This window comes from Jaculus jaculus, chromosome 3 (assembly GCF_020740685.1).
Source record: "Jaculus jaculus isolate mJacJac1 chromosome 3, mJacJac1.mat.Y.cur, whole genome shotgun sequence".
Lineage (NCBI taxonomy): Eukaryota > Metazoa > Chordata > Mammalia > Rodentia > Dipodidae > Jaculus > Jaculus jaculus.
In genome coordinates, this window is record NC_059104.1 from 114309568 (window position 1) to 114437022 (window position 127455).

Genomic DNA, 127455 nt, shown 5'->3' on the forward strand with positions numbered 1-127455 from the left:
ATTGGATTCTTTTAATAGTAAGCTATTAGATATAAACAAAATTTCTGACTCTACTTAAAGCCTATTTCATGCATTGTGGACTTGGAAACACAAGACATGTCTTTAAATACTAAAGACAGCCATTAAACTAATTTTTTTTTTTTTTTTGAGGTAGGGTTTCACTCTAGGCCAGGCTGACTTGGAATTCATTATGTATTCTCAGGGTAGCCTTGAATTCATGGTTATCCTACTACTTCTGCCTCCAGAGTGCTGGGACTAAAGGCTTGTACCATCTCCATGGCTCTAAGCTAATCTTTAGCATTCTAGTTTGTATGGTACTTTGGAGTTCAGGAGGAATAATAAATTGTGTCTCATCCCTATGTGAACTTACAAATCAGATGAGCCATTCCACTTCCCAAGAAGAAGGATGAAAGCCTGGGCAAGATACAGAGTGTGTTATAGCTGAATCACGTCCCCAACAATTAGGGGGAAGCAGGAAGAACAGGAAAGAAATGTTCTCTTCAGCATTCTGATGAAGTGATGCACTAACAATGTGTTAACCAAAAGAGAGTATACACATCTCATGAACAATGAATGTAACAGACACTTTGCCCCTTGTGTTTTTTCAATGGCTTGTGGTCAGGTATGGAAAGAGACAGATTTTAAAATGAGCATGAACAAAACTATGTGGACAATAATTATTGACCTGGAAATCCGAGCAGGTGAGACAGAAGAGAAATGGGTTCACAGAGATAACATATTTGAAGTTCTTGCCAGAGAGCAAAGAGAAAAACAAATCAGCTTTGTTTTATTTATTTATTTGAATTCAGACAGTATGCACAACTCATCAGAGAACAACTGTTAGGTATCAATCTTCACTTGCCACATGTTGAAGCAGTCTCCCCTCCCCCTCTCCTCCCTCTCTCCCTTTGTTTACTGCTGCCCTCACCATGAACTTCTAGGAAATTCTCCAGCTCGGGCTCCCATCTAGCTGTCAGCAGCCTGTAATTACAAACGCCTGCCACAGCTTCCAGCTTTTTACATGGGGTCTGTGGCTTGAGCTCAGGTACTAGGGCTTAAGTGTGAGTGCTTAATCCACCGAGTCATCACCCCAGCATGTAACCACCAGCTCTCTCTTATTTACATGAGTGGCCTCTCTAAAACACCCACCTGAAGCCAGGCCCAGAAGTGCACACTTGACATCCCAACCTTGAGAAACTGGAAAAGAAGAACAGGAATTTGAGAAAGAAAAAGACAGACAGAGAGGGGGAAAGAAAGAAAGAAAGAAAGAAAGAAAGAAAGAAAGAAAGAAAGAAAGAAAGAAAGAAAGAAAGAAAGAAAGAGAAGGAAAGAAGGGAGATAGAAAGAAAGAAGGAAAGAGATAGCTCAGTCAGGAATATATTTGCCTCACAAGCATGTGAGCCTGAGTTCCATTTCCAGAACCTACTTTATTTTCAGGCTGGCCTTGAACTCACAATGAGCCTCCTACCTCTGCCTCCCAAGTGCTGGGATTAAAGGTGTGAACCACCACACTCGGCTCCAGAACCTACTTCAAAAAGCCTAACATAGGGGCCCGGTGCTTATAATCCCAGCACTGGGGAGGTAGAGATAGGAGGATCCCTGGGGTTTGCTGGCCAGCCAGTGTAGCCTACTTATTGAGTTCTGGGCAAGTAAGAGACTGTCTAAACAAACAAAAAAAGAAAAGTTGATGGTGCCTGAGGAATGACACCCAAGGTTGGCCTTCACATGCACATGTACAGATGGGCAACATACACACAAAACACAAACACAACACACACACAGCACATAAAACACACCACTCACCTGAATGATTTGTTTCAGAGAAGAATTGCATAATGTTTTTGGCCATGAAGTTATTTTAAAAAACATGGTATATCTTCATGCTTCAAATCTATCCCTTTGTTCATCTTCAGGTAGAGAGAATATTTAGAAAAATGACAAACAGAGGGACTAGGAGGGAATAAACCCCAGTGGCAGAGATGGGTCACACCCGACAATGAGCTATTGGTCAGGGAGGTCCATGAGACACAAAACAATGACCAAAGCACTTGGTTACCCATCAGAACCAGATAGTAAGACACCACTGCTGAAGACACCATGGGCTGCAGTCACAGGACATTGAAAAATCAAGCTGGAACTAAGATAGAAGCCATCTCCCTGCTTGGTGTAGTGCTGGAAAATGCTATATAAGCTTCTCAAGGAGAAAAGTCAACAATACTGTGAACAAGCAGTGGATCCTGCAAGCTACAAAATCGACCAGTCAGGCAAGACCTACCCAACAATCCACATTGAATTAAGGGATAATCATGGTTTCTTTGGATATGAGGCCACACCAAGCAGGAGGAAATTCATGCTTGGTACTAAGAACAGAGTAAAAAAGCCCTGGGCTTAAAGGCTATAGACACCAGAGGGAAGTCACCATTGTCCTTTGGCTAAATGGAGACATTATACCAACCAAAAGACCTTGTAAATGTATGTTTATACCCTTTGATTAATGTTGTTCTCTCACATATTTAGTTAGAGAACGTTTTTACAGATGGTGGCAAACGCACACGGGAGACTCAAGACTCACCAAAATGACAAGAAGAGAAAGCCCAGCAGTTAGCACTGGATGAATCACCTCCATCATACCCACCAAGGCTCAAGGAACATTGCAGAGGGAGTAGCAGAAAGAATATGAGTGCTGCTTTCAGTGCCAGCCAGAGAAGCTTCTCTATGGAGATGGTGGAAGATACTCAGGAGACTCAAAATTCATCAAAGTGGAAAATAACAGTCTGTTGAGATAGTTACCATACCCTCCAAGGCTCAGGGAATGTTGTGGAAGAAGGGCAGAAAGAATGTAAGAGCTACAGACTGAGAAGGTGTATTTTGAGGGACTGTCCTCCCAACATAAACCGATCAATATATTCAAAGACCCCACAGTGGTTCCCAACGCTGCCATAAGACCTGCGCTGTTCTGAGCCCATCAATAATTTGACATGAAGGATGGAAGTGGACAAAAGAATGAGACAACAAAGCAGAGAAAGGACTACCTAGGAAGAGTGAAGTCCTCAGTGGACTGGGGATGGGTGAGAGGGAATAAAAGAGGATAATGGAATGGTAACTCAACCAAATTATAGTATACTCATATATCAAAATTCTCAATTGTAAAATTATTAGTGGATCTGGAGAGATGACAGTAGTTAAAGTGCTTGCCTGCAAGGCCAAAGGACCCAGGTTTGATTCCCCAGGACCCATGTAAGGCAGATGCACAAGGTGGCACATGTGTCTGGAGTTCATTTTCAGTGGCTGGAGGCCCTGGTGTGCCCATTCTCTCTTTCTCTCTCATAATAAATAAATAATAAATATAAATAAATAAAATAAATAGTAGCAAAAGTATCTTTAACAAGTTCAAAGTGTTTTAACAAGCTTAAATTGGTCATAAAATTCTAATTTTTATGTTTTTCACTTATTCAGCAATCTATCCAAAGTCAAAGACAAATGAAAATCAGTATGTGTTCATTCCTTAAATGCCCACGATGCACCCAACCCTATTTCAGGAGCTATGGAGGCAGCAGTGAAGAAAACAACTGTGTCCCTGCCCTCAGGGTCTTACATTCTAGGCAAAGTGGCAAGTTAGAAGGGGAGATACGCAGTTTATCTGCTGTCCCTTGCTGACATCTCTTTGCTTTTGCAGCTTCTGCCACAACACTGGCTTTGGCCAGTAGTGCAAGTGCCCCTGTCCCTCTTTCCTTGGGGATGGGGTCAATGCTTACTGTTGGTTTTAATGTGTGGCTGCTTCAGTGTGCCTTGTTTTTGTTTTTTGTTTTTTTTTTTTTTCAGCCTCTTCCATTGCAAATGTGTAATTTCATGCATTAAATTCCCACTGATTCAAAGGTAAGGAAGTATTTTTGTGCTTCTACGTGACACTCAATTGATAACTTTTGGTAAGAGAGTAGTGACTGGGACAAATGCGGAGTGCTGTGGGTAAAAGCTTGTTTAGAGCTGGCTCCTAAGTCTGAAAGAAGAGATGATATTGAGAGAGATGACTGTTCTCACCCAAAGTCATAGGCTAAATGTTGGAATCTAAACTTTGTCTCATATAGTCACTCTGACAATATTCTCACGGAATATGGACCCGTGCTTACCGCCACCACCCCAGACAAGAATAGAACCCGGCCGCAGTTATCTGTTCACCTGTGGGAGGCTGACTCTCCTGCTCGCTCTCAAGCCTGCAGCCACACCCACAGCCCTTGGCATGATTGCCTGGCTCTTCTGCGGGATGTTTCACCAACATTCTGATTTCATGATTGCTGTGGTTTATTTGCTCAATGTGTGTGAAGGAGAAAGGACACATAGTCCCACTGAGCGACCCACAGCACAGCCCGGGACGACTGAGAGAGTCAGCTACTGTACCCTACCGTAGTCAGAGCCTGTAGCCCAGCATCCACCCGTGAGTGCAATCTGCACGGAGGCTCTAGGGCACCCAGCAGTTGTAGAACTCTGTCCTGCAGGCATGACGCGGCCACTGGAATCTTGAAACCTTAGCAGCTACCACTATCCACATAAACTCCTCAAAGATATCAGGCCTGTAAGCATGTCATGAGACCTTTGCCTGAGATGCCAACCCCTCTTTCCCGCATGCACCCCTCGGTCTCACATGTTCTCATGGGTGCCAGAGGAACAGTGGAACATTTAAAGGGGAAACCAATTAAGTCCTTTGCAAGAGGTCATCAGCCATGCTGAGGTAGAACTTTTGGTGATGCAGCTGTTTGGGGGTCACACAAACGTACATATTGGATCTGCCATCTGTGCCCTCTCTAGGGTGAAAAGACATCTGTTATGTCTTCCAGGAAAAGTCACACAACACCAACTATAGTTCAACTGCCTAGACTATCAGTCTGATAATGCTCTGTTTCACCATAATAAAAATGACTAAAGGGCTGGAGAGATGGCTTAGCAGTTAGGGCACTTGCCTGCAAAGCCTAAGGACCCATGTTCAATTCCCCAGTACTCACATATGCCAGAGGTACATGGTGGCACATGCATCTGGAGTTCATTTGCAGTGAATATAGAGGCTGTAATATGCCCATTCTCTCTCTCTATCTGTCTCTCTTTGTCTCTCTCCCTCTCCCTCTCTTTCTCTCATAAATAAACAAGAAATTCTAATAAGTGACTAAAATATTGGCTTGTAAGTTGCTTGTATAGAAAGAAACCAGGCAGCTATTCAAGTGGTGACGTATACTTTGTACTTCACTAATTGTTTGCATGTCCATGATCTTATTTATTTCTTAAGATGACATTTTAAGGTAAGGAAAAACATATACCCAGGAGTATATATACCCAGTTACAGGGGAAAAAAATCAAAATGTACCTTAGCTGATAACAAAGGTTAGTTTCATATTTAGATACGTTGGCTGGTGGTCCACTATTCCTTTTCTATCATTCTTTTCTATATAATAATTTTTGCCTGTCATCGTGTGTGTGTGAAGGCCACAGGAAACCTCAGGCATCATTCCTCAGGCATTGTCTACCATATATATATATATATATATATATATATATATATATATATATATATATTTCACTTATTTATTTATTTATTTGAGAGCAACAGACACAGAGAGAAAGACAGATAGAGAGAGAGAGAGAGAATGGGTGCGCCAGGGTTTCCAGCCACTGCAAAAGAATTCCAGACGCGTGCACCCCCATGTGCATCTGGCTGATGTGGGTCCTGGGGAACCGAGCCTCAAACCGGGGTCCTTAGGCTTCACAGGCAAGCGCTTAACCGCTAAGCCATCTCTCCAGCCCTTGTCTACCTTTTTTGAGACAGTCTCTCACTGGCCTGTAACTTGCTAAACAGGCCAGACTGGTTGGCCAGTGAGCCTCCCCCCCAGCACTGCCTATCACCTCCTCAGTGCTGGGATTACAATCATGCACCACCATGCCCACCTTTTCTTATTCTTACATGGGTTCTTTCTGGGGATTGAATTCAGGTCTTCCTGATTGTAAGGCCAGCACTTTATTGTCTAGGCTCCCCAACTTGTATTCTTGTTGTGGTTGAAGATTACTTGTTTCAGCCTGCATGACACCCTTCCTGAATGGAAGGCATCTGTGTCATAGGATAGCATCTAATATTGAGCAGGCTTTAGGATTATGTGGAACTGAATTAACACTTGTTGGAATGAGATAAATAATCTTATGGTAATAGTTCAGGGTCTTGTTTGTGTCTTTCATGTTCCCTGAAATTTATCCCATCAGGCACAAGCCCTTAAAGGTGATAGGAAAGAAATGCTAAAATACAATTTACAGCCTTACATAATCCAAAGAAGAGGGGTATTCGGTATATTTAAATGTTAACGGCCAGTCAGTTCAAGGATGACATACTGAGAGCAGGCTTTCATGGGAACAGACAAAACAAACATGGAGGTGCTTCTCCCTTAGGCATTCACAACTACCAGTCTGTTCGCTGAGCCTGACCAGGCATGCCCCAGTGCTGCCATCTCGTGGTCTGGACCAGAACTCCACATTCCAAAGCTCTCCCAGAAGTATGGCCTTGAGACCCTGACCCTGGGCCTTTCTGCTGTTAGAGAAGCTGGTCCAGCTTCCCTGAAGATGAGCCTAACCGGTGTGCCAACACCTTTCACAGGGGACAGGCACACCTCTCCCTGGCTGAAGACTATTCACCCAGGGCCGGGTGCAAGTTAACTTTGGACTGCCGAGCCCTCTTGCGCTTACTCCATGTAAAGCAGGTGAACACTGTAGCACAGGCATCTGGAATTCCAGTGCACCTGTGACGAGAAGGGAGGCAGAGACAGGAGAACGGCTGGAAAGCTCACAGGAAAGCTAGGTGGCCAACCACACAGGTAAACAACTAGACAATGAGCATCTCTGCTTCAAGCCAGGCAGAAGGCAAGGAGAACACCTCAAGCTGTCCTCTGTCCTCCATACATGGGCCACAGCACCCGCCCACCTGCACGCACACACATGAACCTACACAAGAAAGCAAGCAAGGTGGGAGGGAGGGAAGAAGGAAAGGAAGGAAGGAGGAGGGAAGAGCAGAGGGAGGGAGGGAGGAAGAGAGAAGGGAGGAAGGAAGGGAGTGAGGGAAAGAAAGAAAGAAAGAAAGAGAGGGAGAAAGAGAGGGAGCGGGCTGGAGAGATAGCTTAGAGGCTAAGGGTCTTGCCTGCAGAGCCAAAGGACCCAGATTTAATTCCCCAGGACCCACTGCCCTTCCCTCCTCTTTCCTTCCCTTCCTTCTTCCCTCCCTCCCTTCTTTCTTTGTTTCTTTGTTTCTTTCCTTCTTCCCTCCCTCCTTTCTTGAGGTGTACTCCTTGCCTTCTGCCCTGCTTGAAGCAGAGATGCTCATTGTCTAGTTGTTTACCTGTGTGGTTGGCAAGCTAGCTGTCCTGTGAGCTTTCCAGCGGTTCTCCTGTCTCCGCCTCCCTTCTTATCACAGTGCACCGGAATTACAGATGCCTGTGCTACAGTGTTCACCTGCTTTACATGGAGTAAGCACAGGAGGGCTCGGCAGTCCAAAGTTCTGGTCCAGACCAGATGCACAAGGTGGCGCATGTGTTTGTTGTTTGTTTTCAGAGGCTGGAGGCCCTGGCATGCTTGCTCTCAATTTCTCTCTCTCTCTCTTTGACTCTTTTTCTCTCTTCCTATCTCAAATAAACAAAAATAAATTTTTAAAAATTCAAGTATATATTTAAATTATTTTTAATCTTTTAAGAAGAAGGAAAGAAGGAAGGAGGGAGAGAAGGATAAAGGAAGGAAAGAAACAATGGCCATTATAAAACAGATGACAGCTAACAAGTGTGGCGAGCTGTGGAGAAAAGGGATTTGTACATGTCTGGTCAGCTATGATGAAAGAGCACAGAGGCTCTTCCTCAGAAAGGAAGCAGGAGCCACTGCACCACCCAGCAGCCCTGCGGCTGGCGTGGTTCCGACATCCTTCACCACAGCTACCAGCGCAACCCAGCTAAGCAAACAACCTTCCCCCTGTCTTGTACTACCTGGTTTGGCTCTAAGCTTGATTTGCAATATGAAACTCAGTCTTCTGTCTGAAAACACTTGCAGTAGAAGTTATTTGAGCCTCTTCATCTGCTTAGTTTATATTTTTGTAAGGACATAAAGCAGGTAAATGTTCAGAGCCAAGGATTGAAGGTGGATCCCAGGGCTCAATCACCTTAATTTAGCAAGCTACAAAGTGTGTTTCTTCACTTGGCCACTAGATGGAAATCGTCCCCCAGAACATTTGAGCTTCAGGCCTAGGGCAAGCCGCAGGGATCCTGCAAGTTACTTGCTTACATTGGCCAAGTGAAAGTCAGACAGAATGTGCAAGAGTCTTAAAAGGTACAATTGTAGTTTTAAAATGTTGAGCTATTAGTTAACTTAAGGTTCTAGGCCCAGAGTGTAACAGTTACCTTTTCATTACTGGGACAAAACACTCCAACCAGGAGCAGCTTATGGAAGGGAGGGGTTTATTTTCTGGCTTAGTTTTGAGGGCAATTTCTTATGAGGCTAAATCACAAGCACATGAGGCTGTGAGGGACCTTTCACATTTAAACTGCCACACCGACCATCTCTGCATTCAAATCTCCTTACACCCTTATGCCTAAGTGACTTATTTGTCCTACTAGCCAAAAGATACTGGAATTAGCTTTCTCATAAGGTTTTCTTTTCTTTTGTTTCCTTGTATGTGCAGGCTGGGGGGCTGGGGTGCGCATGGAGAGGCATATGTACCTGTATGTGCCCATGTGGTACGCCGTGCACTCTTTAGCAGGTTGCACTAGCTTGCAGTAGCTAGAGGGTAAAGTCAGCGTGGCCTGCTCCATCCCTCTTCCACTGTTCTTGTTTGAGTCAAAGTTGAATGGAACCCAGAGCCCATGACAATTTTAAGGAGTAGCAATGGCTTACAAAAGTGCTGTACTGGAGGAACCAAAAAAGAATACCAAGTGTTCTGTGTGTCATAGACAAGGAGTCATGCATTAGCCAACAACTTGTCATTCTTTTTGTTTGTTTCTGTTTTTTTTGTTTTTGTTTTTTGGGGGGAGGTAGTTGTCTCACTCTAGTCCAGGCTGATTTAGCACTCGCTCTGTAGTCCCAGGTTGACCTTGAACTCACAGCAGCCGTCCTACATCTGCCTCCTAAGGGATGGGATTAAAGGCCCGAGTCCCCACACGGGGCATTGTCATTCTTCATCTAGTCCAACCCACTCAACTTTTCAGAGGAAGCAGCCCATTAGATTTTCTTCCTCCCCACCAATTCCCTCACTGCACAACCTTAGAATCATATTTTACCAGTTAACACTAATACGTATTAGGCAATGGAAACTATGGCAAACTCCTTGATACCAGAGACAGAGTGTCTTCAGAAGCCATCGATAAGGCAGTTAATGGTGCACAGAGCAAGTACGAGATCAGGATACAGGGGGCGGACATCAAGTTGCTGTAACAGCCAGACACAGTAAGCTCCTGACAGGTAAACATTGTTTAATGTGATGACTGTGTATTAAGCCTGAAGTCAGCATTTAGCCCCATGGGTTAGCAGGCAGGATGCCTCTAAGTGCTTACTAGGACCCTTGCATGTGTATATTTTCCTGATCCAACACATACTTAAGACAGACAGTGGGTTGTGGTGAGGGATCTCTCATGTCTATTTACTTGGGTCAAGTTCCAATGCCCATGTGGACAAACTTCTCATTTGACTGTATTGAAGGACTTTTTAAATTTGCTTTTGAAAAAAATGATTAAACCACTGATTCTTCCTCTGTAACTCTTTCTATCTTTTTGAATATCTTTTGGAAAATTTCATAGGTGTATACAATGCACTTTGACCATATTCACCTCCACTTACCGTCTCTTATCTTCTCCCCCTCCCATTCCTGCGGATCCCCTCCCTTCTCCTTCCCAACTAGTCCCCTTTCTACTTTCATGCCTTTTCTTTGTGACCCACTGAATTTAATCAGGATTGCTTACATGAGCATGTGCAGGGAGTTATTTATTGGAACACAAGCAACCTTACCAGTGTCAACACCCCTGAACAGCACCGCTTCTTCCTGTTCTTTCTGCAAGCAAGGGCGGGGGGTTGTAGTGGGGCTCAGATTTCTTCACAGACTGTGCAAGGAGCATCCAAGCCCTTCCTCTATAGGCCAGACTCCATCCATTTCAACAGGTGTCTAAAGGGCCGTATACAGGAGTTAGCACAGCAGGCCCGAGCTGCTAGAAAGGCCTGCTTATAAAATGGACCTTTGGGGCTGGAGAGATGGCTTAGCAGTTAAGTGCTTGCCTGTGAAGCCTAAGGACCCCGGTTCAAGGCTCAATTCCCCAGGACCCAGGTTAGCCAGATGCACAAGGGGTCACACGCGTTGAGTTCATTTGCAGTGGCTGGAAGCCCTGACGCTCCCATTCTCTCTCTCTCTCTCTCCCTCTCTCTCTGCCTCTTTCTCGCTGTCTGTTGTTATTCTCTCAAATAAATAAATAAAATAACCGGGCATGGTGGCACACGCCTTTAATCCCAGCACTTGGGAGGCAGAGGTAGGAGGATCGCCGAGAGTTCGAGGCCACCCTGAGACTACATAGTGAATTCCAGGTCAGCCTGAGCCAGAGTGAGACCCTATCTCGAAAAACCAAAATTTAAAAATAAAATGGACCTTTGATTGACTGGCCTCTGGGAATTTACATTTTTTGGATAGATCCCACTATCAACTGCTAAGAATGACTCACTGTGCCTCAACAATTTGTGCAAATAATATGATGAAACCTTAAGTCTTGCTTTCCTCCTGCTAGCCTGAGACCTGAGACCATGCAGAAGAAGGGCTGTGCCGCCAGATTCTAGAAAAAGAAAAATCCTAGGCATTGAATCCATAATGACCTTCCCGGATGGGAAATAATTCAACTGTGTCGTTACTACCCATGGATGGGAGACTGAAGCGCATCTTCTGTGACTACAGCAGAGAAAGGCTCCTGGACACTGGCTTCTTGCTGCCCCCACACTGGCGCCATGTGCTTTTCCCTGGCTGACTTCTCCTTATATCCTGCTAAATCTCACAGTCTTCTTAAGGAATTATGGAGCCTAGGGGTGGAGGTGGTAATCTACCAGGGCAAGCACTTTTGCTTTTTTGTGTTTCAAAGATATAGGGAGAAGACGGTCCTGGGTCCAAAACAAAAACACACAGAAAAAAATGACCTAAGGATATGAAAAGTAAATATAAGGTGTAAAATCATGATTATCAGGTAGATAGTCGATCTCAGCAGTGGACATGAGGAGAAACACAATGAACTTCTTGCAGCAATTGGAGAAGGATTAGTTTGCCCCTGAAGAGCACCATTTAGTTTGTCATGTATGGAAGGAAAGAAAACTGCTGTGCGAGCAGATCCTATGAATGAAAATGGTCTTTCCTGATGTAGTGTAAGTTTAATTTGGAGCTTAAGTACACATCTCCTCCTTGCTTCTCAATAAAGGCCCTGCCTGCTGCGCAGGCCTTTAGAGAACAGGGGACTTAGAGAGGATCTCAGGTCATCATTCCATCTCCTCTTGCTATGGAAATGCTCTTTAGAGCAATCCTCAGATGTGGCCTGAGACTTCCCTTATACTCATGCTTCTCAGAAATTTCCTCTACACTGCCTGAAGGAAATATTTATATTGGTAGATAAGTAATTACAGATCTAGTTCAAATCAGATTTGCAGATATTGATAAATCTGAACATGCCTGCTTTGGCTTCAAATTCTTTTAATCTTTGTCTTCTATTCTATTGTAGATCATTGCACAATATAAAAATATTACTTTTTAATATATTACTTGGCACATGTATATTTTCAGTGAGAAATACACTTGTTTTTTTAATAAGCCTGGTATCAGTGAGATCACTGAAATAGAGTCCATTTCTTACATGGCTTTCTTCCTAATCACAAAATACACACACACACAAAAAGATAGTGTTCACACAAAATTCTCACACTTCCATACTAATATAACTGCTTCCAGTATTCAGGTGACTGTCTTAGCAAAAGTTTTACTTTCAGTATATTTATATATTGTGATAGATTCTACTTGCAGAAAGAAAGAAGAAAGAAAGAAGAGAGAAAAGAGAAAAGAATTAGGATTTGTAATCTCAATAAAAATAAAAATAAATGCCTGAACTCTAACTGGAAGACCTGGAGGTGAGAGAGACAGAAAATGAGATATAATAACCATGTTTCCTTTTTAAAAGTATACTCTTTAGCGAGGATTCAAGTGTTTCAGATATAACATGTCAAAGATGCAGAGCAGAACATTGAAGAAAAGCTGTCTGCATGTTTATTCACCTGGATTCTTTGTTAATAGAAGGTTAGGAATCTAAACACCCTTTAGTTATCCTCAGTGGTTGTCAGCAAAATCATTGCTGGGAATTTATTTTCACTTTTATACATACAAAGTCTCTGTCAATAGGCAGGGAACAGGGTCTCAGAAAAAAACCTAATTGTTCCCTTGGCTATCAAACACAAGATAATGAGCAGTGTGACACACAGGTTGAATTGAAATTGCTTTTGGGGGGCTTGTGTGTGGTGGGTGAGGAATGTGGTGTGTGTGCGGAGCGTATGGGGGGTGTGATGTGTGTGGAGTCTACCCTTAAGTCCCCATGCTGTGCCCCCCACACACCTGTGGTGGCTGGGCACAGTGCTGGTGCCCTGCTCCATTGCTCATCCCTCAGCCCCTGTTCTTTGTGAGCAGAGTCTTATGGACCCAGAACTTGCTGGGTTTTCACAAGCTCCAGGGATTCTCCCATCTCTGCTCCCCTTTGTAACTGGGGTTACAATCACATCTGGCCAAGCCCAGCTTGAAATTACTTTTGAATAATCTTCAAATTGTTGAGCTCTGTAACTAGGGAGGCTACAAACAAATAAGTAATTTAGTGCCTGTCTTTTAGCTGAGGCCTCCATTTACCGAGGGCAAGGGAGACTTCTGTTAGTGGGCAGGGAAGTGTGATAAAGGGACCTACAGCTGGTGTGGACTTTTTAATAGGATATTTCTTATCTCAGTTTTTTTTCTCTCTCTCTTCTCTCTCTCTCTCTTTCTTTCCCTCTCTCCTCTCACCAAGTACATACAACTGTTTCATTTGTTAACACTGCGGATATTGTTAATCCATAATTATCCTTATAAGTTATATAAGGTTATAATTATAGTTATAATATAAATCGTGTTATAATTATCCTTAGGAATTCAATCCAACAATACTAGAAGACTTAAAATAGAGCTGTCTTCAGCTATGCCTAACTCTGACAGCTCAGAGGCAGTCACTTGCAACATCTTCTAATCATCACTTTCAGTTTCTTTTCTTTTTTGTGGGGGAGGGGGTTTGTTTGTTTTTGTTTTGTTTTGCAAGGTAGGGCCATCTTCAGTTTCAGGACTGAGCCTGGCTCTGCCTCATGAAGTAGAGAATTCCCCCCACATAAAACAAGGGTTCAGAAGTGAGGCAGCCACAAAGGACAAGAGCGTCCAGTGAAATCACCTCTGGGCTACACTAATACTCACCCTTCTTCTACACTTACCCTTCTAAGAAATGTTCCTACATAACAAGGTGCAACCAATAATCCCGTGGGCAACTGTAACATACTGTTCTTTGTTCTAATATTTTTTAAAGAAGCCAAACCAAAATTTCATTCTTATTTATTGTGTCCACTCCAAGACCATCAGGATCTCAGAGAACCTGCCGTGCTTCTGCTGGTGTCCCAATTCCACAGTCAACTCCTGTTCTGTAATCTGTGGAATAATTTGTAAAGGACACTGAAACAAGCAAACAAAGTAGCAGGAGGTGAGGAGAAAGAAATGAAGACAATTAATTGAACTATCCCTTGAGGGTAAGCAATGCAAGAAAAGATTGCTAGAAACTTCTCTTTTCATTTCTCCAAATGAGCACAAAGCTTATGGTAGACAAAAGAAGGGCTCTGTAAAGATGTATCTTCATACTAAGCCCTAGAGCCTATGTATGTCACACAATTTGGAAGAAGAGGGCACTTGGAGTAAAAACTGGATATTGGAGCATCCCATTTTACAGATTTATAAACTCTGTAGGGAAACAGATTTCTCAGATGCTTCTAAGAACTATTCAATAGACCCCCCCCCAAAAGACCCTCAAAGGCATAGCATCAGAAGGTAGCCTCTGATTTTTCATAGTCACAAACTTTATAAGCTACAGTTTTTCTTTCTGTTTCCTTCCCTATCCCTTCTCTTTTCTCTTCTCTTCTCTTCTCTTCTCTTCTCTTCTCTTCTCTTCTCTTCTCTTCTCTTCTCTTTCTTCTCTCCTCTCCTCTCCTCTCCTCTCCTCTTCTCTCTCTCTCTCTCACAATAATGTTTCACATTATTTGTATAAAATAATGATTTTATAAATAACCCCACATGTTAATGAGGCAGGGCTGGGCCTGGGATTGGCGTAGTGACATGATATGCTGAGGTGAGAAAGCGTAAAGTCCAGGCTCTATCTTGATCCTCAAAGTGCAGCAGATTCAAAGTCAAGCATGAGTTCAAATCCTAGAGCCACCGCTTACTTACATGACAAGTTATTTGAACTTTCACAATCTCATCAGTTTGGTTATGTGTAAAATAGAGGCAATAATTCCTGTATTTTAGAGTTGCTGTGAGGGTTGGCTTAAATAATACCATATATTTTATTTATTTATTTATTTTATTTATTTATTTGAGAGCGACAGACACAGAGAGAAAGACAGATAGAGGGAGAGAGAGAGAATGGGCACGCCAGGGCTTCCAGCCTCTGCAAATGAACTCCAGATGCATGCGCCCCCTTGTGCATCTGGCTAACGTGGGACCTGGGGAACCGAGCCTCAAACAGGGGTCCTTAGGCTTCACAGGCAAGCGCTTAACCGCTAAGCCATCTCTCCAGCCCATACCATATATTTTTAAGCTGAATATCCACAAGCCTTACCAATCTGATGCTTTGATACTGAGAAATGTCCCAGATTTTTCCAACAGGAGTTTCTCAAGCTAGCTTCCTCATCCTTTTGACTTGTCCTTATAAAATTTTTTTCAATACTTATGTGTTTGAGTTTATGTGTATAATAAAGCTCCATGGGAGTTGGGCATAGTGGCGCACGCCTTTAATCCTTGTACTTGGGAGGCAGAGGTAAGAGGATTGCCATGAGTTCAAGGCTATCTTGAGACTACATAGCGAACTCCAGGTCAGGTTGGGCTACAGCCAGACTCTGCCTTGAAAAACCAAAACAAAACAAAACAAAAATGCCATGCACTGAAGAGATTGCTTAGTGGTTAAAGCACTTGCCTGTGAAGCCTAAGAACTCAGGTTCAATTCCCCCGTATCCACATAAGCCAGATGCACATGGTGGCACAGACATCTGGAATTCATTTGCAGAGGCTAGAGGCCCTGGGGTGCTCATTCAATTCTCTCTCTCATAAATAAATAAATTAATTAAATAAAATGAAAAAATTTTAAAAATCCCTTCAGTGTCCCTTGCTGTTTAAACTGCATGCAGATGTCCTCTTCCTATCTCTCAGGCTCAAACACACTCACCAAGTTGCTGCCACCCACGTTCACACGTAGATGCCCTTGTCGTCCCCATGTGCTCTGAAACCATGCTTCCCACCACCACCACTGCCTTGCCTTGGTTTCACCTAATGGTTTTCTCATGGAATTATTTGAAAAACTAAAAGAAAAGGAGAAGAGGAGAAAGAAAAGTAAAGCGTTTAATCCTTAAGAAATTGATTAACAAGGATTGTGAACAAATCAATATTTTTAAGATTTCAAATGTTTCACTAAAGTGCAAGCAATATGCATAGATATTGAATCCCTGACTACCAGTAAGATGGCCTTCACATATGGACTCGAATAGGAACAAATTCTGTGACTGTTTGAGCCCTCACTGCCAATCATCCCTCAGGTCTTCCCACCAAGCTTTCCTAATCACCCTCACTCCCATGCCTTTGGCTAATCCTCAGGCAAACAGGAAGCCAAGGGCATCAATATATGTGAACTATATTATGTATTTGCTATTTACCCTGACACATTATTGAAAAACTTCATTTTAACATGGACTTAGTGGCTGGAGAGATGGCTCAGCACTTAAGGCATTTGCCTGCAATGCCTAACAGCCTAGATTCAATTCCTTAGTTCCCCAGTACCCACATAAACCCAGATACACAGTGGTACATGCAAATGGAGTTTGCAGTGGCAGGAGACCCTCACACACCCATCCTTTCTCTCTCTCTCTCTCTCTCTCTCTCTCTCTCTCTCTCTCTCTCTCTCTCTTTCTCTCTCTCTCCAAATAAATAAAATATTTTTAAATAGACTTATAAAGATCTAGAGTACTAAAAGCAAATATGGTCAACTTAGAGACAATAATACTGTTAGAATTTACATCATTAAATACAGATATTGGAGCTGGGAGATGGCTCAGTGAATAAAGCACAATGGTGTAGACTGGCCAGGCATAGCAGCACATGCCTTTAATCCCAGCAGTCAGGAGACTGAGGTAGAAGGACCATTGTGAGTTCGAGGCCAGCCTGAGACTACATACGAAATTCCAGTTCAGTCTGGATTCCCAGCACCCAAGTAAATGCCAGGTGTACATGGCAGCCTGCCTGTAATTCCAACACTCAGAAGGCAGAGACAGGAGGATCCCTGGAGCAAGCTAGCTAGACTAGTTGAATGAGAGAATTCAGGGTTCAACTGAAAGACCATGTCTCAGTAAGTGGAGAGCAATTGAAGAAGGCATCCAAAGTCAACCTCTGGCCTGCACATGTGCTCACATACATACATGTACCACCCACATACATACATGTACACACACATATTCAAAAAGAAACATTATATAATAATTGGACTGAAAGATGGTTAAGTGGTTAAGGTGCTTACCTGCAAAAGCTAATGACCTGGTGTTGTAGTCAGGTTCACATTGCTGGCAGAAAACACCCAATCAAGAGCACCTAGTGGGGAACAAGGGTTTATTTTGTCTTATAGACTTGAGAGAAGCTCCAGGATGGCAGAGGGAAATGATGGCATGAGCAGAGGGTGGACATCACCTCTTGGCAAACATCAGGTAGACAACAGCAGGAGGAGAATGTGCCAAACACTGGCAAGAGGAAGCTGACTATAACACACATAAGCCCAGCCCCACCAATGAACTACCCCAGGAAGCATTAATTCTCAAATTGTCATCAGCTGTGGGCCTGGCATTCAGAACGCCTAAGTTTATGGGAGACACCTGAGTCAAACCACCACATTTTGTCCCTGTCCCCCATAAACTGATAACCATACATAATGTAAAATACAATGCATTCAATCCAACTTTAAAAGTTCCCATAGTTTTTTATCAAACCCAATGATGTTCAAACATTCCCATAGTCCAAGGTCTTTTAAGTAAGCCATAATACAAAAAAAAAAAAAAAAACATAATAGTACAGAATAAAAAGTCACACTGCAAAAGATGGTATTGGGCATAACAAAGAAAGATTCAGCCAATGCAAGATTTAAAACAACCAGGGCTGGGTGGGGTGACGCACTCTTTTAATCCCAGCACTCAGGAAGCTGAGGTAGGAGGACTACGGTGAATTCAAGGCCAGCCTGGGACTACATAGTAAATTCCAGGTCAGCCTGAGCTAGAATGAGACCCCACCTTGAAAAAAAAAAAGAGACAGAGAGAGAGAGAGAGAGAGGATACAAGCCAGGCAAGGTGGTACATGCCTTTGATCCCAGCAGTTGGGAGGCAGAGGTAGGAGAATCACTGTGAATTCAAGGCCACCCTGCAACTACTGAGTGAATTCCAGGTTAGCCTGGGCTAGAGTAAGACCCTACCTTGAAAAACAAAACAAACAACTAAACAACAACAACAACAAAAACCAACCAGGACAAACACCAAACTCTAGCTCCAGGTGCAACTCTAGCCAGTGACAAGTCTCAAAGTCCAATAATTCTAACAAACAACATGTCTCTGGAGTTCCAATTCTCTACCTCCAGCTAAGCTACTCACAGTCTTAGAAAGCCATCTAGAGCTGGCAGCTCTACTTAGCAGCCATCTCATGGTCCTGACATTTCCACTGGGTCTCCTCTGCAACCCACACTTGATCTTCACAGCTCCAACAGGCCTTCACGTAGGTAATCCAACAAGCCTGCTTCACATCGTCCATGGCCACTTCCAAAATATAAGGTCATGTTGCAAATTCAATAGCCCTCTCTTGCCTGCATTTGTTATATCCCATAATACCGGGTGAGATGCCAATTTGTTAATCCAGTGTGGGGGGGCAGAAATAAAGCAGACTTTGAAGAACAGGACACGCCAGAATTCAGACCCCTTCAAAAGACTCTGTATTCTTCCTGTTGTCCCAATGCAGGCCAGCTGGCCCAATCTCAATGGTTGTAAGCTCTCAAAGTATTGCAGCTGAACGGGAAGAATTTTCTCCCCAGAGATTTTATTTCTGTGCTATATCTTGTGCTCACACCAGTACATTTCTACAAAATGTAATCCTGTACAGGTTCCCAAGACATAGACATGACAGGAAGCCTCTCATACAAACTTTCTAGCACAGTCCAGGCAAAGCTCTTTCTCAACGTCATAAACCAAACCTCACAGTCCATCGTTCTTACTACATTCAGATCTTTCAACTCTGACCAGAATAGTCCATTAAGCTGTACTTACAGAACTGCAAGGTGTCTCTTAGGTCAGGGTTCCAAATATTACCACATTCCTCTTGAAAATCAGCTACATAAGGCTAAAACCACACAGTGAGGTGACTAGCAACAGTGATCCCACTTCTCAATACCAACTTAACTGTTGCAGTCAGGTTCACATTGCTGGCAGAAAACACCCTACCAAGAGCAGCTTGTGGGGGAAAAAAAAGGTTTATTTTGGCTTATAGACTCGAGGGGAAGCTCCATGATGGCAGGAGAAAATTATAGAATGAGCAGAGGATGGACATCACCTTCTGGCCAACATCACGTAGACAATAGCAGCAGGAAAATGTGCCAAACATTGGCAAGAGGAAGCTGACTATAATACCTATAAGTCCACTCCCAAAAATACACTGCCACCAGGAGGCTTTAATTGCCAAATTGCCATCAACTGAAGACCTTGCATTCAGAACACCTAAGTTTATGGGGGGACACCTGAATTAAACCACCAAACCCAGGTTCAATTCCCCACTACTAATCACATAAAACCAGATGCACAAAGTGGTACATGCATATGGAGTTCCCTTGCAGTGGCTAGAGGCCCTGTTGTACCCATTCTCTCTCTCTCTCTCCATGCAAATAAATATATAAAATATTGAATATTCAGAAAAACACTCTGATCTTTTTTTAAAATTTTTTATTCATTTATTTGAGAGCGACAGACACAGAGAGATAGACAGATAGAGGGAGAGAGAGAGAATGGGCGCGCCAGGGCTTCCAGCCTCTGCAAATGAACTCCAGATGCGTGCGCCCCCTTGTGCATCCGGCTAACGTGGGACCTGGGGAACCGAGCCTCGAACCAGGGTCCTTAGGCTTCACAGGCAAGCGCTTAACTGCCAAGCCATCTCTCCAGCTTACTCTGATCATTTTTGTACATAATGCCTGCTGTGTACATAATGCCTGCTGTGATGTACTAAGTATCCCAGTCTTGGCAAGGTTTATCATTAGAAGGCTAAATGAGGAGAAAATAGAAGTACATGCTTTTAAAACTGAAATTACTCCGAGATGGACAGTAATTTTGAGGTTCCTTTTTATAAATTTTGTGCGTTTATATATGATCACATGTGAGGACACATGTGGAGGCCTGAGGCTAACATCAAGTATTGTCCTCAATTAGTTTCCACCTAATTTACTGAGACAATTTTTCTCACTTGAAGCTAGATTTTGCCATTATGGCTTGTCTAAGCAACTCCTATCTGCAGCTCCCAAGCACCAGGATTACAAGTGTGCTACATACCCATCTGGCATTCACATGGGTGCTGGGGATCTGAACTCAGGTTCTCAATCTTGTGTGTCAAGCTCTTGGCCCACTGAGCTATCTCTCCAGTCCCAATTTTGAGGTTCTGTTTTTTGTCTGCTTAATATCTACCTTATCTCAGGCATACTGCCTTCAGTGTTAGCTATTCTATTCTCCTGGAATCCTGTCCTTCAGTTGTCCTGGCCATTTCCTGTTCTGGCTTTAGGGTACTATATAGAGGTCCCCCTTCAATGCCTCCTGTCATGTAAAGATCTCCCATGCTGCTCTATACATGATTCTATCATCTAAGTTATCAAAAATCTTTCTGAATGATAGTTTAGCGGTAAGGTGCTTGCCTGCACAGCCCAAGGACCCAGGTTCAATTCGCCAGTACCCACATAAGCCAGATGCACAAGATAGCACATGAGTTTGGAGTTTGTTTGCAGTGGCTATAGGCCCTGGCATGCCCATTCTCTGTCTACTTGCCTCTCTCTCTTTCTCTCTTTCTCTCTCTTTCTCTCAAATAAATGAATAAAATAAAATAAAATTTTTCTCAAGATATCAGGCCAGAAAGCCTACATCTAATGAACAAACTTGGGAAAGAGAATCAGTGATGCATCAATACACACTGGCTTCACCCATGGACTCCTTCAGACTTAAAGAAGAGAAAACAATGACTAGCCACAAGTATAACAAAGTGAGTGGGATAGAGAAATTAGAAATTTGATGGAAAGAAAGTGAGGATTTTAAAACAATTATGACAATGATCACAATAAAGACTAAACCTCACTCATATAACAAATGGTGGCATTTGGCAAACTCCATGAACTGAGTCACCAGCACTTCCAACAAGCCAGAGATACTACAATCTGGAGTGGTCTGGACCTTTTTAGACCCTGCAATCAGCTCTGGCTCTAACCTTACATGGTAAGTACTGACCTGAACAGAAGGCCAAAGAGAAGGAAAGAAAACAAGGTTCATACTATGTTCCTGGAGTAAGCACTGTGGTGAGAGAATGGAGGAATAGAGCCATTTATTTACAAGAGTAGATGAAAATGTAACAAAAAGAAAAGTCTTCCTCACCAAAACCCCTCTTGGCAAAAGGTGTTGCATGTGTCCAGGAAGAGATGCCTCCACTAACCATCCTGGTCTGAGAGAAGCCCACATCCTGAAAGTTTCTGCTCAAGGAAAGAGAATGAGTTGCTGAATTGCCCTGCCTGACAGAAAAGTGAGAAGTTTAAGTTCTTTTTAAGAAAAATTAACTCAGAGAAAAAACTTTTTTTTAAGTGGCAAGAAGAGATATACCAAACAGTTAAGTCATAACCCAAACCAGGCTTACCTAAAATATCACTTTGTTAAAAAATTGTTTGGACCTCTATGTGTCCTTCCGTTCTTGGATATTTTAAAAGAAAACTACAGGGTAAACACATGTTTGCAAAAGTTTAAACTCCTGCCTCCTTACAGACAGACTTAAAGACCTTTTGAGCCCTTCTCAGTCCTGATTCTATGACATTTCATAGGATCAAGAGCATGATTTAACCTGAAGAGCTGTAATAACAACATCCTGATCTGTAATTAGCATATCCAAAAGTGCCTGCTTGGTCTCTTTTGCTGCATCTGCTTGGATTTTTTCACCTAAACAGCTTTAAGCTGCAAATCAGCATTTTCAAAAAGAACCTGGATTCTCAGGCAGAAAACTGTTAAGGCTTTCTGATTGCAATACATGATTCTGCTTCCAGATCAATATTTGCACTACCTCTGTAAATTTCTTTGCTAGAACAAATATTTGCTGAACTTCTATCTTGTGGGTCTAGGGAATGGAATCAAAGATGAGTGAAGTGTAGTTTCCGCTTCTAGAGACCTCATAATCTAGTTAGGAGAGGCTGAAGTACAGCAAATCGTATGCAAAGAGAAGACAAGTGCTGAAAAGGAATTGTGTGAAAATGCTTCCTAAGTAGCAACTCTTATTGAAGACATGGAAAACACATGCACTGCAAATCCAGAGTGCTATCTTTGTTCAGATCATATCTGGTTATTTTTTGTACCACAACATGACACTATATCAACTACTGTTGTAACAACAAACATCACTACAGCTACAGATGACACCACCAAGTATAAGAAAGAGTCAGGCTGTAAGACCAGAGCTACATGACAGCTCCCCAACAGCCATCAGTGGGTGGGTTGTGAGCTTACCCGGAAAAGTACACTGAAGTGTGTCCCCACCATCCAAGAGGTCAAAGGAATAGACTACTCATGGAAAAGTTGGCCATTAGGAAATAGCTCACCACACCCACCATTACCATTTCTTTCCAAAGAAGCCATGTTATGATGACATTAGGGAGAGAGAAATCATGAAAAATCTATTTGCTGCTTTCACAGGTTGGCATGCAGAAATGAAGAACAGCTTAGATTCCACCATGACAGCCTTAAGGGAGCAACAATGACAAAAGTTAATGATTCTTTTAGGCCCACCTGCTAAGTGGGTGCCTACCAAGCAAGCCCCCAAGTCAGCTTGCTCTGAGACTTAATGCCCAGCAGGAGAACATTTCTTCTTCTTCTCCTCCTCCTCCTCCTTCTTCTTCCTTTTTTTTTTTCTTCTTCTTCCTCTTCCTCTTCTTTTTCTTTTTCTACTTGCAGAATAAACATGAACCTCTGCTATTCCTACCAAAAGACCAGACATTTGGCTGCTAACAAATACAACATCCCTCTGTTTAAAATCAGGGGTAAACATCCAACAGGTTCTTACTGGGGGAGTGATGTTACCTAGTCGTCATAAATCATAGCTGTTTGCTTTCCAAACTAGAGCTGTGCATTGCAATTCGGGTGGGAGTCCATATTAATAGAAATCTCGTGGTGTCCTGCCCTTCTTTCTCATTTTACTTTAATAAAGTTGCGAGTTGGGGGAGTGGGTACTAAATTTTAAATAATATTTGCTAAAATAAATAAATGTTCCAAAGAAAGAGAAAAATCAATTTTAAGAAAGAAAAGAAGCTATAAACTATGAAAAGCAATTACAAAGGCCATGATGTACAAATATGTGATAATCAACAACCAGTACTAAGGGGAGAAGCCATTGCAATAGCAAAGTGAAAAAATGAAAGTATAAACTACAATTCAATCTCTTTGGTTCCATCTCCAGGAAGGAAGGAAAGTGAAAGAGAGAGAGAAAAGAAAAGAAAGAGAGGGGAATAGGAAGAGTAGGAAAAGGAGGAGAAGGAAGGGAAGGAAAGGGTAAAAAGAGAAGAAAAGGGGGGAGAGATGGAAGGAAAGGAAGACAGGGAGGGAGGGAAGGAAGAAAGGAAAGAGAAAGGGAAGGAAGAAAAAGAGAAAACAAAAAGTGAAGGGGGAGAAAAGAACACCTCCTAAGGATACAGGGAAAGATCCCTGTGTCCTGAAAGAAAATGTCTTTTGATTTATGGAGTGGTTGATGCTATAGTCCATATAGTGTGCTAAGCATTGTACACATAGTCTCATGCAGTTCTCATAACTCAGTGAGCGGGTTTGATCATCACCACTTCATACATAAAAAAACTAAAATTTAGAAATGTTGATAACCTACTCAGAATTATATAACTATATTGCCTATTTCTCTTATGTAAATAAATAATCAAAGAGCTAAGTAATACAAATAACTTAAATTTCCCATAATAACATGACCTAGCCAAACAGTGGGTGTTCTAGAAAAAAACTTTCCAAGACTTTTGTTACCAAATCATCATCTACATTTCATATGCATCAAAAATTCTTAGCCGTGTGTGATGGTGCATGCCTTTAATCCCAGCACTTGGGAGGTAGAGGTAGGAGGGTAGCTGTGAGTTCAAGGCCACCCTGAGACTACATAGTGAATTCCAGATCAGCCTAAACTAGAGTGAGACCCTACATTGAAAAAAAAAAACTTACCAAAAATGGAATATTGCACTTGTGTAAATTCTAGTTAATTGAAAAAATCATACCTAGTGAATTGCTTCCTTTAAATTTGTCCTAAACTATTAGCAAAAACAGATTTATAACAAAAACTTCCTTTTTCATTAACCATTATGTGAACCTTAACATAAGACATGCCACCTCTACCACATCTTCAGGCACCCAAGAGAAATTGCAGAGAAAGCTGCAACAGGCTTATTGCTCCCCTGCTAGCCTGACAACCAGCTCCAGGGAAGAGGCAACAGGCATGGTGGTCAATCAAAATACATCAAGCCAGAAACTTAGAGTCTACAGAGAACTCATCACTAAGTCAGGCTTGACAATAGACCAACTAAGACTCAGGAACCATCCTAGAAGAGGGAATGGGAAGATTGTAAGAGCCACAGAGTAGGAAGGGGGGCCAGGGTAGAAATATCCTGAGGTAGAGACATCCCATAGAAACTGACTGAGGCTTCAATTACCCAAAAGTGAACACCAGCAACCCCACTGAGGAGAGCCTGTAGGGAGAGCAGAGCTGGGAGAGAGGGGATATAAGACTATAGCCTTTGCAAAAAAAAAAAAAAAAAGTTAATGATATAAGAATTATATTCAGCTAAAATTATTTGAAGTAATTTAATAACGAATAAATAAATCTCTGCCACCCACATGGTGTTTTATTTATCATCAAAATTCACTTAGCTAAAATTGCAAATCTTTATGTTTACTAACGTCTTTCTTGGTTTTTTTGTTTTTTTTTTTTTTTTTTTTTTTTTTTCTTGACATATGGTCTCACATACTGCAGGCTGGCCTTTAGCATTCTATGTTGCAGAGGATGGCCCTGAACCCTGGATCCTCTTTCCAGTGCCTGTCAAGTGCCGGACATTCCACCATGCTTGGATGACTTCTTGATTATTTTGAAATCCAGTGTCTGGGGGATGTTGAATCGTTCAGTTAGTAAAGCACTTGCTTGTGCAAACATGAGGACAGGAGTTTTGACCCTAGAACCCATATAAATAACAAGTGAGTGGGCCTGACAGCCTGCCTGTAATCCCAGTGCTCAAGACATAGAGACTAGGGAGCCATGGGGCAAGCTGGGTGGGCAGACTTGCTGAATCAGAAAGACCCTGCCTCAGCAACACAGAGAGCACTGGAGGATGGCACTGATGCCAACCTCTGGCCTCCACTCACACATACACATGCATTCACATCCTCACCCACATGTTCACACACATACTCACATGTGCCCACACCTATACACAGGCAAAAAAAAAAAAAAAAAAAAAATCCAGCATCTGAACTTTAAACTTCTTGATTGATTGCTTCCCAGCATTGACTAGTGAAAATCTTTCTTATTCTTTATGTAAAAACATTAAATGTAATCATGTCACTGACAAGCAATGAGACTAAAAGGCTATAGTCAAATAATCTCAAGCACTGCTCTTCAATTCATTTTGAATACTGGCACAGTGTGTTTCATGGAGTTCTGTCCTCCTTCACAGAAACTGTGTAAAGAGCTTTACTGTCATTTGACTCTGCTGTCCCCTTGCACTACACTTTGCCTGAGGAAAGTGATTTTTGTTAACAGTAGCTCCCAGAGCTTTGCCTTCCTAGAATCTCAAAGATTCTCCTCACCTGACTCCCAGAGTGAAGGGTTTTGTTATTGTTGCCATGTCCCCTATAGCTCAGAGAAAAGACCCAGTGAGTGACCCTGTAGGCCTCCAGTGAATTTCCTTTTCTCCAAAGGAGCCTGGAGGATTCTTGAGAAATACACCCTCATCCTCACTTAGAACTACAGGAGTCCAAGCCACCTGGATCACAGTATTTGTAAATGTAGAAGACACTATGGGACAATGTCTGGGTGCTTCCTGGATTATTCCATCACCACCACTCCAAGATGCAGCAGACAGACAGACAAAGGAAACATTCCAGTGTTAGGATAAATAAAGAACGCAAAGACTCAATGTACTGTGTAGTCATGGATTTTATTCCAGATAAGAAAATGGATATTGGAGGGACAATTGGTAAAAATCTGAGTAAGTTTCTTAGGTGAGGTCAGTTGTGTTCAGTAATTTGGACCTATACTACTATTATCTTCCATAAAAATATTGAGAAGATGTAGCTCAGTCAGTGGAGTGCTTGCCTAGAATGCATGCAGGCCCAGCACCTCAAAAGTTGTAAATTTTTTCTTGGAACTTAAGAGAATATACACATCTTCTTTCACAAACAGAGATAGAAAATACCAAGCTAATATTTAGCCTGAATTTTTTCACCCTTTCCAATATATGATTTGGATATTTTTTCAATGCCTATTTAAATATCAGTAAAGATGAATTTTCTTCTATCAATAAAGATTATATCAGTTATTTATAAAATAAGATTATTACAGGTACTTAATGAATCAAAAAAAAACTATTTCTTAAATTTTTATTGGCAATTTTTCATGCATGTACATAAAGTATTTTGATCACAATTCCTTCCCATTACATTCATTTGACCACCCCTTATCATCTCCCTTCCAATGAACCCCTCTTCTTTCAAAACCTCTAGCATCTTTGACAGAACGTTGGTGAGCCCAAAGTATGCAGGTCGTGTGCAGGTAATACCAGCCACTGTAAGGTAGTGAATGTGACGGCCACCTCATGTCTGGAAAACAGTATTCTAAAGCACTCCTCCCTTTCCTCGGCTTCTTACATTCTTTCCGCCCCTCTTCCACAGTGTTCCCCAAGCCTTCCTTGGTGGTGTGGGAGGGAGAAACCACGTTTAATGATGAGCACTTAACAATCACGTATTCTCAGTGCTTTGACTAGATTTGAGTCTTCCCAATAGTCACCACCAACAACAAAATGAAGTTTCTCTGACCAACGGTGGGAGCAGTACTAATTTATGGGCATAAATACAAATATTCACAGGAGAATTTGATGGATACAGCAAATCTATTTAGCCAAAAAACAGTAGTAGCTCCCCAACAGGGCCTGTGACCTTTCTTGCTCTAAGCTCCTGACCAGGTTTTCACTATAAGCATGAATTCCCCTCATAGCTCAGACCTCAAATCCAATCAGAGAGAAGTTGGTTAGCCTCATAGCTGGTATGCCACGGTCGCACCAGTAAGTACATTTTACCTGGCTGGTCAGGTGTGTGGTTCCCAGGGTCTACAGTTGATTAATGTTGATGACTTTTCGCCCCCAGCAGCCTGCATAGCTCTTTCCAGCACTGGGACAACTAGCCTGCAGGGAAGATGCTTCCAGTTCAGTTCCAGCTTGATCTGTGTCTGCAACTGAAGCATGGGGCATCTTCAACAATTGAATCTTATAATCTAGCCCTGGTGGGCAACCAAGAGCATTGGCAACAGCCTGTATTGTTCGGGAACCTCCTTGACTAACAACTTACTAGAAGTAAGCTCATCCTTGGCACTGTTCCACAGCATTATCCACCCCACAGGGCATTTCTACCTAAACTCTTCTCATACTTATATTTATTGTAATTTTTATTATGTTTTAGAGATAGTGTGACAGAGTTGGATCACCAGGACCTCAACTACTGCAATCAAACTCCAGACACTTGCGCCACCTAGTGGGCATATGCAACTTTGTGCTTGCCTCACCTTCCTGGAGATTTGAACATGGATCCTTGGGCTTTGCAGGCAAACACTTTAATTGGTAAGACATCTCTCCAGCCCCTTAGTTATATTTTAATTAATTATCAAATAAGACTTTTTCATGCATTAGTCTTAGTTAACCCTCTCCCCACCCTCTCCTCTCCTCCATCTCCCTCCCCTAATTCAAAATAAATCTTTTCAGCCCAATATTCCACTCTTCTACTATCTACTTATTTCCTTCCCCCTACCATGGCTGCTGTCTAGCTTCTTGACATCTAATGACTATTACTCCAACATATGTACCAATCTAAAAATTCAAAGCTATAACTGCATGTGAGAAAGAGCATGGACTGCTTACCTGTTGAGCCTGGGTGACCTCACTTAGTATATTTTTTAGATACATCCATTTTCTTATTAACCTCATTTTTTCTTTGCAGCTGAATAAAACTCTATTGTGTGTATGTAATGTATCTTCATTGTCCATTTGTTTGTTGATGGGCATCTAGACTAATAAATTAAAATTTTTAAGTTACTTGGACTTATCTTTCTGTGATTTTTTTTTCTTGACATGATTAAATATTAAAGTTAATTTGTATGGGTATGGTTTCATTTTTTTTCTTAAAATGTTTTCTTGCTTGAATTTTCAGAATTTCATTCTTTTCTAGAGAATTTATTCTTCCTGATGATTGATGTCACAATTTAAATTTATAAATAGCATGTAGGATTTTTTTTTTTTCACTAGCCTCTTTGTGAAGTAGTTGGCCCATGTCCTATTTTTCTAACATCGCAAACTTGGTCTGATTTAGTCAATCATCTTTAAATGTTTACTTTTTAGAAATGTCTCTATGTATTTAATTTTGAAGCAGCTTTAAATTGTAGGAAAGGTGCAAGAACAGTATAAGGACCCTCACCAGAAAGAAACCCTGTGAGCTGAGGGTAGTGGCACACACCTTTAATCCCAGCACTCGGGAGGCAGAGGTAGGAGGATTGCTGTGAGTTTGAGACCACCCTGAGACTACATAGTGAATTCCAGGTCAGCCTGGACTAGAGTGAAACCCTACCTCAGAAAACCAAAAGAAAAAAAGAAAGGAAGGGAGGGAGGAAGAAAGGAAGAAACCCTGGGTGATCAGTGTGGGTTGTACCAGTGGGTCCTTTACAGTGACAGGCCCCAGGTAGCACCAACGTTAGGACTCTCCAGTTTCCATAGCATGGCACTGCCCCTCAGACTTTCCTGAACTCTCATGACTTGCTATTTTTTTAAACCATAGGCCAGCTGTTTGTAGAATGTCTCTCAATTTGAATTTTTGTGACATAGTCCAAGGATTAAGTTCAGGTATTCTATTTTGGGGGGACCAGACTATGTGTAGCAGTTACCTTCTCATTGCTGGGACAAAACACCTGATGAAAAGCAGCTGCTAAGGAAAGGGATTATTGTGGCTCGGAATCTTGAGGGCAGCTCCATGATGGCAGGGGACAGCACAGTAGAGCAGAGACTGAGAATCACTGCTGCTATAGCATGTGGAAAATAGCAGCAGGAGAATCAGCTGAGCTCTGACAAGGAGGACCTGGCTAGAACACCCCCACCCTCCCACAGTAATTCTTCCTCCAGCAAGGCACCCTCTCCAAAAGCATTCAAAACACATGAGTTTATGGGAGCATCAGATTCAAACCACCTCAGTCTGGCAAAATCTTTGTTCTATTCAACAAATTGAATGTCATACAATGTCTATTTATCCCATTACAGGTGACAGTAGCTTTTCTCCTTAGTAATTAATACGTATTTTAGAAATGAAATTTCATAACTACTTAAAAATTCCCTTTTACTCCTCTTTATTTTAGTTTGATCTTTTGAGGCAGTGTCTCATTTTTTCCCTGGCTGATGAAATTCAAGCTGTAGGCCAGTGTGGTAATTTGAATAGGTGGCCCCAATATATTCAGTGTTTTATTAGTTTGTAGTTTGCATCTGCAGCCACCTGGCTGGAGGAGGTGTCCTGGGTGGATCTTAAGGTATGGTGGTGGGTTTGAGATTTCAATCTAAAGATATGCAAAGTGTGCCTAGCAGTTCCTGAAGTGTGCTGTGCTCTGCTGCACAGCTTTTGGCTTTTTGGCTTGTGCTTCTCTCTGTGTGTGTTTGGTCATGTGAAAGCAGGCCAGCTTCTTCTGCCATTATGGAACTCCTGATGGATCTTATAAGCTTCAATGAATCCCTTCCACCATAACTGTGCCTGGCCTAGAGGTTCATCTCAGCAAACCTAGGGCTGTCTGCCACACCCAGGCTGGCCTTAACCTCACAGCAACCCTTGTACCACAGCCACCCTGGTGCTGGAGTTAAACATGTGAACCACCATAACCAGCTATTCCTCCACTTTTACCTACTAGTTTTAGCATCCCTTGATATTTGTCATCTGAACCCATGATTACTAAGATGATTTCCTAATGCTTATTTTCTAAAATCATCCTTCTTTTTCTACATCTATTTATCCATTGTCTTTCTACTAATGTAAGAGCTTTCTCTTCTCCCCCTTGCCTGTTTGCAAGAGCACAACTCATAAGTTGTTGTTTTAGTCAGTGATCCACAACTCAGTTCTATCACTGTGTATCTTGATACTCGAAGGTCCGAAGGTCCCAGATTGAGCCCAGATTGGTGGGGACACGAAGGAGCTCCAACGAGTTGCCATGTGTCCCTGGGACATGCTTCTAGCACTCTGTGATCACTTCCTTGCAACCTGACACCATGAGGTCATCCTGGCTAGTCTATCTATTCAGATGGCTTTAACAGCAAACTAGATAGCTTATCAGAAACTGTACCTTTCCAATGTGCCCTCACAAGGTAGAAGAGGAAAGGCTACGCCTCTTTTATAGGCACTCTAATCCCTCCCAAAGGCCCTAACTATCACTTTGGGGTTAAAATTTTAGGATATGAACTTTGGAGGGACACAAACATTTGCCGTCACCCTGAATGCATATTAGATGCCTTACAATGGATAAATCCATTTTGCATATAGACAAAACTCCTCAGGAAGAAATGGAGACTTTCAAAAGAAACTGAAGGGCAAACTATCATCATCTAAAAATTGCTGATCTTACCCCAAAATAACTCTATAATTTAGTGAATTGACTCACTAAAACAACTGGGCAACTGGAATGTGCTCTAATCAGACTTGACATCCTGCCCTCTGCAGACAGCTATCAACATACTACCCAAACCTCAAACGCTCATATTGGTGATCACTGTGTTACAGACCAGGGCTTTGACAAGAAGAGACAAAATGCTAACCATTTACACTGACATGCTTGTCTGTGCTCACCATTCATGATCTAAAATAAATACTATCTTTCGTCTCTGACCAGGCCTCCCAACAGCCCTCCCCTCCTTAGCATCCCCTTGCCTCCATCCTTCCCTCCTCTAGTCTAGGCTGCACGCTCCTTTCCAAGTAATCTTTCGGTAAGTATAGGCTCAGTCATGTCATTGCCAGAGAAGAAACCCTCCAGTGGTTTCCCATCACACACCATTAATGTCTGGTTGCCTGGGCCCCACACGTAAAGCTCCCATGACGTTGTTCAGTCCACCCCTCTCCAGTCCTTCAAATAAACCCAGACAGGCTCAGCACTCACTGCGCTGGGGCTGCTCTAGCCTTGCTCCCTGCAGCCAGCTGCCTTCTTGTATTGCCACCGGTATTCTAGATCTGTGCCATGGGTCCTCACAGGACCCACAGCATCAGCTGGAACTTGCTTTCCTGGCTTGCACGTTTGGCCAAGGCTCATCCAGCAGATAACTCCTGGCTTCTTCCACCTTGCTGCAGTCACCGGACTTGTGGGTGAGAAATGCCCCCCCCCCGCCCCCTGCAACACAGTCTTACTTTTCTACCTCAGCTCCTTCTGCTGCTTCCACATAGCCTTGACTGTAGAAATGACTTCACTTTCTAAAGAACAGATCTTCTTTGACGTTACCTATTCCATCATCCAGTCAGTGTGGGAGTTCCTCCCACCCTATTTCCTATGATATCCTTCCATTTTATTTCCTCATCCTGTGGATAGCCCACCCTGACCCCTCCTTTCTCCATCTACTCGCAAGCTTCACTGCCCAGACAAAGGTGGACTTGCCTCCTTGTCCTTGCTTAGACCTTCAAATAACCACTAATATTGCACTGATTACACTGCAGTATATCTCAAATTTATATCAGTTTCTCCCTAGATAATCTGGGACCCTGAGCCAGAGGTGTGTGTGTGTGTGTGTGTGTGTGTTTATATGTTCACATTCACATGTGCATGTGCACATATGTTCATGTGTCTGTGTGCACTTGTGTGTGCAGGTGCAAATATGTGTCAAGGAGACAAGAGGACAACCCTGGTGTCATTCTCAGGAATGCCATCCACTTTTATATATAAGGTGGAGAGAGAGAACATGGGCACACTAGGACCTCTTGTTACTGTAAATGAACTCCAGATGCATGTTCCACTTTGTGCAACATCTGGCTTTACAAGGATATTAGGGAATCAAACCCAGGCCACAGGCTTTTCAAGCAAGCACCTTTAACCACTGAGCAATCTCCTTGGCCCCATCTACCTTTTCAGTGTTTCTCATTGGCATGGAGCTTAGCAAGTAGGCTAGACTGGATGGTCAGCATGTTTATCTAAGTCAGTGACCACTTCCCCAGCAATGGGATTACACATGCATGCCGCCATGCCCAGCTTTGTGCTATGTGGGTTCTGAGGATGGAGCTCAGGTCCTGATGCTTGCATGGCTAGCACATTACTGACTGAACTATCTCTACAGCTCTTGTTTACCATTTGTGCCTCCAGCACTGAGCTCAGGGCAGCAGATGCAATACAGGCCAGAGTCCTGGAGATAGTCCATAGATAAAGCATATGTGAATGAATCAGTGACTCAATTATGCACTGAATCTCCTATCCTCTCAAATGCACATTTGAGGAATGCATTTATGCAATATTTCAAAATATCAGTCTTTAATTATATGTGCAAGTAGTGTTAAATATAGTACCTTACCAGCCTCACCCATTTTCATTTCCCCCATGTCTCCTTCCTGTTATTCTGCCTGGATACTTTTTTTAAGGCAATTTGCAATGAAGTTTTGTGTGGTTTTATATTCTCTTTTTTAGTTGAAATCATTCTTAATTTTATTTTTTAATATTTTACTTATTTATTTATTTAAGAGAGAAAGAGACAGATGGTGAGAGAGAAAGAATGGGCATTTCAGGGCCTTCAGCCACTGAAAACAAACTCTGACACATGTGCCACCTTGTGCATCTGGCTTATGTGGGTCCTGGGGAATCAAACCAGAGTCCTTTGGCTTTTCAGGCAAGTGCCTTAATCACTAAGCTATTTCTCCAGTCCTGGTTGAAATTATTCTTTTAATATTTTCCAGATTGCTAACTCATTTTTTCAAGTCATATATCACTGAGACAACTTCCATGTTGGTCAGTGCCAGGCTTTTGCTCTTATAACTTAGCATAATGTAAGTACTTTTGCTTTTGTTAATTATCATCTTAGCAAAAATTCTTAGGAGTGAAAGGTAGCAACCAAAATGTGACTTCTTAGTATGTGTTGTAAATTACTATTTTGGAAGGATGCCAAGGTACATTTTTTTTGTTGTTCATTGTTTATTTATTTATTTATTTGAGACAGACAGAGAGAGAGAGAGAGAGAGAGAGAAAGAGACAGAGAGAGAGAGAAATTGAGAACGGGCACCCCAGGGCTTCCAGCCACTGCAAACGAACTCCAGATGCATGTGCCCCCTTGTGCATCTGGCTAACATGGGTCCTGGGGAACTGAGCCTCGAACCGGGGTCCTTAGGCTTCACAGGCAAGCACTTAACTGCTAAGCCATCTCTCCAGCCCCAAGGTACATTTTTTTAATATTTTATTTTTATTTATTTATTTGAGAGAGGAAAAAAAGAAAGAGAGAGAGAGAGGGAATGGGCACACCAGGGCTTCCAGCCACCTTGTGCATCCGGCTTACATGGGTACTGGGGAACCGAACCAAGGTCCTTTGGCTTTGCAGGAAAGTGCCTTAACAGCTAAGCCTTCTCTCCAGCCTGCCAGGAGTGTGTGGTATATGCATTTGCCTGCAGTGGTGTATGCTGTCTTGTGGCAGAGTGTTCTCATCTGAGGTGACCATAGAGAACTGTCATATGTCCTATTCCATCACTCTCCCATCCATTCTTATTTGAACAGAAGTTGCTTACTGATCTTGAAGCTGGCTCCTTTATGATGAGCTCCAGCAATTCTTGTGTATCTACTCCCCTGTGGTCCTGTAATTACAGACACACGTGGCCACACACAGCTGTTTGTGTGAGTCATGGGGATGGAACTCAAGTAGTTTCTCAGGTCTGCAAAGGTTTTCATCCTTCCACAGGAAGTTCTCTTAACCACTGAGCCATATCTCCAGCCCTCAGTCATCCATTTTTTTCTTTTTCTTTTAATTGACAACTTCCATGATTGTAAATAACATCCCATGGTAATTCCCTCCCTCCCCCCACTTTCCCCTTTGAAACTCCACTCTCCAACATATCCTCTCCCTTTTTCAATCAGTCTCTCTTTTATTTTGATGTCATGATCTTTTCCTCCTATTATGATGGTCTTGTGTAGGTAGTGTCAGGCACTGTGAGGTCATGGATATCCAGGCCATTTTGTGTCCGGAGGAGCACATGTAAGGAGTCCTACCCTTCCTTTGGCTCTTACATTCTTTCTGCCACCTCTGCCACAATGGACTGTGAGCCTTGGAAGGTGTGCTAGAGATATTTCAGTGCTGAGCACTCCTCTGTCACTTCTTAGCACCATGTGCCTTCTGAGTCATCCCAAGGTCACTGCCATCTGAAAAGAGAAGGTTCTCTTACCAAAAGTGAGAGTAGCATTAATATGTGGATATGAACATTAAGAGAAGTGCTTATTGGGCGGTTTGGTGAGCATAGTATATACATTTAGCCAGACAGTAGCAGACATTACACCCCTAGGGCTCATGACTACCCTGCTGTAGGTTTTCAGTATCAGGGATGTATTCCCTCCCAAGGAGTGGGCCTCCCGTCAAACTATAAAGCAGTTGGTTTTCCCCATAACAGATGTGCCACTATTGTACCCATTGGCTCATTTGGCCTGGCTGGCCAAATATAAGGTTGCAATCCACTGTTGAGTATATTCACTGGTGATTTCTTTCTCTCCCATTGAACTGCATGCAGCATGGCTTTTTCCAGCTTTCTGTCAGCTGGTCTACATGGAAGTTTTCAGCTCAGCTCCAGTAGGATTTCTCAGTGACCTTGCAGCTAAGTATGTGGAGAGTTCAGCAAAAGAGTCTTCCCATCTATTCCTAGTAGGAAACCAAGGGTCTCAGCAATGACCTATAATGCTTTGGGGGTATCACAAGGGCCTCCCTGGCACAAATCACTAGAATGTATCCCATCCCTGGCACTGAAAACTTCCTAGTAACAATCTATGGCTCCTGAGTGTTCCACTGTCCAAAAAAGTAGGTTTCCATATGAAATTTATATATTTATATTTATAAATTTCCATATTTATATCCTCTTAGATTTTGATTAGCCATCCCTTCACCTTTTCTTTACTCAACGTCTTCCCCTGACCTCACTTAGGCCTTTTTACCCCCAGTAATCTGTTCTTCTCCTTACGTATATACAATACCATTTTTTTTAAATTTATTTATTTGAGAGCGACAGACACAGAGAGAAAGACAGATAGAGGGAGAGAGAGAGAATGGGCGCACCAGGGCTTCCAGCCTCTGCAAACGAACTCCAGACACGTGCGCCCCCTTGTGCATCTGGCTAACGTGGGACCTGGGGAACCGAGCCTCGAACTGGGGTCCTTAGGCTTCACAGGCAAGTGCTTAACCACTAAGCCATCTCTCCAGCCCACAATACCATTTTTATCTATGACCTTACGCCAAGTTTTTCATCTTATTTCTATAGAAATTTTAAGCTGTTAAAGAACAAAACAAGACTTATATCTCTGCACTCCCAGTGCCTAACTAAAAAGGACACTCAATAAATATTTTAAATACTTTTATTTATTTATTTTCCTGCCGAGAGAGAGAAAAAAAGAGAATAGGAATGCCAGAGACTCTTCCTGCTATAAATGAACTCCAGATGCAGGTGCCATTCTGTGCATTTGGCTTTACAGTGGCATTAGGGAATCAAACCCAGACCATCAGTGTTTGCAAGCAAGCACCTCTAGTTAACCATCTCCCCAGACCTTAATAAGTATTTTTGAATATGCAAATAAAAAGTGGTATTTTTATTATTTTGTAATTCCCAGAGAGGAAACCCTCCAGTGAACTCCCCTCACATAATTATATATAACATATGTGTATCATAAATATTAAAATAAATTGCATACATTTGTATAAGTTATATATGAATTAGATTCAGAAGGATAAAGTTCTACACACAAACCCCAAGCCTAAGCAAACAGATGGAGCTCCACTTCACCCAATCCTTGGATTTTTTACATACCCAAAGACTTCTATTTCCTGCTTTGTTTTGTTTTGTTTTGTTTTTGCACTACTAAGGATTGAACCCAGAGCCTCACACATTTACTGATGAGCTAAATCTTCAGCTGGAAACTCCTGGATGCAATTTCTCTAATAGCTTCTTTTGATGCTCATAATTGCTGAATCAGAAGACTGTTTGCTTCCCTCTCTCTACAAACACCTCTAGGGCAAAGTATGCATGTCCCTTTCTTTCCCCTTTCTGCCTTTCCTTCTTTATCCTTCTTTTATTCTTGGTGATGATGAAGAAACTGGCTTCTGGAGAGTAGCTTGCCAGGCACACTCTGAGCTTCTCATTTCCACAAGTGAGGTAAGATAATCTGGTCAATTTCTGTGTGAGCTTCTCCCGATAGCCCTTGTTCTCGGGCATATTTTCTTTCTTTCATTTTACTCCACCTAATTCTAGAATGTTTGTCCATATAGAAACTCAGGATACCAGGCAATATTACTCTATACTCTTCTTTTTGGTTTTGTTTTTGTTTTGTTTGTTTTGTTTTCTTGAGACAGGGTCTCATTTAGCCCAGGCAGGCCTTAAACTTACTATGAAGCCAAGGATGACCTTGGCTGATCACCTTGCCTCCATCTCTTGAGACCTGGAGTTTCAGGAGGGCAATACCACACCTGGTTTATGCAATGCTAGGATTACAGCCCAACGTTTTATGAATGCTAGGCAAGTACTTCACCAACTGAACTACGTCTCCAGTACTATGATTCTATACCCTTACAAGAAACAAAAAGAAGTTAAGCTTAAAAAGATTACCATTACACAGAAGAGCATGTGGTTTAAAGGTTAAACAAGTAAATACTTTAGTCAGTCATTTAAAGGAGTGTCCATTTACTAAGGCTATTAGAAAAAGGGCTTTGGAAGAAGGGCTGCCAAGGATGGTCACAGTCTGGAAAGGAGCCAATGGTTGATTCTTCATTGTTAGGTATTTCTGGGAGTATTTCTTACCTTGAACATTTCACCAGGTTCTTTGACTAAATTCACTGAAAATGTAGGAATTTAAACATGTATAAAATTAAATTCATTAGCAAGTGAAATATAGAAACCAGAATAACAATGGAACCATTTATAATGAGAAATACCACCATCATGGCCAAGGAGCCAGGCCAGTCTGATTGATCCTTCTCTGCTCAGGCAGTGCACATGGTGAGTTGGCCAACTAGAAGTCCAGAGTTCCCAAAGGCACTACTATGCATAGTTTCTAATAAACACTACCTGTAACTGCTTAGAACATAGACTCTGAGGTCTAACAGATCTGAGTAAATGTCTTGAAAATATGACTTACTATCTATATGAATTTCCACAATGAGTTATTATTCCAGAACCCAAATGCTTCCCTTAAGAAGAGGGTTATCATTTTGCATGCAGAATTTTTACATAAAGTACTTGACTTGATGTCTGATATATAATAAATAAATGTTCCTATTTCTTAGGGCCATGCTACAACCCTTCATTTTATCTATTACCAAAGTTTATTTAAAATGTCTTTCTTGGACTTCCAGTTAAGATTGAGGTGTAGGTACCACGCCAAAGCAGCCTAGGGGGGAAAAATGACTAAAAACACTCAGCAAAATACACACTTCTACTAAAAAGTGAGGTGTATAGGAAATTGAAGCAGCAGCGGAGAAGTAGAAGAGATCCAGAGCATCCAGAGACTGCACAGGCCAGCAAAAGCAGCCAAGGCGGCTCCGCCAACTGTGGCGGCGGCACACCAGAAAGCCACCAGACTCAGCTCCAGCTGCAGGAAAAGCCAGGTGCAGGGATTTTCCACTCACACCAGCGCTCTCCGCAACTCAGGAAACGTGAAAGGAGAGCGGCAGTGAGCAATGGAGGAGCAGACCACAAGGTAGAAGAACATGTGGGACAGCGAGAGAACCAGAGCAGCTGTGGCTCCCTCCCCTCCCCCACCAACTGTGTCCATCTCCAGCAAACAGCAGTGGTCCAGGGACCGGCCACACCAACTTGAGCCGACAGCGGGACCCAAGCAGGAGCATAGTCCGGCAGCAACATCAACAGATCCGGCACCAGTAACAGCAGCCCCAGCAGCACCAGATCCACTAGTAGCAGCAGCAGCAGACCCAGCAGCAGCAGCTTCAGAGGCAGCAGCAGCAGATCCCGCAGCAGCAGCCTCAGTGACAGCAGTGGCAGTGGACCCAGAAGCAGCAGCTTCAGCAGCAGTGGTGGCTCCAGCAGTGGCAGCTACAGCAGCAGCAGCAGAGGCAGCAGCAGCAGTGGGCCCAGCAGCAGCAGCTTCAGCAGCAGCAACAACAGACCCAGCAGAGGCAGCTTTAGCAGCAGTAGTTCCAGCAGTGGGTGTGCTGATCTGCAGGGCCACAGTTGCCAGGCTCGGTTTGCCCCGCAGGAAAAGCCAGTGCCCAGATCCAGAAATCAGAACAGCAGCCCAACGACCAGGCACCAACTTGACTGAGACCAAAATCATCCAAGGTAACTGGGATTGTACCAGGGAAGGGTCTCACTTGGTCACAAGCTGACTTGGATCCCTCAACAGTCCATAAATCTTAACCTCTATGTTGATAGAGGATCTGGTTGTTATAATAACTACTCTGGCATACATACTTGGGGCTGTTTTTGATTGAATGGGTACAGTGTTTAGTTAACTACCTGTATTTTACTCCACTCAGCCTACTTGAATACTCCCATAGCAGGGAAACTCAACCCCTAGGAGCACCTTTGTAGATACTCTGAGAGTCTTAAGAGCCACACCTAACACCTTAAGCTCCTACCCGGAAAATATATAACATCCAATCAATGGATACAGCTAAGAACACTCAACTAGCTAGAAAATCCAAGCATTAACTTAATCCAAGATGCAAAAATATATACATTATAAAACAAGAAACACTAAAAAGCAAGATGATAGAAATCCACCTAAAAGTATTAATGCATCAGAAATGACCTCCAGTGAGAACGAGTTAGAGGAAATGCCTGAGAAAGATTTCAAAAGAATGATTGTAAATATGTTCAAAGAAGTCAGAGAACAAATCAAAGGAGTCAAAGAGGAACTCAAAGAGGAAATCAAAGGAATCAAAGAAGACGCAGGACACCAATTTAATGAAATAAAGAAGGCAATACAAGACATAAATAAGGAAATAGAAATAATAAAGAAAAACCAGTCAGAATTACTAGCAATGAAAAACACAGTTAATGAAATAAAAAACTCTGCAGAAAATCTCACCAGTAGAATGGATGAAGGAGAGGACAGAATATCTAAGCTAGAAGACCAGGTGGCAGATTTAATACAGTCCAACAAAGAGAAAGACAAACTTATAGAAAAGTATGAGTGGGAATTTCAAGATAGTCGGGACACTTTGAAGAGATCAAATATAAGAATTCAGGGCATAGTAGAAGGAGAAGAATTCCACTCCAAAGGCATAGTAGACATCTTCAACAAAATCATAGAAGAAAATTTCCCCCAAATTGGGAAAGAGGTACCAATGCAGATACAGGAAGCCTTTAGAACTCCAGCCAGACAAAACCTGGAAAAAACCTCTCCTCGCCATATTATAATCAAACTTCCAAACGCAAAAACCAAAGAAAAAATATTGAAAGCAGTTAGAGAGAAAAATCAAGTTACTTACAAAAGCAGGCTCATCAGGATTACAGCAGATTATTCAACACAAACTTTAAAAGCCAGAAGGGCTTGGAGTGATGTATTCCAAATTCTGAAAGATAACAGCTGTCAACCAAAGTTACTTTATCCTGCAAAGCCATCCATTCAAATAGACGGAGAAATAAGGACATTCCATGACAAAAGCAGGTTAAAGGAGCATTTGAAGACAAAACCAGCTCTACAGAAAATACTTGATAGAATCCTTGTTGCAGTCTGGTTCGCATTGCTGGTAGAAATCACCCAACCAAGAGCAGCTTCTGGGAAAAAGAGGTTTATTTGGCTTACAGGCTCGAGGGGAAGCTCCACGATGGCAGGGAAAAATGATGGCATGAACAGAGGGTGGACATCACCCCCTGGCCAACTTAAGGTGGAACACAGCAACAGGAGGGTGTGCCAAACACTGGCATGGGGAAACTGGCTATAAAGCCCTTAAGCCCGCCCCAACAATACAGTCCCTCCAGGAGGCATTAATTCCCAAATCTCCATCAGCTGGGAACATAGCATTCAGAATACCTAAGTTTATGGGGGACACCTGAATCAAACCACCACAATCCTCCATGCTGAAGAAAAGGAAAAGCACACATATAAGGAACCTGGAAAAAACAAGCAATACTCAAATACTAGTTAACACAAGAGAGCACAGGTAGAACCAGAACCACACACACACACACACACACACACAAACACACACACACACACAAAATGACAGACATAAATAAACACCTTTCAATAATATCTTTTAATATCAATGGCCTCAATGCCCCAATGAAAAGACATAGGTTTGCAGACTGGGTTAAAAAGCAGGATCCTACAATTTGTTGTCTCTAAGAAACTCACTTTTCTACAAAGGATAGATATTATCTTAGGGTGAACGGTTGGAAGACGGTGTTTCAAGCAAATGGGCCTAGAAAACAAGCAGGGGTTGCTATCCTAATGTCTGACAAGGTAGACTATAATCCAACGTTAGTCAAGAAAGATAAGGAAGGTCACTTTATATTGATTAAGGGCACACTCAAACAGGAGTATATTACAATCCTAAACATATATGCACCTAACATGGGGGCTCCCAAATTCATCAAACAAACACTATTAGAACTAAGGTCACAGATAACACCAAACATAGTGATAGTGGGTGACTTTAACACCCCACTCTCATCAATTGACAGGTCATCCCGGGAAAAAATAAACAGAGAGGCATCTGGACTAAATGAGATCATAGAAGGAATGGACCTAACAGATATATACAGGCCATTTCATCCAAAGGCTGCAGAATACACATTCTTTTCAGCAGCACATGGAACATTCTCTAAAATAGACCATATATTAGGACATAAAGCAAATCTTAACAAATTCAGGAAAATTGAAATAATTCCTTTCATTCTATCTGACCACCATGGAATTAAACTACAAATCAGTAACAAGAAAGTCTATAGAGCATACACAAAATCATGGAAACTAAACAATACACTACTAAATGATGAATGGGTCAATGAAGAAATTAAGAAGGAAATCAAAAATTTATAGAATCAAATGATAATTAGAACACAACATATCAAAATCTCTGGGACACAATGAAGGCAGTTCTAAGAGGTAAATTTATAGCCTTAAGTGCCTATATTAAAATTAGAAGGGTCACAAGTAAATGACCTAATGCTTCACCTTAAAGCCTTGGAAAAAGAAGAACAAGGCAAACCAAAAATCAGTAGACAGGAAGAAATAATAAAGATTAGGGCAGAAATTAATGAAATAGAAACAAAAAAAAGAAAAAGAACAATCAAAAGAATTAATGTAACAAAGAGTTGGTTCTTTGAAAGGATAAACAAGATTGATAAACCCTTAGCAAATCTGACCAAAAGAAAGAGAGAAGAGACACAAATTAATAAAATCAGAGATGAACAAGTTAACATCACAACAGATGCCAAGAAATTCAAAAACTCATAGGGACATACTATAAAAGCATATACTCCACAAATTATAAAATTCTGAAAGAAATTGATGATTTCCTTGATTTATATGACCTACCTAAATTAAATCAAAATGAAATTAATCACTTAAATAGACCTATGACAAATATGGAGATCCGAACAGTTATCAATAATCTCCCAACTAAAAGAGCCCAGGTGCAGATGGATTCACTGCTGAATTTTACCAGATTTTAAGGAAGAGCTAACACCATTGCTTCTTAAGCTTTTCCAGGAAATGGAAAAAGAAGGAATTCTACCAAACTCCTTCTATGAGGCCAGCATCACCCTGATACCAAAACCAGGCAAAGATAGAACAAAAAAAGAAAATTACAGACCAATCTCCCTCATGAACATAGATGCAAAAATTCTCAAGAAAATATTGGCAAACAGAATACAAGAGTATATCAATAAGATCATTCACCCTGACCAAGTAGGCTTTATCCCAGAGATGCAGGGATGGTTCAATATACGCAAATCTATAAATGTAATATATTATACAAATTGGTTGAAGGACAAAAGTCACATGATCATCTCATTGGACGCAGAGAAAGCATTTGACAAAATCCAACATCCCTTCATGATAAAAGTCCTACAGAGACTGGGAATAGAAGGAACATATCTCAATATAATAAAAGCTGTTTATGACAAGCCTACAGCCAACATATTACTAAATGGGGAAAAACTGGAAGCTTTTCCACTAAAATCAGGAACAAGACAAGGGTGTCCATTGTCCACACTTGTATTTAATATAGTTCTGGAAGTCTTAGCCATAGCAATAAGGCAAGAGACACACATAAAAGGGATACAAATTGGAAAGGAAGAGATCAAGTTATCATTATTTGCAGATGACATGATTCTATACATAAAGGACCCTAAAAACTCTACTAGCAAACTGTTAGAGCTGATCAAAACCTACAGCCACGTAGCAGGATACAAAATAAATACACATAAATCAGTAGCCTTCATATATGCTAACAACAAACACACATAGGATGAAATCAGAGAATCACTCCCATTCACAATTGCATCAAAAATAAATAAATAAATAAAATACCTTGGAATAAACCTAACCAAGGAAGTAAAGAATCTCTACAATGAGAACTTTAAAACACTCAAGCGAGAAATTGCAGAAGACACTAGAAAGTGGAGAAACATCCCTTGTTCCTGGATTGGAAGAATCAATATTGTGAAAATGGCAATCTTACCAAAAGTAATCTACATATTTAATGCAATCCCCATCAAAATTCCAAAAGCATTCTTCATGGAGATAGAAAAAACAATCCAAAAATTCATTTGGAATCACAAAAAGCCTCGAATATCTAAAATAATACTGAGCAACAAAAATAAGGCTGGTGGTATCACCATACCTGATTTTAACCTATACTACAGAGCCATAGTAACAAAAACAGCATGGTACTGTCACAAAAACAGACATATAGATCAATGGAACAGAATAGAGGACCCAGATGTAAGCCCAAGTAGCTATAGCCACCTGATATGCGATAAAAATGCCCAAAATAGGGCTGGAGAGATGGCTTAGCGGTTAAGCGCTTGCCTGTGAAGCCTAAGGACCCCGGTTCGAGGCTCGGTTCCCCAGGTCCCACGTTAGCCAGATGCACAAGGGGGCGCACGCGTCTGGAGTTCATTTGCAGAGGCTGGAAGCCCTGGCGCACCCATTCTCTCTCTCTCCCTCTATTTGTCTTTCTCTCTGTGTCTGTCGCTCTCAAATAAATAAATAAATAATTTTTTTAAAATGCCCAAAATACTCATTGGAGAAAAGACAGCCTCTTCAGCAAATGTGTTGGGAAAACTGGATATATATCTGTAGAAGGATGAAAATAGATTCTTCTCTCTCTCCATGCACAAGAATTAAGTCCAAATGGATTAAAGACCTTAATATCAGACCTGAAACTCTGAAACTGATAGAGGAAAAAGTAGGGGAAACTCTTCAACGTATTGGTCTTGGCAAAGACTTTCTGAATACAACCCCAATTGCTCAGGCAATAAAACCACAGATTAATCACTGGGACCTCATGAAATTACAAAGTATTTGCACTGCAAAGGACACAGTGAAAAAAGCAAAGAGGCAACCTAGAGAATGGGAAAAAATCTTCACCAGCTATATATCTGATAGAGGATTAATATCTAGGATATACAAAGAACTCAAAAAGTTAAATAAGAAGGAATCAAACAAGCCAATCAAAAAATGGGCGATGGAGCTAAATAGAGAGTTCTCAAAGGAAGAAATACGAATGGCATATAAGCATCTAAAAAAATGTTCTACATCATTAGCTATTAGGGAAATGCAGATTAAAACTACATTGAGATTCCATTTCACTCCTGTCAGATTGGCCACCATCATGAAAACAAATGATCATAAATGTTGGTGGGGATGAGGAAAAAGAGGAACCCTTCTACACTGCTGGTGGGAATGCAATCTGGTCCAGCCATTGTGGAAATCAGTGTAGAGGTTCCTAAAACAGCTAAAGATTGCTCTACCATACGACCCAGCTATAGCACTCCTAGCCATATATCCTAAGGACTCATCTCATTTCCTTAGAAATACATGCTCAACCATGTTTATTGCTGCTCAATTTATAATAGCTGGGAAATGGAACCAGCCTAGATGTCCCTCAACTGATGAGTGGATAATGAAGATGTGGCACATTTATACAATGGAGTTCTACTCAGCAGTAAAGAAAAATGAAGTTATGAAACTTGCAGAAAAATGGATGGACCTGGAAAGTATTCTACTAAGTGAGGTAACCCAGGCCCAGAAAGCCAAGCGCCACATGTTCTCTCTCATATGTGGATCCTAGCTACAGATGATTGGGCTTCTGTGTGAGAATGAAAATACTTCATAGCAGAGGCCAGTAAGTTAAAAAGGAGACATAAAGGGAAGAGAAAGGAAGGGAGGAGGGTACTTAATTGGTTGATATTGTATATACATAAGTACAATGATTGTGATGGGGAGGTAATATGATGGAGAATGTAATTTCAAAGGGGAAAGTGTCGGGGGGGAGGGAGGAAATTACCATGGGATATTTTTTTATAATCATGGAAAATGCTTATAAAAATTTAAAAAAAATAAAATAAAATAAAATAAAATGTCTTTCTCTCTCTGGGATGGAGAGATGTCTTAGCAGTTAAGGTGCTTGCCTGCAAAGCCTAAGGACCCATGTTCAACTCTCCAGATCCCACATAAGCCAGATATACAAAGGTAAGGCAAGCATAAGGTCACACATGCCCACTAGGACTATAGTTCAAATGCTGTGGCCCTAGCTCGCCAATTCTCTCCCTCTCCCTGTCTTTCTCTCTAAAATAAAAAATGAAAGTCTGTCTCTGAGGAAAATCTTATTTTTCTTATTCCTATCTTAGATTATTCAAATAGCCACTCCTTCATTCTTTTGCATATTCAACAACTGTTTATTAAGTCTCTATTTTGTACCAGGGACTGACCTACCATGAAAGGGTACAGAATATATAGAGACCTAACTTTGTGGAACTTGCATCCCTATAGTGACAGATGTCAAACAAAAAATATACAGTATGTCAATGTATTCATTTAATAGTGTGATGTTTCCCCCACAACTGTTATTTATTCAATGATCAATTCAATAACCAGTAGTATTTTAGAATATATTCCATGTATTCATTTTCATTAATCAATCAAAATATTTCTGAGTAATATTTGAAAATCATGACAAAAAGCAATTCTGAAATTTCCTGTTTATGAACCAGGCTCAGCACTAAACATTTTGATTCCCTAAGAATCTTTCCTCCACTTTATAGAAGATAAAATTTTAAGAAAGTCACAAAATTCTTTCTTGACTTGGTTTTAATGGATTTGACTTGTTCTCCTCTGGGAGACAGATATTCTCCATTTTTTAACTTACTGGTGGCATCCATGGAAGGTGTTCTTCTCCTAACATACAGGCCAAGGTGACAGGCAATCCTGTTGCTTATGGCTGGACATCAGGGCAAAGGCATCTTACCCAAGCCCAGTCAGTAGACTCACATCTAGACCTTAAGTTGCTGCCCGAGCGAGACAATTGCAGACAACAGCATGGCGGGAAGAGGAGGCGGCAAAGGGCCCATCCATCCGCAGACTACTCTCTAGCTTGGTTATGGCTGCTTTTGTTCTATCTGCGTCTCTGAGCCTCAGGCCCCAGCCTTCCTGTCAGTCCTCTCAGTTACCTGACAGCCATCCAAAAACTATAGCTTCTCTTAAATCAGCCAAAGATGGCTTCTGTGGTACTGTTGGGTAAGCATATCTATAAAGAAACTTAATATACTAAACTGTGCCCTTAGCCTAAGGGAAGCAAATGGGCAGTAGGTTATTCCACAATTATTCATGAACATGTATATGACACGCACAATCTCTGTGGTAGTTTGAATAGATTTACCCCAATATATACAGTGTTTTATTACTTTGTAGTTTGCCTCTGCAGCCACCTGGCTGGAAGCTATGTCACTAGGCAGATCTTAAGGTGTGATGGCGGGTTTCAGATTTCAATCTAAAGATATACAAAGTATGCCTAGCAGGAGTTCCTGAAGTGTGCTGTGCTGTGTGGCTTTTGGCCTTTGGCTTGTGCTTCTCTCTCTGTGTGTTTGGTCCTGTGAAGGCAGACCAGATTCTTCTGCCTTTATGGAATTTCCCCTGGATCTATAAGCTTCAATAAATGTCCCTTCCTCCATAACCATGCCTGGTCTGGAAGATCATCCCAGCAAACCTGAAGCTGTCTGCTGCAGAAGTTGGTACCGAGGAGTGGGCTGAGATGTACCTGACCATGTGGATGTTGGCCTTTTAGAACTTTTGTTTTGGAGGAATGGGCATGGACTTGGTGCTTGCAACTAAAGATGCCTTCTAGAGTCATAAGCCAAGTTTTATGAATTATTCTGATGGGAGTTTGAGAATGCTAAGTGCAGATAGTATTGAACTTCAAGGCTTGACTTATGAGCTTTCTAAGGGGAAGGAAAGACTACAGAGGAATTTATTGGAACTGGGCTACTGGCATAAGGGCTGGGTGCATCCTGCTGCCCAGGCCCAGAGAGTTTGATCAAAGATTTTAATCTGGAAAACCTTAAGCAAGTTAAAATTACAGGCACTGAGACTGGTCTTAGGTTACTGAACTTGCTATTGTCAAACATGTTAGCAATCTTAAAGAAGATGGCCCACTGCTTGACATTAAAACAATGGAAAGATGCCTGAGGAAAGACTGTCATAGAAAGGCAAACTCATTTGGAAAGAGTTGACTGGAGAAGGAACCTGCTTTTCAAGGCTATGATTTATTTCATCCCTGAATTGAGAATATGGCTGTGTCCTGCACACCTGGTATTGGATTCAGAAGCATGAAAAATGCAAGGAGTGATCATGAATTGCACACGGTTCCAGGAGCTGCTGCTGAGATGCAGCATGAGGCAGGCACTGATGCCCTGATAGGCTGAAAGAGCCTTTGGAAGATGGACCACGGTTTGCATGAAGACCTGAAGATGCTTTGGATATACCAGGACTATGCAAAGGCTACCATAGAGTGCACTGTTTGCCTAGGATGGACGTGCTCCCTGGATACTCTGCCCAGCTGGAGGGGCAGAATTGGAAAATCTGGAAACTGTCAGTCTCTGGTTATATAGAACTTTAACTATAGAAGTTTGGTGTTTGTTTGATGGTGGTTGAGTTTATATTGTTTTAGTCTCTCTTTACTATGCATTATACATGTTGAAAATGTTTACTCTGTGTCTTTATGTTAGAAGCATCTAACTTGTTTGATTTTACAGGACTCTTTATCTTAAATTGGTCAAGACTGTGGGGACCTTTGAAACTGGACTGAGTACAATTTACAATGTGTGATGGATATGAATCTATTGAGGGCCAGGGCGAAAGGCGGTAGTTTGAATAGATGGTCCCCAATATATAGAGTGTTTTATTTGTTTGTAGTTTGCATCTGTAGCCATATGGCTGGAGGCAGTGTCACTGGGCAGATCTTAGGGTGTGATGGTGGGTTTGAGATTTCAATCTAAAGATATGTAAAGTGTACCTAGCTAGAGTTCCTGAAGTGTGCTGTGCTGTGTAGCTTTTGGCTTTTGGCTTATGCTTCTTTCTCTCGTTTGGTTATGTGAAGGCAGGCCAGCTTCTTCTGCCATTATAGAACTTCCCCTGATCTGTAAGCTTCAATAAATCCCTTCCTCCATAACTGTGCCTGGTCTGGAAATTCATCTCAGTGAACCTGAAGCTGTCCACTACAATCTCAGAAACACAAATGTTCAAGATTTGCTAAAAGACCAAGGGAAGTGGCTTCAGCTAGGATCTTGCAAGGAACACTTTTCTGTAGTAACCCTCACCCTACAGTTTAAGAACCTTATCTCCTTGTATTGGTGGTCCATGAAATGTTCAAATGTGCAGGAATCCCAAACATCCCCCTCTCTGGAGTTTCCAACCTCCCCTCACATGTATTGCTTTCGTCATCCAGTTATGCTATATATTCTGTGATTTCCACTTTTCTAACATGATCTTTCATTTTGTTTTCTAGTCACTGACCTGCTTTGATATTATCTTTCAAATTTCAATTTCAATTTGGATTTGATATAAAAAAAAAAGGTAGCAGATATTTGCTCCACTGTTAAAAGAGAAGCAGGAAAGACCCTATGGGAAATTGTCATACAGTAAGACTATCATTCTATGGAAGAATGAAAAATACCTCTGAAGTAAAATGTAGTCATATTCAATATAAATGGCAAAAAAACCTAAGTTGCTATTGTGTGTCAGGACTTTTGCACTTAACAATTGAAGTGTTGCACTTGGGAATAGTGGGGTTGATTACTTCCATGCATTAGAACAGTGGGCACTGTGACTTTCTAGAAGTGTCTGGATCAAAGTTACCTTCTTGAATCTGCCTTACAACTAGAGTACTATATTTATTTGTATTCGTATTTACGAGCTAGCAAGAATTAGTGGAACATTGGGCTGGAATGACAACAGTTAAAGCACTTGCCTGCAAAGCCAAAGGACCCAAGTTCAATTCTCTGGGACCCACATAAGCCAGATGCACAAGGTGGCATATGTGTCTAGAGTTAGTTTCCAGCCACTGAAGGCCCTGGTGTGCCCATTCTCTCTCTCTCTCTCTCCCCCTACCCCCTCTCTGTATCTATCTCTGTCTACCTTTTCTAATAAATAAAAAAAAATTTTAAGATTTAATGGAACATAACAGAGAGATCTCCATAGGATAATCCTAAATCATGCCAATATTGGAAGGTTTGATAAATGTCACACACACACACACACACACACACACACACACACACACGTATATTTGCAGCAGATTTCATGCATGACTTTCAAATAATGGGTGTCATGATAAAAATCATGGTCCCAAATGTCAAGGGAAGTGATTGTGACTGGGTTATTCCTAAAAGATTTTGGACTTTTTTATTGTGATTTTTTTTTTTTACCTCAGACTCCATAATTATAGTCACTTAACCACTTAGTGGTTCTCCAACTTTAATATGCAAAGAATTGTCTGGAGAGCATGTTGACTGAAACCACTGGGCATCATTCCCACATGTTCTCACTCAGTGATTCTGGAAAGTGCCTGAGAAATTGCATTTCTTACAAGTTCCCGGGAGACAGTGCTACTGCTGTTCCAGGAACCATCCGTAGAGAATCACTGATCTGTGCTTCATTCATTCATCCATCCATTCACAAGAGCATTTAGTAAAAGCCAACCAAGGTCCTGATTCGAAAATAAAAAGACAAACTGAACATAACTCCATAAGAGCTAATTTCTAAGCATTTTACTAAGAGCTTTGATATGATACAATTTTACTCCATCATGACAATCCTATAAAGTTGACATCCTTCCCCAATTTTAAAAAATGAAAATATCACAGCTAAAAGAGATGAATCAATGTGTTCAGCATATATGCAAATCACAATTAGGATCAGATCTATCAATGCTAAAAAGAAACACCACAGGTGGAAAAATACCTCCAAGTAAAAAGATTTTATTCAGGGATGGGAAAAGGTTTATAATTCAAAATACATGCTAGAGCAAGCCCCCGGCCTGCCCTGTGCCCAATGAAGCAGGGCTGCTTTTACTAGCCAAAAGAAGAAATTAATATAAATTGCTTGGATACGAAACCCACTGGTTTTGGAGACACAAGGCAGGTACTAGTATCAGCTTTCTGATAGAGGCCCCCAAGGGAGAGCATCTTGTCAGAAAATTGGTCAACTCCAGAATGGTTGCTGTCTTAAATTACATGAAAAGTAAGGAAATCTGTGCAGACGTGTGAGAATTGTGCTAAGTGTAGAGAATGTAAAGGGCATTCTGATGTGTTTTGTTTTGCTTTTAATCTCTGAGACTGTTCTCATCCTAGGCAAAATATGAGCTTCTCTGCTTCACACATTTTTTTTTTGCTTTGATTTTTATCTGCCTCAAACAAGAGTGGCTTCATCTTAGTATCAGCAATTTTTTCAGAACCCAGGAATGATGCATGCCAAGTGGCACTAGCAGAGGCTTTTCTCTGGGCTCTGTGACCCCTGTAACGTTGATGCTCCTGCAGAGGATTATTGTCAGTCTGTTTGAAGATTAAAAAAAAAAAAAAAGATGCTCACAGAGATTAAAAAATTGTCCAAGTAATGTTACAAATTATCTTGAAATTTAATATTCAGGTTTTAATTTTTATACTCAAAAGTTATTTCCCCACCATAAACACCAATATCTTCATCCTATCATCAGCTCAAAATCCATCTTAATAGAATCAGATAAACTATTATGACCCTGGGGCTGTGGCAATGGCTCAGTAGATAAAGTGTGTGCTGTGCAGTCATGAGAACCTGTGTTCAGACCTCCCAGCACCTAGGTAAGAAGCCAGGCAAGGCCACACACACCTATAACTCCAGCACTGGGAAGGTGGAAAGAGGAGGATTCCTGAGGCTTGCTGGCTAGCTAGTCTAGCAAAATTGGTGAACATCAGTTTCAGTGATACACCTTGTCTTAAAAAAAAAGGTGAAGCCAGGCGGGGTGGTGCATGCCTTTAATCTCAGCACTTGGGAGGCAGAGGTAGGAGGATCACCATGAGTTCAAGGCTACCCTGAGACTCCATAATGAATTCCAGGTCAGCCTGGGCTAGAGTGAGACCCCACCTCGAAAAACCAAAATAGTAATAACAATAATAAATAAGGTGGAGTCAGGCATGGTGGCACATGCCTTTAATGTGAGCACTGGGGAGGCTGAGGTAGGAGGATTGCTATGAGTTTGAGGCCAGCCTGACAGTACATAGTGAATTCCATGTCAGCCTGGACTACAGGGAGACCCTACCTCGAAAAACCCAAATAAATAAATAAATAAAATAAGGTGATTGATTGAGGAAGAAACCTGACACTGACCTCTGGCTCCACCTGTACAAACACATCAATATGAATACACATACACATGTATGCACACAATACCACATGTATGTACAAGTGCAAAAAAACAAAAAGAAAGAATATGATCCCATTAACTAGAGTATTCAGAGAATGACATGCTGGTCTAATATTCTGGTTAACTATAGCTCTTATAACTCTTTCTGAAGCCTGACAGTTACCAGTGTTCTTTCCTCCCTAATCAGCACAGCATCCTGTTCTGCTTCCTCGGTGACTCAGGATCTCACATGCTCAGAACCTTCACCACCACCAGCAGCAGCAGCAGCAGGTACAGCATTCTTCCTGAGAGGCGTCCAGATGGACACAGAAGATACGGGCTGCAGAAACCCGGCTGAGTGTGTAGGGAGCCCAAAAGACTCAACTTTATTCTACCTCTTCTTCTTCAATTATATGCTCATCAAATACATTGTCTGCGATCAGACCAGACTGAGGGTAAACAAATGATTCAAGCTGGTTGGGGTTCAGATCAGTCAAATTTGCTCCAATTTTTTTTAAGTACCTGCATGCTTCATTAAAAGTGACCATATCTCTCCTTTTTTGACTTGAGAAATCTCACAGAATGAAACTTTCTCTGGTTCCTGTGCTCCCTCTGTGTATTACCCCCTCATCAGTGAGAGAAGTGAGCTGTATAATTACCACTGGAGACATGATTCATCCCTACTCTCAGAGCCTGGGGCCTGGGCCTGTGGGTCTCTATAAAAGGAGCGCAGGGTCTAAGTGCAAGTGTGTGCTGTCTGCTGCCCCTGGGGTTGATATAATTACCAAGCATTGGAAGGAGAGGAGATGAAGGCGCTCCCTGCCTCTGGCCTTGCTGTCCTCCTTGTCACAGCTTTGAAGTTTTCCGCTGCAGCCCCCACCCTATTTGCCGCTACCCCCAGGACCTGGAGGAACAACTACCACCTTGCACAGGTTGGTGACTCCTTGCCCCCTTCCCTCTTCCACCTCCAGGCCTCGGAAACCTAAAAGGGAATAATGATAAATTAAGTACATTTGTGCAAGCCCATGGAGGTCTAACCAATGGCATAAGTAAGATTGGTGCCCTGGGCACATTTAGTGCATTGCTGAATAAATCAATGAGTAAATGTCTTCCTAGGAATGTCCTGCTTTATACAGAATTTGGGAGTGTTCATACAAAAACATACAAGAAAAATAATATGTGAATTTAAGAGCTGGCAATGTAGATCAGTAGTAGATTGCTTACATAGCATGCATAAGGCCCTGGGGTCAAAAAAAATTCATTAAATTTGTTTGTGGCTTGGAAGATGGCTCAGCCAGTAAAGAGCTTGTCATACATGCATGAAGATCTGGGTTTGAATCCCCAACATCCACATAAAAGCCATGCTATAATCCCAAAGCTGATGAGGCAAAAGGGATTGCTGGCTACCTTACCTAGCTAAATTGCTGAGCTCTCTGGGTTCAGTGGAGACCTTCTCTGAAAAAATAAGGTAGACAGCAATTGAGAAAGCCACTTGGCATTAACCTCTGGCCTCCATACAGGTATACACACTTGTACCTACACACACAGCAGACACAGAGAGAGGAGAGAGAGAGAGAAAGGAGAATTTGAGGGATAATGGAGGAAAAATAAGGGCAGAAATATAAAAACTGAAGTTTAAGACCCTCACACAGGGAGACCAGCTGTGAATTTAGTACTAAGTGCCTGGCCGTCAAAAAATAAATAAATAAAAGGATTTCCTATGTTCACATTTTAAACAATGGTCTTGTGTTCAAAATCTTTTTGATCCACATTTCACATGGAGCACACTTTTCCTAGATGAAAACCCCTTCTCTTCTGAGGGTTTCCCTTCCTAAAGCATATTTGTCCCACAACTCTTGTTAATATACTTTCTGTATTTTCTTCTTCTGCGATCTCTCCCATCTGATGGTGGGAAAGGTCTGACTTAGTCAGTCCTGTTAGAACTTTATAAAGGCTGCTTGGCTCAAAGTAAGGCCAAATGCTTGTTTTCTTAAAAGGAAGGTGGTGGTTCTTAACCTGTAGACATAGATTTCTAATGATGGAATTCCCAGTGCTTCAGAGGCCTCTCTCAGAGGCTGATAATACTATAGCATGCATGTAGTTTCCACGCTGCTTGAGAACTGCTTTCCCACCTGCCTCGCTGCTCTTTGGACAGTTTGGGCCTGGTGCACTGGAGCGCTGATTTTTAACTGTGGAAACTGACCTGCCCCTGCCAATTATGTTTACCACTTGTCCTTCCAATTGATCAGATCCAACTGATTCTCTTGCAACACAATAGAACATTGAACACTTTTCATAACAACCCTTCATTGAAACAAGCAAGTTCAGTTCAACAGTAGATGCCCACTTGGGTTAAGCATTCTTTCATTGGGGCTCATTTGTAGATGAATCAACTTCAAAATAGCTCGGAATATTGGGTTATCACTTATAAATTAAATTTTATTGACACTACCTAGCTCTAAGTCCCTTTACCCAGATGCCATTCCTGCCCCTCCTACTGATCCAGAAAAAAGGCAAGTTTGTGACAACATCCCCCTCACAGACGCCCCGAGAGGACCATGCTAGGGCCAGAATAGATACGAGCTAGTGGGAGCCCTGACTATATAGTTCAGCGTCCTTGCAAGCTCTACCTGCCAAGCCTGACCATACCATATCAGATTACATGTCCTTGTGCCATAATGGTGGAGTATGGTCTGCAGAGCCAAGCATGTTGACTGTAGCCCTTTACAGAAAGACTTAGCTGATCCCAGTTGACACATGAATAAAGTGGGGAAGTTTTGGTGAAGCCATCCTTACTAAGCTGGCCAGTCAGGAGTCAGTAGGAGTACTGCAAAAGAATGGTGTAGCTATGAGAATATTGGGGACCTTCAGAGATTCATTACTTCTTCCTCTCCAAGGCCTCTTCAGTTTCTGTTAGGATATACTCTGAGAAGCCTGGAAACTTGTCCGCACCTTGCCTCTGGCCCACAGCATCTTCGTCCTGCAAAGGTTCCAGTCATCAGCTCTGGGAAAGAATATTCATCACTCTTTAGGAGTATAGAAGGTTTGAGACAGACTGCTTATGTGGATTCTAGAAACTAGAAACAATTACTTTCACCTTTAGAAATATAAACCAAATTTTATGAGCTTATAAAATCACAAAGGAAGCCAGATGTGATGGCACATGCCTTTAATCCCAGCACTTGGGAGGCAGAGGTAGGAGGATCACTGGAGGTTCAAGACCAGCCTGAGACTATATGGTGAATTCTAGGACACCTTGGGCTAGAGTGAGACCCTACCTTGAAAATAAAAATAAATAAGTGAAAATAGGCAGCTTATTCAGCACGTGGTGACATGCTAGAGAAACACGAGGAAGAGAACTAATTAAGTCTCTGCTCTGATGACGCCTTCATGGGGCAACAACAGGTGAGCAAGTGCTGGGTCAGTCAACACTGCAGGAGATTACTTCAGAAATGGGAAGTCCTGATGGAGAAAATTACCCAGGAGCACAGAGAGTAACTGGGGCAAAGGGGATAGTCGAGGAAGGGAGAAAGCCATTACCTTGGAGGAACCTAAATTTCAGAAAGGACAGGAGACAGGACAGCCAGCAGAAGCAGCAGCCCCAGCCAGAAGGAGTGTGGAGTATAGTCAGTAACCCCCTGTCCCAAGAGCTGAGAGACCATGGCAAAATGAAACTGCCTTCCAAATGCCTCCCTTTTCTGTGTATCACTGCTAAGAGGAAGCAAGCCCAGACAGTTCCACCACAAACCAACCCACACAGACAACTGCACATGAAAATCTAAACAGGGTCTAGTTTATTTATCCAGTGTGCACTTGCATCATTACTTTCTCATTTGTGGATCTGCATGAGGGCTTTGAAAATGATGGAATGTTCAAAAATATGCCTATCCCCATAATTCAAAGATTATTCCAGATTTTTTGTTTGCTTTGTTTAAAAGAAATAGTATAGGACTAGGATGCTAACCTAGTAGAGTGCTTGCCTAACATGTATAAAACCTTAGGTTTAATCCACAGCTCTGCATAGCCAGGTGTGTTGACACACACTATAATCCCAGCACTCAGGAGGTAAAGGAAGGAGGATCAGAAGTTCAAGGTTCTCCTCAGCTACATAGGGAGTTCAAGGCCAGTCTGGGATACATGAGACTATCCTGTTTTAAAAAATAATAATAATTTTGTATATGTACTCCTTGATTTATGATGTCATTATATCTTAATAATCTCATTATAGGTTGAAATTATCATCCACAGCTTACCAAATGTCATTGTTAAGTCACACAGTACCCTGCCCTTGTTACTGTGTGGCTGGGGCTCAGGATCAGGACATCTATCCTACCATACACTGCTACCTTAGGAAATTATCAAGAGTCAAACCTTGTAGTGTGATTTTCATGGGATTCATAGCACTTTCCCATTAGGATAAATTCAAAATTTGTGAGTTGAGTCACTGTAACTCAAAGACAGTGTATTAATATTGATGTAATATTTAAAACATGTTTTTGGGCTGGAGAGATGGCTTAGCAGTTAAGCGCTTGCCTGTGAAGCTTAAGGACCCCGGTTCAAGGCTTGGTTCTCCAGGAACCATGTTAGCTAGATGCACAAGGGGGCGCACATGTCTGGAGTTCGTTTGCAGTGGCTGGAGGCCTTGGTGCGCCCATTCTTTCTCTCTCTCTGCCTCTTTCTCTCTCTGACTGTTGCTCTTAAATAAATAAAAATAAACAACAAAAATATTTTAAAACATGCTTTTAAGTTGTCTCTAAAAACAGTATAAATTTTTTTCTTACTGCATGATTATGAAAAATAAAAACAAAATTTCCAGATGCAAGCTGTTAAATTCAGATATTCGTACTACCATTTTACTTTCTATGATATTTTTTAATTGTTACTATGCTTAAAATTTGACTCTTACTTTTCTCACTGATTATTGAATCATAAGAACTTTTTGGCTTTTATACTCTTTTCACAACCATCATTGTAAAGTGTCACAAATATTTCAGAACATAAGTAAGTTATAATTTACTTACTTTTTTCTTTTTTAAACAAACAGGTTATATTACATATGAATAATATTTCTAAAGTATCTTTGTACCTCAGGCTAAGCAAAATAATTGTTTTTTTCAAGGTTGCCTTCCACAAGTGGCACTAGTAAATAAAAAGTTATTTAAAGTTTTTTGATATATGTAAAAGTAATTCACATTGAGAGTATCATTGGATCCTCACAATTATACTCAATAGATAAGCAAGATAAGAAGGTTACACTATTTTCTAAACAGGAGAGCTAATCCAAAAGAATTTAGAAGAGTCTCCCCACCATGTTGGTGATGCAACCTGGACTAGAACCTGTGATTTTTTTTTTCAGACAGCACCAAACTTGTTACAAATCCATTTCAACATCTTGAACTCTGAAGAAAGCAATGTAAAGAAACAACTTAGACTATAAGGAAAGAAATGCTAAAGAAACCATATATTGGACATTACTCAAACATAAATAAATATGAGTTTTAAACTGATTCTCAGGCAGAACATTACTAAGTGTACTAGAGAGTTGGGAGGCAGAGCTGGGCCAACCATTTACAGGGACAGACTCTGTCATCCTCCATTATTCTTATCTGCCAAACATTGGGGAAGAAGCAGAAAGAGGACCACTCAATAACCGACATTAAAGCTATAATTTTAACAAGGGAACTGGAGGACATGAAGGGCAACAGGAAGAACCCTAGTGAGTCCTGAAATCTTTGACCTAGTGATGACATAAGAAGTGAGTCAGCCTCATACAAGTGAAGGCCAGCCCAGGAGCAGCTCTAAACACACATCTGAGGACTCACTGGAACATCTTGACTGCATGAAGTACGCCAAAAACACTGTCAATAATTTTGACTAGAAAGGTCACAGCAGCTGAGGCTTTTGGTACCTTAGAACATCTGATAATTCTTCAAAGAGGTATATCTTCATAATTTGCCTAAATAAAACATTAACTCACCATCTATTCTGAGAGCCAGACTATGTGGCACAGGGTCTGCCTCTGTGCATCAGTCACAGCCCCACAGAAAGGAGCAGGTTACTGAGCCGGTGAGGACAGGACAACCATAGAAAGCTAACAAGTGATTTAACAAGGTATGAGCCACATTCTGCAGGAGCACCAAGAAGGAAGCATTCACTTATATCACTGCACTGTCATGTCAAATGTTTCTTTTTTTTTTTTTAAGTGGGGATTAATACTTTCTAAGTTTGGTTTTACTTCAACAAAACATACTGCTTTGATCTTATCTACTAAGACAGCCTTAAACTTTTTCAGACCTAGGTCTAGTGCCTTACGCACATTTTAAAGGGAAAGAACTTTTATAAATACTAAATGCATTCAATGTAAAAAGAATCCCCTAAAATCCATCATTAGGGCATAACCAGTGTTAATCCCTCAGTCTATATCATTTTAGACTCTATCATCTTCATCTATATTTTAGTCTATATCTTCCAGGTTATTCAAGACCAGGATTTGGATGAGGATGGTAAGATCCTGTTGTCCTTTAAAATTTTGAATGTTTTTTATCATGGACATTTTTGCATTGATTTTGGGTTTTTCCCAAGGTCTATGCACATATATTCTTTATCCGGATTTCTGTTTTGGTAAGCCCTTCACTGACTTTCCCCTAGTTTTTGTTTATGATGATGTGTCATTCTGATAGTACAATAAAAATGTTTTTCACTAAGTTTATCATAAATATCTTCCCTTATATGTTCTTATTTGGTGAAGCAGAAATTAAGATGCTGTGTACATCATATATCCTAACAAAGAAACAAAATATTTGAAATCAAAATTGTCTCAGAAATATGAAGCACAGTCTTAAACAGAGCTTGACTCAGAGATAACACCATGAACAATGCATTATCACAGCATCCATTTGAATAAATAGGAATTTCTCATAGAATCAACTTCATCCTGTGCAAAAAGCAAAAAGTGACTAAGGAAAGATAAAAATGGAACCAAGAGTCTCCCCTGTGTTTCAGAGCATCAAATCCAAGTGTGAGGGCTGGACCTTCCAGGTTGCCCATCCCCTTTCATCCTCTTGGAGTCTCATTTCACCCACAATTTTTAAGGGACAACATACCAAGCAAACTCCTCTCCTGTCCAGGTAGGGAATGAGGAGATAGAACACACTCTCTCAACAAGTAAGATGTACTCTTGCTGGTTTTCTTGAACAGTCAGTGTTAAAACAAAATTGGAGGTATAGAAGAACATAGAGAAGAAATTTAGTCACCCATAACATCAACTCCCAGAGATAAGCAATGTTAAAATTCAGACACAGTTCCTTTCTTTGTGTGTGTTTTACATAGGAAGTTGTGATTATAATATGATGATTTATCTTATTTTCTCAGTATATCATCCTCATCTTGAGAATATTCTCTCATATCACTAAATATATATTTTTCAAGAATATGATCTTAATAGATACTTGGTTCTGCATCACATGAATATATTAATAATATATCAACAAATCCTCTTTTACACACTGGGGATGTAGTTCAGTGGTAGAGCACTTGCTGAGCATGAGCAAGACCCTTGGTCAATCCCCAGCACTGCAAAAACAAGCATATATTATATGTTTTATAATTATAGAACACTAAGTTCACCTTCAACATTTATTATATAGGAATCTCTATGAAATATATGAGTAACATGCATAATTTATATATAATCAAATAGAGTTGATAGAGATAATTCATTTATAAATAAGAACTTCTATGCTATATAAGTAAAACATGAACATGTGTCATGTAATATCTAAATCTTTAGCTGTTCTTTGGTTAGTTTCCTGATACAAGGAAGGTAAAATTCCTGGACCAGGCACAGGCCTTAACCCTGCATTGACACAACCCTGCCCCTAATTCACCCCAATTCCAATCCTGAGTCATAGAAAATTGTTTTGGACAATGTATACCAAGGGATTTAAAGTCTGTATGTGCAGATGAAGCTGTACACTTTATAGCTGATTTTATTTGCCTCAAGGGGCAGAGGTCCTAATTCAGGAAACCAATCTTATGAGGAAAACTTTACCCCAGAATACTCTTGAACTAGATAAAACCCTCAGCTAAACAGGTTACCCTCTGCCTTTGTACCTCCTGAATAGTTGGGGCATAAAACCTCTTTGAGGAAAAAAAATACTTAGTTCACATTATGCATACAGGAAACAGTTACCAATAGCTATTTGTCAAATAAACCAGACAGTCCATGTCTTGAAAATTGGATAAAGAACTTCGGCGACAACTACTGAGTCCATAGAAAATGTTATTACAATTTTCCTTCAATTTTTTCCTTAAAAAAATAAAACAAGGCAAACACTCTACCAGCAAGCTAAAAAATAATTAAAATAAGAGCATAGATTGATGAAATTGATCATAGAAAATCTACATATGGCAGACAGACAAGAGAAAAAAGTTTATAACATTCTCTACTCAAAGATAATAATTATTGATTTTGGATGTATCTAAGCTTCATCTATGTAAATATGTCTAAATGCTTCAAAAATAACAATATATGCCCTATTTTTATATATAGAATATTGTCCCCTGTCTTATCTGAGCATGAGTGTTCCCCAGACTACACCATGGTCGTGTCAGCCTGCCTCTCCATTTCAGGCATATCTTGACAAGTTTTATACAAAGAAAGGAGGCCATCAGGTCGGCGAGCTGGCTGTGAGAGGAGGCAATTCCATGGTCAAGAAGATTAAGGAACTGCAAACATTCTTTGGCCTCCAAGTCACAGGGAAGTTGGACCAGAACACAATGGATGTGATCAAGAGGCCACGCTGTGGAGTCCCTGATGTGGCCAACTACCGCCTCTTCCCAGGTGAACCCAAATGGAAAAAAAATATGTTGACATACAGGTAATGAGATTGAGTCTATCCAAATTCAGAGAAACACATCCCCTAAGCCACTTTCCTTTTGATCTGTATAATGATCACAACTCCCCCCAACTACAGGAAAGAATAAGAACTTTGTAGTTCTTCACTTGAAAATATAAACTTCAGGATTACCATAATAACTGACCATCTCGTGCACTAAAAATTTTACCAGCTAAAACACTCATTAACCTTTAAAAAAAGTAAAGTAGTCTGATTAGTAACAAAACTAATTTTTAAAAAATCTACTTAATAAGAAAGATAAAACTCATGATAAACTTTTTCATTGATTCTAAGAATTGTTTATTGATGATTTATTGTCTGCTATGGTCATTCAATTTGAGAAGTATAAAGATGAACAGATTCCCTTTCTAGAATTTAGGGAAGTCACAGTCCTTTAAGAGAGACAGGCAAGTCTAACTGAGCAGTAGATGTCTCAGTGTTGGGAGCTATGAAGCGCCCAGAGGCCAAGAAGTGACATCTTAGCCTAGTTTTGAAGCAAAGTCACCCCACAGGCCTGCTGTGGGTTCTGCACCCCCACATCTGGCCTGGCCTCTTGCTGATAGAACAACAGGAACGTTGGTCCTTCCTCCCGTGCTCTGGGTCTCTAGGCCAGAATTTCCTGCTCTGGGAGACTGGATGCCCTTCTGAGGCCAGCCTAGGACTGATGCACTTACAGATTAATCCTATCTAGTCTTGGTCACGCAGGGTGCCACCCCTCAGCCTGAGGACAGGTAGTATTTGTATGTTTCGGCCTCACACATGCCAAGGAGACGCAACTTTGGAAAGGAAGATTGGCCTCCACTCCTGCATGGCTCTGCTCCAGCTTTGACCAACAGTCAGGCAATTTCCAAGTAGAAAAGCACACCACAGCAGGAGAATGAACTGCTATTAGGCTAGCTGACACTCCTGCACCACTGAGAGCTGGAGTGGAGGGTGCAGGAAGCGGAGTGATGGCTGGAGGGGCAGCCTGCACAGCGGCAGGGCATGGTGCTCTGGAGTGAGGAGCCAGGCCAGGGTCGGAATGGGGTTGCATTTTTTCTGTTTTGTTTGTTTTTAGAGGTAGTGTCTCACTCTAGCCTAGACTGACCTGGAATTCACTATGCAGTCTCAGGGTGGCCTCAAACTCAAGGTGATCCTTCCAAGTGCTGGGATTAATGGCATGCACCAGCATGCCTGGCTATGCATTTTTATGGTGAGCGTATCTTCAGGGTAGGCAGAGATGAGGAAGGACTAGTCTGATGTAATTGCCCGGCTTTGCTGTGCTATACCTGCCTCCCTCCCAATATTGCTCAGGGGAGTGTTCAAAAATGTCAGGAATTTGGAGCCTCTTGTTAAGCTTCCAAGAGTTTTGTGAGCTGATGGCTAAGATACAACAATGACTAAATAATTTAAATTTGAAGTTAAATTATATTTTAAAACAAAGTGAATCAAAGCATGTCACTTTTGATTTCCCTACAGAGGACTATGTACAACCCTTTTATCTCTATAGTGGCTCACTCCTCCCTGACTGTTCCCAGTGTCAGTCAGTAAAGGCAGGTTGGTATTTGTAACACAGAGCTCAGCAAGTCAACAAATCAGCGAGGTGTATTTTCCCTCTTGCAGTAGGTTGTTGAACTGCAGTCATCCACCAGGGAGTCCATGTGATTAAGCTCTGAACACAGAGAACTGGACGAGGCCATTAGTTAACTACAGTAAGACTCAAAATCCATAAGGTGGCGCTCAGAGCAACAACAACAAAAAATCAAGACAACTGTGGAATCCCATGAGGGAGCAACATAACAGGCTTTATGATGTAACTACAGTAAGACCAAAAAAAGTATGTAAATTTATGAAGTCATTTCACCCTTCAAATCTGCACTAGAATTTTAGTCTGTGGCTATGGACAGTCACAATAGGAGCACAAATCAAGATAATGTAACAGCAGGAGACAACTGAATAATATTCTGTGATCCACACAGCCACCCTGAAAACCCTCAGCCTAGCTCCCACTGCCCATCCATTCTTGCTCCAAACAAGTTCCCCGGCACCCACACTGCGCTCCAGGACACAAGAGGCTGAGGCTGTCTTGGTGTTCTGTGTAGCTCCTGGACCTCAGAAAGGCATCTTACAACTAACTAATGGCGGCTGATTAAAAATGAAAGCCCAGCCCAGTGCTTGTGCACATGCAGCTCTGAAATCATACAGCACTGGACTCCCATCCTGAGTAATCACAAAATGTAGAGGGTGATCATCATCATTACCTACTCTTCTGGGCTGTTGTGAGGATTAGATAACACACCACATGGAAAGTGCTTACAGTCACGTCTGGGTTGGAACATGTCTTCAAAGAACACTACCTATGATTAGTATTGCCTTTCCAATCCACATACCTTGGGTCAGGATTTTCTCCACTTTCTCTTGTCTCCATCCTCTAACTCCACATCCATCATTGGCTCTGGGATAGAGCTGATTTGCCTATAATATGAGGAGACTACATGGTATTAACTAGGTGGTGATAAATTATAGATATGAATTGCAAAGAGGGGTAACATATGTTGAAAGCACCAGTAGCACAGTTAAGCCATCTGCCATCCTCATGTGAGGGCCTTCCTTTTCTGTACAGCAGGATTACCATAATTGATCTCTGGTTGGAACTGTACCACCTGCATCAGAAAAATCTAAGATAATTGCTAAAATACAGAGGTCTGGGTCAAACCTGTATGTGTAAGTAGCTTGCCAGGTACTTTTCATGGGTCCTAAGGTTTGAGAGCCACTGAGTAGTCCTCAAAAAGCTGCCTTTGCTCTTTAATTTTTAAAGCATCTCTCCATCATGTATTATGTGCAAGACATGGAAATGGAAGTGGGGAGGGGATGAGGGAGCTAGGGAGAAAGAGGGAAAAGAAGTAGAGGAGAGAGGGAAAAGAGGAGAGAGAGAGAGAGAGAGAGAGAGAGAAAAGGGAGGAAGGGAGAGGGCACACAACTCCTGATTCTGAGGCTGGCTGTGCAGACCTGGCTTCTTTCTCGCTTTACACCCGTGGTTTCAGTCCAACCCTGGGTCCTAGGATGGGAGCTCTTCTGTGCTGCCTGTCCTTTGCCTGCTGCCAAACCTCAGCCTCTGCCTCAGAGCAGAAAATCCCAGATCCACTAACTTCATTTCCACCTTGTGTTCAAAACGCACTACCAGGTTTTGACTGCAGATGTCGCTGCGACACTGGAATTTGCTGAAGTGCTCTACCACTTTTTCCCCCTAGTCCTAATGAGTGTTCCCTTTAAATGCTGTCATTTCACTTCTTTTTAAGAATCTGCATTTAAAAAGATAAAATTTAAAAATAATAATGAAAAAAACCTCCCCAACAGCCCTGGGGAAATCCCCTTGGCTTTTGAATAAGAACTTTAAAAAAAAAACTCAAAATCGCACTTCATAGATTTTTCTAATTGAAAATTTTCAGTCCCTTTGGAGGGAAAAGTCATCGTCTCTTCATTAAACCCACTTTTGGGAAAACATATGTTTTACTAATTATAAAGTACCACAAGTGATATTGTTTAAAATTAACAAATGACAAATAAACAACAGCTGCTTCATTACCAGATTATCTCATGTCTCATTCTCTTCTACTTTTGTCATGTTGTTTAACATGTTACAATTTCAAATATTTCAAAGCAGAATAAGAAGTATGGTTCTAGGGGGCACGGGGTCTAGGTTGTAGATCTATGTTCATGTGTTGTTTGAAATACAACTTACAAGTGTTGGCCTTCCTTGTCTGAGAACAGTCACTGAGAGGAAACCTTGTGCTTTTCTTTGGACAGAATATCCAAGTACACCCCCTCCATGAGACCTGCTGAGGTGGACAAGGCAGTGGAGATGGCCCTGCGGGCATGGAGTAGCGCTGTCCCTCTCAACTTTGTCAGGACACATGCAGGAGAGGCGGATATTATGATATCTTTTGAAAGTGGAGGTACTGTGATGCTTCCTGGGTCCCATATCTAATGCCAAAGGGAACTGTTCCAACACTGTTTGAAGCAGGGTCTCTGTTGTTCAGGCTGACTGGTCCACTAGCTTCCAGTGTTCTCCTGTCTCTATCTCCCATCTCCCCGTAAGAAGGCTGGGATTACAGAGGCTCACCTTTGTGCTATTGCAGCAGGCTTTATGTGGGTTCTGGGGATCCGAACCTCATTTCTCACACTTGCACAAGTGCTTTTAGCCACTGAGCCATCTCATCATCCTCATAGCACTGACCTCACTTGGCCAAAAAGCAGAACCAAAACAGTTCTTAGTCTTTGTTGTCACCACTAGTTTCAGTGCGGAATAGATTCATTGTGACAAGCGTTTGTGGTTCTGCCCCATGGAGAGACAAATTCTATCAGCCATAACTTTGCCAGTGGTTTGGAGGATACCTGGCTTCATCCCTTCTGATAATGATGTTCGTTAACTCCTTTTATATTAGCCAAGAACTGCCCACATCAAGTCCCCACTGAAAGAGAGAAATGCCATGGGGGCCCTGACACAGCTTTCAACCCTGAGCAGTGGTTAGGAAGGTGTCACCCACACTTACACACCAGCCACATGTGGCCATTTCTCCATTCTCTGCATTGGAATAAAACATTACTTTGAATGGGGACAGGTGGTGTGCTCTGAGCCCTTTTCAGAAAAACACATGCAGGAAGTTGATGAGGAGAGGACCAAAGAGCCACTGAAACTCTTCCCATGAACATGAGTCCTGCCTCTTCGCCCTTCTCCCTGCCCCCACATACAGTGTTGCTAATGTCCTTCACCTTGTCAGTCCTGAGCTGACCGTGTCAGTCCTGACCTCATTTCCAAATTGATGTCACTGAGAGGAACCAGGCTTAGGAGCTAGGAGAGAGGGTACTGAGAGAGTCCTGTGTATAAACACTATGTAAATGTCCCTCAGTGGAACCTGGCCCGAGGCACATGCTGCTCCAGACAGCCCACCATGGCCACTTGGTGACACAACAGGGAAGTGTAACTCAAGGCAAATTTGGAGGGACATGGAGGTGACATGTGGTCCTGTCTTTCAAAATGTTTTCCTGTTCCCTAACACAAACGCTTACTAGGGGCCACAACCACTACAGTAAGTCCTCAGAACATGCCACCTCATTAAGTGCGTTTCACTAAAACCCAACAGCATCTTGAACTTGGTTGGGATTCAAACAAATGAACCAACCAAAAAACAGGCTGGCATCAGCAAGGCTCTGAAAAATTGTGAGATATAGCTTCTGCTACCTTCCTCATTTTCTGTTATATTCATAATAAGTGTTAAATATCAATATTAAAATGAAGTACATAAGATGTCAGGTGTTGAGATTTTCATTAATACCTTTCTTGAGTTTTACATGGGAAGGTATTCAAAATTCAGAGAAATTTTCTTCTTTTAATATTTTTTTTGCTTGCATGGGTGTGTAATGTGTGGTGTGTGTGTGTGTGTGTGTGTGTGTGTGTGTGTGTGTGTGTGTGTCTGTGTTGCCTCATCCACTCACCTGCAGTTAGGGACTGCAGGCATAGTGAAATGTGGGGAGAGTCTTCTTCCTGGTCTTGTTTTTCACTGATTGCTGAGCTTGTGGGGATCCAACAATTCTTGGATCTTTTTGTTCCCAGTGAGACTTAGGGTTTCAGCATGTATGGCCATGCTCAGATATTTATATGAGATCTGGGGATTAGAATTTTAACCACTGAGCAATCTTTCCTGCCTTTCTTTTAATTTTTTTGACATATTTTTAAATTGAGTTGTTTGTACAACAGAAACAGACAGAATGCTTTCATTCAGTTAACCCACTCAGATGCATTGAATTTTGAAAGCTCCTTCTGCCAACAGGTTCATGGGTTGCTATCAAATATCCCCCATCCCCAAACTTTCTCCTTTTATAATCAATCCATCACATATGTATAGTCTATCATATGCTGTACATTACAATAGAAACCATAACAACTTTTTGCTATTTTTGAGATACAAAGTGGTCCTAATTTTTCAGTGGGCAGTTACTACTTGGCATGTGAACTTATTATCAAAATGGATATGAAAAGTACATGTAAGTGTCAATGCTACTCAAGGTGTCTATTCTCAGTATCCCTCAGAATTGCTGGGCTTAATCCTGTTGGCATTTCCCATTGTTCAGATCATGGGGACTCCTATCCATTTGATGGGCCTCGAGGGACTCTAGCCCATGCATTTGCACCCGGAGAAGGCCTGGGAGGAGATACACATTTCGACAATGCTGAGAAGTGGACTATGGGAACGAATGGTATATATGCACAATTCACCATAACCTGGAAAAATATTGTACCTTCTTCTGGGCCTCCATCATGAAACCTTGAGGTTCAACGTCCCAAGCCACCCTTTAACTAGGGAGGCTGGCTAGGAAAAACAAGTAAGCCAAAAATCCAAAAGGGAACACCCTAGGGGCAAGGATCCCAAGATGATTCTGTAGACATGTCTGATCTGTTTCTTCCATGTAATCTAGAGAACCAGTCTTCTTCCCTACACACAGCTCTCTTCAGTGAAGCAGCAGCTACAGTTTCTTACCTGTGCTTGGAAGTGCACTATATTTAGGAGTAATCCAGGGGGCTAAATCAGTGTTCTCCTGATAAGTGATGGGAATGGGGATGAAGGTCCCAGTAAGTTCAGGTTCTCTGGAACTCTTCAGCATGTAACATGTGTATAAAAGAGAGTAGACTATAAATAGCAGAAAAGTATTCATGTATTTGGAGCCAAATGTAAGCATCATTGCAAATTCTCTTACCAACAGTAGCTCCCAACCCTTCTCTACCCACCCAGAACCAACAGTGTCACCAACAGTGAGGAAATGGAGTGATTTACATCTGCATCTCCCCAACCCCCCAAAAGGGTGGAAGAACTAGACCAAAGCCAGAAAACCAAGGACCAGAATAGTCTCCCAACCTCTGATCCAGTTCTTAGAAAGAGGAGATGAGCTAACTGTGCCTCGGCACTAATTCTCCTGTGAAGACAAGATAAGGGAAACAAAAACCTATGTTGATGCTGCCTTTCTCTCTCACATTGTTTAGGCTTCAATTTATTTACGGTTGCTGCTCATGAATTTGGCCATGCTTTGGGCCTGGCCCATTCCACAGACCCTTCAGCACTGATGTACCCAACTTATAAATATCAGCATCCCTTTGGATTCCGCCTTCCCAAGGATGATGTGAAAGGGATCCAGGCATTGTACGGTATGAGCTCTATACTTCTGTGACCTTATTCCTGAAAGTAGCAGGCATTCAGTCTTCTGGCTAGAGAAAGCTCATTCTTCCAGGAGTCAAGAGTCAGTCACTCAGGTAAAGATCAGGCTAGAACCACAGTCCCATCAATGACTGCTTGCAAAGATCTTAGTCACCAGTTATGAACATTGCTTTCCTTTCTAAGGTGTATAATTCAAATTTTACATCTTTCCCCCAGAGCATTCTGGTCCTGAATAGATATAGAAAAGAGTCATCTGTCTAAGTTTCCAATGCAAGTCGGAAGTGACACAGTGGAAGAGGATGCATATATTTTATAGTTCATAGATGATAGTGTTACCCACTTATGGAAAAGTGTGGCCTTAGCTCCTTAAAAATGCCAGTGATTACAGTAACAACTCCACCACTCAGACACATAGACGAGCTGCAGTTCATGACACATGCTCACATGTGTCATTACTTGCCACTCTCATGACAAGGGTGCAAAGTGTGTTCCCTGAGAATGTGGAAGGTCAAATTATGTTGTGTGAATATTCTTTCAGAAGGTAAAAAAGGTTCAGTGGGTAAATCACTGGCTACACGCATATGGGAACCTGAGTTTAACCCCTCAGTACACATGTAAAATGCCAGGCACAGAGACACACACCTGTAATCCCAGTGTTTAAGAGGTGGAGAAAAAGGATCTCCAGAACTTACTAACCATTCTAGCTAAATCAGTGAGCCCCAGATTTAGCAAAAGGTCCTGACACAAAACAGTAAGATGGAAGAGAAACTGAGGAAGACACACACACATACACCTACCTGCATAATCAGATGTCACCTTAATGACAAAAGGCAAATTTTATCCAAAGACCCTCAATCAATCCTTTCCAGAAACATTAGTGCCTTTTCTGCTCCACCCTGAGGGACATAGGGAAGTCTGGCTGTCTCCTGTTACATTGCAAACTCGGCTTAGGAACAGCCAGTGGCAGAGCTGCACTGAGACACAGTTCTCGTGGGACACCATGAAGAATGAGGCCAAAACACTATCCTTTAGGGGTGTTTGTGCACTCCAGAGGCACCATCATCCCGATAGCCACTGTCACTCAGCCAGGAGCCAAAGCACATATCTCACATGGCCATATGTAGAAGTGGGCAAAATGGAAAAATTCAGGCTGTGTTCTGAGAAGACAGAGCCATCATCCACCCCAGTCACCTCGCTCCCTACTCTCACCACCTTTCTCATCTTCTCCCAGAAAATCACCTCCGCCCCCCTTCAATCCTTGACCTCAAACCAGTTCTTCCCTTTCTTGGCCTTAGATCTCCCTATGTCTCACTCCTTCTTTGGCCCTCATTTTTGGCCATAAGCTCCATCACAGAGCTAGGAACAAAGGCTGCAGCAGCTGGTAGACAGTCCTTGGAGATGAAGTGAGATATGAAATCTCACCAGCAGTGGGCCCATAGAGTGGGTCCCTCCCCGCCTCACAAGCAGGTCCACCCAAGGATACCCTGAAATAGCAAATGCTTTCTGTGTACTTTATATGTAAACCCGAGTGCCAAGTTAAAACGTGTAATTAAGCATGATGCAGGATGTCAAGAAATATGCTAAATAGTAATAATAACATAAAACACAATAAGTTATCAAATTAATGAAAAACAAAAATGTTCAATTCCAAAGAAATAAAGGATAGTCAAACATGGTGGACCAAACCTGTAATCTAATCATTTGAGAGGCTGAGTTGGTATATCAAAAGTTCAAGCCTAGGTTGCGTTACATAGGAAATCTTGCCCCTCTCACCCACATAAAATAAATATAACCAAGGGCAAATTAAAAATGATATACCTGGGTTGGAGAGATGGCTCAGCAGTTAAAGGCACTTGCTCATAAAGCCTGATGGCCTGGATTTTATTCCCCAGTATTTACATAAAGCCAGCTACACAAAGTGGTATACACATCTGGAGTTTGTTTGCAGCAGCAAGAGGCCCTGGCATACTCATTCTTTGTGTGTGTATGTCTGTCTGTATCTTTGTCTCTGTCTTTCTCTTCTTCTCCACTATCTCTCTTCTTGCAATAAATAAAAATATTTTAAAAATAATGCCAGGTGTGGTGGCACATGCCTTTAATCCCAGCACTCAGGAGGCAGAGGTAGGAGGATCATCATGAGTTCAAGGCCACCCTGAGACTACATAGTGAATTCCAGGTTAGCATGGGCTAGAGTGAGACCCTACCTTGGGGAAAAAAAAAGAACCAAAATAACATAAAATAAAAATAACACTTATAGCTATCAAAGAAGTTATGTATAGCAATAAAAGAGTAGCAATCTTTTTTTTGTACTTTTTATGAGAGAGAGAGAGAGACGAATTGGCATTCCATAGCCTCCAGCCACTGCACTCAAACTCTAGACAATATGCCATTTTACATGCATGTGCAACTTTGCATGCTTACATCACCTTGTGTATCTGGCTTGCATGGGATCTGGAGAATAGTAAAACCTGGGTCCTTAGGCTTAACAGGCAAGTGCCTTAACTGCTCAGCCTTCTCTCCCGCCTGGCTATCATTACTAAAAGATTTTCTGTGTGCCAGATGCTTTTACAAAATGCTTTATAAGTGTGATTTAACTCTGTCAGCAATAGTCAGGCATAGGCCCTGTTTTGCCACTCTGTTTTATACATGGAGGCATCACATCACACATCTCAGCAACTAGTGATGTCGGGATTCAAACCCAGTTCTACCTACCATTGACAGCTATCTCTTTATGGCATCATCACCCTCAAAGTGAAAGTTGCAGGTGTCTGTGGGTCTCCAGAGCAGCACAGAAGGTGCAAGCTCTAGGTCCCCATTGTCATTGTGATGCTTTGCGTCCTAGGACCTCGGAAAACATTCCCAGGAAAACCGACTATGCCCCATGTCCCCTCTCACAAGCCGTCAATTCCTGATCTCTGTGACTCCAGTTCATCCTTTGATGCAGTGACAATGTTGGGAAAGGAGCTTTTATTCTTCAAGGACAGGTAAGCCCAGGTGTGCCACCCACCCTGATCAGACCTCCACTCACCTCAAGACCAGCATCACCCTCAGGTCTTCAGTGCTACTGTTTGAAGATCCTGCAGAGATGCCCTGAGTGGCAGTAGTAGGGTGGGTGGCTGGGATCTTAGGAGTGGCAGAATTGCCACATGATCATGGATGGAGCACCGACTGCAGTCTGCTCAGCTACGTGCTTTCCCTGAAGAAGCTGCACTGTTTCTCCTAGCCATTGTCTCTGTGGACTAGAATCCCCAGTATGCCAACAACTAAATCAGCAAGTCAGTCTCCTCAAGGCAGCAGTTATGTGTAGAGCTAGGACAATAGGCCAGGTTGTGTGACATGTTTTACTTATTAGTATGTACCTAGTCAGAAGACATAGTAAGGGCTTGCTGCAGGTAGGTACCAGTTGCTAGTAGAAATCACCCAACCAAGAGAAGCTTGTGGGAAAAAAGAGGGTCATTTTGGCTTACAAGGCTCGAAGGTAAGCTCCATAATGGCAGGGAAATGACAGCATAAGCACAGGGTAGAAATCACCCCTGGCCAGCAAAAGGTGGACCATAGCAACAGGAAAGTGTGCCAAATACTAGCAAGGAGGAGCCGGCTATAACACCCATAAGCCCACCCCCCAAAATACACTCCCTCCAGGAGGCATTAATTCCCAAATCTCCATCAGCTGGAAACCTAGCATTTAGAACACCTAAGTTTATGGGAGCACCTGAATCAAACCACCTTGGGAAAAAAAAAAGAACCAAAATAACATAAAATAAAAATAACACTTATAGCTATCACAAACTGATAACCATCCGTGATGTAAAATACAATGCATTCAGTCCATCTTTAAAATGACCCCATAGATTTTATCACTCCTAATGATGTTCAAACATCTCCATAATCCAAGATCTTTTAATTGAGCTATAATACAACCCCCCCCAAATAAAACCCATAATGGCACAGAATTAACATTTACACAGTGAAAGATGGCATTGGGCATAGCAAATATTCAGCCAATACAAGATTTAAAACAATCAAGGCAAACACCAAACTCTGTAGCTTCAAGTCCAACAACTCTAGTCAGTGACAAATCTCCAAATCCAATAATTCTAACCAGCAACAAGACGCTGGAGTTCCTATTCTGCCCCTCCAGCTAGGCTAATCACATTTCTGGAAAACTTCATCTGGGGCCAGTAGCTATCCTTGGCAGCCATCTCATAGTTCTAGCATCTCCACTAGGTCTCCACTGCAATCTATGGTTCATACTCATGACCCCATGGGGTTTCCATGCAGGCATCCAGCAAACCTGCTTCACACTGCCCATGGCCATTTCCAAAATACATGACTATGTTGCAAATTCAATGGCCCTCTCTTTCCTGCATTTCTTATACTCCACAATACCAGGTAGGGTGCCAATTTGTTAATCCAGGGAAGAATAAAGCAGACTTTGAAGAACAGGACACTCCTTGAGCACTCAGGCCCCTTCAAAAGTGTGCACATTTCTTCCTGTTGTCCCAGTGCAGATCAGCTGGCCCAATCTCAAAGGTTGTAATCTCTCAATTGCAGCTGAATGGGCCGTAGTTCACCCAAAGATTTTTTTGTTTGTTTGTTCTGTGCCATATCACTCTGCTCACACCAGTTCATTTCTATGCAAAGCAACCCTGCACAGCTTCCCAGGACACAGGCCTAACAGCAAGCTTTTTATACAAACTGCCTCTAGCTCAGTCCAAGCAAAGCTTTTTCTCATCCTCATAAGCCAGTCCTCACAGTCCATAGTTCTTACTGAATGCAGGTCTTTCAACTCTGAGCAGAATAGTCCATCAAGATGTACTTACAGTACTACAAGCTGTCTCTAGGACTAAGGTTTCAAATCTTTCCACATTCCTCTTGAAAATCAGCTCCAAAAGGCCAAAGCCACACAGTCAGGTGTCTAGCAGAAACCCCACTCCTGGTACCACTTTAATATTGCAGTCAGGTTTGCATTGCTGTTAAATCACCCAACCAAGAGAAGCTATTGGAAAAAAAAAAGATTTCTTTTTGCTATAGGCTTCAGAGGAAATCTCCATGATGGCAGGGAAAATGATGGCATGAGTAGAGGATGGACATCACCCCTGGCCAAGATGAGGTGGACAATAGCAACAGGAGAGTATGCCAAACACTGGTATGGGGAAACTAGCTATAACACCCATAAGCCCAGCCCCAATAAAACACTGTTTCCAGGAGGCATTAATTCCCAAATCTCCATCAGCTGGGAATCTAGCATTCAGAACACCTAAATTTATGGGGGACACCTGAATGAAACCGCCACAGGGTTCAATAAATATTTGGGGGGTGAGGGTTAGCTAGTTGGACAGATGAGCATATAAAAGGATGGATGGACTAATTCTAATGATTCTAATGTAATCAGTTCTCAATCTCATTTTAAGCCTCCTGGCTTTTCCCTGCCCATTAGCTTACAAGGTAAATCCCTTTTGCTCCCCCACTGGCTTCCCAGGTAGTCTGGCAGCTCCACAACACTTCCATGACTCCATAGAGGAAAAGAGAAACACATTACCACTCACCCACAGTCTTCCCTTCACTATAGGTACCATTGAATCATGCCAGAACACACAGTGGAACTCAAGGATATCTGCGTAACATTGTTTTGTCTCTTCATTGGAAAAGTGCCCCTTGAGTTCACAATAGGTGCCAAGCATTAGTGTCATACCTAAAATATAAAAGTATATGGACATCCCCTGGTCTTTGCACACCTGAAAGAGGAAGTCCCTCTGAAAGCATTACAAGAAAGTAGGACACAGCTCAGAAGACAAAACTGTGACAGGAACTTGGGAGAAAGCTCTTAAGGTGGTCCAGAGCGCCCAGCCCCCTGCAGAGGGTGATGTCTGAGAAATTTCTGTTGCTTTTTTAGGAACAAAAATCTTTAAGTTATGATAAGGATACTGTTTGTTCATTCAGAAAAGAGAGGGTGGGCACAGTGGCATATATCTGTCATTCCAGTGCCTGGGAGGCCAAGGAAGGATGATAGTGTGTTTACGTCCAGCCTGGACTTAAACTCATGAGAGTTCAAGAGAGAAACAGAGAAAGATAGCCTTTTTCTTCATTTTAAACTATTTTATTTTAATTCTTTTATTTAAGAGAGAGAAAGAATTCTTCTCCATCCCTTACTCGTGAAGTGATCTGGGAAAGTGAATGAGGATGCACTTAGTTGCTATTTGTAGGAGTGAGAATCAACAAGTTTGTACAAAGGCATAATGGCTTAGAAACAACTAAAGGAACCCAGCTAAGGCATTTTTATAAATGATTGTTTTGAAGACATTCATTATTGATATTATTTCTAACAACTATTGCTGTTGAGCCAAAATAGTGCAGAGAAAAAGGCTCTCTAAAGAGTTATTCTGGGGTCTCTTTGTGTGTGCGTGTGTTAAATATATATTTTTTATTAATTAGTTTTGTACTCAGTGAATACAGTCAAATTGGTACCACTGATAGCCTCCTCCCTGTCCTCCCCTCTCCCTCTGGCCCCTCCTTGTTGAGGTATGTGGGTCCATTGTGGGGTTAGCCCTCAGTGATGGATAGGAGGAAATGTCTCTGTGAATCATGACACAACGTGTGGCTCTGACATTCTTTCCACCCCCTCTTCAACAAATTTCCCTAAGCCATGTTGGGTTCACTTTAGGCCTGCTTCAGTGATGAGGTTTTGGGGGCCTCTGTGTCTCTGGATATCTGATTTGGTAGGAGTTGATTGTTTTCTGTGTTGATCTTTTTCACCCTTTTTCTGGTACCAGGTTCACCAAGAAAACTGCACCCTTGCTTGTTTCACCAATTATTCTTAGTTTCAGCTGGAGCCCTTTTGAGGTATGATGGGGTGGTTCTCTCCTTAGGATCTGCGCCTATCTGAAAAAGAGAAGCAGATTCTCTGACAGAAAGTAAAGTTAGCATCAGATAAATAGGATTACCGTTATTTGTTTTTAGAGAGAATTTAATAGGTGTAGGCCCTCCTGTAGCCTACGATTGGTGGTAGCTAGATAATGGAGAGCAGACTCATTTTTGGATATAGTTCTGACTTGTTTCCCAGCTCCAGCTATGGGTTCCACTGAGGGGATCAGTTAGCCAAATCAAGAGCAGCTGGTTTCCCACCATGGCTTTGCACCACTATTGCACTGTGTGAGCATCACGGCAGGTTATTTGCTGCTAAGTAGGTTAGACCATGAATTGCTTGGACAGATATTGGTCATTTTCCCCCAGTCGCCCATGTAGCACCTTTCGACCCTAAACGTGCTGTCTGGGGACTGACTCTTTTCCAGCTTCCAGCCATGTCACTCCATGTTACGTGTCAACCTCATATTGTGTCTTCAGCAGTAGGGTCTTGCCACTAACCTTTGGTGGACCATCAAGTACTCTGATAGAAATCTGTCATGCACTGGTGAATCAGAGGCACATCTGACCAGGTCATATGCACATATGCTGTCCTGAGACAAAGCCATAGGCTCATTGAGGAAGCTGAAGATCACTCGTCAATAATATGAGTGTTGTTGCGGAGACTTAGCCTCCAAGAAGTTGGCTGTCAGACCATGCTTGGGGTAGTTCTATGTTGTTGTTTTCTTTTAAATTTTTATTTATTTGGGGGGGGTGAGTTGCCACACCAGATTCTCTTGCCGCTGCAAAGAGCTGCCAAATGCATGTGCCACTTTTTGCATCTACCTTTACTTATATGACTACTGGGGAAGTGAACCCAGGCCAATAGAATGCAAACATGCGCTTTTAACTGCAGAACCATAACCCTAACTATGTTATGCTTTCTAATTTGGGATCTTGCTGTGTTGTCTGGGGTGGTCTTGAGCTCCTGAGCTTGAGTGATCTTCCCAGGTGCAATATGACATATGTTCACTTGACTGAATTTGGAGTGGTTCTTAACTAAAGAACACAAGCATGAGATCCCTCCCCAGCCTTGTTGTTTGCATGTAACACAAAGGACTCAATCTCACTAGTGTCTGTTGGCTTTCACTTAACCAAAAATAAATACAGGGAAGTCGATAGACAATGGCCCAGGAGTGGTTGGCAAGGTGAAGAGCAGAAAAGGTTGGGACACAGTGGTGACAATCTCTGTCCTTACCAGGGTAACAGTGTCAGAGTCCACGCTGCATTGGAGACTCTGTAGTGAGATGCCAGCCCTGGTGAAGAAGAAAGCTTGGACTTTCACAATAATGGCACTGGGCATCAGGGCAAGGACACAGAAGGTAGTGCTGGACATCAGGGTAGGGACACAGGAGATGGTGTTGGGAATCTGGTCAGGGACACAGGAGATGGTGTTGGGCATCAGGGCAGGGGCACTGGAGGTGGTTTGGTGCATCAGTGTAGGGGCACAGGAGGTGTTGAATTCATATGTCTTACACCATTTGTTCATTTATAACTGCTTTCTTTAAAAAGGAAAACAAAACCAAAAAAGCTCTATATGGCAATTACAAATGACTATTTAAGAATACTTTATCTGGGCTGGAGAGATGGCTTAGCGGTTAAGCGCTTGCCTGTGAAGCCTAAGGACCCTGGTTCGAGGCTCGGTTCCCCAGGTCCCACGTTAGCCAGATGCACAAGGGGGCGCACGCATCTGGAGTTCGTTTGCAGAGGCTGGAAGCCCTGGCGCGCCCATTCTCTCTCTCTCCCTATATCTGTCTTTCTCTCTGTGTCTGTCGCTCTCAAATAAAAAAAAAATTTAAAAAAAGAATACTTTATCTTTTGGCTAAGTTTGCCTGTGAAAACAAAGGATGATAACTGAATAGAAAGGAGACATAGAGGCTAGAGACATCTGCAAAAGAATATTGTGGTGGGATTAGAAGAAAGGGGGCAGTTGATGAGAATGTGTGGGGTGAGGCTGGGGAGATAACTCAGTAGATTAAGTACTTGCTGCAAATGGTTTCTGTCCCCAGAATGCATGTAAAATGCCAGGCATGGTGATGCACACCTGAAGTCCTAGAAATGAGGAGGCAGAGGCAGAAGGGTCCCTGGAGATTTTGGTTAGCCAGTGTAGCCAATTCAGTGAGCTTCAGGGCAATGAGAGAACCTCTTTCAAAAGGAAATGGACAGTGTTCCTGATGCTAACATGAAGACTGTTCTCTGGTGTCCACATGGGCTTGCACACATGTGCATGTACACCTACATGCACATGTGTACCCATACATATGCACACATGCATGCACATGATACAAAGACATGTGGGGGGGATGAGCTACTACAAGCTATTCTAAAGAACTGGGAAAAGTTATAAGGGTATGAGTCAGGAATGTTTGGCTTCTAACCTGCCATGGGCCTTGAACCTCTCTTTCACTGCTGCAAAAAGAGCGTTTTCTGGTCCTGACTGCTCTGTGCTGAGCACTTACTATACTAAGCACCTTGTTTTCAATCCCTTGCATTCCTCCTGTGAGATATGAAGTATTACTCTCTTTTTACAAGACAGAGGAAGAGTGAGCAACTTCCTCAAGGGTTGAAGGCGTAAAACTAGAATTCAAACCTATGCTGTGACAGCCCAGAACCCACTCTTAACCACCCTGCTCTGCTTCCTCCCAAGAGGCCATCCAGAGCTGAAACTCTGACTCTATAGCTCTGGATCCCTACCAGCTGTCACCAAAAGTCCCACAGTAAACCTGAACCAAGAACAAAGAACTCTTTGAAGTCACAGTTAGGTTGGCAAAAGAGAGCCGCTAAGTTATGAAAGCTCCTTCCCCTGCCTACTTTCTCCCACTCACCAGCCTGGAATTCCCCATCACCAACAGGAATCTGTTGATGGGACATTTCATGCTGTGACAAAATAAGCATAGTTTGTTTCCAAAACCAGATGGAATGCAGGACCTTTTGAAGTTCCCATGCAATTGTTAGATAGTCTCCATAGTGCACAGATGGGTATTCACCCTAAACTTAGTGATAATATGCATTTACTCTTTATAATAGATAACAAAAATGGGCTATTTCAGGCTTTCTCTGTCACTTACTGAAGAGTGGAAAGAAATAATTGGATATGCAGTCATTCTAAAATTACACTGGCATTTTTCAGATGGTATAGATTAATTTGGGGATTTTTTTTTTTTTTTTTTTTGAGACAGGATTTCACTATGTATTCCAGGCTAGTCTTGTTCTCATTGTGTGGCCAAGACTGCTTGTGACCTCTACAATTTTAAGGACTAAATCAAAACTATCACAATCAGCTACAGATATTGGGTTAATAATAGATTTTTACAAACAGAGCAAACATAAATGTTGATCTTGTCCAAATCATTTGTTTCAAAATGAGGAAACTTGGGCTGAAGAGATGGGTTAGCCATTAAGCCACTTGCCTGCAAAGCCTAAGGACCCAAGTTCAATTCTTCAGGACCCACATAAGCCAGATGCACAGGTGGCCTATGCATCTGGAATTCTCTCTCTGTCTTCAATAAATAAATAAAATATTTTTTAAGTGATGAAACTAATCCTGGCCTGTCAGCCCCACAAATTGTCTCTTACAGTCCATGTCTTATGACTTTTAAATGGGGTCTCTCCTGCCATGAACATATGGAATCCACTGGCTATAAAAGAGAGCTACCAACATAGCATTACATTTTTTAAAATATTTTTTGTTCACTTTTTATTTACTTATTTGAGAGGGACAGATACAGAGAGAAAGACAGATACAGAGAGAGAGAGAATGGGCACACCAGGGCCTCCAGCCACTGCAAACAAACTCCAGACTCATGCGCCCCCTTGTGCATCTGGCTAACGTGTGTCTTGGGGAATCGAGCCTCAAACCGGGGTCCTTAGGCTTCACAGGCAAGCACTTAACCACTAAGCCATCTCTCCAGCCCAGCATTACATTTTTAACTAGAATAAACATCTGCTTTTTGACTCCTACACATGGGAGTTCATAGGAAAACCACCTCAAGTTGTTCCACACCAGCCCCTTGCAGACTCAGTATCACCACAAGAAGATTTGTTTTTCTCACAAAAATAGGATTCTCTCTTTTTAAAAATGTTTTGGATCTTGGCTGGCTTCTGAGCTTAGAGGCTCTGGCTAACTTCCCTCATCTGGGCCCAGTTGGGCGGAGACAAGTGGAGACCCAACCCTGACCCTTCCGCCTGTTTAGTCTCTCTAACCCTGCTGGCCCTCCCCACAGCAGGAGCTCTCTGCACTTTCTTCTCTTTTCTTGTCTTAATATAATAAAGTCACATTTTAAGAGTCATAATGTATCTTGAATTAGAATGCAAAGAAAAACATTTTTTGATGTTATACAATAGCAATTGAAGAATGAAAGAGGTGTTCTAAAGGGCTCACTGGGAGGGGCTGCTCATTTGATGAGGAGCCAAAGAAGAGAGAAGCCCGTGGCTGCAAACATAGTAGCGGGGATCACAGAGAGAAAATGGAGAGATTTGTTAGACACACAGAGAAAAAGTTAATGTTTAAAGTGACATCAAGACACAAAATCTTTATGGGGGAGTACCAAATAATTCAGGCAGGTTTATCTTGTGCTTTGCTTTTATGCTCAACAGTGGAAAATGATGTTGAGGTTGCCAAATTAAGGTCTGAAGAGACTGCCTGGCCAGGATAATTAAGGCATATAGTTCTTGCAGAAGGCCAAGGCAGGGTGGACAATGGCTAGTGCCACAGGGAGCCCCGCGTGGTTAAAAACAGGCCATCCATTTAAGAATCTGGTAAATAACACAGTGAAGTTAAAACAGCAGCTGAGGCAGAGGCAGCAGGGTCAAAAGAGGATTTCAAGCTGGACGTGGTGGCGCACACCTTTAATCCCAGCACTGGGGAGGCAGAGGTAGGAAGATCACCATGAGTTCAAGGACACCCAGAGAACCCAGAGTGAATTCCAGGTCAGCCTAGGCTAGGGTGAGACCCTACCTCAAAACCCCGTCCCCCAGAAAAGAGGGCTTCAGTAGTGAGAAATAGTCATGTTGGAAGACAGGACAAGGAGCTCACAAAGAAAAAGAAATGCAAAATGCTGTATAAAGAAGAGACAATAAAATCCCTAACCACTGGTATTAGATCACCTGTTTGAAGTCACATCATTCAGAATTCCATGGGCTTGAGCCCAAACCAGGAGCAATTGTCCCTCCCACATGATCTCCCTGGAGCTCTACCTTTAAATGAAGGTTGAGTCATTGAAAGTCAACAAACGGTGTTGTTTACCTTAGACTACTTTTACTGTATTAAGACTTCAGGCAGAGGCTAAAGGAAGGGAACGTCAAAACCTCATCTCTGCCACTTCTGAAGTCTCTCATGAAGAAGGATGAGACCCTTTTATAGCTTCTCTGGCAAAGGTTCGTGATAGTGATCCCCTTGAGCTCCCTAGATGGGTATGCACAGCCTTAATTTAAGGATGCCGTGCACAAGTTTGACTATTTTTTAATTCTTTTTATTGTTTATTTGCAAGCAGAGAGAGAGAATGGGTTGCCAGGGCCTCTTGCTACTGCAAAGAATTTCAGACACTTGCACCACTTTGTGCATCTGGCTTTATGTGGTACTGGGGAATGGAACCCATGCTATCAGGCTGTACAAGCAAATGCCTTTAAACACTGAGCAATCTCGCCAGCCCAATTTTGACTATTTTTTTTAATTTTTTGTTTATTTTTATTTATTTATTTGAGAGTGACAGAGAGAGAAAGAGGCAGAGAGAGAGAGGAGAGTGGGCGTGCCAGGGCTTTTAGCCACTGCAAACAAACTACAGATGTGTGCGCCCCCTTGTGCATCTGGCTAATGTGGGTCCCGGGGATCAAGCCTTGAACCAGGGTCCTTAGGCTTCACAGGCAAGCACTTAACTGCTAAGCCATCTCTCCAGCCCAATTTTGACTATTTTTTACCCATGCTACTATCTACACCTGAGTTTTAACTTTTATACATTGTATTCTTCTTGGGTTCAATGAAGTAAGACTCATGATTAGTATTGGGATAACAGAGACTAAAATAGGGAAGAGAAAAGAAAATAGAAGTGAAAACAATAAAGACAAGGGGGACAAGAAAGAGGCAGCTCTGGCTAGAGGTAGAATGAAAAGAGGAGGTAAGAAATGGAAAATGGTTAGACCATAGGTCATGGCCCCATATGAGGTAGTCTATATGAATGTGGAATGGAAAAATTTAACAACAGTAAGAGGTTTCTGAACACACAATAACCAAAAGTTAATTAAGAACTAAACACATAATGATTCCAAGGCATTTCTAGCAGCACTCACCCATGCTGCACCTCAACTTCGCTACAACCCTGGTTCTGATCACACCACGAACACACAGTGCACGGCACACACTACCACATCACACAGTGACAATGGACAGTCCTGAAAACAAGGGCTCATGTATGTTGCAAATTTTGTTTCCATTGTACATAAAAATATTTCTTATGAAAACAAAGACTTGTAATATTTTTCTAGCATCATTCCTCAGCATGTTTCAAATTAGTCTATCTTAGTATTGGATTGTATTAGATACCCCCTCACATCTTATTAGTATCCAATTTGCTTTCATCTTTAATAAATGGTTAAATTACATGTATACAACTAATTGTTTTGAAATAAATTTCCTTATGATTTGTCACCAGTAAATGTTTGAGTTCTATACCTATTTTATATATCTAATACCAAGAGACACATAAAAATTTACTGGTCAGGAAGGGATCATAGGTAGAAAAGGTTTAAGAAGCCCTGTGGTATAAAAACAAAAAGAAAAAAATGTTTAGGCTAGGGAGGTAGTTCAGATACTCAGCATGCACAAGGCCCTGGATTCAATTCTAAGCACAAAAGGAAAAAAGAAAGGAAGGAAGGAAGAAGAAAGAAAAAAGAAAGATCAAGGTTTCAACACCAGACATTGAAGATGCACCAGGCGTTCTGCTAAAGCCCTGGGATAAAAAGATAAACATTACATGATCCTGACCTCCCCTGCTCCTCCAGTCCAGTGTTCAGGGAAAAACAAAGAGCCAAGAGAGGTTAGGGAGAAGGTTATCAGTCACTAATCTCTAATGAACAGTGAGTGTTCCAGTAAAAGGAAATGAACATTTCATATACTATGATCTTCACTGATCAATTATTTCTACTTAACCCTCTGGCACCTACTTATTTAGCCAACAGACATTTACTGAGTCTTGATCATGTGCCAGGTACAGCACTAGCTACTGAGCACTCAAAGATAAATAGTAAGGCTGAATATCTAATCAACAGGTCTACAGTATCAATAAGCTCCATTGTTTTTTCCCTCCTTATCAAAGATCAGATTCTGGGCTATTGACATGTTGTGGTCATCTATTTTTATTTCATAGTTCCAGTATGTCCTACATCTGTTCTTTTCAAGTAGGTTCGTAGGTTCCATCCAGCAGGCATTTTTGGGGTGTGGGAGGGAGGTTATATTTTAAATACATTTACAGATATATTAATATGTTACTTGTTATACTTACTTAGCTTAATTTTAATTCATGCTTGCTATAATCAATAGCTCTAACATTATAAATCCTTTGAATATGTATTTTATTGTTTTGTTACATACCAAACATAATTTTTCTTAACAAGTTTATGAAAATTTTTCATGATTACAAGTTCCTTTACGAATAAGTGATAATTTACAAAAGTAATGGGTAGTATTTATGTTTATCTTATGCTTACAATATGTACATTATAATATGTCATAACTGTAAAAGAGACTTCCAATTTTGGCAATACAGATATTTTTAGCCAAGTCTGTTATGTTGGATGTCCCTGGCTCTGACAGAACTGTCCAGCTGTAGTTGTGATAACCAAAACTTTAATCAGGCATTATTGAATTTTGTGTCCCCAAGGAACCATGGACACCCTGAAACACACCCTTTGCATATCAATGAAGTGAGCTGATGACAGCCAGTCTGTCAGAACTCTTGGTGAACTGCACAAACTAGCTAACACTTGTTCACACCCCTCACCAGGTTCCAGTTAATCCAGAAAGTAGATACTGAACACTCCTGGGAGCCCAGAGCTCCAGATGAAGTGGTGGCCAGGAGAGGGCATGGGGCCAAGTCACACTGCTCAGTAAGCCAAGTCATAAACAAAGAAAATCCAGAATTCATAAAACTGAGAGTGAGCAAGTAGGTGGGATGAACATCAGGGCAGCTGGAGTCTGCTCAGAGGTTTGCCTGCCCCTAAGGACCAAGTAACCTTTGAGCCCACTAGCTTTCCAGAGTCTTTCAGGGTTTGCAAATACATAAATGTTCCAGGTAAGGTTGTGATATTTGGGACCTGGGTTGAGGTGATGCACCTGAAATGGACTCCCTCTTCCCAGTGGTTAGTGCCCAATTAGTATGGAATTAAGGTTGAGGCAAATAACTTTTAAAATACATGCTATCTATCCATATGGCACTTAACAGTTTATAATGCACTTTCATATGCATTATCTCAGCCAATCTTCCTGAAAGTCTCATGACATTGACCAGAGAAGGATGATTCTCACTGAAGAGATGATGAAACTGAGGTTTGCAGATACTAAGCAATAGCTGGGTTGGAACTCTGGATTACATCTTCTGAAATATTGTGTGCTTTCTCTGGAAACATGAAGACATAGTTCTTTCCTCCCAACATTGAGATTTCAACATCAGTATAAATTGCCTTGTCTGGAATGCTCTTTACTGAACAACCAAATGTCATGAGATATCCCTCTTGTGTATTCTTAGAGGACTCTCAACTTATGTGTAGCACAGACCACTCTGAGTTATAACTTTCTAGAGAGTTATATGTTCCTACTACCTGACTGGTAAGTTTTTAAACTAACTGTATGGATAGTAAAGTATCAATGTTTTATTATAATGCGGTAGCTCACGCCTTTAAGGCCAGCATTTGAATGGCTGAGGTAGGAGGATCACTGTGGGCTCAAGTCCAACCTGGGCTAAAGTAAAAACCTGCCAAAAAAAAAAAAAAAAAACCACCTTTATTATAGTGGCTGTGTCAACAAATAATGTTATATATTGATCTGGGGCTTTTATGAAGCCAAATAAATTACAGATGCTTCCTGGAGAAAAAAAAATCATTTCTAAAATGCAAAATGGGCTACATTTACTATAATTCAGCCTGCATTTGCATACTGCCAAAATTTTATGGAAATGCTATTGGATAAATGGGTGGAGGAGTTTCTGAACCTTAAATAGTATATGTGTAATAGATTTTCTGTTAATTAGCTATCAGGCTCAAAGATACAAATACCATCAATAGATGTTATACAGGCATCACAATTTAGAATTATTCATCTTTTCTGCTATTTCTATAGGAAATAATGAGTATCTCCCAACCAGAAGCATTTGCTTCATTTACATAATATTTGCCATATTCACTTTATTTGATGAATCTTTCCAGGAATTTAATTTTGAAAGATCAGAATAGAAAAGAGAAATTTTATTTGAGTAATATTTGGAACAAGAGAGTTGCAGCTTGAATGTGTAAAATGTCCAAGCTGTTTTCTTGCTATGCCCTTGATGCTTTCAGCACCTCTAAACAAAAGAAGGGGAGGAGCTCTTGGAGATGCCAGAACAATTAAAAGTTGAAGAAACCATATGATTAAAAATGAAAATGAGCCGGGTGTGGTGGCGCACACCTTTAATCCCAGCACTCGGGAGGCAGAGGTAGGTGGATCGCCGTGAGTTCAAGGCCACCCTGAGACTACATAGTGAGTTCCAGGTCAGCCTGGACTAGAGTGAGACCCTACCTTGAAAACCAAAAAAAGAGAGAGAGAGAAAATGGTTGAGCCTAGCATGGTGGCACATGCCTTTAATCCCAGCACTCAGGAGGCTGAAGTAGGAAGATCACCATGAGTTCAAGGGCCACCCTGAGAATGTATAGTAAATTCCAGGTTAGCCTGGGCTATAGTGAGACCCTACCTCAAAAAAAAAAAAAAAAAAGGAAAATGAAAATGGGAAGTGTTGGGGAACACCTGTAATCTCAGGAGGTGGATACAGGAGGATTAGAAGTTCAAGATCTTATTCAATTACATGGTGGGTTTGAGAGGCCAGTCTGAGATTAAATAAGCCCCTGTCTCAAAAATATAAATAAATAAAAATAAAGTTATGTGTTATTATTTAAAAGAACAGCATAGGCTAATGAGGATTTAAGAATGGTTTCTGGTATGTGGCTTGAAGTACTGTTGTGGTCTCCATGCAATTTAAGATCTAAGCAGTTCCTTGACTTTTATTTCTTTTGGGCCACCCAATAGGATTTTCTGGCGAAGGCAGGTGCACTTGCCATCAGGGATTCGGCCCAGCACCATCACCAGCTCCTTCCCCCAGCTCATGTCCAATGTGGATGCAGCTTATGATGTGGCTGAGAGGGGAATTGCCTTCTTCTTCAAAGGTACCCTGCAGATGCGTCAGAGAAAGAAATGGCAGGGGCTGCGCGCCCCACCTATTTGAACCTCTAAACACTGGTTGTGTTAGATTTCACTGCTTCTTCTCAGATTGGGTATGAAATGTCACCCCACACCATTGTAACAGTGACAGGAATGACAGTGGTCACCAACTATCCTCAGAACCCAGCTTTGGAGCTTAGTAAGGCACCATGCTAGGTGACCATAGCTGGGCAGCTAAAAAACAGTCCCTGCATCTCTGCCCAGAGCAGCATGGCACATCCTACTGAGATCCTTAAACACAAAATCTCTGTATAATGCCATGCCCAGAATCAGCTGAGAGGAAAGGAATACTTGCGTCTTCAGGAGGTAGGCCCACATGGTTCCAGTCTCTTGTACTATCTGAATGACATTGGGAAGTTATCCAACTGTCATGAGCCCTCATTTTTCCTCTGCAAGATGATTAGGGTAATATGAACCTTGAAGACATGACAATAGCCAGCCAGTGGAAGTTATCCGAAAAGTAAGCACTGTTAGTCTTTGCTTATATTTTCTTGATGCTGAGGCTAATTGTGAAAAGGCTGATGCCAATTTAAGTGAAAGTCTTGATTTTTATATGGCCCTTGCCTCTTCTTTTTTATGGCTGTATACAGATGAGAGGAAATTATGAACAAAAGTATTTTGAAAAACACAAATGTGTTCAATGTAAGTAACATCTGTTATCAGTTTATTATTGATGTCTTAAGGCAGAACTAGAATGCTTTGCCTGTAGTGAAGTTTGAAATTTATTGGGTCATTAGATATTTATATCTCCTATTATAACCATAGCAAAAATCTCCATGGTTTTGGATCCTGAACAGAAATCATTACACCTGAAGTGCATTTCTAAGTGTTATAGAGTTTCTGTGGACTCTAGTTCTCATTTTCAGGTCCCCACTACTGGATAACCCGAGGATTTCAGATGCAAGGTCCTCCTCGAACTATCTACGACTTTGGGTTCCCAAGACATGTGCAGCGCATAGATGCTGCTGTCTATCTCAAGGAGCCTCAGAAGACCCTTTTCTTTGTTGGAGATGAATACTACAGGTATGCCTTTCCTTGTCTACAATAATGGGATAATAATGTCTACAATAATGGGGAAAAAATATCTTGTTCAAGAAAGGATTCAGGAAAGTTTGCAATAGACCCATTGACTTCTTGACCAATGGTCTTCAATCTGTCCATTGGGTGATCTTTCAGATATAGAACCTTCCAAATGATGACTGAAACATACATTAAATAATCCCATTATTTTGATCTCTAGAATCAAACATCTTGATATTTTACTGAATTCATTAGCTGGGTCCCAATGGCCTGGAAAAGTAGAGGTGGCATCCCCAACCTACTAAGTACCCAATGGGAATGTCAGAGGGGGAACAGACTCTCCTGTTATGTGGACATAAAATGAATGCCAGAAATCTCTGTGCATTAGGACAAAAATGGATGTGGTCATGAATGTGGCACTTTTTGAAGGAAAGTTCTACTGAAAGAAAATAGCTTTATTGATTGGTTAAGTCCTCTTATCTAAACAAGAACATAAGGATTTTTCTTATCCAAAGGGAGATGTATATAATTTCTAAACCTGTCCTATAGGGACTGATAACAACCAAACCTGACCCAGGTGCTGAGAAATGACTGCAACTCTTTGCCAAGGTCCTGCAAAGACCACCTTTGCCTCCATATGCCCTCTTCTGGCCCCGGTTTTCCTTGACATTACCTGTTTCCCTAACTCCAAAAGACAGAGTCCAAGCAGGTGACTGTGTTGACACCTTTATGTCCAAGATAGGGTTCTAGAGAAAAAGCAGAACACCACTCAAATTTAGTCCAAATGCATTCATTTCAGAACACCCCATAATGCATGACAGAGGTTTGATAAGGGAACAGATTCAAAGTTCTCTGTAAACAGGAAGTTAGGGAGGGCAAGGGTCTCTGTTAATGATATGTCTTGCTCCCAGAGGAAATAATATTGCACTGTTACAGTAGGTCTCTGTCAGTATCTCTTAAGGAGGGTCTTTAGCAATGTAACTAAAGAGGAATCATTAAAACGTTGATCCGGGACATTAGCTCAAATGCTAATGGGCTCATTTTGGTAGTTAAGAAAGCAAACTCACCATCTGTGGTGTTAGAGGATGCAATGCAAGCAGATATCCAGCATAAGGTCTGGTACTTAAAAAGAAAAACTCAGCTGGACATAGTGGCACACATCTTTTAATCCCAGCACTCAGGTGCACGGGTAGTAGGATCCCCGTGAATTTGAGGACAGCCTGAGACTACTTAGTGGATTCCAGGTCAGCCTGGGCTACAGCGAGATTCTACCTTAATAAAAGAAAAAAAAATGAAAAACTCTTCAGTCATAGTAGAAACTCATATGATAATGAACAAATAACTAGTTTAATATCTGTGATTATTAACCAACAACTGTTTTCCCCCCAGAATTCCTCTGAGCAGCAATTAATCAAAGAACTAGTTCAAGGGGGTTTTCACATTAAAAGCTAACAGCCTCTGATATAAATGACCTTTTCTGTGACAGTGATCCTCAACCTCACGCACCACTGTGTGCTCTAGGGCTTAGACCAGCAGCCCTGACCTGCAGCTAAGTTCAGAAAAAGCTATTGCCACAGCCCTGTGGGTAAAGCCCTCAGAATTGTACACATGATGCTTTTCAGGCCCTCACATGTACAGCATCTCATTGTCATGTGAACCCTACTTTGATTAAGAGTTGTGGTCAGCTGCTAGTAACAGACATTCAAAAATAACTGTGGCTCAAATACAGAAGAGTTTTCTTTTCATACACATAAAACACCTGAAGTTCAACAAATTGAAAGCTGGTATAGTGAGTCTGTGATCACTGGGACTCTTTTTTTCTGATATTTTACTGCTTTCATTCTTAACATGTGATTTCTGTTATCATAATTACTTCATGAGTTGAGGTGGCCAGTGGAGGTTCAGCCAACACATCCCTCTTCTAAGCAGGAAGAAGGAACATTCTGAAGTGAAGAGATGCTCAGCGGTTAACGGAACTTGAATGCAAACCCTGCCTGCCTAGGTTCAATTTCCCAGTACCCACCTGAAGCCAGATGCAATCATGCATCTGGAGTTCATTTTTATTTGTAGTGGTTCATCTCTCTCACTTTCTCTCTCACTCTCTCTCTCTCTCTCTCTATCTCTCTTCCTCCTTCTTAAATATACAAAAAAGTTAAAGAGAAAAGGAAAAAAAAATTCTGTGAGGGAAGAGCAAAAGGGGACAGATGAAGTTTTATAGCTAAGAATATGTCATGCTAAAATATAGGATAAAACCACAAGTTTCAAGTCATGGACTAACAATTTTATCAATATCCATAACCCATGGGCTAGGTCTTACTTTCCTTAGTCATTTGACAGCTTCTGCTTTGATCTTCATGCTGAATTGGCCTGTGATGCAAACAAACTTAAAGTGCACACATGCTTATTATGAGCTCCTAGGATCTGGACCAGGATTCAGTGAATGAAGAACATGAGGAATGGGCAAAGAGCTTTCTCCACAGAGAAATAAGCTTGGCTTGGGGTCATGCTGGTTTAGATCCTAAGAGGTAGAACCCATGTGTCATACAGTAGTAACTTACAGAGCATTAGCACACAGAGAACCACAAAGTGAAGTCTCAAAAGGAAACTCAACCATGTTGACACCATAACATACAGCATCAAATGGCATATATGTCACCCATATGATGCATTAAATTGATGCTGTATTAAACTTAGCCAAGTCTGACTACTTCTCTGTGCATCCATTTATTTCTCCCTTCCCTTCCTCTTTCTGAAAGCCTTTGGATACAAGTCTTCCTTCTTTGCATTTTTCCCATTGTCTATGGCTACTTTCCCCCCTTCAATGCTCTTCTTCATCTACCAATAGCAAAATAGTGGCTATATCAATAGTTTTCCAGGGACAGGGGATGTAATTATCTCTGTCATTCTTTGAGATAGTTAATGGTTTCTGAATTTATGTAAGGTGATTTGCAAACCTACTGAACCCACCCCTTTTCAATCATGTTGACACCATTGCTGGAGGAAGTATGTTGTTGGGATGGGCTTAGGGGTGTTATGAACAGCTTTCTTTTGCTAGAGTTCAGCTCACTTTCCCACTGCTGCTGTCCATCTGCTGTGGCCGAGGTGATGTCCAGCCTCTGCTCATGCCACATTTTCCCTTGCCATCATGAAGCCCTACCCCCAGTTAACCAAAATTTTTTCAAGAAAAACTTTTCTCCCCTCAATTCCTTTTGGTTGGGTGCTTTATCTGACCTCTAATCTCCACGTGGGAACACATTTGTATACATTCATACATACATATGTATGTTCATTTATATATGACAATTCATACACACCCACCACATACATATGCCAGATATGTGAGTTGGAGGGTGGGTGATGTAGCTCAGAGTTACAGCACTTACCTTCCAAGTATGAGGCCCTAAGTTCAATGCCCAGCACTACAAAAATAAGACAAAACAAAAGAATGTGGGTAAAAATAAGTGAGCCCAGTGTTAATCTCAAATCCACCAGCAATGATCACACAATCCAGAGCACTTTTCTTTCTCAGTTTCATCATCTGGAAAATAGACAAAGAAACTGTACCAACTTCATAGAATAACAAGATTAAATGAGAAAAAATGTGAAATCCTTGCCAATTATATAAGGCTATTCAAATGCCCTCAACAGGTCTAACAGTCAAGAGTAGACCTATAGGTAAATGACTAACAGAAATGCCTAGAGAGGTCCACTACAAGACTGCATAACAACCAGGGAAGCAGGACAAAGGGGAAATGGCCAAGTGTAGCAATGGGTCAGGGAAAGAATTCTCAGAAAAATATGACTGCTTTCCACTTTGAGAGCTGTGTAGGAGTTTCCCAGGCAGGAGGTGGGTGAGGCAAGTGGCTTCCAGGCAGAGAGAACAGCTGAAGCCAAAGCCCTGAGTGAACGTGGGGAAAACAGCAAGCGGTTCAAGATGACAAGCACACAGGCTAAACCAGAGAGACAGCCCCAGACAATCAGGATAGAAATAGGTCATGGAGGACTGACGACCTTCTAGAAATATCTGTGTTTATTCTGTCGAGCAGAGGGAGATGTTTAAATATTTTAAACCAGGGACTAACTCAGTGTGATCTGTGATAAGCATACTCCTCCTGCAGAAATGTGGCAGGAGTAGAAACCAGCCAACGAGAGAGGCTAGGAAACCACAGAGAGCATCAGAGTGCTCAAGGAAAAAACTCTCCACTGAGCGTCCAATGCCTAGCAGTGCTATCATTTTTATCATTTTAAGAGAAAGAGATATGAAGGTATTCTTACATAAACAAAACTAGAGAGTCTGTGGCTTGTAGACTTGCTTTACAAGAAATAGTTGAGGAAGTCATTTAGACTAAAGGCAAGTGACCCTGTTTAATTCAAACACATGCTCATACACACACACACACACACACGCACACACACATACATGCACTACCCAATATCATAACGTTATTAAACACTATACAGATGTATTTCTTTCTCCTCCTAACTGATTTAAAAATCAATTTTATAAAATGATAATATACATCACTGCATTGTTGGGGTTATTATATCAGAGTATGTTTTCCAATAGCATGAAGGGGTAGTAGAAAAAGGCTGTATTTCACTATGGGAATGGCATCAAATTACACAAATTCACAGAAAATGGTAACAAATAAGGATTATATAATAAAAGTCATCAATATATACTGGTTCTTTCTTTTTCTCACTTTTTACAAAAGCATTGTTACATAAAATTATGATCATGAAAATAATTTTGAGAATTGCATTATATTTATAATATGCATAACCATAAAACCATAAGAGGGAAGGGAATGAAACACAGCATTTAGGAGAAATATCTCTATATATCAGTAGAATTAAAATAATATCAATCTGTGCTGCCATGGTGGTACATGCCTTTAATACCAGCACTCGAGAGGCAGAGGTAAGAGGTGAGTCTTAGGCCACCCTGAGATTACATAGTGAATTCCAGGTCAGGCTGTCCTACAGTGAGACCTTACCTCAAAAAAAAAAAAAAGTATAAATCTGAAGCAAAATTTGTTCATGAAGATGTATAATGAAACCAGGAGTGAGAACTCAACACTTGGGAGGTAGTAGCAGGAAGATCATGCGTTCAAGGCTAGCCTCACCTACAAGTGAGATCAAAGTCAGCCTGGGCTACAGATTCTGTCTGAAACAACAAAGATGTTTAGACAAGCCAATAGCAACCACTAAGAAAATGACTTAAGAAAATTTATTAAGAAATTAATATGTTAATTGGAAATTTTTCACTAACACAAAAGAAAACTTTAAGGAAGACTAGAGAAAACACAAAATAAAATAGTATAAACTCAACTTTACCAATAATATTAAATATAAGTAAGTTAAACAATCCAGTCATACAGCAGAGATCATCAAATTATACATAAAAGAAAATCAATTATATGCTATCTAAAGGACACATTTTAGACATAAAGATACAGAAGACTGAAAATAAAAAAGAGGAAAACTATCATGCAAATAGAAACTATAAGAAAGCTTGAATGGGCGTACAGGCACCCAACAAAACAGACTTTGAAATAAATAGATGTTACCACAGAAAAAGGAGGACATTTTATAGTGCTCAATGATCAATCTATCATGAAGACAACAAACAGCAATTATAAACATATGTAAATATAGCAAGAAAACCCTAAGATGTATGAATCAAAGTGGACAAAAATGGTGAGAGATGAGCCAGGCGTGGTGGTACACGCCTTTAATCCCAGCACTTGGGAGGCAGAGGTAGGAGGATTACATGGGCTAGAGCAAGGAAAATAAGACTTGAGCAGGACTCTAAAGCAACTAGAGCTAACACAAATCCATAGGCTGCTGCTGCCCACAGAAGCAGAGTGTGCAGTCTTCTTACGGGTCCATGGAGTATCCTTCTGGATACAAGACTATGTTGGACCACAATGCAAGTTTCAGTAATTTAAAAATAATTGAAGGCATATAAACTGTCTTCTATAATAACCACATGGGACTAACGCTAGAAAGTAATAGTACAAGGAAACTAAATTTTTACAGAGATGTACATATTGAACGAAACACTACTGACTAATAAGAAGAACTAATCAAGCAGAGCTGGAATATAGCTTGGTAGTGCAGTTAGTGTCTGTCTAGCATATATTAGCCCTGGGCTCAGGAGAATAAATAAATAAAAATATTTTAAATATTTTAAAATATATATATATATATTATTTATTTATTTACTTATTTAACAGAGGGAAAGAGGCACAGAGAGAGAGAGGGAGAGAACAAGCACACCAGGGCCTCCAGCCACTGCAAACAAACTCCAGATTCAGCGCCACCCTGTACATCTTACTTACGTATGACTTGGAGAATTGAACCGGAATCCTTTTGCTTTTCAGGCAAATGCCTTAACTGCTAAGTCATCTCTCCAGCCCAGTAAAAATATTTTTAAAGCTTATTTTGGGCTAGAGAAATGGCTCAGCAGTTGAAAGGATTTGCTTGCAAAGCGTTATGGCTTAGGTTCGATTCCCCAGTACCCACAAAAAGGCAGATACACAAAATGGTGCATGCAAGGCCTCTGGAATTCCTTTGCAATGGCAGGAAGCCACTTTCCCTCTCTCTCTCTCTCTCTCTCTCTCTCTCTCTCTCTCTCTCTCTCTCTCTCTCTCTGTCAATCTATCTCTCTTTCGTATATACACATATACATACATATACAGACATAAAGTATTTTTAAAGTTTATATATATATACATATATATGAAAAAGATTATTTACAAGCATAACATTAAAACAGATGCTGTCCAATCATGAACTGATAAGTTTCTAATACAATCCCCTCACCAGAAAACAAACAAGCAAAAATATGATAAAATAAGTGACAACGCAAATCTGGGGAGATAGTAAGAATCCCTCCATTTAGAAGACTTATAAAGCAACTAGGAAAACATCAATTACCCAACAGAAAATAATATTTAAAAGCATTTAACAGAAAATATGCAGATAATTTTAAAAATAAGAAAACATGTAGTATAAATGTGCAAATCACAACTAGTATAAAAATGTAAGTGAAAATTGTGATAACATTTGCCCCTTAACAAACTGGCAAAAACCAAACTGTAAGTAATGTCTTTTGTTTGTTTGTTTGTTTTCAAAGTATGTTTTCAATATAGTCCAGGCTGACCTGGAATTCACTCTGTAGTTACAGGCTGGCCTTGAACTCACAGTGATTCTCCTACATCTGCCTCTTGAGTCCTAGGATTGAAGGCATGAACCATCACCCCTAGCTAAACAAAGGCTTTAGCAAGTGGGCATTCTAAAATATTGTAGAAAAAACTGTAAATTAATAAAACTACAATAAATTGGCCCTTTTGCAAATGCACAGCACACACATACAACAAATCCACCTCAGGAATACATCTTTAATACATATTTGCATTACACATGCTAAGTAATACATGCAAAGATATTCATGTTATTTTTATTTCAAAGAATAACAAAAGTTTTATAGTTCAGTGAGGGACAGATTGAATTAGCTGTAATCTTGGCAAACAAAATAACCAAGCAAAATCCAGCAGTACATATAAACAGACTTATAAACAAAGACCAAGTGGAATTGTCATTGGGAACACAAAGCTGCTTTTTGTTTTTGTTTTTGTTTTTTGTTGGTTTTTTTTTTTCTTTAAGGTAGGGTTGCACTCTGGCTCAGGCTGGCCTGGAACTAACTATATAGTCTCAAGGTGACCTCAAATTCATGGTGGTCCTCCTACCTCTGCCTCTGCCTCCCACGTGCTAGGATTAAAGGCGTGCGCCACCACGCCCATCTACAAAGTTGTTTTAACATACAAAAATAAATAATATGTTTTACATCAATAGAATAAGAAATAAAAACCATATGATCATTTCAGAAAAAAACAGTATTTGGCAAAACTCCACACCACATTGTAATAAAAAGAAACATACCAATAACCTAGGAATAGAAGGAAATTTTCTCAAGTTGATAGAGAATGTATGAAAAATCCACAGCTGACATCATGTTTCATGGTGAATGACTAATCATTTTTCCCCTAAGATCAGGAACAAAGAAAAAATTTCCACTCTTCCTGCTCCTGTTTAATGTTTACGGGAGTCTCTAACCAGGGTAATTCAACAAGAATAAATGAGGTAAAAGTCATCCAGATGAGCCAGTAAGTCAAACTACTTCTATTTGTATATGATGTAATCTTCTTTAAAATAATTTTTTTGATATTTTATTTTTATTTATGAGAGGGAGACAGAGAGACAGAGAGAGAGAGAACATAGGCACACCAGGGCCTTTAACCACTGCAAATGAACTCCACACACATGTACCACCATGTACATCTAGATCATATGGATTCTGAGCAATCCAACCTGGGTCCTTAGGTTTCACAGACAAGCACCTTAATTGCTAAGCCATCTCTCCAATCCTGATGCAATCTTTTAGTACAAAAACATTAGGTATATTCTAAAAAAGAAACTACTAGAACTAGTGAGTATGTCCAATTTGGTATTAAAATAAAATTGAAAAACCATTTCCTAATAGCATCAAAAAACCAAGATACTTAAAAATAAATGTAACAAAAAAAAAATGAAAACACCTAGCCTAAAACTGAAATATTCCTGGTGTAAACTTAAAAGAGCTAAATAGAAAGATATTTCATAGTCATGGATTAAGAGCCTTAATATTTTTAAGATAGCAATATTCCCTATTAAACATTCCCCTTAAACTACAAATTGAATAACACCTATCAGAATGCCAATAATTTCTTTGCAAAAATTAACAAGATGATTTTAAAATTCTTATGTAAATTAATAAGACCTAGAATAACCAAAACATCTGGAGGAAGAAAAGCGAATTTGGAGAAATCATACTTCCTAATTTTAAATTGTACTACAAAGAAACAGAAAACAAAAAAGGTGAGAACCAGTATGAGGATAGACATATATATAAACATATATATTAGAAATACATGTGTATGAATGGAACAAAATTTAGAGTCTAGAAATAAATTCATACATCTAGGGTAAGTTGATTTTTTACAATGTGCTAAGTCCATACAGTGGAGACAGAACATCCTTTTCAACAAATTGTTTGGGGACAATGGAGAGTTACACACACACACAAAGCATAGACCTGGCCTTCCTTCACATCATACACAATTACCACTGGTCAACCACCTTATGTGTAGTGCTAAAAGACTACAACTCTTAGAGAAAATTCAGAGACAAATCTCTATTACTTTGGATTTGATACTGGGAGTTTAGATATGGCCCCTCCAAAAAAAAAAAAAAAAAAAAAAAGAAGGGAATCACACAAATTGGACTTCACCAAATTATAAGACTTTTTCTGTTCTTATTGACAACTTCCATAATTGTAGACAATAAACCATGATAATTCCCTCCTCTCCCCCACTCTCCCCTTCACAAATCCACTCTCCATCATATCCCCTCCCCTTCTCAATTAGTCTCTCTTTTATTTTGATGTCATCATTTTTCCCACTATTATTAGGGTCTTGTGTAGATAGTACCAGGCATTGTGAGGTCATGGATACCCAGGCCATTTTATGTCTGGAAGAGTGCATTATATGCAGTCCTACCCTTCCTTTGGCTCTTACATTCTTTCTACCACCTCTTCCACAATGTACCCTCAGCCTTTGAGGGTGTGATAGAGATGTTCAGTGCTGAATACTCCTCTGTCACTTCTTCTCAGCACTATGGTGCCTTTTGAGTCAACCCAGAGTTCACTGCCATCTGAAAAAATATGCTTCTCTAACCAAAAGTGAGAGTACCATTAATATATGGGTACAAATGTTAAAAAAGTACTTACTTGGCAGTTTGGTGGACATAATATATGCATTTAGCCAAACACCAGCAGGCGTTACATTCCTAGGTCTCATGACCTCCCCATCATAGGCTTTTGACTAGGTTTTCAGTACCAGGCAGTTGGTTTCCCCCATAACAGACCTGCAATTACTGCACCCATTAGCTCATTTGGCCTGGCTAGACAAATTTAAGGATTAATAAATAGCAAAACCCTATTGCTAAAGACTCACATACTTGGGCTGCAAAGTCACTGAGAAATCAAGCTGGAGCTGAGCTGAAAATCTGGAAAAAGCTGCACCGCATTCAGCTCTATGGGAGAAAAGAATCATCAATGGAGATTTAAAAATATAAGACTTTTATTCTTCAAAGAACACTAGCAAGAAAGTAATAAGATATATGGAGGGGGAAGAGGTACTTGTAAAACATACATCTGGCAAAGGACTTGTATCTAGAACATGCCAAGGACTTGTAGGTAACTAATAAAAAGACAGAACCCAGTTAAAATATGATCAAAGGACCATCTATGCATTTCTCAAAAGAATGCATGCAAATGGCAAGAAGTAAGATGTTTAGCACCAATGTATAAGACTCACTATAAGAAAAAAACAAAAGAAAGAAAAATTAAGCATTAAAGATTAAATTCATTGTTGACTTTGGAGCCCAGATCAAATCACAAAGTTGACTCAACCTCATATTATGAAGCCAGGGGTAATCGTTATTGGAATCAGAATAAATCACAAAGTCTTATGGCTGGGATCTATCCTAGATATCACATAACTAGGTTTGTGTGTGTGTGTGTGTGTGTGTGTGTGTGTGTGTGAGAGAGAGAGAGAGAGAGAGAGAGAGAGAGAGAGAGAGAGAGAGAGAGAATTGTCCCTTACTCTCCTAGCCACTATTTTCCAAATGGGCAAACTAGAGCTCAGAGCATATTCTGCTGATCACAGAGCCAGCAAATAAGAGTCAAAAAGCCAAACTCAAAGCCACCTGACCATATGCCTGATGCTGTTTGCTCTGTTATAGAAACTCCCAAATACCTGTCCACAAAAGGCTAGACTATCACCAAGTTTTCACCAGCTCACAACAAAGTAAGATGAGCACATTGATAAGTAGGGAAGTATACTCTATATTAGTATAAAGATACATTATTGGCAAGAACTGTCTTTTATTCTATCATCATATCCTTTCTGCCTTTTTCAGAGATAAAAGTTCGGACTTTTTCTTTGTGAAATAATGAAGATAAGTAGTAATGTTTTGTTTTGTTTTTATAACTAGGATTCTTACTTGGCAAACTGAAAATTAAACAGCCTTATGCTATTGGCATAAGCCCCTGATTCTATAATGGCTACATTAAAGGTCTCAAAGAAATATTAATGAAATAGCTTCCATCCCCAAAACTCCAAAAGCAGCTCAATCTCTAATCATTTCAGCATGAATACTTCTGTCCCAGACTGACTCCTGCTCAGATCTCAGGGAAAAATTTTCCCCCTATTTGTGTGGTCAGAACCAGAGGAGACACATCTCAGGAGACTGCTGGTATGATCTACTGCCAAGGGAAACTACCTGGTAGACCAGGGAAAATGAGTTGACCTTTTGGTGAGGAGTGTTAATGTTCATGGGAAGTTCCCCACTTGGAGCTCTGTGCTAATTAAAAAAAAAAAAAAAAAAGTACTTTCCTATCCTTTAAATGAAATTCACTGAAGAGGGGCAGGTCATGGTAGCCTGACACTGAGTTCATAGTGTGCTCTGACTCACACAAGTCACAGCCTTTTTACAAAGTGTCACCTAGATCACAAAGAGACTCAGTAACTCTCTTCTGAGATACTGTAAATGATGGGTGGTGATTCAGAGCAAGAACTCAATCCATTTGGTCAGTTAGATAATCTTTCCAGGAAGCTGAAGCAATGGAATTCCTTTAAACTGCTCTAAGACACAAGGGATTGGTTATTACAGATGTTCTTAGTTCTGATTCCATGCTTTCATTGTTCATTCATGCATTGAAGAAAGATACAGAGAGATAGCTAAAATGAAAAAGTATTAAATCAGACCTGGATAAATATGTCTGACCTGTAATGTCATCTATAATCAATAAAATATTCTTATTTGTGAATTTTTTTTCAGCTTTGATGAACGGAAAAGGAAAATGGAAAAAGACTATCCAAAAACCACTGAAGAAGAGTTCTCTGGAGTGAGTGGTCAAATTGACGCTGCTGTGGAATTAAATGGTGAGTGCCTCTGCAGGAAACAGCATTTGGGGAGAGTAGACCAAGAATCTAAGCTCCATTTTTTAAAATTGTTATGTATTTATTTGAGAGGGACAGATATAGAAAGAGGTAGATAGAGAGCAAGAGAGAATGGACATGCCAGGGTCTCCAACCACTGCAAAAATACTGCAGACACATGTGCCACAATGTGCCTCTGGCTTTCGTGGGTCCTGGGGAAATGAACAAGGGTCCTTAAGCTTTGCAGGCAAGGGTCATAACCAATAAGCCGTCACTCCAGCCCCCAGTTTTTTGAGAATTATTTTTTCCTGAGTGCTATGTGCACATATATATACATATACACACATGTTTTATATGTGTGGACCAGAAGTCAATGTCTGGAGAAGAAATCTTCCTCTATCACTCTCCACCTCATTCTTTTTTTAATATTTTATTTTTATTTATTTGAGAGAGAGATACAGAAACAGGCAAGTAGAGAGAGAGAGAGAGAGAGAGAGAGAGACAGAATGGGTGTGCCAGGGCCTCCAACTACTGAGAATGAACTCCAGACGTGTGCACCCCTTTGTGCATCTTGCTAACATGAGTCCTGGGCCATCAGACTTGATTAGAAAGTCCCTTTAACCATGGAGCCATCTCTCCAGACCTTCATTTTTAAAATGTACATAGTCTCAACCTTCCCAGTACCTTCTACTCTTCCATTATCCAACTAACACCTGAAATTTAACACATAGCTAGGAAAGCCTAATGAACTAAGATCATAAGTAAATTTAGCTACATTCTTTGAGTCAGTATGTTCTTGAGCAGGAAGCTCAGAGCTAAACACTGTGCAGAGCGCAGAAGCTGTTCCACATTTGACCCCTGCTCTCCCAGAATGCTGAGCATCTTTAGGACAGGTCTCCCCATCTGACATAGATGAAATTGCTGGAAGACAAGATAGTCTATGACATTGTATGGAATGGTGTTATGGGCTTCATGATCATTCTAAGAGGTGATCAGAGAAAGCAAAAGTTAGACTTGGCTGTTGGAAACTTCTTATTTTTATAGGGCATGGTGGCTCACACCTTTATTATTTTTTATTTTATTTATTTGACAGAGAGAGAGGGGGGCAGATAGAGAGGTAGAATGGGCACACCAGGGCCTTCAGCCATTGCAAACGAACTCCAGATGCATGTGCCACCTTGTGCATATGGCTTACGTAGGCCCTGGAAAATTGAACCTGGGTCTTTAGTTTTGCAAGCAAGTGCCTTAACCACTAAGCCATTCCCCAGCCTGAAGAATTTCTTTTAATTTTTGTAAAAATTATTTTTATTTGCAAGCAGAGAGAGGGGGTAGAGAGAGAGAGAAAGAGAATGGGTGCACCAAGTCCTCTATCCACTTCAAATGAACTTGAGATGCACATAGCACTTTGTGCATCTGGTTTTACGTGGGTACTGGGGAATCAAACCCAGTTTGTTAGCTTTTGCAGGCAAGCACCTTAATCACTGAGCTAATTCTCCAGCCCCCAGTTTAGATTTCACAGTGAGACATTAGCTGGATTTGAAGATTGGCTGGAGGTATGACAAGAGCAAGAAAGGAGGAGAGGGACTCTGCAAAGAATAAATCCAAGCAGAAACCCAAAGTGTATCTGAGGATGGCTTTTTGGATGGCTTCAAAGTGAAGTCCTAACCCTAGCTGGAACACAGAAGGACGAGAAATGACTGAGAAGTTAGACATGTCAGATTCTAGGGTAGGCTGGAGCATGTAGAAGACAAGCTGAATGCCATCTGATGAATTCCCAGTTTCCCACTGGTGCCACACAAGAAAGCTGCAATTATAAATTCTCCTAGTTACAGATCTGGAACTCACTTCCAATAACCACCATCTCAACTTTGTTTCTTTTAGGCTACATTTACTTCTTTTCAGGACCAAAAACATTCAAATATGATACAGAGAAGGAAGATGTTGTCAGTGTGGTAAAATCCAGTTCCTGGGTTGGTTGCTAAATTGAAAGGTTTAGTTTCTCCTGAGGAATAAACATGACTGCAAGTGGTTGGTAATGATGTTAAGGACTAAAGCACAATGTGGGGGAGGGATTCTTCCCAGGGCGTTCAATTCCTAATTATGTATGAAAATTTTAATTTAAATGAAAAATTAAGTCAACTTTATACAAAATCAGAATCAATATAATGTACTCTTTAGTTAGACATTCATCATTTTTTCTTACCTAATAGATGGAAACATATTAATCAGTGTGGTTTTCCATTTCCAATAATAGAACTGTGCATTCCCTGACACATACACGTGCATGCACACATACACTCACACACACACACACACACACGTCACAATTATTTCATTAGGAAATAATATCATCATATGAACTATAATTATTCTTTACAACCAATGGCCACCATTTCTTTTTATGAAGATAAGTACACCCATTTTTGCTTTCAACGAACAAAATACAGCACAAGGTTTATCCCCTGACTTTGCTTGACTCCACCTACTCACTGGTCTCTGAAGTGGGTTAGTAGACAAACATTCAAATGAGTTTTAATTGTAGGCAACAGATGGACACTCTACAAGAAAACTTTTTAACAAAAGCCAATAAAAATGTTATATTAGAACAGTTCTTCATTTCTTTTCTGTTAATATTTACTAGCCTTTATCATGCTTCATTTGGCAACAAATTCTATGTATCTATGGAAAATACAAACCAAAGATAAGATCGAAAGCACACAGACCGAGAAGACAATAACAGTAGGTAATTCTATTTCCTGTTTCCTGATAATAACTTCAATGAAAGTTTCTTTGTCCCATCTTAGTTTTGTCTGATAGTTTTCTTTTGGGAGAAGTTCATATTTTAGTTTTAGGTGTTTTTTAATTCAAGATAATTTTTTCTCTCTACCTGGTTATCAACATGGATAAAATTATACCTGTCTGACATTGTTATAATTTTTTAATCTTATTTTCTAGACTCTAAAACAATTTCAAGACACACTAGAGTTTCTTAAATTGATTGGTATATGTACCTCATAGATTGCTTGGGACATATACAGTCTTTAATGGATACAAACTATTGTTATCATCATAGGTTAAGTTTGTTTCATATGTTCACTAAAAAGACTTAATATTAAGAAGAAATGAGGTGGTTACTCCAAACTTTTGCTTTGGTTTCTATTTCTGAAGTGGCTATTCATACCATACTACATGTTGAACATTTGTTGTTGACAACATCTGTTACCTTTCTTTGTCAAGGTGCTTCTAGTGAGAAGCCAAATCACCTGAGGAAAAATTCATCAGCTGAAAACTTCTTACTATCAATAAGCAAAGAACAAATTAGCCTGGCATGTTATCAGAATGTCACATATTAACATAGCAATTCCACTACCAGTACGTGTAACCTGTGAAAAATTAAAGATGCCAATAGAAAAACTTGCACACAGATATTCATAGCAGCACTAATCCTAACAGTCAAAAAGTAGAAACATTTCCACAAGGTGATACATGCATAATTAAAATGGAGATTCTGGCAGTGGATTATTAGTCAACATTAAAAAAAATTAAGTATGAAGACATGCTATAAATGGATGAGGCTTGACACTATCATGATAAGTAAAAAGAAACCATACACAAAGGTTACATGCATGTATCATTTGCTTGTATGAAATGTTGATCATAGGAAAATCCATAGAGGCTGATAAGAGACTAATGTTTGTCAGAAGTTGTGGGAAGTGTTATTGGAGAGCAACAGATAATGAGTATCAGGGTTTTTTGTGGGGGATGGGAATGTTCTAAACTTGATAACAGTGATGGTTGAACAACTCAATGAATATTTAAATTTCAAGGAATTATACACTGTAAATGGGTAAATTGTACATCTTATAAATTTGATCTCAGAGCTGTTGCATTTTAAAGCAATATAAGCAAGAAGGCCAATGTGGTTTGCTGATCCATAAAGTTCCTAAATCTTGGTGGCTGTGACAGGAACCTCACAGCAATGAAGACATCTGGTACCAATCAGCCATGTGTCCTTCTTACGTCCAGCACTGCCCAGGAGTGAACACGGTGAAGATACTCCCTGCTGTGCAGATGGATGTCCCAGAAAGCAATGTAGCATGTGCTTTGGAGACAGACTGGCTGCATAATGTTCTTAGCTGACATTGTTCAAGTTCTCTAATATCTTCCTTAGTCTCTCCCTTTTTAAGACTGAAACAAGAATAATTCTTTACTTCCTGGGGACATGCAGAAGCTTAAGTGTATGCCTCAAAGAATGCAAAGTTTTTAAGGTAATTCTAGGTACTCCATAGGTATTCTCCAATTTTGTCCTCAAACAGGTCTTTTTGTTGTGAAATATTGTAGAGAATTTGTGTATATCCCTTGAGATCACTAATGATCCCGTGACCTGTAACAGCACATGAGTTGATGATCAGTCATCTGAAAGTTTTCTCATTCAATTTCCAAATTAAGTCAAGAACTACAAAATATCCTGATTGCGGTTTACCTCCATTACCCAAAATAATCTTACACATCATCCTCATTTAATTGTGGAATTAGAGAACTCCTGGTTCTCAGATAGGACTCACATTCTGGGAAGATAGTCTTTAAAGCATAAAAGAGTGTGTGTGTGTGTGTGTGTGTGTGTGTATTGTGGGTCATAACTTAGAGCACACTCACCCTATTAAGTACAAGAAGCTTTGAAGAAATTATTTATAACATATGCAGCTAGCCTTCCATATCCATGAGTTCCTCATCTACAGATTTAACCAAGCAGGGATTTTTTTAAGTGGTTTAAAACAAAAAGAAAAGGTTGTGGTTGTTCTGAGCATGTGTAGCTGCTTTTTTCTCTTGGCATCATTCATGAAACAATACAATCTCACTATTTACATGCCACTTACATTGCACCCAGCACTATAAGTAACCTAGAGATAATTTAAGCTCTATGTGTGAATGCACATAGGTTACCTACAGCTCAAGGAACTGTGTACCCATAGATATTGGGATCCATGGGGTCCTGGCTTTAGAGTATACAAAAATGACATTTGAAGAAGTGGTGAATCAAGAAGAGGGAGAACAGATCTCACTTTCTGGTGGCTTCTGTGTGCTGCTCTATTGACCTCTGTGACAACTGTGGATGGAGCTCTTTGAAAGGATCAGAAAAGCTACTAAAGGATAACCAGATTCTGCACTGGGAAGAGTTCTCCTAATCTTCCCAGTGAATTTTCTGGGGTTGGAATCAAGGTAACCTTTGAAAACGGCAGTCCTCATGTTGTTGGGTCATCTGTTGCTTTCTAAGCTTATTTGGCTACACCTCAGACATCCATGTTACAAAGCTGCAGGCAGCTTCTAAATGAGCATGCAGTTTGTTACTCAGAATTCTGGGTATAAGGTTCCTGGGTTGTCTCGGGGCTCAGGTCTTCAGGGGGCTTTTATCTGAATGCCATCCAGGTGTTTTCTCCTTGCTCCTCCTTTGATCAGTTCCTTCTGCAGTGATATTGAAGGACCTTCCTGAATATTCATGACTAACATGCCTTGCAAAGTGCTATTTGGGGAAAATGCATTACTCTGATGAACAGATTAGAGTTCTAGAATCTTACAAAGGATTCCACAAACCCAAGAAAAAAGATTTTCTCCATTTTCCCCAGTAGTCCCCAGAATAAAAGGAGAAAACAGCATCCTTGATCAGCCATCTGCCAAACCTGTCTTTGGTCTTATCTTAATCCCCTTATCTTCAAGCGGTATGCCAATGTGCCAAAACTAACGAACATCTTTTTATACTCAAAATGCCATAGCCTAAGCCTTTCTCCTAACATTTAGACTATTGGAACTGAAACAAGAGCAAAATTGGGAAGCTTGTAGTAAATAAATTATCATGGGAAATGAGTGAGTGACTTTGGGGCATAAATAAGGAGACGTAAACACACATGTCCTCATTCTAATCTCTTCTCCATTAAGTGCAACCCAACATTCTTTTCTATAGATTCTTTTCAATATGTCATGTAACATGTTTGAGGGTGAAATCAAACTGTTGTTGCACAATGTAGTTGTGCTGGCAAGAGTTGGAGAAGAGATCAGAAGAGAAAAGGACAGTAGCCAATAAGAGAACTACAAAATAACAGCTGAAAGATGAAATATTTTAATTCATTTCAGATTGTGCATAGTGGCACAGGGGATGGGGAAGGGGTGTTCATTAGCAGTTTGTTTCTTCTTGAAAATATCAGGCCTGTAATGCAATTATCAATAATATCAAATTTTGAAGTTGATTAATTAATGTAGGTAATTATAGTTGCCTCTATAAGGTGTTGAATGCCAGTGTCCTATAAGAGCACTTTCCACTTGAATCACAGACTGTCCAACGATTGTAGTGTGCCCCTTTGTTAAACTGTAGGCATATTTGCAGATATGAATTTATTGTGAATTGATAGATGGCTATTATATATGCATCTGAAGGGATATACACCTGGAGATATATACCTAAGAGAATTGCTGGGTCATAACCTGTGGTTTAATACATACCACTAAGTCATTTTCAAAATGATTGTAATCATTTTTGTGTACACTCCAACAAGCAGTGTGTGAGCATTTTCATTAAGCTTGATTACATGGTCTTTTTTATTGAGCATTTATTATATGCCAGATGCTGCTTAAGTGTTTAAGTAGTGTTGTTGATTTAATTTTCACAGGTCAGTGGGATTGGTGTTGTGTTTTCATTTTCAGTCCAAGTGAACTTATTCCAGTCATAGCTAAAAAGAGACAGAGCTGGAGGTAGAACCCATGACAACAACCAAAGCCATTAAGACTTCCCTGAAGGGCTGGGTAAATAACTCAGCAGTTAAAGATACTCACTTGCAAAGCCTACCAACCCAGGTTTGATTCCCCATTACCCACATAAAGCAGATCCACAAAGTAGCACATACATCTAGAGTTGGTTTGCCACTGCAAGAAGCCCTGACACTCCCATAACCCTCCTTGAGAGAGCGACTGAGTCACACAGTATAATTCCAGCCTCCAAGCAAATGTTTGTGGCTCAGACCTATATATCCTGCTAGAGGAAGAACAGTTCTATGGCTCGTGCATACATCAACTATCAGCTCTGCAAGGGATGAGCTGAGGCTAGTGAGTGCAGGGGACTTCTAAGATGGAGCCAGCATGGAAAGAGGCATGGGAGACTTGGAAAAAGTGATGGATGACTAAGACAGGGCTGGGGGTGAGAAACACAGGCTGTCAACCCTCTACCCTCAACACAGCACGTCTCACTCAGATGGCATCTAAAAGAGTTTCAGGACACTCTCCTTCTATTGGCCTTGCCCAGACTAGACTAGATCTGGGACTCTGGAACTACCTCCTCTTATAGTAATTGAGGATACCTCTGGGCTGAGAAGAGGGACGGCCACCCTGCCCCAGCCACTACCTCAGTCCCTCATGCAAGGCCTTTCCCTCACAGTGCATTTTTCCTCTTCCTCTTCCCAAGCCCCTTCAAGCCCCCTCTCCATCATCTGTCACTGTCTTGAGCCCTCTTGCTCTTTCCCTGGTGTGTTCTTCCTCTCTCACATACTCTTTCTCTCCATTTCTCTCCCTCTTTCTCTCTCAATCTGTGTATCTGTCACTTTTCCTCTTTCCCTTCCACTCCTTCACTTATTACAATAAAATCTTGAATTCAAGAATGGTTTATTTGGCTGTTTTTCTCCTGAACCCAAAGTCTAACAGCATTCTTGTGTGTGCATCCTAATCTGTGAGCTATCTGATGCTCTCGAGCTCTTTGAGAATCATACACACACTGAGATCTTGATTTTGGCTCACACTGAAGCTTTCCCTGGTCACTCAGTTATTTCCTCTGGTACTACAGCCTTTGTTCATTGGCTCTGCTGGTAATACCTGAGAAGATTTTTCTTCCTCTTTTCCTCATTCCACTGATGCTGTGATCACCACACCAGTGGTAATCTTTAAATGGCTACAGTCTCTTTAATGAGCCTCACCTTGCAGACTAGGTAAGGCCTGGGCAGGATGCCATAAGAATCTGGCTATATGATCACCTTCCCATGAAGCACAGATGGAATGTTTCCAAGCATAGGTCATCCAGGCTTCTTAAGAGATATGAATCTCTTAAGAGATTAAATAGCATAGGAAGACCCACTCTGCTTCTTTGAGAGCCAAGGCCTAACCCACCAGCCTTGCACTGTGGACGGATACTTCCCTGAGCCTTCTGAGAGCATTGTAGTTTTTATTGTGTGCATGGGTGTAAATGCATGTATGCACATACCACAGCATGCATGTGGAAGTCAGAAAACAGCCTTGAGTGTTGGTCTTTGCCTTCTACCTGGTTTTAGGCAAGATCTCTCTTGTTTGTCGTTGGAGTTATCAGGCTAGCTGGCCTTTGACCTTCAGAATTCTCCTGTGCTCTCCTTCCTTTTCTCTGTATGCGCAATAGGATCACAGACACTCATGCATCCAGCTTTATATAGGTTCTTGGGATCTGAACTTGGGTCACCAGGCTTGCATTGCAAGTGCTTTACCCACTGACCCACCTCCCCAGCCCTGAGCTTTACACTTTTAGTTCCCATGTCTCCGTGCTCCCATTTGGAAGCCACACTTTTCTCCAAATATAGTAGTGAGTGCCACCATCTCACACTGGGTTGACTCTGATTATCTGGATAGTAATGAGCGCCACCACCTGTGAGAACGTTGATGTCGAAAGATATGTGCTGTTACCATCACTTCCCAAGCTCCTTCCTCAGCACTGCCCACACTTTGTCACCCTTCCTGGGCCAGAGGGTTTCTTTTCTGCAGACAGACATCCTCTTCCTCCCTCCTTCTCAATGCTGGCAAGACCTAGGGATATATTGAAGCCAAAGAGAGAAGTTCCAGCACCGAGAAGGAATCAACACATGACTCCCCACCTGCCCTGCTGTTGTCGCATTGCTGGATCTTTCCCATCACAACACCCCTGTCCTGGCTCTTCTACCACAGTTACATCCCCCAGGCCAGTTGCTTTGAGTTCTTCTTTCCTGCCTTGGAAACCTCCTTCCAGATCTCATCATCCCCCTGCCTCTTTATCCCCTGGAGAAGATAGAAAACTAGTCTCTGCCATTTCTGTAGATGAGCCTATACACAACAGATTAGCAAGAGAAAAGCCATTTAGTTTCATATGCATGAGACCAGTCTTCTCTCCCTTCTTGCCTGTCTTCTCTCGTCCCTTCCTTCACTACTTCCAGAGTCATTTGGCTATTTCTTTGAGGTCACTGGGTAAAATATCAAATTCCCATTAATTTGCTGGGTTTTATTTCCTTTGCCTCCATTTCCTATTTCTTGAACCTTGATTTTCATAACCAAAAGGCCATAAATAGTATTCTGAAAGAAAATGTTCGCTCTCAGCTTCCATATAAAAAGTACCATGCCTACACTGTTTCTGAACAGACCTGTCCTTCTAAAGATTACTTCAGAGAAACTTTTTTTTGGTTCAAATTATATGCTTTTTGCAATTCAGTAGAAACTTTGTATGGATACAACATATGTTGGTATCATTATTTCCCTCCTTCCTATCCCCATTCCACTGAGGGCCCTTACCTAAGGGATTTTAGCTGCATAAAGAGAAAAGTTCCATCCCTCTCTCTCTCTCTCTCTCTCTCTCTCTCTCTCTCTCTCTCTCTCTCTCTCTCTCCCGCTCCCTCGCTCTCTCTCGCTCTCGCTCTCTCATGCATGCGCTTTCAAGGTAGGGTTTCACTCTATCCCAGGCTAATCTGGAATTCACTATGTAGTCTCCTGAGTGTGAGTGCTGGGATTAAAGGTGTGCCCCACCATGCCTGGCAAGAGAAAAGTGTTATTTGCCATACATCTCCTATAACTTACAGCCACCTTCCCCAGGTGGCTCCACCCCCAGCCCTGTCTGTCAGTCAGATGCCATGTAAAAACTTCCAAATCTGCCATGAATGTGCATGTACTTAAAATGGTTATTCTCTTGTTAATTTATTGTCTATTGTCATTTTATTTCAGGCTTAGTTATGGAAAGGAATGCCAGAAAGAGCAAAGGAGAGAAGGGGGAGGAGGAAGGGAGGAGAAAAAGAGGTCTGAGACCCTACTTCAGAATCCAGGTTCTTCCACTTCCCTTGTCTCTCTCCCTCCCAGGCCAAGAGATGCTTTCTGAAAAGTCCTTGGCTGGCTGCTTAAAGTCTGGGCCCAACAGCTAAGGCAAGAACCCAGTGATTAACCCTGAGTTCCACTCCCTAGCACCTACATAAAGCAAACTGCAAAATGGCACAAGTATCTGTTATCCCAACATACACACAGTAATGGATGGCAGAGCCTGGAGAATCCAGAAGCTCACAGGCCAACCAAACTGGTGCATGCAAAACAAAGCAGCAGAACAAAAATAAGAAGGAAGAGCCTGTCTCAAGCAGAGGATTGAGAGGACAAACCTCCCAAGGTTCTCAGACCTACACACATGCAGCATCTCACACACACACACACACATACATCCCTACATGTCCACACATACAAACAGATACACAAAATAAAAAGGTAAAAAGCCTGGACCCCAAGGAAGAAACAATTCCCTCTGGTCTCTTCCTTGTGCTTCCATTAATTAAAGTCATATCCCAGGAAAAGAAGCTGAAGTCTGTCCACACAACCAGTAGAGACTGTGTCACACACCATTGTCTGCTATTCCAGTCCCAAAGAAAATCATTTACAAACTACTGTCTCTTCTAGAGTCAGACTATGTGCCAGGCCATTGTATGCTCTGCAAACTGATTGAGTTATGCCCACAGTCACTTACAAGCCCTCAAAATTGTCTGCATGCCCCTTCTCTTTCTCCCCTGTAACAAAGTGGGAATATGTAAGTTTCTGAGTAATTTTGAGCTGAAGGCATCTCATCCCTACAATGCTCTGATTTTCTCTTTTTGTATGGTTTCTCCTATTTGCTCTGCTTTTATTGTTTTATCCCAATGAGCCTTCAGAGACCACACAGGAAATTTCACTTTGTCCCAACACCTGCATCATCTCTTCAAACTAACTAAAACTCTGCTTTTTCCCCTTCATGTACAGTAATTCTAGATGATATTATTGATAACATCTTTACCCAAGCATCTTGTATGATATATAGTTATTTTTCTTATTACCAAAATATCTGGCAGAAACAAGCTACAGGAGGAAAGACTGATTTGGGCCCATGGTCTCAGAATGCATAATCTTTCATGGCACCAGGCACATGCAGCTGGGCTCCTCACATCAGGACAGAGAGGGAGAGAAGACAGGACCAGAAATGGGAGCAGACTATGATTTCAAAGGCCCACTGCTGGTGTCCTTCTTCCAACAGTCAAGCCCTTCCTTTAAGGTTCCACAACATCTCAAAACAATGCTCCAGCTGGGGATCAGATACTCAAATACATGACCCTATGAGAGACATATAAGATCCAAACTATAGAGCTGGAGAAATGGCTTAACAGTTAAGGCATTTGCCTTCAAAGCATGAGGACCCATGTTTGACTCCCCAGGTCCCACATAAGCCAGGCACACAAGGCAACACAAGCTTGCAAGGTCACACATGCGCACAAGGTGGTGCACACATCTGGAGTCTTATTACAATGGCCTTGATGTGCTCGTCTTCTCTCTTTTTTTCTCTCTCTCTTTCTTGCTCCCTCTTATTAAAAAGGGGGCAGTGAGCTGGAGGGATTGCTTAGTGGTTAAGGCATTTGCTTGCAAAGCCAAAAGACCTAGGTTTGATTCCCCAGGACCCACATCAGCGAGAAGTACAAGGGTCTGGAGTTCATTTGCAGTGGCTTGATGATCTGGCATGCCCGTTCCCTCTCTCTCTCTCTCCTCTTTCTCTGTCAAATAAACAAATAAATGTAAATAAAATATTTTAAGGGGGCAATTTGTTGGACTTGCCTCAAAAAAAAAAAAAGATCTAAACTATAACAATGGATCTATGTTTCAAAATGTTATGTTTATTTCACACGAGCACAGTTTAATTGTTTTCCTTTCATAGATATTGAGTCCCCTGTGGAAGCAAATTTGCAAAATCTCTAGCTATGCAGCTAAGCTCAGGCAAATGTAGATTTGGTCACAAATTTAGCTATAAAATGTTCATTTGGTCACGTTTTTTGAAAGTGAGTTCATGATGGTTCCTGTTCACTCTTGCAAAACTTATTTCTCCAGTCTCTGTAATACAGGCATTTCTGTGTTTAGTGATGATGAAGATGGGAAAGCAGCTGGAATTACACAAAATCTGTCACTCTCTGTGACACAGAGAGTTTCTGTTTGTATTTGACATTTTTCAGCTGTGGAGGCATATGAAATTGATCCTAAGGAAATAAGCATTGACATTTCTGAAACTGAAAGCTGATATATAAGGAAATTCCTGATAATTTTTTCAAATGTGTCCTTGTGTTAAGACTATTTGTATTTGTAAACAGGTTACTTCATGTGAAATAAACTTTTCAAAAATAAAATTAATAAAACCTGTTCTTCAGTTGACCATGAATAGAGGTGGACTAATATATATTTTAACATGAATATATAAAGATCAACTGTTTTGAGCTCAAAACACGAACTGTAATATTCATTACTGTGATAGTGTATTATAAGACACATTTTCCCCTTTTTTTCAACAACAACATGATTTTCTGTTTCACACTTCAATTTTTATATTATTTTGGTTTTCTTGGCATGGTTAGCTATAAAATGTTCAGTAACTGAAAACTTTGTTCTCTGCATTTCTTTTATGCACACACACATACACACTGCATATCTGCATATGGATGTGAAGACCAGAGATCAATGTCTTCTTCAGTTGCTCTCCAATGTTGAGCCAAAAGGTAACCTATTCAGCTAGGGTAGCTATCCAACAAGTTCTAGGGGTCTCCATTTCCCCAGCACTGGAATTACATGCATGTGCCACCACACTCAGGTTTCTTATGTCAGTGCTAGGTATCCAAACTCAGATACTCATGCATGTACAACAAACATTTTACCTACTGACCCCTCTCTCCTGTCTTCCAGTCAATATTGTTACTCATTTTGCAGAGAAGTTCATATTTACCCTGAGAAGGCTCAGTAACTGAGTCTAATAAGACAAACTGACAATAGATAGATGGATAGGAAAACAAGCAAACATAAATTTATACACACACAGGAGCCACATAGAACATGGCCTTCAAAGAAGAGTCAGAAAAGGGATGTGTAGCTGAGTGGTAGAATGTTTGGCTAGCATGTACAAGGTCCTAGGTTCAATCCCCAGAATTACAAAACAAATAAATGGTTTGAATAGCTGAAGCTTGCATAATTCCTTCATAGGAGATAAGGAAAGAGGGTACCATAGGCAATTTTAGAAGAGGAACAAATGATTTTTATGGAAAATACTTGAGTGGAAAACAGCAATAGCCTGGGATAAAGTTTCTGTGTGCTCTAGAGGCAACAGTGGTTTTATAGGAAACTGAGGAGTGTAACTGTATTAATAGCAGAGAATGTCTTGCCATGCAAATGAAGTCTTTCACTTAATCTCTGAGACAAGCCCTCAGGAGAATAAATAAAAATTCCACCATATTGTCTTAACTCTCATAACTTCTCAACTATGTGCGAGCATTTTACTGTTCCTCACTATTTAATGAGATTCCCAAATAAAAATTACTGTAGTTTGGATCATACATACAAGAATGGCATACTGGAAGGTGCTTGGAATTTTGATAAATGGGGTCTACTGGAAGGTCAAATTGTCACATAAACAGACATAAAGACATAAGTCACATGGTCATTTTAATATGTGCAAAAAAAAAAGACCAACAAACTCCAACAGCCCTTCATGATTAAAACACTGGAGAGACTAGGGATGTTATCTCAACATAACGGCTATGTATAACATATCTAAAGTCCATACCACGCTAAATGGAGAAAAACTAGAAGAATTCCTATTAAGATCTGGAACAAAATAGTGGTGTACATTCATCCCACTGCTATTTAATATAGTACTTGAAATCCTAGCTTGAGCAATATGACAAGAAAAAGAAATAAAAGGGATGTAAATTGGAAAGTAGGAATTTAAACTACCCTTATTTGCAGATGATAGGATTCTGATAGGATTCAGCACATGTGCAGGTTATAAATTAATACACAAAAATCAGTAGCTTTTGTATATACCAATGACAAACACATGGACAAAGAAATCATGGAAGCATTCCCTTTTACAATACCCACAAAAATTTTAAGTATTTTGGAATATCCCTAACCAAAGCAGTGAAAGGCCTACACAATTAAAACATTAAAACACTAGTGAAAAGAATTGAGGAAGACATAAGAAGTTGGAAAACCTTCCAGGATCATGGATTGGAAGAATTAATATTGTGAAAATGGCCATCCTACCAAAAGCACTATACAGATTCAATGCAATTCCAATAAAAATTCTAGCACCATTCTTTATAGAAACAGAAAAAGTGGACTCAAAACTTCATTAGAAACACAAAAAGCCCTGGATAGCCAAAACATTTCCCTAGCAAAAAGAATTCTAATGGTGGTTTCACCATACCTGGCTTCAAAATATACTACAAAACTATAGTAACAAACACAACATGGTACAGGCACAAAGATGAATAAATAGAATAGAAGATCAATGAATAGATTTTGATAATTACAGTCACCTCATGTTTGACAAGAAGGCCAAAAACATGCACTGGAGAAAAGACATCATTTTTTTTTTTCACGGTATTTTATGTTACATTTATTTTTTTATTTAATTTATTAGTTTTCTTTTCAGCAAATACAGGCAGTTTGGTACCATTATTAGGCTCATCTATGATCTACCCCCTCCCATTGGACCCTCCTTGTTGATGTAAATGGGTCGTGCATTGTGGAGTTAGCCCACAGTTATTGGTATGATAAATGTCTCTGCAAATCATGACCAAACATGTGACTCTGAAATTCTTTCCGCCCCCTCTTCCACAAAATTTCCCTGAGCCATGTTGGGTTCATTTCTGGTCTGCTTCAGTGCTGAGGTGTTGGGGCCTCTGAGGCTCTGGCTCTCTGATTTGGTAGGAGTTGATTTTTCTCTGCGTTGGTCTCCTTCCCCTTTGTGCTGGTATCCAGTTCACAGGAAAACATCACCCTTGCTTGTTTCGCCAATTGTCCTTAGTTTCAGTCGGGCCCCTTTTGAGGTATGTTGGGGAAGCTCTTTCCTTAGGATCTGCATCTATCTGAAAAAGAGAAGCAGATTCTCCAACGGAGAGTAAGTTAGCACCCGGAAAATTGAGATAACACTTTTTTGATAGAGTTTGGTAGGTGTAGGCCCTCTTGTACCCCATGATTGATGGTAGCTTGATATTGGAGAGTGGACTTGTGTTTGGGTATGGTTCTGACTTGTTTCCCAGCTCCAGCTATGGGCCTAGTACCACTGAGGGGATCAGTTAGCCAAATCAAGAGCAGTTGGTTCCTCACCATGGCTGTGTGCCACTATTGCACTTGTGTGGGCATCACATCAGGTTATTTGTTGCTAATTAGGTTAGACAATGAGTTGCTTGGACAGATATCGGTCATTTCCCCCAGTCGCCCATGTAGCACCTTCTGGCACTAGACATGCTGACTGAAAAGACATCATTTTCAACAAATGGTGCTGCAGAAACTACATAGCCACATGTGGAAGAATCAGTCTAGGCCCTCTTCTCAAACCCTGCACAAAAATCAACTCCAAATGGATGAAGGACCTCATATAAGACCTGAAACTAAAATGAGTAGAAGGAAAACTGACCAAGATATAGGCATAGGGAAAGACTTTTCTGAATAAAACCCAAGTAGCCCAGGGAATTAGACAAACACTCAGCCACTGGGATCTCATGAAACTCAAAAACTATTGCACAGCTAAGAAAACTACAGAGTTGAAGGTTTACCATCTAGAATGCACAAATATCTCAAAAAACTAAGCAATAAAAAAATCAATCAACTCACCTAAAAATGAAAATGGGGCAGGGAACTGAAAAGCAAGTTCTCAAATACAAATGACTAATAAACATCTGAAAAGTGTTCAACATCTTTAGCCATTAGGGAAATGCAAATTAAAACAACTTTGAGATTCCATCTCACTCTGGTCAGAATGGCTATCAAAAAAAAAAAACAGCCAGGCATGGTGGTGCACACCTTTAATCCCAGCACTAGGGGGCAGAGGTAGGAGGATTGCTGTGAGTTTGAGGCCACCCTGAGACTCCATAGTGAATTCCAGGTCAGCCTGGGCTAGAGTGAGACCCTACCTCGAAAAACCAAAAATTAAAAAAAAATCAAATGATAACAAATGCTGGTGACGGTGTGGGGACAGAGAAACCTTATCCACTGCTGGTAGAAGGGTAAACTTGTACAACCACTGTGGAAATCAGTATGTAAGGTCCCTAAAAATAGTTCTACCATTTGACACAGCCATATCACTTTTAGACATACACCCTAAAGACTCTCCTCTTTATTACGGAGATACTTGTTTAACCATGTTGCTGCTCTATTCACAGTATCTAGGAGCTGGAATCAGCCCAGATACCCATCAGATGATTAATGGGTAATACACAATGAAGTTCTAAAAATAAAATTATGAAATTTGTAGGAAAATAAATGGATCTAGAAAAAACACGAAGGGAGTTTGCACAGGATCAGAAAGACAAAAAGTACTTGTTCTCTTTCATATGAGGATCCTAACAATCTAACAGCTTGATTTGTTTACAAGCTAGAGAAAGCATCAGTAGTACTGATCAGGAAGCCAGAAAGAGGCCTGGACACTACACAAACCAATACCTTAGAGCAACTCATAGTTTCAATACAGGACATGCTACAGTCCTTTAGATAACATCAAACTTCTCACAGCTAGGTTTTCTGCATTTGCTGCAAGGAAAAAAAAAAAAAACACTGCATGAAAATCAATGGGAATTAGTATTATTCCAAAAATAGGAAAGTTATGTTGTGTCCAAAAGGCATACACAGTCCATTAGTAAAGAAATATGGGTGCTCGTTTCAGCAGTACATATACTAAAATTGGAAGGATACAGAGAAGATTAGCATGGTCCCTGTGCAAGGATGACATATAAATTCATGAAGTGTTTCCCTCCCCCCAAAATAACTGCTGCTCCCACAATGCATAAGCAACAACCCCATAAGGAATACTTGCAACCCCCTGAGGAGCAGACCCAATGGAATAGGGGCAGAGACAAAGGAAAGGAGGGTACCAACACATGATATATCCATATGAAATATGTTGTTGTTAATAATAATAACAATAATAATAAAAGATGGTATTAAATTTTTTTTAATAAAATGCAAAAGAAGGAAAGAAATTTGGGGCTGGAGAGATGTCTCAGTGGCTGAAGGCACTTTCTTGCAAACAAAGCCTGACAGCCTGGGTTCAATTCCCCAATACCCACATAAAGCTAGATGCAGAAAGTAATGCATGTATCTGATGTTTATAGGGGAGAGATGGCTTAATGGTTAAAGTGTTTGCCTGCATAGCCAAAGGACCCAGGTTAGATTCCCTAGGACCCACTTATGGCAGATGCACAAGGGGGCACATGCATCTGGAGTTTGTTTGCAATGGCTAGAGGCCTTGGCATGCCTATTGTCTCCCTCCCTACCTCTATTTCTCTCTCTCTCTCTCTCTCTCTCTCTCTCTCTCTCTCTCTCTCTCTCTCTTTCTCTCTCTCTCTCTCTCTCGCGCGTGCTCCTCTCTGCTTCTCTCAAATAAAATAAAGAAAAAAAGAAATATGGTTCTTTAAAAAATAATATAATAGCATTCTTTTTCCTTGTATATATAGTTTTCTTTTTTTAAATAACTATTAAGTTGGTGGGACACAAGTAATAAGTTTATTTGGCCTAACTACCTAATGAACAGAACTGTTAAGCCTTTATTTTGGCCTCTGACACCATGAAAAAAAAAAATACCATCAAGTTTCAAGGCAACAAGACAAGGAAGTTCTAACATCTCTTTGTTAGGAAAAAAAAATATTTGTTTATTAGTGAGCATAAGGACTGGGAATGCCAGGGTTCCTTGCCAATGCAAACAAACTCAGGATGCATATGCAACTTTGTACATCTAGCTTTAGGTGGGTACTGCAGGGAGTGAACCAGGGCTGATGCAAGCAAGTGCTTTAGACCACTGAGCCATCTCCCCAGTCCCTCTAGTGCCTCTTTATTAACCTATTTCTGAAGTGAAAAGTTAAACCCAAGAAACTCAGCTAACTTGCCCAACTGCCTCTGTACCTGCCTCTGAAGTTAATGTCTAACTACAGCCCTATATTGCCTCCAGTTCTGTCTGCCAACAAACCAGTTCTATGAATATTAAGCAGATCAGATTTGGTCATTGCCTTAAGGGACGTTTGTGCACGTAACTGAAGCTGCCATAAGTGCTACATTATACTGTTGACCATAGTATTTATAGCCTACCGAGAATTCATTCTGTTTCCCTAACTCTGTCTTGTTCATAAGCAATCAAGCTCAAGTCCCTCAGGGAAACATGTCTCCTACACAAAAGAACGATGCTAGTGATATCTGGAGACATGATGTCATTTCAGGTCAGTCTCTGATGAGGGGTATACATGGGGACTGAGGAAGTTCTGTAAATAATGTAATTCCCACAAAAGGAGAACTGGTTCAGTTTCATGTTTACCAAAGGGAGTCTCTGACTCCACAAATAACTACCTTGGGAAATTCTCAGACAAGAATGACTAAAACAAGACATAATAGTAGTATAACTTCCAGGGTGTGTGTTAAATGCTAGAGAAAGCTTTTCTTTACACAAGTGAATGTAATTTCTTCAAAACAAAGAAGGCAAAGCACCTGGTATGGTGGTGCACACCTGTAATACCAGCACTTAGGAGGCTGAGGGAAGAGGAGAATGGCAAGTTTTAGGCTAGCCTGAGCTACATAGTGAGACCTCATGAAAGAAGAGGCCAACCAGGCAAAAGAGGAGGAAGAAGAGGGTGAGGATTGGAAGAGAAAATTCTAATAGCAAAAGGATTGGGTAAAAATGCCCCAGACTTGCATACAAACATGCACAATTCATATAGTGGCATGCTATCTAATGCAATCATGACTTTGACCAGGAGAAAACAGAAGACAGAAAATAATCAAAAGGAAATTATTATAAGCCACCTGGGTTATTACATTCAAGGAAAGGTTGAGGACTTTTTGCATGTATAGTTTGAATCTCAAGATCTTCTCCTCTGCAGATGCTAAATAATTATGGGTGAGTATCATAGAACAAAAATTTTTGACACAAGATAAAAACCAGGGTAAATCTGAAAATTTTTATGAGCTAAATCTATATTCTAAACTTTTCCTAGTCTTTTGAAAACTTAGCAGGGGCTAGAGATACAGTTCCATAGTAGAGCACTTTCCTAATATGTGTGAGGCACTGAGTTCAATTCCCAGTACCATAATAAATTAATTAATTAAAATAAATACAATAAATGAAAAATAGCTGGACTTTCACACCTGTAATTCCAATACCTGGGAGGTATAGACAGGAAGATCAGGAGTTCAGATTATCTGGGCTAAATAGCAAGTTCAAGATAAGTCTTTCTCAAAAAACCAGTGTTAATGAATCTTGTGATTTTAAATTATATTTCATTGTCAATATTCTCCTAAGCTTTCTTGAAAATTTCACAGGTTGTAATTAAAATTTTTTATCAGGGCTGGAGAGATGGCTTAGCGGTTAAGTGCTTGCCTGTGAAGCCTAAAGACCCTGGTTCAAGGCTCGACTCCCCAGGACCCACGTTAGCCAGATGCACAAGGGGGCGCATCTGGAGTTCATTTGCAGTGGCTAGAAGCCCTGGCACACCCATTCTCTCTCCCTCTCCCTCTCTCTCTCTCTGTCTATCTCTCTCAAATAAATAAAAATAAACAAAAAAGATATTTAAAAAAATTATCATATAAAATATTTATTTTTCAATCATATTTCTAAACCACACACTTTGGATTTCTCAAAAATATGAGGTACATGCATTTGTAGGAGAGGAAAAATTATCCCCCCCCATATTTCATAGTGCTTACTTGGGACCAATCCACATAGCAAAATGCAGATTAACAACAGAAAAATGAACAAGGTTAGTAACAGATCTTACTTGTGTACATGCGCAAACACCAAGGGGAAGTGAGTACACCTCAGCAAGGTGACTTTGTGCTAAGGATGAAGTACCCTCAACTGACACAGAGAAAGGACAGGTGGAAGGCAGCAACAGCTTCATGTCTAAGAGTTAAGCACTAAGGTTTGCTAGACACATTTGTCCCCGACCTCCCCGTTGACAAGAATTTATAGTGACATTGAATCATTCTTCTCTTTCTGACATAGAGACTCCTTTCTAAATAAAGGCTGTTCTTATTCTGTGTGTGCATGTGTGTCTATGTGCTCAAGTGTGTGCAGAGGTGTGTGTGTGCATGTGTTTCCATGTGCTCAAGTGTGTTCAGGTGTGTGTATGCATGTGTGTCTATGTGCTCAAGTGTGTGCAGGTGTGTGTGTGCGTGTGGGTCTATGTGCTCAAGTGGTGCAGGTGTGTGTGTGCATGTGGGTCTATGTGCTCAAGTGTATGCAGGTGTGTGTGGGTATGTGTGTCTGTGTGCTCAAGTGTGTGCAAGTGTGTGTGTGCATGTGTGTCTATGTGCTCAAGTGTGTGCAGGGGTGTGTGTGTGTGTGCATGTGTGTCTATGTGCTCAAGTGTATGCAAGTGTGTGTGTGCATGTGTGTCTATGTGCTCAAGTGTGTGCAAGTGTGTGTGTGTGTACAGGTGTGTGTGTGTGCAGGTGCATGCACATGCAAGGGGAAGTCAGAGGACAGTCTTGGTTATTGTTCCACGGGTGCCATCCATCTTGTTTGAGACAGGGTCTCTCACTGGCCTGGAACTTAGCTAATTTGGCCCAGTTGGCCAGCAAGACCCATACATCCACCTATCTCCACCTTCTTAGCTCTGAAATGACAAGTATATGCCTCCATGTCTGGCTTTGAGCTGGGGTGGATCAACCTTAGATCCTCATGTTTATAAGGCAAGCACTTACCTACTGACCTCCCAAGACCCAAAGATTTCTGCAGATAGATTCTTACAAAAGGAAATTTTGTGTCTTCAACGTTTCTCCCTCCCATATACACTATTCTCATAAATAATCAGCTAGAAATGGTTCTTTTTTTTTTAAGAAAGAGAGCAAGACAGAGAGATAGAGAATTGGCACCTCATCCACTACAATCAAACTCCAGATGCTTGTGCCACCTAGTGGGCATATGGAACCTTGCTTTTACCTTGCCTTTGTGCATTTGGCTTACTTGGGATCGGGAGAGCCACACATGGGTCCTTAGGCTTCACAGGTAAGTGCCTTAACAGCTAAGCCATCTAATAAGACATGGTTTCATGGCATCTTGTGGTCTTACACAGCCATATTTGAGGTGGTATGTCCTGAATCCTATCATATACATACTTACCAAACACTTTAATAAAGACCAGAGATTTAGAAGGCAGTCTGAATAAATAAGAGCATCCTCTTTGGTTTCAGACTGGGTGGGTATACAGCTGGGCTAGACCACTTACTAGTAACTTAAAACCCTTTGACACATTTTTCTCATCTGTGAAATTGTGATGTGGAGGAGGACAGCCGTTCTGCTACCTTTCCTTGAGTCATTGCACAAAGAAAAGGAGAAAAACGTGTGCCTGGATGCCTGGAAAGAATGAAGCTGGCTGCCTCACACAGGAACACTCAGAGAGATAATGGAGGAGTGAGGCTTCCAGCAGGTGGGGCACCTGCTGGTACTGCTAAGCAACTACCTCTGACTTGGGGAAGTGAAGTGGCCACAGGTAAGAATGCAGGCAGAATTCTGGGTAATCTCAAGTTGCTTGACTGGTGTGTCATGATCTGGAAGATGCAAAGTACCAAGATTATCAGATCAAAACAAAGATTTCTGGGAAAGTAGCACCTGAATAAACTTACAGAAGGAAGCACAGTGTGCAGCCCTTTTGTCTCACATCAATCGCAAGAGAACATGTACAGAAGAAAAAGCCCCGAGGACCCAGCAACAAGCAGGAGTCAGACAGCCTCTGTCCTCAGCTACCCCATGAACACTTGGGACCCGGATAACACTGCCCTGGTAGGAGGGTGAGGCTACTGATGAGCTCCACCACAGCTGACCCGCCTGCCACTGCTGCCGAAGGTCTGACGGCCTTAAGGACTGACTAAGCCTTCAACATGAAGAGAACCTACAGGTCACTTGGTGATAACTTAAGTGGGTCCTGTCCTTTTGTAGGGACAGCAATTCATGCTTATTAGGACTGACATGTACCATAAATGTTGATCTACCATCCTTGTCCTTGCAACATCAGATGCTCAGATTGTGCTGCCATTTGACTCTCCTGTGCTGTGTTTCTTAACCCTAACCTCACCATTGCACAGGCTACACTGTACTCTCCCCCTGTGTCTGTTTCAACTAAACGACTGCCTCCTTGAGGAAGAAGTCTGGATCATGTTCCTCATACTTTACCCAGTCCTACCACAAGACTGGATTGAATAGCATATGCTTTGTGAATATTTGGCTAGTAAGTATATGATTAAAAATGCATGCAGAGCTCAAAGGAAGGATGCTAAGAACCATACATTGGACAAAAGCAGTTGGTGTGGAGACTCTTCCATCCTTTGTCTCTCAGAGCATGTCCCTGTCACAGCTACCAGAGTGGAGAGTACAACCGTGCTGGTATCAATCAGGGTGACCAGATTTAATTCATCTTGTAGGGGTATCTAGCTATTTATTCATTACTATAATTTTTAAATATATTATTTATTTATTTGAGAGAAAGAGTGAGAGAGAGAGAATGGGCATGCCAGGGCCTCCAGCCACTGCAGATGAACTCCAAATGCATGTGCCCCCTTGTGCATCCGGCTTACATGGGTCCTGGAGAGTCAAATCAGGATCCTTTGGCTTTGCAGACAAGTGCCTTAACCACTAAACCATCTCTCCAGCCCAATATTTTTTTGAGGTAGAGTTTTGCTCTATCCTGGGCTGACCTGGAATTCACTACATAGACTCAGGGTGGTCTTGAATTCAGAGTTCGAGTTCCTACCTCTGCCTCCTACATGCTGGAATTAAAGGCGTATATCACCACACCCAGCTATAATTATGACCATTATGAAACAAAAACCTAGTGTTATAAATCTATATACGGGGCTGGAGAGATGGCTTAGCAGTTAAGGTGCTTGCTTGCAAAGTCTAATGACCAGGGTTTGATTCCCCAGTACCCACATAAAGTCAGATGCACAAAGTAGCACATATGTCTGGAGTTCGTTTACACTGTCTGGAGACCCTGGCATGCTCATTCTGTCTCCTCTCCTCTCCTCTCCCCTCTTTTTCCCTCCCCTCCCCTCTCCTCCTCCTTCTTCTCCCTCCCTCCCTCCCTACCTCTCTCTCTCTCTCTCTCTCTCTCTCTCTCTCTCTCATTGAAAACAACTGAAGAAAAATACATTAAGGGCTGGAGACATGGCTTAGTAGTTAAGGTGTTTGCCTGCAAAGACAAAGGAGCCAGGTTTGATTCCCCAGAACCTATGTAAGCCCGATGCACATGGTGTTACATACATCTGGAATTCATTTGCAGTGGCTAGAAGCCCTGGAACTGACTCCCCCCCCCCCCAAGATAAATGAGTAAAAATAAATTAAAATAATATTTAAACATAAAATGCTTTAAAAACTATTTTTAAAACAGAAATTCACGTGCGTTTCTGTAGTTTTAACATCTAGCACTATATCTAGCATGGCACATGCATTCCATATATGTTTGCAGAATGGATAAACTAATTAATGAGTGGAGAATAGATGAAATATCGAAGGGAGGATGGGCTTAACAGATAAGCCATCTTGGATTCAAATTTCAGCTCTATAACTTTTAGGTATATAATTTGGGGGTATAAAATAGGTCAAATAATAACTCCTTATGTGATGCAGGACTTAGTTTGATTGAAAGTATCCAAAACACAATGCTAGCTCAGTCCACAACAAACCTACCTGGATGGAGGCCTCAGGCTTGTATGGAACACATGATTGTTATTCCTGAAGAACAGACCTCTTTTTAGTCATTGTCTACATGAAACCCAGAAATAAATACTAAGTGTTGCCCACTGGGGGCACATCCTTGGAATTATAGAAACTGACTCTTGGATTTGTTTGCCTAAAAGTGGGCTGGCTGCTTCTCAGAGAAGAACTTGAAAGAAAGAAAACTAACCTTGGAGTCATTTAAGCCAAAGGTGAACCTGTAGCGTCTGCTGATAGTCACCCATCAGTGCCTGTTTATTAAATAGCAAAAAAAACTTTAAAAAAATAATACATAAAGAATCAGTATTGAATGGGCAAAGGGCAGGCAACATGTTATAAAGGGCAAGGAACTTTTTACTTTGAATACTGCTTTAAACATTTGTTAAAGGAAGGGAGTGAGGAGTATAGCCTGTTGGATTCTGCTGACCCAAACACACGCACACAGTACACAAATATAATCACCTAAGCCCACCTATTGTCTTCAACAGATCTGTGGCAGTTCTGTGGGCAGTTCATCACTGACCACATTGTCTTCAGTGCTATGGTCAGCACTTCTCATGTATGCATACTTGTTCTGGGTCAGGAATGCAACAAGGTCACTGAGGGAGCAAGGCAAAAATCACAGCTTAAGATCACTCAACATCTCTAAACATTCCTTGTCAATATTGGTCACCTGTGTTATTCAGGCCAAAAGCACCCCAAGGCAGAGGAGACTTTGTCACATTACTCTGCTGGATTATAAATTTGTAAGATTAACTTCAGGTCAAGTTACAAGTCAATAATTTAGCAGAAAACAATCTCATAGCAATATTCTCAGAAAATTTATTTGTGAGAAAAATTCCCATTGTTCTTTCCCACAGTTCATTCATATTTCATTCTTGTAACTCTTTCCTACAGTGTAGTTCATGCACAGGGAAGAAGAATGGACAGTTTCCTTCCTCAGGGATTTTATTCCATACCTATGTGCTGAGGTTGAAATTGTGGTGTTATGAAACTGTTGTAATATGTTTGCTCTCAACAGCAGGGCCCTGAGGAAGAGGCAACATGTGTGCTTCGTGAAGGACAAAGAAGATTTGTCCAGAGGGTCAAATTGCCTTTCTAGGGGCCAGTGGATAGGAGATAGGACACTGTAGGGATCACAAACATAACATAATGAGTTGGAAAGATTGAACTGCCACAGATTATTAGAGCATTAGGTGAAAAAAGAAAGTGGGAGGGCAGAAGAGATGGTTCAGTGGTTAAGGTGCTTGCCTGCAAAGCCTAAAGACTCAGGGTTCAAGTCCCCAGCCCTTCATAAGGCCAGATGCACAAAGTGGCGCATGCATCTTAAGTTGATTTGCAGTGGCTAAATGCCCTGGTGTGCCCATTCTTTCCCCCTCTCTCTCTTCTTGCAAATAAAAAAATAAAATATTTTTATAAAACAGGAAGTGGAGAAAATGAAGCTGCACAGGTAAACAGTCATCAGATCTGAAAATACTATAAGCCATGTTAGGAAACCTTATCACTGATCTTAGGTTACAGCTTTACAAATGGGACACACCTACATCCTGATGGGTAAGTGGGAGGTGGGAGAATGAAGGGCAATGGCCAGACAAGTAGAGGAGAGCAAAGGGAAGACTTCTCAAAGTGGTGACTTCTGGAGACCAAGACTCAGGAATCATGTTTTTCTTGAGTTCATATCCTGGTTCCAACTTTCAGCAGTTCTAGTAACCTTGATCAAGTTACCAGACCTCTCTGGTACCTCAGTTTCTTCACCTACAAAATGAGAGTAATGACGATTACCAAACCTCCAAAATGAGAATTAAATATACATGAAACACTGAAGTCATGCCTCAAGAAGTTAGTTGTCATTATTCCTGAAGTATCAATGTGGTTGTTTCTCTATTGTTTTTCTTCTTTAGATATTTAATGATGAAAACTTTTTTATTAAAGACATATTATGAATTAAAGTACAAAATTTGCCTGAATCACTGCAAATGAAACAATCAAAAAGAAATCCCTCACACACACCCATGGTGAGATATTTTTAACTGTATACCTAGAATACCCAAGAGACCCTGAGTGGAGAGCTCTGGCTAGCACAACTGTAGATTAAGAAACTGTAAGATTCTTCCAGTGGCAATGCCCTGATTAAGTCCATCCCCATGCACTGAGAAGGTAGGGAGTACCTAAGTGAAAGGAGAGGCAGCCAGGAAGGGTGCCCTTCTCTTTTAAGTGACCCTTACTTACGGATACATGACTTTTCTTGAAAAAAAAAACAGACTTAGCCATATCCAGTTTGACCCATAATACATAAAACTAATTACTTATGGCAGAGCTAATAAAAAACTGAAGCACCTGTTGTGGTACAGAGATCCCACTGTTTGGATGTAAGAGCCAATGGGTAGAAGAACAAATACTGGAGAACTGAAGAGGGCGGGGCAATGATGGGAAGGTGCAAGCATGACGCCAAATCCATCATCATCATCATCATCTTGGTTGATCCTGGAACTGGATCCCACCTCAGTCCAGGTTTAAATCAGCAAATTCACTCAGCAATAACCACAGGCAAAAGTGAAGACATAACCCTGAAAGAATGAGGACATGATCTAACCAGAACCTAGAAGCTGTTCCATGGGCAGAACAGCTATAAGCAGCTGAAATACTGGATTCAGTCCAAACCCTAAAATCCTTGTGTTTCTTCAGAACTGTCTGCTAGAAGCAAGGCACTGTGGTGCATTCCCATAATCCATCACTTGAGAGGCTCAGGGAGGAAGACCAAGAGTTCAAGCTAGGCCTCAGCTATGTAGCGGGCTTGAGGCCAACATGGTCTACATGAAACACATGCATTTCAAAAACAGATCAAAACTGGGAGTGTGGCTCAATGGGAGGAAACTTGATTAGCTCACACAAGGCTCTAGGTACTGTACAAACTTACAAGGCCAGGCTGGTATAAATATGACCTGTCAAAAGATTAAAAGATGGCTAGCTTTAGCTTCTTAGAACTATAAACATACACAAGACAATAAAAAGTGCCAATAACTGTTTGGGCTCTAAACATCAATCTCAGTAACTTTCAATGTCATTCTAAACATGAAAGAAGATCCAAATGCTCTCAGAGTAATTGATTAAATGCCAAAAATATTCTCAGATACTCTGCCATTTTCAGCTGTAGACACAACCCAAAGTGTTTCTATTTTGATATTTTTAAATTCCAAAGTGAAACATTCATCACTATGATTCACCTTTACACAGTCTCAACGTGGACTTCATGTTATCTGATGTGGCAAGGGGCCAAGTCCTTGTTTTACCAGTAGGTTCAATGAAAGAGTTTTTGTTTTTGCATGACAATATAAACAGGGAGGCCAGGCGATCATGGGCTGTGAAACAATCTGGAAATTACTAAAGGTGCCTAATTTAAAATATTAGTAATAAATCAAAATTTAGGACTGGAGGAAAAAAGAAATAGGAAAAGCCAAGTAACAAGGCAGGAGGCAGATCTAATTGCTGAAAGATGTTGCTTTTAATCTTCAGGAAGTTCAGTACAAATTTCAAATTTCTAAATCCTCTGTCTAGTGAAGTGGACTGCTACCTGCTTTCTACTAGCTGTCACTCTTCCAGCAAAATCTACCACAGAGAACTACTTCTTTTAAGGAAATGTGAGTTGATAAGCAAGATCCCAATCCTTGGCAGGTTACAAAAGGGGAGACAAAACAATCAGTGGCTGCGTTCTGTCTTTCTTGGAGAAAGCAAGCTTACAGCCCACTTGGGACTGATAAGAGCTGCCCTAACTGAAACTTGTCTTCTCCCTTAGTTTCCTCTCACTTCCCTTTCCCAGTTCTAGAACTTTCCATCTGCTGATATATTACTCTCAGGGAGGTGGCGTCTTCCCTGAGAGGCACTGTTAATGTAGCAGCTCCGACTTCACCTGCAAGAAGCTTAGATGTAGTCAGGTAGTAGGAATGCTGCTCTCTTCATCCACCTGCACTTAGGAATCCTTTCTTTCTTCTGTGTACATCTTTCTTCGGATATGAAACATTGCTCTGCATTTAAAATCGAAGTTGTGCCATCTGTCCTGACATCTGATTTATTTTGTTTTAATCTTTGTGACTTTTTCCCCTGTGGGTAGGTTCTGTTGTTCACCCTGTATACACAGAGCTCTCACTGATGAAGACTTCATGCTTTCCTTGCTTATAGTGAGCAGATTCCTCTGGCTCCTTAAAACTTCACATTGTAATATTTAAGGTAGCTACTTCCTTGGGTTTCAGAAAATGATGGCATTAACAGTTTTAATAGGGTTATTAGGAAACATTTAAATCTTCTATTTTCCCCTCTATTTGTCTGACTTCCATAGTAGGTTCATAGATGTGAAAGGAATAGAATATCGCAATATATAAAAACTCCCAGAATAATAATAAAAAGTGACATTGGCAGGGTGTGGTGGCGCACGCCTTTAATCCCAGCACGTGGGAGGCAGAGGTAGGAGGATCGCCGTGAGTTCGAGGCCACCCTGAGACTACATAGTGAATTCCAGGTCAGCCTGAGCCAGGGTGAGACCCTACCTCGAAAAACCAAAAAACAAAACAAAAAAAAAAAAGTGACATTGACATAATAAAAGTGACATTGGCTAGTGACTATGTTTTCAAACACTGCTTAGTCTTTTCTTTTTTTTTAAAGCGACAGACAGAGAGAGAAAGAGGCAGATAGATAGATAGAGAATGGGCATGCCAGGGCCTCTAGCCACTGCAAAGGACCTTCAGATGCGTGCGCCCCTCATGCATCTGGCTAACGTGGGTCCTGGGGAATCGAGCCAGGAACCGGGGTCCTTAGGCTTGATAGGCAAGCACTTAACCGCTAAGCCATCTCTCCAGCCCTGTTCAGTCTTTTATAAACATAATTTAACCCTCCCTGCTGCCCTGAGAAAAATACCAGCCATATTTTTCAAGTAAAAAATCTGCATCTCGGAGAGGTTAAGTATTTTTATTATTATAAAACAGAAGGAAAAAGAATGACTCCTCTTTAACATGATAAGGTAACAAGGCAAGTCAGGGTAGGCAGTTTACCAAAGCAGAAACTCACACCTTGACAAAAGAAAATCGAACATACTAAAAAGAGAAAAAAAAAAAAAATCAAGGCTTGCAAGATGGCTCAGTGTGTAAAGTGCTTGTTGCAGAACTGTGGGTACATATTCCCCAAACCCAACATAAAAGTCAGAAGCTATATTGTATTTTATAACCCCAGTATGGCTACAGCAAGAAGGGAGGCAGAGATAGAAGAATCTCCCAGAAGTTCACAAATGCAGCAGTGAACAAAACACCCTGTGTAAAAAGCAGTAACTCACCCAAATTTTTCCCTTTAACTTCCACACATGTGCCACAGCACATCTGTGTCCACAGTCTCACATGCACTATATAAATATACATTAAAAAACTAATCCAGGGCTGGAGAGATGGCTTAGCAGTTAATGTGCTTGCCTGTAAAGTCTAAGGACCCAAATTCGATTCCCCAGAACCCACATAAAGCCAGGTGTACAAAGCAGCGCATACATCTGGAGTTCTTTTGCAGTGGTATGCCCATTCTCCCTCTCTGTCTCTGCTCTCTCTCTCTCTCTCTCTCTCTCTCTCTCTCTCTGATAAATAAGTTAATAAAAATTTAAAAACTTTTTTAAAAGAACAGTACAAAATGCCAGGCATGGTGGCTCACGCCTTTAATCCCAGCACTTGGGAGGCAGAGGTAGGAGGATCGCCGAGAGTTCGAGGCCACCCTGAGACTACATAGTTAATTCCAGGTCAGCCTGGACCAGAGTGAGACCCTACCTTGAAAAACAAAAAAAAAAAGAATAGTACAAAATAAGCAATAAAAATAAACTAACCCATGAATGTTATGCCTACCAATTATCCTCTAAATGTTTATGTTTATGCCCACATATTATGCTATTCTCACTTTTGATTAAAGAAGCTTCTCTTTTCATATGATAGTGATAATGAAGGTACTCAAAACTCATCAAAGTGACCAGGTATAGTGCCTTTAGACCTAGCACTTAAGAGGCTGAGGAAGGA

The 127455-nt window shown here is 41.1% G+C and overlaps 1 protein-coding gene and 1 non-coding gene across 2 annotated transcripts; both read left to right on the forward strand.

Moving 5' to 3' along the window:
- The first annotated feature begins 51721 nt into the window (after positions 1-51721).
- On the forward strand, positions 51722-99413 carry Mmp20 (matrix metallopeptidase 20). The gene is made up of 10 exons (XM_004661906.2): positions 51722-51847; positions 59547-59794; positions 63599-63747; positions 65924-66049; positions 66831-66992; positions 69845-69986; positions 84173-84309; positions 85231-85387; positions 97331-97434; positions 99313-99413. The coding sequence occupies exons 1-10, from the start codon at positions 51722-51724 to the stop codon at positions 99411-99413; spliced, it is 1452 nt and encodes a 483-aa protein (XP_004661963.1).
- Positions 99414-114372: 14959 nt separating this feature from the next.
- On the forward strand, positions 114373-114479 carry LOC123459682. The gene has a single exon (XR_006636440.1). It is a non-coding gene; the product is annotated as a U6 spliceosomal RNA (small nuclear RNA).
- Positions 114480-127455: the final 12976 nt, after the last annotated feature.

Coding starts and splice junctions, on each gene's coding strand:
- Mmp20 (XM_004661906.2), top strand. CDS start 51,722: ATGAAGGCGCTCCCTGCCTCTGGCCTTGCTGTCCTCCTTGTCACAGCT. Junction 63,748..65,923: donor GATATCTTTTGAAAGTGGAG/GTACTGTGATGC, acceptor CCCATTGTTCAG/ATCATGGGGACTCCTATCCA. Junction 97,435..99,312: donor CGCTGCTGTGGAATTAAATG/GTGAGTGCCTCT, acceptor TGTTTCTTTTAG/GCTACATTTACTTCTTTTCA.